Source organism: Scleropages formosus, chromosome 13 (assembly GCF_900964775.1).
Source record: "Scleropages formosus chromosome 13, fSclFor1.1, whole genome shotgun sequence".
NCBI lineage: Eukaryota > Metazoa > Chordata > Actinopteri > Osteoglossiformes > Osteoglossidae > Scleropages > Scleropages formosus.
In genome coordinates, this window is record NC_041818.1 from 2,468,240 (window position 1) to 2,612,418 (window position 144,179).

Below are 144,179 nucleotides of genomic sequence, written 5' to 3' on the forward strand. Positions count from 1 at the left end.
TTCATGTGACTCATTGAACTACCACATGACTGGCAGCGTTTACATTATGTAAATTATTTGCCAAATTTTGATTAAAAGGGATGCTTAACTTAAAAAAATACATGTTCTCAGCTCTTTCTCTTAAATGTTATATGATGATTTCTTTGCTTATTCCTCATTTTTCCTGCATTCCTACTTATTCCATTTCTTACCATCACTATTATATACTGACCCTTCGTTCAGAATTCCCCAGTTTGGACTGTCATGTAGCTGTAAAGGACTAAGATTTAAATCTCACCTCTGACCATAGTACTCCTGCGCTTAACCTGAATGAGCTTAACCCTACTTAACCTGAAATCACTCCGCTAAAAATTGTTGCATAAAAATGGGTAAATAGTAAATAGTAAAAACTATCAACAGCCTAAAACCATAAGATGATTTGGAGAAAACTTTAGTTGAGTGAATAAATTCAAACAAAGTGTGAATTTAGTGTGGTGTGTTTCATTTTTCCATTTATTGTGCAGAACAAGGTGAAGTTCTGCTTGCCTGGGTTCAATGCTGCTGCTGGTCTTCTAGCCTCTACCATCAGACCTCTCTACAGCTGATACAGAACGCTGCTGCACAAGTTGTGTTTGACCTACCAAAGTGTTCCAATGTACCTCCTCTACTTGTTTCTCTCTATTGGCTTCCTGTAGCTACCTGGATAAAATTCAAAGCTCTGGTTACAACCTCCAAAAAGATCAATAGAACTGCTCCCAGATATCTACAAGAGTTGAGAACTTGCTGCACCCCAACCAGATTGCTACACTCCTTTACCTCTGATGAGGTGGAATGACCCTCCCTCTCACTCAGAACTGCTGACTCCGAATCCTCAATATCCTCAACTGTTGATGTGCAACATTCAGGAAGGGTCTTAACTCACCTCTTTTCAACTCACTTCTCCTTTGATCACCTGTGTGCTTTAAAATGGTGTACGTTAACTGTTCAATAATTTTTTAAACATTGCAGCTAGTCATGTAATGTATAGTGGTTTATATGTGTCAAGCAAGAGGACTGGAGACAGGAGGTAAGTGAATGGACCCAATTGCAACTTGGTGTTTATTTCTGAGAGAGTTCGCTGGGTCAGACAAAGAGCGATGGTCGGGGACAGGCGAAGGGCGATCGAGGCGCAGACGTCTATACGAGGGTGAAGTTAAACTCAGGAGTCAAGAAAGCACGCAACAGTCAGGAGCCACGAATCTCAGAATGAAGCAGGGAACTAAGGGCAAGGAGCAAATGCTGAGACTGAAAATCCACACAAGGAGGTGTTTGCAAGAATCTGCACCCCTATGTGGTTACAGGGCTCCCTTTATACCTGGTCTTGTCCATGAACTGCAGGTGTTGCCACTCTGCATGTTTGTTCCCAGGGGCGTGACAATATGGAGGTATGTGACAAAAGGACTATACTGTAGAATCACGAGTCTGCATCCAAATCTCTCCTTCTATCGATGTAATGCACTCTTTGTATTGTTCTCGGAGATGCACGTTGTTCTGGATAAACGTGTCTGCTAAAGGAATAGGTGTAAATGTTAATGTAAACCAAAGTATATTAAAAAGCAAAAACTTAACAGCATAATAGAAGTTGAGGATGTTAAGGAAGGAGAGACACTGCATGCATTTCGAAAAGGCATCAGATGTCAATAAAATAGCTCCCTAATGAAACAAACAGAGTGAATACGAACACCTTCCAGTAAATCTGTGGTAAGGTAGCAAACGTAAATAAAGTAGGGAGGTTATTCTGTGAGAATCTCAGCAGAGTGCTTTTTGTGGTAAAACTTGTTTTTTCATGGTATGTGAAATCGCACATCCTTGGTCACTTTACTGGGCATTGAATCAATCCATTCGAAAGGGGAGTTGGACTCAGGGGCCATTGGGATCAACAAGATGAGTTTCTGCTTCCTTGTACCTCCATGTTCTCTTCACACCTCCATGTTGTAGCTGAGGCGATATCAACCAACACGTCACTGTACCCAGGACTAGGAAGTGGAAATGGAACAAAATTCCTGCTGTTTCAGAAAATCTGGCAAAACCCTGTCCTGTGATAATAGCCAATAAGTCAACCCCTCAGGGGTATCACCTTACATGTTTCCTATGTCTCTATGCTGGATTCACATGTGTGGCCCAAGGCTAGACAAATATCCATAAAGCACTGGTAGGATGTGGTCTCTGATGATAACTGGGTGAATTATCGCATGCAGAAGCGTCACACTGGATGTCATTTTGGAGACAAGTGCTCATAAATGTGTACACTTGGTTACACACATTGGTCAATGCTGAGTTCACTTTTTTCCAAACTCGTCACAAAAGTAGCACAACATCAGTCTGCATGGACCAGACTGAGGATCACTGCCTACATGCAAAGTACAGGCATGCATCTACACTCCATTTGGTACATACTTACAGGCTCTTCCCAAAACTGTTCAAGTTAGGTTCAAAACAAACTTAACTCAAAACTGAATTTGACAGCAAATTACCAAATATCCACATTAACACCATATTAAAATATATTCAAAATCTGAAGAAAGAAAAAAAAAACAGACCAACCACAGCTCATTCCCAGTGTAGCTGAAGACCTACCAATTCTCGATTTCAGGGCCATTTATTGAAAATTCGTAAAAATATCGTAAACAGGTACTCAGGCAGAAACAGTGGAGCGGGGGACAGAGGAAGAAGATGCCAGAAGAGGGAGAAGAAGAAAAGAGAGCGTGTGTGTGGAACAAGCGAGCAAGACCAACACCTGTATTCACCGATGACACTGGCTACTATAATGTTTTGCAATGGAAAGTTTTAAAAAAGCCATCGTATACAAGCCTATAATTACAATAATAGAAATTAGAGAACACAAGATTATTTGCTGCATGGAAGCCCGATGTAAAATAAACCATCTGCTGGAGTGCCCCCTACCTATAGTGTTTTTCAGGTCATTGTGCACTGTTCCTGCACTGCTGTTTTAAGACAAGTTTGCAGTGTTTTCAGAGCTTCAGTGCATTTTGGGCATTAAAAAAAACAGTTGTTCCAAGCTTCGTGTTGGCGTGGAGAACTGTCTGAAAAGTTTTGAAAAAGTGAACATGCTACTGAATGACGCTTCTTAGCAATTGTAAAGAACTGTTCAGAAGCTGGGCTTATCCTGAGGGTTGTTGATTCAAATCCCTCACCTCTCTACAGATTTAGAATCCTTAAGCAAAGAACTTGCCCTCATTTCCGTGAGCAATACATAAAGTTAAACACTCTAAGTCACTTTGAATAAAAAAAATTCAACAAATTAATCATCAGAATAATTTTGATGTCAAAATGTGTGGTTAAAAACTATATTCCTTGGAAGGGACACTTGAAAAATGGAGTCGTGGGATTCTTCAAGGCTGAGAAAAGTTGTCAAAAGTGACAAGCTGGTATGAAGCACTTAGAAAAGGAGGAAGTGCTCGCCAGTCCACAGCCCTCTTTGGGGAAGAGTGGCCTGTCCATTGACCATGTAGTGTTTGCGCCGCAGTCCAGTAATGTTGTTTTAATTTTCTCTCAGCAGCACGCCCCAACAACGAAAATGGTTGTGAACATCTCAGTGCACTTCAACTAAATATTGAGGGTGGGCTGGCGGTCGGGGGTGAGAAGAAGAATGTTTTTGTATCAGGGACCTGACCTGTGTTACAGACCGCTAAGCTAAAGAAACATGTTAAACAGCAGCCTTCAATGGTCGCATTGTGTTTAAGAGTCAGGATGTGTGGAACTCTGCCTTGAGTTTCTACAGCGCCTGCAATAATACTGAAACATGTATTTTAGCATGTTATTCTCTGTGGTGCCACGGTGAGCATGAATCTGTCCTTACAATTCCAATGTAGTTTCCTCGGCGATCTCAGGTATCCCCAGGGGTTGATAAACACTGTTTGTAAATATATGTACTATACATAATCTTCTGTCAGGTGTGTCAGAGATTCAACTAAAACTCATTTAAGGCAGTTAAGTAAATCTCCTACCAGGTATTGACACACTTGTGTACAGTATGTTGTGATGGGAGGGATACCTTCTCCTGCTGATGTCTCACTGCCTGTTTTGGGTGGATGGTGGGGGCATCAAAATGTCTGGCATTTTCCAGCAAGGATTAATGAAAGGTTGATATAGAAGCACAAAAACAAAGGCATCAGGCTCCGTTGTGTCCACTCTGCTTATCGTGCAGCCGCATCGTCTCCTGCCCACAAAAACAGTGCGCCGATGGACGTGGTCGGGGCCAACTCAAATACGAACAGAGGGGGACTTCTCAGAGAAAACACACACATTGCTCTGGAATTACACGTCTTGGTTGGGGATCTGACTGTCAAGTTTCCCAAGTGCCGCTTTGTACATATCTGCTGATGGTCGGAGCTTTTTGCTATGGTGACGGATTTTCATTTCCAAATGTCCTGTTGTTCTTTCAAACAGACATGTGAGATGATAGGAGCTCACCAAAGTCTTGCCTAATGCGATTCCACCCTCAGCACATGGTTCTCATTCAAGCCTTTTGAAGCCTCTGATGAAGAGGGTGGAGGGAGTGCTGGGTGGATCCAGTGGACCTTCAAGTCAAGTGCATTCTACTGTACTTCTGGTGGAAATGCTGGAGAAAAGTTGAAGTTCCATGTTTCATCCATCTTGTTATTGCAGACAGTGAGAAAACACGCACAAGCACCTGTCCCCACTTGCCAAGGCCATTGCATAGACGCCGGCAATGTTGGTGATGTGCTTCAGAGTGAAAATGACTATTTGACCTTTAAAGTTCATTGGAGTTGTGCGCAAACTGTGTGTGTATTGAGAGTCAGTTGCACCTGATCTCTGGGAAAGAGCTGTTTTACTTCTGAACTGCAAATAAGTAAGTAAATAAATTAATGTGTGCAAAATGAAATGTAAAATGTATTTCCACTTGTCTCACAAGTGTCTGTGTGATGAAGGAGTAACCATAACCCTAACCACTTTACTGAGAGTGTAAGGAAGGAACGGCCCAGGAGGAGGTTCGCACATCAGCAACTGGCCGCTCCGCAAATCGCCGCAAAGGGTGGGCGCGGGTCGAGAGGAAATGATTGTAAACCCATTCTGATGTTGGAAACGCACACACACTCTCTCTCACACACATGTAAAAAAAACACAGCGGTTTGCTTTGAAGAGGAGAAGCCCTTGCTCGTGCCCGCGCTCACATCGGGCGCACGCTCCCCGCGCACCTCGTCCCCGGCTCCAGTCCAAGCTCCCCAGGACCGCGCGTCTGGAAATGAAGAGAGATTTCCCGCTTTTCTGCCGGATTTGCGTCGCGATCGCGTGTGTTTCAGGTCAGGAGCGGCGCTTCTTCTACTCGCGTGCGCGCAACTTTTATCCCTTATTGCTTTCACTCATTTTATTGTGACTTTTAAACTTTACAACCTGCCCTGAAGTTCTTCACCTGTGTGTGTGTGCGCGCAGCTGCGCTGGTACCCTTTCCCTGCGCTGTTTTTAGTTTTACCAGGTTTACTCTTTAAGTCGTGGCACTTGCTCGGGGATCTGCCAGGGATTCGTTTTTTTTTCTTTCTCTTTTCTTGAATTAAAGACCACAAGTGGGTTTTTCACAAGACTTGTACAAACACGTACTGTACATTACAGCACTTCTGGAAAAAGAGCGCGGCTGCGAGTCCTGCCCCGCCACTAGGGGGCGCCTTCTCGCCAAATACTCCACTCACAGTAATTGCTTTTATTATGGGAGCTAGAGCAACTGCTACAAATGATAAAAATGAGCTCTTGTTCCCAGTAAAGCTTCTGTGAAGTGATCATCTGCTGCCGTAGCTCCAGTAAACACATACAACCTTACAAAGGGGCACAAGATCATGAGGCACTTTGGATAAAAGTGTCATATGAGCAGCCTAAAAATCAGTGAACTAATTTTTGAGCAGCTTATTTGTCTCATACGTGTCATTAAGCATGTTTGAAATAAAGTGCAGTACATGAGTCTTAAATGGAGAGTTCTCAACTTGTTTCAAACTTTTGTCCCCCAAGCTGTAACTAATAAATATTGAGTACTGAACTTGGAACTGTGCGCATGTGCGCATGCACACACGCTTTCCTTAGTCAAACGCTTTTAGATCATGGACAGATCTTTTCTAGTTGGGAATCTTTGCTGGTTTTTGTTTTCACAATGCTCACTGGTTTATTTGAAATGCACTCCCACCCAGTACTTTCTCACACGCATTTCTTAATTAAATTTCAGTCACAGAGATGTGTGTGACACTATTTCAAGGTGATATTTGATCATATTTCCTCCATTTACTTCAGTACTTCATTGCTTCCATCAGTATTGGTAACCAGAGTTTGGAGACCATGTGGCCACATCTACTAAAACTTCAGACTAAATACAGTTTTTCCTCACTTAGATGCAGTCTTTAGAACCACCAGTTGAACTACCACTTCATTTGCATAATAAGTTGTTGACATGATAGTTGACTTGGCAGTAAGTTTATCCTTTAAAGCAATGTTTCAAAAGGCCACTGGTCTGTTAAAAGATCCATCTCATTTGGCATGGGGTTAGATCGGTGAAACTCAGGGGCAATAGAGGGTCGCATAAAAAAAATCATTATTACCTCAAGTCACAAAGCACATAAGCAACATTAACACAGCTTGCTGCAAATTTCAAATACTCTCAGATATTGCCTGAAAAGTATGTTTGGAACGTGGGAGTCAACCAGCACACCGGGTAGCAAATGCTAAAATGTCATTACAACAGACACATGGATGGTCTCTGCCATGGATTAAATTAATTTTCTGATTTTAAATAGACAAGTCAACTGAAAATCAGAAATTTACTAATAAGTAGTCTTTAATAACATATGTAATAACATCAGCTTTGGATAGTTTACAATGACATGATTCACTGATGTTTCATTTAGCAGATGTTTTTCTCCATAGCAATTTCCAATGAACTCCATGTAGTGTTATCAACCCACACACCTTATTCACCGTGGTGACTTACACTGCTAGATACACTACTTACAATGGGTCACTCATCCATACATCAGTGGAACACCCTCTTACTGTCACTCACACCCTATGGGTGAACCTGAACAGCACAATCAAACCCACATCCTTTCCCATGACCCACGTGCTGTGAGACAGCAGTGCTACTCACTGGGCTGCTGCGCCACCCACTTAAAAGAAAAATTTTGAAAGCGCGAACCTGCAAATACCATTACCACTAATCACTCTTGGCATATTCAGACATAAAAATTTGATAACACATGACTGTTAACATTATTTTTAATCGTATTGTGGTTTATGAAAATGAAAAAAGGCCTAACATTTTTTTTTAAATGTAAAAATCTTCTTTGATAATGTCATGATTTTAATTTTCTCAGTTTTGTGAAAGCATATTACCTCACGGCCTTACCTCACTCTTAACCTCCATGACCCTGTATTTAGTTAAAAGTTTTTGTTTCTAGTCTTTGTTAATATGATATTCTGCTGAATTCTATAATTTGAAATGAAGCTGTCGCTATAAAGGTGATACTCGTTGTGTTTTCAGATGTGCTATTTCCACATCTGGATTCCCTGTATTAAAAAAAAGCAGAATGTACATACAGAAGAAAGTCAGTGGGTTGTAATGGTGCAGGACTGGTAGTGATCCGTTTCTGCTGGTAAGGAAATATTTTGCATACATTCATTTAGTGAATTGAATTCTAAGTTGAATGGCCATATTCAGTGTTAGTCCTCAGCGTGTCACTGGAGCCAGTGTGCTCCTGAACGAAGGGAAAATTACATTAAATAAAGACTCTTCTGTTCAAATAGCTGTGGAGAAGGACGTGGACCTTTTCCAGATACTGTACTGGATTAATTTTTGGCTGTAGCACATGGGGAAACGGTTAACAAGCCCATAGATGATGGGACCACCTTGCCAGGCGGTCAGCTCAAGTTACTGAAACCATTCTTAATTGTGGTGAGAGCATTCCACAGGCACTGACGTTTGGATTTACTACTTCCATATATCAATGTTGAAGAAGGCAGCATCTGTGGTAGTTCTTTACTATTACTGTAAAATCATTATTAAATGAGAAGGACCGTGACGACAGAACAGAATGGAAATGCACGATTTGTTATGATTATGTCATCACAAATATAGGCGTCCTATAGAAAAAACTGCTATAAGATACGTTCAAGAGAAAAACAAGATAAGTGTTTAACGGCCCTTTGTTGTCAGCAATATTAATGTGCCTTTGTTCTTCCTTTCTTCTGTAACTGGCTGAAGACCAGCAATGGCGACAGTGTGTCACGGATGATCAGAATGTTGGTCAAATTACATCTGATCGAGAAGCTTCTGCACATGTCGGAAACAAGTCAACACAAATTTTTTGGAAGATTTACTGGAAAAATGAGCTTGTTCACACTGTTGAAGACAGGATGCTTTCTCACCATGCCATTTTTCCAATTCCCATGAAGAATGTACTTAAGAGGGGCAGGGAAATCTGTTTAAGGCAATGGCATAATCACAAATTCCAGAAATGTGGGCTATTCTTTTTTGTAATGAAATGATTTATGCAGTTCGTAAACCTTGTGTCTCCTGGGAAATACAGCCCTCAGAGATAGTCTGCTTATCGGAGGAACTGGACATCTCGTGAGAATTTATTCCTGCACCGACGCTACACCTACTTTTGGGCTTAAGAGTTTCCCCATCATCCCATTTTTTGCTCTAATTTCCTGCCATAGGGAGCACACATTTCCTTTGGAGAGGCCTTAGAGTCATGCATCTGGAATGGCAAACAGATGCATATACAGATCCTCCCTGACTTATGATGAGGTTACGTTCCGTGAAACCCATCGTAAATGGAAAATATCATAAGTCGAAAATACATTTAATACACCTAACCTAGTGAACGTCATAGCCTAGCATACGTGCGATTGCCATTACGGGCTTGCCACCTTCGTGCTGGGAAATTATCTTGAATTTCTCCTCAAGAGTAATTGCCCTCCTCTTCTTCTTCTCACCAGTAGCAGGAGACACAGATGAGTGTTTTGTAGACATGATGGATGCACAAAACGACGTAGATATGGGGGGTATCCAATCCATTGGCAACACAGAACAGTGTAGAGTATTGGTATGCACTAGTGGCCGCATGGCAGAGTGGGAGATACGGATCGCTGCTGCTGCCCACCATTGCAAGAGAGTATTGTACCGCATATTGCTTGCCTGGGAAAAAATCTAAATTCAGAATTCGAAGTACGTTTTCTACCGTATGAATGCATATTGTTATCGCACCGTTTTAAAGTAAGAAAATCATAAGTCGAACCATCGTAACTCAGGGACCATCTGTAGTCTTCTCTCTAAATTGCAATAGAGAATACATTTCTTTGTAAATCTAAAGATAACTGAGGCATGACAGGTTCAGGGGGCAATCAGATGGGGAATAGTGGTGGGAGAATTTTTGAAATCTTTAATTCTTCCTTCCCATGGTCCAAAATTAAAACCAACACAAAGTCAATAATTAAAACTAGATGAAGCCCATTTGCCAAATGGAACCCATTCATCACCATCATGAAAAACCTCCCTCTCTCTTCCTGCCTTGGCAAGTCTGGGTTTTTATGGAGTCCTTCATTGGCTGACTGGCTGCACCTGGTGCTTGTTATTCCATTAGGAGCCTGGTGGAAAGGTACAGCTACTGGCCTTGTGGTGTGACCACTTTAGTCTGCTGCAGTAATTCTCATCGGTGGTACTTCAGGGTGAATGTGGTCCTTTGCTGGTGTGAACTTTCTTTCTGGAGGACTGTGTGTTGGAGATTTCCCAGTTAGCATAAGTAATCTTACAATTTACATTGTGATTGGAGAGAGATTAATAATTTTCAAATGTCAGGTTGAGGTTGCATTCCAGTGCATTCTCAGAAACAGCGAGCCTCCGTTTCTCTTTCTGGAGCTGAGGTGAGCATGGTCCAAATCCTGGGCTACTTTTTTGATGGAGTTCAAAGGCCCCATTTTAAGGAGCATATGAACACCTGAAGTTGGTATCTGGATATATTACACCAAAGTATGAAATTCCCATAAGGGCAGCTCCAGAAACACTATTGAAAAGGATCCTGATTATACTGGTTTAAGGTGGTGTCAGGAATAAGGATTTTATTCTGTTGCACAGCAAGGAGAGGTAGAGTCTAGAGCAATCAGGAACTAAATTATGTGTCTGTCAGATATCTTAAATAATGAAATCCCTATGGATGCTTCCATGATTTCTTTGACCTTCTCTCCTTTCTGTGAGGCTCTGCAGAACCCCAGACAATATGCACTCTCCAAGACCAGTGCAACAATGGAGTTTGCACAAATGGAAAAAGAAAACCCGCATGCTCCTCTGTATGCGTTACTACTGAAAGGGAAGCTGTAGTGCTGCAGTCCGAATCTATCCATGAGCATTGACCAGTTTCCTTACCTGGTGTATAACAGTATGTGTGCAGTGTGTGTTTGCCAAAAAAGTTATTAGTACTTGGGAACAGGGGGCCTTTGCTCTCTGCAGAACTACAAAACTTGACTTTCCGGCTCTGCATGATGCAAATAAGCTGTTATCCATCCATCCATCCATCTTCCTCCACTTATCCGTTACCGGGTCGTGGGGGCAGTAGTCCAAGCAGAGCACCCCAGACTTCCCTCTCCCCGCACACCTCCTCCAGCTCCTCTGGGGGAACCCCAAGGCGTTCCCAGGCCAGCCGCGAGACATAGTCTCTCCAACGTGTCCTGGGTCTGTCCCCCAGTGGGACATGCCTGGAACACCTCCCTAGGGAGGCTTCCAGGAGGCATCCGGAACAAGTGCCCGAGCCACCTCAAAAGCCAGAGTTGACGCCCGAGGTTTGGGTCGGCCGGGCACTCGGCCCCGACCGCCGCCCAAATCACAATGCACCGGCCCCTTACATCCTCTCCGGTAGGTGGTGAGCCCACCGAAGAGCGGCTCCACGTCTTGGCTTCGGTCTGAGCCCGGCCAGGCCCCGTGGGCATAGACCTGGCCACCAGGCGCTCGCATGCGAGCCCCCCGCCAGGCCTGGCTCCAGGGTGGGGCCCCGGTGACCCCATACCGGGCGGGGTAAATGAGAACCTTGATTTAATAGTCATAAGGGGGTTTTGAACCACGCTTTGTCTCGTCTGTCACCCAGGACCTGTTTGCCTTGGGAGACCCTACCAGGGGCATATAGCCCCAGGCAACATAGCTCCTGAGATCATTCAGGCACTCAAACCCCTCCACCACGTTAAGGTGGCGGTTCGCGGAGGGGATAAGCTGTTATGTTAAATGGAAATGATGGTGACTTCTTAACAAGAACAGAGCCTGAATTTCTGCTTTCCAGTTTAATTTTTAAAAACTGATTAGGATTAAAAAAATGTTTTTGAATGTATGCACTGTTTCTGTCAGTGGTTAATGAAACTGTTTGGGGACATATGCTCCCGGTGCATTGGAGCAAGGCGATGTCTGCTCCTCCGAATGACCAGTGACATGTGATTCCTCCCTTTGGTGGACCAGCAGGGGTGTCTGTTTCCAGTTAAGTCACTGGTGCGCTGCTGTGGACCAGACAGACGTTCATGACCTCCTCCTGGGCTGCAGTGAAACTTCCCTGCAGCTTTATTTGACACACTCGCTGAGGCTCTTTGGCTTCACTGCAAATGCAGTGACAATGTGATATCCTCTCTTTGGTGATGCTGGAAAGAAAATAGAACCAAGTGTTTGGGAGGGGGTCACTTGCTGACCTTTAAGTTGTTAAACTGCCAACTGAAATTTCTCATTTGTAATTAGAGCTACACTCTACAGAGGATACAACAGGGAATAGAAAGTATGTTTCACAAATGCTAGGGATACAGGGGGTAACGCTTTTAAAGGCACGTATTGCCTTTAGCCGAGTTAACTGTATTTATTAGCCTATCTCTCCTTTTCCCGTCTCATAAAGCCATGCATTTATCAGTCAAATGTCATTTGTTTTTGTAATTGCTGGAAGCACTCTGATCCTACCTTCAGGGTGGGTGTAGAATGTCATTTGCAGATCCTGGAACATGCAGCATGCGTGAGTTGCAGATTGTCCCTTTAGCTACTGTAAAAAAGTATTACCACGGTAACTGCAAGCTACATTTGTTGCCTTCATTCAGTTTGTCAACACTTCTGCTTGCATGCATATTGCTTAACTGTTGTGTGGCTCTAGAGCCCACTGTTATGCCCAGATATTTCTGGTATTTTTATCCAAATAACAGCAAACAACTGTGCTCTTTTGACCAGCCTGTAACATAACACACCTTACCATTCAATTGTCACAAATAAAACCTCGAGAGGTACCAGCTGAAATGATCTTTCATTGTTCCCGTAGGGTCCTAAATCATAAGAGGTACTGCAACGTTCATTAGTAATAGCTAATAAATTGTCTATTGTAGGGTCTCAGTGGTCCGGCGCCTGGCTCAGAAGTTTAGGGTGTGAGGCAGGGTACACTCTGAAAATGATGCCAGTCAACTGCAGGACACTCACATAGACCAGGTAATTAAGGGTCACAAATTCACATGACTTTGGACTGTGTGAGAAAACTTCAGCATCTGTAAAAAGTCCACACGAACATGGAGAGAATATGCATACCCCACGCAGGCTGAGCTGCAGTTGAACCCACAGCCCTGTGAGGCACCAGCACTATCTACTGCACCTACAGCTATGTACTCCATATACTGTATTACTTCTAGGCTAAGAGCTAGTGTTCCATAAGCTCAGTGCTGAGGACAAACTATGCTTTTCATCTAGCTGTCCCAGGGGCAACAGCAGGGACTGGGGCAGCTGGTGGGAGCTGAAGCATGGGGGCAAAAGGTCACCTGGGGTACTCCATCTAATGGCAGCACCCACCCATAGGGGGTCTCATTGTGGGCAGTGAGACAAGCTATGAATATTCATCTGAAACGAATGCAGTCGGTAAAGGGGAAAGTGAAAAAGCAACTAAAGAGAAGCAAGAAAAGGCTATGAATGATTGAGAGTATTATTTAATGTTCTAGCAAGTGTTTTTTTTTTTCTTTTTTTTGCTATTGAAGACTAATGCTTGAGAGTATATTGTAGGTCAAAAGTCTCCAAAGCTGCTTAGGGAAAGGGTGTCACATTTGGGTTGGGAACTGGGAATGACTGGTTTTGATGGCACACAGTTTTACAGAGAGAGAGAGAAGTTCACAGGACTGAGATGATTATCAAAGTTTGCAGCTATTGCTCCTGTGGTTAAACATCTCCCTGTCTGGATCTCTGCCCTGCATAAACCTTCCCCATCCACAGACACACCCCTATACATCCAGGACACCCTGCTCTGCCCTTCTGAATAATTATTCTGCCTACCATCATATTCATCACCTTCATAAGACTTTCAAGTTGTTTTATAGTTTTAATATAGACAATTTTTAAGTTGAAATATTACTACACCTGTTACCATTGAATAGTGCAGTATTTGCTTTATGCTTTAGAGTTGCCATATAAAGTACTGTGTTGTGGAAAGATCTTTGATTTTGTGTTTCCATATGTCTTTTTGCATAACCATAATATTCTAAGAACTACAGTGTTTGTAGTTACCTACTGTAGTTTATCAATATAGAATGCCAGTAGTTGTCGGTCTAGAATTCATGTGGCTACTTAGCAACACAAAGTTTGTAGTTCAGTTCTATTTGAGAGTATAAGAAGGAGATTGTAGGGGGATTTGTGTGTTTTTCTGGAGTTCTGCGATTCACATTCGTGTGATAACAGAACAAAGAAGTTTTGGATTCCATCTCCATTCATCTGATCCTCACCTCCAAAGAAGCAGAATTCCTTGCAAAAAAATAAAATCTAACTATACTGGTGAAGTGTCTCAACATTTTTCCAAATCAGGTTCCTTAAAATTAAGTTCTTCAAATCAGCTTCTTCCCGAGTTTCGATGGAAACTAGAATTTATGAGAAGTAAAATGTGTTTGAAAAAAGAGCACTGCTGTGGCAGCAGGGGGGCAGCTCACAGCCAGCAGACCTCCTATCTGGTATGCACAGAACTGGCGCCAGGATATCCAGGACTCATCTCAGTCAGTCATCTTTACCTCCAAAAATTCAAGGTCACTCAGTGATTTGCTAAGCTTCACCCTGGCTGCCATTGTGCACATAAAAAGGTTGACCTATGACCCCCCCCCACATGTTACCGGTGCAGGTCCCTTGCTCTGAGTGGAAAGGAAACGACATCTAAATAAATGTTGATGACATGTGACAAAAGGGGAGCACTCAAACGAAAGCCTGCAACGTCCTGTGGGCCTGCCAAACAGCGACAGGAAGCTTGTGTCAGGGTTCGAGGGAGGGGCTGCATGTAGGAAGCCAACACAGATGGCGTTGGCAGCATCCCCCATCCACAGCGAAGCAGCAGCAGGAAAGAGGAAGGGCACAGTAGGGCATATGAGCGAAAGGTGCCTTGCATTTTGTTGATATCGCCCAAGCTGGGAAAGCAAAGATGGGGGGCAGGGATGGGCCTGGTGTCCCAGAGAAGAGGGAAATAGGCTTTTTTTTTCTGTCTGATGTTGAAACGTGTGACTAACTTCCCCTGCCCCCCTTGAGCCAAAGGGACAAACAAGAGAGGCAGGAGGGATGCTGACAAGGCAGATCTCGGAGGAGGTCTGCGTCGTGGCCTGGCTGCACCCCTGCTGGAGGCCAAATGTCCTGCGATTCCAAAGCACAGAACAGGGGGATTGATAGAAACTGGCCAATCCCGTGAGCTCGACGCTTCTTTTAGCCCAAATGGCATGATTGATTCCCACGTCCTGATTCTCTTCTGTAGCCACTTATTTTCACGTCCATCTGATTTTCAGCCACCATGTTCACCCATTCATTGTAAACATATCTAGGCTATTGCATTATGGTTACAGATATGCATATTTAAAATGTTTTAGTGAAAACCAACTTTGTTTAACCTTTTTTTTTAAAAAAAAACTATGAAAATGGAACGCATTTAGAAATCAACATTTTGGAGAAATTTAGTAGGTCATTTAGTAGGAATGGTTTAAGTAATACCTATAAAGGTTTTTTATTAGTATCCAAATACTTCATCATTTATACTTGATCACTGGTGCATTATTTGGACAAAGATTAAGAAACATCCAAATTTACTTACTGTGGGACATGGCAGTAACAAAAAGCTACATGTATTGAAATTTTTGGCTTCATGTTTGACACAATTTTTAATAACCTGCAGCTAGTATTGTGATCTTTGTGTGGTTATAGTTAGGTAAGCAAGTGAAGGGCAATTAATTTAAATAAATCATGGTAATTTGTATACTGGTAATTAAATACACACACACACACACACACACACATTTTCAGAATCGCTCATCCCATACGGGGTCACGGGGAACCGGAGCTACGCCCTGGTAATTAAATAGCAAAATAAAATCTGAAAATAATGTTAAATAGTGTTTCATAAATTATTGCTTTAAAGAACCTTTGCAAGTAAAACAAATTTAAAAAAAGGACTGTACCATGATTAACCAAGCCATTTATTTTTAGTCAAAAGGGACGGACCTGAAATTTGTCTGTACAAAATGTCAGTCATTTCTTTAATAGGAAAACCAGCGTATTACTGCAAAAATAACTATTTTAAAAAGGACCGTCATCATCCATACATTATGCAGGACATAAAACTCTTTCAAGTGGCTTAAAATTACCCTTAACACATGGTTTCGAATGAAGGCCAAATATCACACTTCACTCTAAATGAGCTTGCATGGCACAGAATATGCATGACACACTTTATTCATTGCTGTCTGAGGGGAATTGCTAATGGTCTTCCAGTTGAAGAGGATGATTAATGTTCTGAAGAGCTGCACATCACAAAAGACCAGATGACTTGACTTAGTCTCCATCTGACTGAAAATTGATGGGCTGAGCCATCACTCAGAGAAAGGAGCAGGTTACAATCCGCATGTAAAAAGTAACGTCAAATAAATCAGTGTACAATTTCATTCATAAATGTAATCACTTCAGCTGGAATTTAATCTTTAATGTAATACTTTTTCTCTAAACTAAATTAAATTTTGGTGATATAAAGAGGTGGATAATGACAAAATACTGACAAAAAAAATCTGACAGAAGTATCAACCTCAGATTGCAGTTCTGTGTAATTAATATCAGGATACCTGGTTCTATTTTTAGCTCTCTATTATTTGGGAAATTGCTTGAGATTGACACGGGGCTGTCTAGAGCCAAACCATATTGTTATTCAAGATATTCCAGCATTTTTTATTTCCCTGTTTTTCTGAATGTTATAATCCAGAGCAAATTTTACCTTGGTTTTACTATTTTCCACATTTCATGCCTCAAGAGGGGTATCCTGTTTTTCTTTCAAAGACCATATTTTTGGCTGAAGATCCATGTTGCTGCTACAAGGAGGAAAATGTTATTACTTGAAAGAGCTGTGGTGCTAACAGTGCGCCCCCTATACCTTTCTGTGTAATGACGAAACAAATTGCAAGAAATAACCTTGAAACCACATAACATCATAATCCCTTTGAAAATACAACTACATACATAGGAAATATATTAAATGTATCTTGAAAGTGTTTCACACTGTGAACCGACCTTCCTCAGGCTAACAATTCTTTTTCAAGGTACTTAACCAAAAACTTTATTGCAGAGGGAAAATGACATGCATTTCCTCTTGTTGCCACTACAAGGCACTGAGTATACATACTGTACATGAACAATGTCATTCAGAGTATGTTTTAAAATTTATAATAGCTGTATCTGAAACCGTTACAGAAATTTCCCAACAAATAACTAGAGACATGTGCCTATTGTTGTGGTCTTTTTATGGCAAACTGAAAGTGACTGGATACTGACAAACATTGCACATGTTTGTATGATGGTTGGGGGCGTGGGGGCGCGGGGGCGCGGGGGGTTGGACCGGGTCCTGCTCTCCGGTGGGTCTAGGGTTCAAGTCCCACTTGGGGTGCCTTGCAGCAGACTGGTGTCCCGTCCTGGGTGTGTCCCCTCCCCCTCCAGCCTTACACCCTGTGTTGCTGGGTTAGGCTCCGGTTCCCCGTGACCCCGTATGGGATGAGCGGTTCAGAAAGTGTGTGTGTATGATGGTTCGCTCCCATTCTTGTTGCTAGTTTTAGGATAGAGAAGACTCTGCAATTGTATAAGCAGTTTATGAAAACAAGTAAACAACAGTTTTGCAGCAACTTCTTCATTTATTATAGCTTTACATCATGGTTGTGTATTATTGCTGTAAAGCTGAATTACTGAGCTCTTTTTGACAATGATTCATTGTGACCCAGTGATTCCAAACAATTTGAGTGACTAATGGACTTCTGCTCCCAGTAGCGTTTGTAAACATAGGTGTGTACAAGTATGTACTTTTAGCCCTTAACTTGACAGTATGGCAGCATATTGCTCTCTGGGTTTGGTGAGAAAGGGTGTTGGGCCTGTGGTGGATGTCTCTGGCACTTCAGACGCCAGCCTCTACCTAAAACAGTTGCCGAATCTGAAACATCAGCAACTGCAGGAGGATGTTTTGCCAGGAAATGGAGTCCAGGTGAAAGCAGAAGGTCCAGCAGTTAAGTATTTTTTTGCTCTCATTAATAAGGGAGCAGATGCTTGAAGGAATGCTTTTTAGGAGCATCTCAACTGATGGGTGGGTAGATTGATATATTAAACACTTTCCTGCCTATATTTGCAATTTTAGAACAAAGCCTGAATTTGTCCTGCGTAGGAGATCTGTCATGGGGAAGCTGTGTCTAATTCTACAAAGAATTTAACCACCATAAGACATTATGCCTCTCACGTTTATCCAAGGCAGCAGACATAATGAGTATCTACAGTGGAAGCCACAAAAGCAGATAGGCTGATTTTAAGAATGGGATGAATCTCAAAAAATATCTTGTAACGACCTGCGTTACCGTGAGTTTGAGTGGGGAAAATGGCTCTATTGTAAATAGCTGGATTGTGGGTAAGATATAAATGAAGTGTTTAACCATTGTGGGGATTTACGGGGAATATAAGGGGGTGACTTTGTTTGCCAGTGGGAAAATGAAAAAACCTGAGCGGCACTAAGCAGGCTGGGAAGGCTGGCGTAAGGTGTAGGTTCTTCAGGAAAACGGGTCTTTGGACGGAGAGCATTATTTCCTTGTGTATCGGTGTTCCAATAAACATTCGTAATGAGCACTGCCTGTGTGTCCTTCTTCACCCCATTGGAACCTAGAGCACAGGTCGCTTCCGCTAAATCTAAATGTTCATAAAATAATTACATTAAACCAAAAGCCCATTAAACAAATATGTGTAATATAGTTGAGGGGGCACGGTGGTGCAGTGGGTTGGACCGGGTCCTGCTCTCTAGTGGGTCTGGGGTTCGAGTCCCGCTTGGGGTGCCTTGTGACGGACTGACATCCTGTCCTGGGTGTGTCCCCTCTCTCTCTGGCCTTATGCCCTGTGTTGCCAGGTAGGCTCTGGCTCCCTGCAACCCCATATGGGACAAGCGGTTCAGAAAGTGTGTGTGTGTGTGTGTGTGTGTGTGTGTGTGTAATATATTTTATTTTAGATATTAATGTGAAAAACAACACATTTTACATTTATATCTATTCATTTAGCAGACGCTTTTCTCCAAAGCGACGTACATCTGAGCAAAAATTTGAGCTTATTTTCTAAGGCATGATATGTAACATATATAGCAAAAAAGCATCATCTAAATGGGAAAAAAATGATCTGACATCATGTAAATTAACACATCATTAAGTTATAGTGTTTCTATGTGGTGGCACAGTGGGTTTGGCCAGGGCCTGCTTTGTCGTGGATCTGGGGTTTGAGTCCCGCTTGAGATGCCTTGTGGCAGACTGGCGTCCCATCCAGGGTGTGTCCCTTCACTCTTGTGCCCTGCATTGCTTGGTTAGGCTCTGACTTGCCCCGACCCCGCTTGTGACAAGTGGTTATTGACATTGTGTGTCTCCAGGTGGTGCAGCAAAAATTCCTGCTGTCTCAAAGTGTCTGGAAAGTGTGAGAGGACATGGGTTTGAGCTCCTCTGAATCTGTGTGCAGTTTGCCTATTTTTCACCTGTTGACATAGATTTTCTTTGGGTGTTCTGATTCCCTCCCCCAGTCGAAAGAACTGGTAACTCTAAATTGGCCGTTTTGTGTGTGTGTGTGTGTGTGTGTGTGTGTGTGTGTGTGTGTGTGTGTGTGTGTGTGTGTGTGTTGCTGTGGTGGCACTGTAAGCCATGTTAGGTGAAAATGTGTCAGCTAAATTCCACTACTCTCTATTGTAAGTTACCATGGTGAAAAGAGTCTGCAAAATGAATAAATGTAAGAAGCACTGTAATGTAGTTTGTGGGGAAAATAGCAAGTCTTTGCTCATCTTAGTAACGTACTGAAGATGAACATCACCTGCTACTGCCTCCTCATTATATTTGGGGAGCTAAAGGTGTGCTGGAGACTTGGGACTGAAGGACTTAGGAGGTGTGAACCATTTCAAAGCAAGTCAAAGCTTATCTACATTTCCTCCTGCTTTAGTTTTTTAAGGTATGAGATGTACACAAGAACACAATTACAGTACCATCGACCTTTCAGCAGCTTACTGTCTGGGTGGCATGGTGGCACAGCAAGTAGTGCTGCTGTCTCATAGTGCCTATGTGGTGTGAGAGGAGATGGGTTCAATCCCTGCTCAGTCTGTGTGGAGTTTGCTTGTTCTCCCCATGTCTGTGTTGGTTTCCTCCAGGTGCTCTGGTTTCCTTCCACACTCCAAAGGCATCCTGTTCAGGTTCACCCATAGTGTGTGAGTGTCAGAGATTGTGTGTTCCACTGATGAATGGATGAGTGACATATTGTAAGTAGTGTATCTAGCAGTGTAAGTCACCTTGGTGAATAAGGTGTGAGGGCTGATAACACTACACAGAGTTCATTGGAAGTCACTTTGGAGAAACTTTGCTAAATGGAGAAATGTAACTGAAATTTTCTTGTAATATCCTGAAAAAGAGTTTTATTTGAGCAAATCTCAGAATGACTTAAAATGATATACAAATTTAGCTTTTTGTTGTTGAAATACACCAGTTTAGAGAACACATTTACTTGTAATGATGTGATCACTGAAATACAGTATATTGGGAGCGGTGGAATATTGTGCAGTTGTGTTGTGCATAGTAAGCTTGGCTCTTTTTCCGCAATCATCACATGACTTTTAACGGCTTAAACTGTAGATTATAGTTAGCAAGTGTTCCAAAGAAGGCTGGTGTGTGAGAGAAGTGTGTGTCCTCTATGAGACTTAGACGTGAGGGTTCGCGGGAAATTCTGCGCAAAGACAGCTTTGATTGGTAGAATTACAAATTCTGTTTGAAACTGGAAAGTTAGGAACAAGCCATATGTAGGAGGCAGGATATGGACCGTGCAACTGTGTAATGAGGTTATTTCAGAGTAAGTTTTTTTTTGAATTGTGACTGATTATGCATGGGCAAACACAAAGTGCTGAAAAAATAAATTAATTGCCAGCATGGTTTTCAATGCATGAAATGTCCTAAAAAATTCAAGACAGACATTTGTTCATTAATTAATTTTTGGACTTAAAGAATTTGCATCATTCATCCCAGTATGACATCTGTCCTTGGTTATTTAGACTAAGGTTATTCTATTCCAAATCCTGGGTGAAACATCTTAGACCATATGGACCAACTGAGCCACCACTCTTGGATGGGTAACTAGTTCCAGCAGATAAAACACACACAGCTGAAAATGCTGGGAACACACACCATGTCAGTTGTGTTTACACAGAATGCTGCATTGTGCTCTCTGCCCACATTTTTACTTTCCATTGTTTTTTGGTGCTCCATTTGTGTTTGTTTTGGTTTCATTATGGACTCAATGGAAGTTTAAAAAAAAAAAAAACAAAGGTTCCTGTTTTGATTCCCAGCACCTCCTGTTGTACCCTTGGAGAAAACACCCTGAATTACTCCAGTAATAATACCCTACTGTAACAATGTAGTACCAAAGTGCCAATCATAGTACTAAAGTCATCACACCACTCACAGAATATCTGTAACAGAACCACTTCAGTCACACTCAGCTTGATAAGATTGATAAGATGACTTTAATAAATGTCCTTTCTTTATGTAGCTTATTATAATGTTAATAATGGTTGTATACAGTTTCAGTGATTATTTTTTCAATCTGGGAATGGTTTTTCTTGTAAGTAATGTACCTCTCCTTCAGTATCCAAACCTAGTTCATTCCTGAGAGTCTGTCCAAAAGGTAAGGATATCACAGCCATTCTGCCACCAAGTTCACTAAAAATGGCCTAAAGTTTCAGTTCAATACATTGATGTATATTTAACACATTTATGTTTTATTCATCAACATTTTATTTCCAAAAAATGATTTCCATTAGGGGGGTGCAGTGGCGCAGTGGCGCAGTGGGTTGGACCACAGTCCTGCTTTCCGGTGGGTCTGGGGTTCGAGTCCCGCTTGGGGTGCCTTGCGATGGACTGGCGTCCCGTCCTGGGTATGTCCCCTCCCCCTCCGGCCTTACGCCCTGTGTCACCGGGTAGGCTCTGGTTCCCCGCGACCCCATATGGGACAAGCGGTTCTGAAACTGTGTGTGTGTGATTTCCATTAATCATTTACTAATGTAATTCACTCTCCCCACCCAAGTCTGTGCTTTGGAAAATTTCCTTTGGTACTAATTACAGCTCCAGGTCTTTGTGGACAGGTCTATGTAAACTTTGCGTTTAGAAATCTGAGCTTCTGCCCATTCTTCTATACGAAATACTTCCAGTGACACAATGAAGTGGTGGCAATTTTAAGGTTATACCACAGACTTTCAGTGCTTTATGAAGGAAATTAAATGTACCTTGTGCAATTTAGGTTTCTGGTACAAAGGGATGAAAACTTTTTTGTTTCAACAGTAATTCTCAAAACATCAGAGTACTTTATTTCAGAGTAAGTAGCATTAATATAAATAAAGAAATAATTACATTTTATATGTTTTTCATTACATTTGTTTCCTAATTCAGTATAATAAGAAATAATCAACCAATTCCTTATTTCTCATCATATGTAAATATTTACATTTACATTTATTCATTTAAATTCAGTTTTGTTGATTTCATTCTTCATTCATTTCATATTCATTTAAATATTAAATAAGTACACACACATTTGTGTAATATATAAATGATATACATTGTAGGCTATAACTTGTAATAATATAATTTGTAATAACCATTAGGATTGTAATGAAAAAGCACTAGTCACTGACTAATAGGGTGTTATAGTGCAGTAGTTTCTGGGAGTGTGAAACTATTTGTTTTGAGAAATTAAGGGGCTTGTGAGACAAAATGTATTAGTCTGACAATGTTCTTTTTCACTGGTAAATTCCAGTGTTATTGAAACATGCTGGTCATAAGAATTTGAAAATGTATATCATCTCCCTTCTGAGTTTTCAACAACTCCACATATCAGAGACATAAAAATATGCTCATATGGGAGACAATGGTGTGTAATACTCTTTTTTTTTTCCAACTGTATCACACCTTGACCTTTATGGGTCTAACCCAGGATCCTGGAGATCTCCAGGGGATACTAGCTTGAGAGTGCATAAGAAATTAAAGAAGGGTGTCCCTTTGCTGGGCAGTCTCAGTGTTTCCCCTTGCTTGGTTTTACTGCACATTTCTGCCCTGCAGGTTTGTGCAGGATTGTCTTTTTTGCGGTCTTGTTATGCTTTCCAGAAGATTTAGAAAAGAACTCCAGATGAGTGCTATATCAGAGATAACTTGAAAACTGATACATTCTAGTTAAAAAAGCTAAATCCTAATAATAAATAAATACCTTTCCTAGCAGGATACTTTTGTTGATGGATTTCAACTGGTTGCTGAGCTGTGTAAAAATAAATAAAACACAATGTGTGGTGAATAATATTAGTCTGCAAACACTGACAAGAATATGTGTCAGGTAATACAATAAACTCCATCCACTTTTTTTTCTGTACAATACAGAGTCAGTGACTGGTTGTTAGGGTACGACATGTTACTTGTTGGATTTGATGGTTTTTGTGCTGTATTGAATAGAATTTTACTGAATTTTAAAATGCCTCTATGTCTGTTCAAGAGGAACAACTGCTGTTTCAGGAAATCTAAGAAAATGTGTGCTCTGTGGTCTGGGAATGCTCACGCAACTTGAAAAAACAGGTGTGGCAGAGCAGAATGAGACAGTTAATTGCAAGTCTTCGTTTTAGACTGAGTTTTATTGTTTGATGAACACTGAGGTTCTCTTTTACCACCTGTCAAGGTAGCACATCGAAAGTGAAAAAGAGCATTTATACACGCTGCCAGCTAACCCCAACAGATGGGTGTTCATAATTGGTTGGCTGGTTTGGCACTGACCTTGACTGTTTGCTGTTGACTTTTTCAGGTTCCCAGCTGCTGCTGTGCTCACTCCTTACCTCTCACTGGCTTGTAAACAGGATCCAAGTGCACATACCAGTTGAGCAAATCTGGCCCAGAAAACAAGGCTTCCAGAGACTCCCTGCCTTGTCTATAGTTGGATGAGTACATAATCCTCACACTGTCCCAGTCGTAGGTGTATCCAGTCCTATTTTCATTAACCAAAATGAGTGGCAGTGGGCCATGTCCTTTTACTGCCAGCTGTCATTTGTTCAGCCATGTTGAGAGTTTTCTGCCAGTCTGTCCCACAAATTTTCCAGGGAAATTTTTGTGAATTTTTGGAAATTTTAGGAATTTTCAGAATTTTTTTAAAACAGTTAATTACTTTTACATTATCAGATAAATTTAAAATGTTTGAATACATCTGATGGTAAGCAAGGCATGACTCTGTAAACCACAAGAGCAAACCAAACATTAAAGATGCAGTGGTCAATAAGCCAGTAAACCATTACAGGCAGTTCCCGGAGTACGAATGAGTTCCATTCCTCAGTCTGTCTTTAAGTCGGATTTTTACACAAGTCGGAACAGTTATGTATGGTGGGTATCTAACAATATAATAATAACAATAAGAAATGTAACTACAGTATTTATAATAGAGAGAGAGAAAAAGAGAGTGTGTGTGTAGATATAAAAAACATTAAAGAAACTTTGTTCACTTTTCTGTTTGTTGATGTTTCACCTTTTTCCGAACACTTTATTGTTTCCATTTTAGTTTCAGTCGTGATCATTTTCCTTTTCTTTAATGCATCACCATCACATTTACACTTTAGTGTCATGGTTACAATGGTAAAAACAAAAAAAATTCAGCCAAATACAGTAACACACACAAGGCACTGTTAACAGCAACATAGTCCATGTTATACTGAGTGGTCAGGAGACTGAGGTGTGTGTCTGTATGTATGTATGGGTATGTGTGTGAACCCAATTGCGGGATCTTTATTGTCAGTACACAAGGGAGTAGACGAGATTCGTTGTTGGGGACAAGTGTGGGTCAGTCGATGCACAAACATAGGTCTTGGAGAATCCGCATATCATAGTCAAATAGGTGATTCAAGTGTTGGGAGCCGTGGAGGTCAGGAGTGGGAACGAGGCATTGAGGAGAATGAGGAACATGGAAGGATGGGTAGATTGTCGTGGGTTCACTCGAGAGCGCTGGAGGGACGGGTTTCTCAAATGAGATTCCGCAACCAGGGTGTCCAACTGTGGCTTCTTTATACCCTGCTGCTCTGATTTTGGGCAGGTGCGGATGTTTGGGGTGAGGTTGTGGGCATTACAGTCTGACTGAAAAGAACAAAGTCTTTGTCCTACTTCGGACTCACACACCCACGAGCCAACAAATCGCTGTAGACGCATAATGTTTTGATGCGCATCACAAAGTAGCGCCCGTTTGTTATTACAAACTGTTGTATGTAACTTGAATTTTTAATATAATAGGTTTTATGTTTACATTTATTCATGTAGTAGATGCTTTTTTCCAAAGCGATGTACGTCTCATAGAAAATACAACGTGTACATTACATTAGCAGGAAGCAACGCTTAGATTCAGACTTGTGATTCTTAAGTACAGCTAGTTAGTTTCTTTCCACCATGTGAACCAATGTTGATCACACGAGTAGCTGCATAAAATTCGGAATATCAATGATTCTTGATCACCTTCCTAGAAATTTATTTTTGAAGTGGTTTGTAACTATGGGCTGTACATTCATAACCCAGGGACTGCCTGTATTAAGTACTTAGGTACAATATCAGATGGTACAACAGTACTATATCTTTTTCATGAATTCTGTTTTTAACATTTTGTATGATGATAATACAGATAGATTAATGACATGATTTCAGATAAAAATTTTCCCAGTTAGATAACAGCAATTTAATATTTGTTGGCTACACAAGAACAAAGTACTATTTAACAGAACCAAGATCTTTCAGAGGGAATGAATAGTTTTGCTTTAACTCTGAGAAAATTTAAATTGCTATTTACCTGTGAATTGTGTGCTGTGACTTCAGACGGCCAAGATCAAAAAAGATGATTGAGACTGACTCGTTTGAAAATTCTTTTAAACGAAGGAGAAGAAGTTTCAAGAGACACCAAAATCACTGTGACAATATTTACTTCTCTCTGGAAACTTAAATAGAATCAGTTAAAATCAAAATTATTTGTGTTTCACAACAGTCACTTTCAGCTACTCTCAGACCCATTATTTCACCTACATCATCATATTTTCTCATAACATTTCATTAATCATTATAGGTTGATAACCATGGTGAAAGGTAGTACTTAAATCAATTCAGTTCATTTTTATCGAGTGCTCTTCTCACACAGTTACACAGAGCCCTTGAACAAAGGCATAAGGCAAAGAAACAAATACATACTTAGTAATTTATAACTTAAAGATATAAGTTTAATACGTTTTCATACAGAGGTGTGTAAAACATAAACACAGCCAAATAAAATTTTGTGGTGATATGCCTGAGTGAACATGTAAGTCTTTAGTCTGGATTTGAAGATTGGGACAGACAGGGCATTTCTGGCAGTAACTGGTAGACTGTCCCACAGTTTAGGTGCTCTATAGCTAAAGGCACGACCTCCTACTGAGGTCTTATTGATCACAGGTACTTTAAGGTAACACGCATCCAATGAACGAAAATAGTGTCCTGGGATACAAGGATCAATAATCTCACAAAGGTAAGCCGGAGCAATGCCATGTACTGCTTCATAAGTCAGAAGTAGGATTTTACTGTATAATCAACTCTAAATGTAACTGGGAGCCAATGCAGCGATTTCAGTACTGGTGTTATATGGTTGTACTTCCTAGTTCTAGTTACAATTCTCGCAGCAGAATTTTGTTCCAACTGTAGCCTGGATACAGTCTGGTATGGACAACCTGATAATAAAGCATTACAATAGTCCAGCCTGCTTGAAAGAAAAGCATGAACCAGTTTTTCAGCAGCCTGCCTACTTGGGAATTGGCTTAATTTACCTATGTTTCTCAACTGAAAGAAGCACAACTTAGTCAAAGCATTTACATGAGACACAAATGACAGCCTTCTATCCAAAATTCTGTCTGTGCTGTGGAAGTTTCTGTCACCAAGACAAATTCCTTGTATGTGTGAACATACTTGGCAATAAAACTCGTTCTGATTCTGATTCTGATTCTGAAAAGACACCCAAATCCTTGACACAATCTGTATGCTTGAAACTTATACCATTTGTTGTAAAGATTGGCGTGATTATGTCGAGAGTTTCGGCATCACCACCCACCACAAGTACCTCTGTTTTACTGGCATTTAGAGATAAAAAATTTTCACTCATCCATAATTTTAAACTGGTAAAACAATTAGCTAAAGGCACCACATGTGATGGGTCATCAGGCTTAAACGAAACATATAGCTGTGTGTCATCGGCATATGAGTGGAAATTTACATTGTGTTTGCAAATAATATCACCCAATGGTAACATACAGTGAGAACAATAATGAACCTAACATAGAGCCCTGTGGCACACCATATCGAACTGTAGTTGAGATGGAGGGGGTGCAGTCATCAGATTTCAAATGAAATTGTTCACGGTTATCTAAATATGAGTCATACCATTTCAGGACAGTACCCCTTAGTCCAACCAGGTTTTCCCTTGAATACCTATTATCAATGGTATCAGTCAGAATTTCTAACTAGCAGAGGGGTGGTAGTTTTGAAGGAAGGGATATGCAAATTTAAAGTATTATTTAGGTTGAGTATTAATTTTTCACACGTCATATCTCAAAGGGAGATTGTCTTGAAAGTTTGCACAAGCTGGGAACATTTACTTTTCATCTAACCCATTGAAAAAACTACCACCCCATCTCCTGTAAGAAATTCTGAAAGGTACCTTCTGCAAGGATCAGTTAGACAAGGTATTAACATAAATGTCAATATTTAAATAAGTTTTAAATAAGCTACAAAAATTGAGACTTTTTAAAATTCCCGACCATTGTAGCTGTGCTGTTCTTTTGGATGTGGGTTAGAATCCAAAAGTGAGTGTTGCGTTCCCCTCGTGTGTGGATGGGTGAATGATTATGAGGTGCTTAGTGTGGTGGAAGTCTCTCTCACACACACACACACACACACACACACACACATTTTCTGAACCGCTTGTCCCATACGGGGTCGCGGGGAACCGGAGCCTACCCGGTAACACAGTGCGTAAGGCCAGAGGGGGAGGGGACACACCCAGGATGGGACGCGAGTCTGTTGCAAGGCACCCCAAGCGGGACTCGAACCCCAGACCCATCGGAGAGCAGGACCTGGTCCAACCCACTGCGCCACCATGCCCCCTGTGGTGGAAGTCATGGGGATAAAAATTTTGCTTAAGTACTATTTGTAAGTTGCTTGAGAAGTGTCTACTAAATGAATAAGTAGTAACAGTGATGTGTACGTGTAAGTTAATAAATGCTTCCTCCAATGAACTCCTTTTTGAGTATTCTTGTGAAGTCATTAAATGAAAGGACAGCACTGTGGCATGAAAAGGCTCCGAAGAGAAGTGGTTTATGGCGTAATGTCGTGCAGTGGCTGAGCAGATCAGAGGCCTAATGAGGCTGGTTGTGTAAATACATTGCATTGTGGCGTTGCTGTATGGCTCAGAAGCTTGAGGTGTCCTTCCTGAAGAAGGCAAAATATGGGCTTGATGATCATCATGGGTAATGTGGATATGAGACACGGCATTTTACATGAGGTAGTTAGGCAACAGTTGGACAACTACATTTGAAAATTCAGAGCATTCTTGACTTCATATAGTTAAGAGGCTTGGCTCCAACATTATTATCTTGCTTTTTGCCACAGAAAAACACACGCAGCTATCCAAAGATGCTGTTATTTGTGCCACGCGTATTCATAATTTAATTCAGTTCAATTATATTTTTAAACCATTTGAAAATTTAACCATTTGAAACCCTCCCGGAGTCTTTAATTTTTTTCCACTGTTGTAATAGTTCATCCCCAATGGAACTGACCTGCGTGCTGGTCATCACACTGAAAATAGCTTGAGAAGTTATTCCTGTGGGTTTATCTGTTATTTTTCCATGTTTAACAGCTTGAGTTTAAATTAGATTCACACAAACCTCAGTGCCGGGTGGCATAGTTCACTAAAGTGCTTTCAAGTACACACAGATGAAAGCAGTTGTTGCTTGCTCACTGGTGTGAGGAAGAATTAAACTCTCATCTCAGTGTACTCCTCACAAGCAGAGTCAAACCCTACTTCACCACTGCAGTCCTGGCTTACCCCTCTGGGCCTTTGCATTATTTATTCATTCCTGCGCTCTCACCCCTAGCAATTTGTATAATTTGTAGTTTTACACTTGAAGCATTTAGCTCAGTGTTACAAGCATAGGGTCCCAGAGGACATTTAACATAAAACTACTGCTATTATTACTACTACACTGAGCCCATATGTAACAGAGTTGTTAAATTTTGTTAAATCCATTGTCATGGGCGGTCCGTATACGTTGCATTCATTTGTTTTTTGATTCAAAATATAAAACAAAATGCGAATTATGATGCCTTTATTCATTTTTTTTTGTTTTGAAAATTAAAAACTATGAATTAACTATGTTTTGAAACTGTTTTTTGCTCAAAATGTAAAATATTTAAAATATGCCCCATTTAAGAGTTTTTTGCTAAGTGGACACTTTTCTCCAAAGCGACTTCCAATGAACTCAATGTTGTGTCATCAGCCCACACACTTTATTCACTAAGGTGACTTACACTGCTGGATACACTACTAACAATGGGTCACTCATCCATACATCAGTGGAACACACTGTCTGTCACTCACACACTATGGGTGAACCTGAACAGTATGTCTTTGGACTGTGGGAGGAAGCCAGAGCACCCGGAAGAAACCCACACAGACATAGGGAGAACATCCAAACTCCACAGAGACTAAGCAGAGATTGAACCCACATCCTCTCACGTCATCCAGACGCTGTGACACAGAACCCCCAGAAGTTTTTTTGTCCCTTGATTTTCAGCTGGAAGTTTTGTCTTACTTTCCTCCGTGGCCAGTAGCCATACTTTTGATACATAGCTTTGATAACTGCATGGATAATGTATTACTCTAGACTCTTTGTCTCATCCCTTTGTTCAGTGCTCTGTGTCACTGTGTGAGAAGAGTGCTCTATAAAAATAAATGGGATTGAATTGACTAGATTCACTCTTGGTCCATCTATAATGAAGTTAACAGCTTCTACATTCAGCAAAATGCATTTGCCCAAAAGATGCCACAATGAGTTTGACTGAAAGGGTGTCCAGTTTATGTATTGAGGAGCAGAAGCTCATTTTGATTTGACTATTCCAAGTCGTCAGTCATCATGCTTCTGCTACTGTAGTTTTGGCACCCAGCTCAATGCACAATTCTGTTTCACTCTGAACAAAAGGAAACTGTGCAAGTTGGTGGCGGTGCAGTCCTGGAGTGCAGTACAAGGGCCTGCAGTCTAAGTAGTGCTCTGTGGCTCAAAAGCACATACTTACAGAAGCCTGTACAATTTGTGCATTTTGTTTTGCAATCCGGGGTAGCTGGATGCATCCCAAGCATCCTGATTTGGTATGAGGCCTCAGGATCCCTGGCCTTGATGAGTGTGCAGTACAGCACGCTCAGTTGATTTCACATCATCCTTGGCCATTTTTGATTGGCTCTTGCTCTGGCAAGACCCACTTATGGGTTCTCTGCCATGGTCATGGTATTGTCTTTCTTCTGTGAAAACGAATGCAATGCTGCAGAATACAATGCCACCCTTGCTTGGGTTTGTTCTTGTTATGCCTCAGGCAGCAAAAAAAGAAAACCATGCTTCACTACTACCTAATGATTATGATCTTTGGTAGCTCTGCTAGAGCCATTTTGACTGTTTGACAGCACTCTGTGTTTTCAGTTGACTACCAGTAAAACACCACTGACACAAACACAGAGAAACTGCAAAAGGCAAAGGGTTATAATATTTCAGAAATATGACTGGATATTTTTAGTCTAAGAAGATCAAAGAAGGTGTCCAGACATTCCAAAATTTATCGGAATTATCATGCAGAACAAATCTAAACTTTTTAGCACAAGGAAGTTAAACACGTTGCTTATCTACACCTACTGTATTTATAGACTGAAGTTCAGGTGTTTTATATAACATATAAAACACATTTGCTCTTTAAAAGGGTAAAAGTAATTATGCCCGCATTCTATAATTTCATTTAAAAAAAATTGTTGCAGATAATTAAAACAAAATATCTTTTAGCAAGTGGGTGTGGTGGCGCAATGGTGCAGTGGGTTGGACTGGGTCCTGCTCTCTAGTGGGTCTGGGGTTTGAGTCCTGCTGGGGGTGCCTTGTGATGGACTGGTGTCCCGTCCTGGGTGTGTCCTCTCCCCCTCCGGCCTTACGCCGTGCGTTGCCGGGTAGGGTCCGGCTCCCTGCGACCCTGTATGGGACAAGCGGTTCAGAAAGTGTGTGTGTGTGTGTGTGTGTGTGTGTGTATGTCTTTTATCAGTTTTTAAATGGTTGAGTGAAAACTGTTCCAGTATATTTAATATACTGTATATATTATAGCATTTCCAGAAAACTGTATCAGATTGCCATATCTGGCCATACATTGTTTTTATTTTTTCTTTTAATTAATAGCTTTACATATTTAGAATAGCTGATAGTGTGGACTGAGAGGGACAAATGTAACCCATTACCAAAGAACTTCTGAGAAGTTAAATGAAGTTAGACCATATTATGTTGTCCCCCTTTCCCAAGTGGCTGCAAATAAAATGTTAAATAAAATATTTATGAAGTGGTTTTTCATTTTCATTTCTCTACCAGAGGATGCCCAAAGCAAAGCAGCTAATTCCCTGAATAATGATGAAGACTCAAGATGGTCCACGGTAGTAGTAAAGCATTGACTCAAACACAAAGTATGGCTTTCTGGAGTACTGCAGTTGCTCTGCTGGCCATAGCCCATTTTGAAAATTATGACAATTATGGCCACTTCTCTTCCTGTCCACTTGTAAAGCTGCCAAGAACAAGTTCATGCCCAGCTCTAACTCGAATGGATGACCCCACTGGGAAAAAGCTATCGCAAAAATGTCACCTTGATCTCCAACACCAAAAGCATCACCTTCTTCAAGTAGTCCTAGACAGCCACTTGTGAAGGACTGCTGTGCATTTTTGTACGACACTTGCATGGATTCCTTCAGCAGGCACACAGCAAAGCAATGTTTGTGTATGGGGAAAAACAATTCCCAACGAGAGATGAGAAAAGCATTGGCCTTTTCTTACAAAGTCAGGGTTTGTCAGTTAGAATGATTGCAGTTACATTCAGTATAACTTGTAGCAGCCTCCAGAGAACATGCTCAGGAAGGCCTATGGCCAAAATGTGCTCATTGGATTTTTACCTTTGTGTTTGCAATAAACAAACATACAAACATAGTTACTACTGTGAGTGCTAGTCTTGTCATACTTTATTCTACTATAAACAAAAAAAATATTTTTCTTTAAATTATGGTCTGCAGGCACATGTTTCTCGTTACATTACATTTTTTCTTACGAGCGACAGACAATGTTTAGTGTGATTGCTCCGTGATGCCTCAATGCCAAATGAAGTTTAAAGATTAAGACAGATGAGCTGATCTTTTGTTTTTCATATCTTAGAAATGTCACTGTTTTCTCTTTAACCCCTACAACACTATGGGTTCTCAGTACTGTAACAGGACCTTGTTGAAAATCTAAAGGAAATTAAAATTATTAACCATTTAGAAAGACTTTAAAGGGCCTGAAATAATAGCAACATTTTTACTTCATCATCACTGCTGCCACAACTGCAAACAAAACTACAAAGGATTGTTATTACCGTCACAGACAGTTTTCTCACGTTATTTGGGTTAAAGTCCTTGAGACAGAGTCTACATATATCCATCTGATTTCAATAACCACTTGTCCTGAGCAGGGTCATGATGTCCATTTATATTTCAGTCTCATTTTTTTCATTTCACAGCTGTGCCAAAACAGAAGACCTTATTGTATTATTTGGTAAGATTTATAGTGTAGCAGTATGTAACAGGCAGCATGGTGGCACAGTGAGTAGCACTGCTGTCTCACAGTGCCTGGGTGGGGTGAGAGGACATGGGTTCAATCCCTTCTCAGTCTGTGTGGAGTTTGCATGTTCTCCCCATGTCTGTGTGGGTTTTCTTGGGGTGCTCTAGTTTCCTCCTACAGTCCAAAGGCATGTTGTTCAGGTTACCCTGTAGTCTCTGTGTGTGACAGAGAGAGTGTGTTTCACTGATGAATGCATGAATGACCCAGTGTAAGTAGTGTATTTAGCAGTGTAAATCACCTTGGTGAATAAGGTGTGTGGGCTGAAAACACTGCATAGAATTCATTAGAAGGTGCTTTGGAGAAAAGCATCTGCTGAATAAGTAAATGTAAATGTAGTGTAGTGGTTGGGGGTGTGGTGGCGCAGTGGGTTGGACCACAGTCCTGCTCTCTATTGGGTCTGGGGTTTGAATCCCGCTTGGGGTGCCTTGTGGTGTACTGGTGTCCCGTCCTGGGTGTGTCCCCTTCCCCCTCCGGCCTTACGCCCTGTGTTACCGGGTAGGCTCTGGTTCCCCCTGACCCTGTCTGGGACAAGCGGTTCTGAAAATGTGTGTGTGTGTATTAAGTGTTAATGGATGCATGGATGTGAACGCAGACTAACAGAAGACACATTGCCTCACAAAAGCATAGACTTATTTATCTTGCTTATACACACACACACATTTTCAGAACCGCTCGTCCCATACAGGGTCAGGGGGAACCAGAGCCTACCCGGTAACACAGGGCACAAGGCCAGAGGGGGAGGGGACACACCCAGGACGGGACGCCAGGCCGTCGCAAGGTACCCCAAGCGGGACTCAAACCCCAGACCCACCGGACAGCAGGACTGCAGTCCAACCCACTGCACCACCACACCCCCCTTATCTTGCTTATATTTAACACTAATTCCCTGTGGGTTGACATTTAAACCCTATATGTCAGCAGCATAACAGCAGGGAGCTGGAGAGATTTATTGTGACTGAAGACTGTGACAGTTATACCTTGTGATGCAACGGCGTGTCTTCCCTTCAGGTCTGGTGACTGGATATTCTATGACTCCACCCACCCTTGACGGCCTGAAAGATGACCTTGTGATCAATGCCAATGACACACTGACCATTACATGCAGGTATGACAAAAGCAAATTTAATTAAATAAATTTTCCATAAATGTTTTGTTTGCTGTAACATACATGAAGTCATCATTATTTCATTTGGTGAAACTGCAATGTATAGAAAGCAAGCCAATGCAATGTGACCCCGGTAACCTACAGTAAAACTATTCATATTTATTACATTACAAATCACACTCTTAAAACGACAAAATAAAATGTGTTTGCTTATTGTCTGCCTCTGACATTTCCCACGTGACATGTAGAGATTCCCTCTGATGGAAAAATCACTGCACATAACTCTTTCATGAAATCATAGCCACAGCCTCTGAAAGAGGTTGTACCATAAAACAGTCAAAACATGTTTGGTACAACCTAGTGACATGTCTGCTGGAAAGTTATTTAGCAAAAAATAGATGAAAATAAATGTTTAAAAACTGTTTTCAAAACTGCTGTTGTTTGTCTCAGCAAGGCTTTCAGAACCCAAACTATCAAAAGAAGTGTTTGTGCACTCACTGCCCCCACCAGCCAATGTTTTTCATGCAGAATGTGGCTTGTCTTTGACCAGGGGACAGCGCACTCTAGACTGGACCTGGCCTGAGCAGAGCCTAACCAAGCACCAAGTACAAGGGCGACAGAAAGAGCCACAGGCCACACAGGTGCCAGGCCAGCGGGCCATCTCTATCCAGGAGTGTCAGGGTGAGACTGGGAAACCCTACTGCAAGACGCTGATGCTGACTGGCACCAATGGCCAAGACACTGGCTTGTACAAATGCTTCTACCGGGACACTAATGTCATCGTCAATGGCACCACAGCTGCCATTGTTTACGTCTTTGTCAGAGGTGAGTGATTCCCTACAAGACTTCTATGTTTAACTTTACTTACTGCTTCACTTGTTCATACATAATCTTTTAAAATTCTCCATCAACGTGTAAATTGATTTGCAATGTCCAATTTTTATTTTAAAAAATATGTGTTGTGATAATAGCCATAGGAACTGTACAATGATTAGTGCAAAAATCAATTCTGAATTCAGCAGTACTTTTTTCATATTTTTAACTGGTATAGTTCATTTGCTCTAATTGTTTATTGCGCCACAAGCTCATATATAATATTGTCACACCCCCGGGAACGAGCAAAGCAGAGACACCTGCGCCCACTCAAGAAGACTAGGGATAAAAGAGGCTCCGCGTCCACACCCGGACGCGGATTCTTGCAATTGCTCTGTGCCTCTGCAGTTTCAGCGTCTCTCCTCAGCATCTGTTCCTAGCCTGCTCTCGTGTCTTGACCCTTGCCTGTTCTTTGTTCGACCACCGAGTTTGGATTGCCTGTATTGCCATGTTTGTCACTGGATTGACCCACATCTGTTCTTGACTCTGACCTTGCTTTGCCCCTTGAACCTGCCCTACGAGATTAAAGTCCAACCCACAATTGGGTCCACAAATTTACCTGCGTCCAGTCCTCGTTCCTGACAAATATTTAGAATTGCTGTCATTTTGAAGAAAATGGGAAAAATAGGAAATCAGAGCTATCATCCCTCTGACATTTAGAGGCAGATCCTGAGGTCAGGCTGTTCAGAAACGTCCTATGATCGAAGTCAACCCATCCCTTTCCCCTTTATTAATATGAATGACTTTTTCACGAAATATACAGTACTCCAGAATTTTTAAGGTTTTTAAATTTTAATCAAAATGATCAATTTTTTCATATCAATCTGTGCACTGAGCCATTGACAGCTCTGCAGTGTCTGTTTTATCAGAACTAAAAACATAAAAATAGATAAAAAGATTATTTTTCAAAATTTCATTAAGTTCGTCTTTATATAATTTTTGACCCAAAAGGAAAAAACAAGAACACATACATTCATGTTTACATTTATTCACTTAACTGATGCTTTTCTTCAAAGCGACTTACAGCGTTACGCTACATACAGCAATTTACCCATTTACACAGGTGGTTTATTTTTTGCTGTTAAACAAAAATTTCATTTAGAATAAGTATCTTGCTCAAGGGTCCTTCAGCAGTGGGATTTGAAGCTACAACCTTCAGATGGAAAAATAGCAGCTCGGATTAACTAGTGTTGTGTTGGAGTCTTTGCCAGTGATCCACAAGAAACCGACCTAAGTGTGATGGAGTATCTGCAGACACACGGTTTACACATGATGGGGTTCAGGAGAACCATACGGACAGATGCAAATTTAATACCAAGTTTTTTGTTCAGCTGAAAAGTAAATTCTGTGAATTTTCACAAGTGTGGGGCTCTAGGGATGAGCACCACTGGGGGTGAGCAGGGCGTCTCCCTGTGGCCAATAACAGGCTGTCTGGACCAAAAACATCTGTGTTTGAGGTTTTATTTAGCTGTGAGCCAGAGGCCTTGTTCCTCCCCCTCAGCTGTTTAATTTAATAGCTTGTGTGTTTATCCATACTGTAACAGATGTGAAGCAAAACACACAGTGCAGTATGACCCCACTATTTCATTTGTTTATATCACATATTTAATCAGAGGCAGTGGCACTGTGTGTTTATAGACATACACATGTACACAAATGTGCAACGGAACTTGGACATTCTGACTGATGTGCCACTTCCACAACTCTGACCTGTGGTCCCATGTAGATAAAAAATTTTCTCATGTGCGCTTTGCAATATATTCCTCTATGAAGTCCTTTTAGGTACATTTATACAGAAACATTTTGGTCCATTGGAAAAAATCAAAGCATAACTTTCAATGAAATTCAGTGATTTTTTTTGGAATATAATCTATTCTTACTGCTATAATTGTGTTCTGCAACCTGCTGCTTTTTAATTTGCAGTCAGCAAAGCTGCAATTAAACTCAATGTGGTGGTTTACAGTCCATTTATGAGCGACAGTGACGGATGTATGAAATACATGTCACATACAATACACGTTTTGTTTCCTTCCAGAATGCCATCCAAGCAGAATCAGAGATAGAAATTCAGTTTCTTTTCCTTTTTTAAATGACAGGTTTCCCCATAGTGTGTGAGTAATGGAAAGAGTGTGTTCCACTGATGTATGGATGAGTGACCTATTCTAAGTTGTGTATCTAGCAGTGTAAATTACCTTGGTGAATAAGGTGTGTGTGCTGATAACACTACACAGAGTTTGTTGGAAGTCACTTTGGAGAAAAGCGTCTGCTAAATAAACAAATGTAAATAAATGTAAATGAAGAGATGATGGAAGAGCTGAATTTTTGATATCCATATATTTTTTTCAGCCATATGCAACTGTAATAGTGTAATTTCAAATATTTCTTAGTAGACGATTCATCGGCTGAGTGATGTGTGCAATTGAAGTTATTATCCTAGTTATCATTCTAAAATTTTCTATTCTATACACTGTATAACTTACATGAAGTTGATGGAAGACAGACAATAATAATAATAATAATTGTGATGAAGCAATCTGAATTAATCTGTTGATGTAGAGGAATACAGTTTTGCTCTTCCTCTGTACTAATCACACTGGTATTGTGGCTGTTGTCCAACTATTGGAGACCTTGTGTTTTTAACCTGTTATGTCTCAGCTGATGCATGCTGGTTGATTTGGTAGTGTCTCTGTGTGTTTGTGTGTCCTGGAGGACAGGAGATGATAATCACTTAAAGACACCAAGCTGACTGTAGTGGCCTTGTGAAATGTTTCCTAATTTCTCCCGACAAGGTGCCAAAACAGTTTCCATAGATCTCAGCAGGGGTTTGATCAGCACCAGCTGAAATCACACTCATAAACAGAATGAATGTGTCTGCGGCAGGACTCCACCAGTTGCATGTGGCTCCACTTAGCAGACTGGACCTCTCCAGGTGACCCCTTTAAAGCTGTCTGCCCCCCCTTCTGTTACAACCCGGTGGCTCAGCGGAGGAATACATATCCCTAGCTTCACAAAAAAACTGCCTTAAATTCTCATGATTTATTGTAACTTGGAAGGGCTGCTTTTCGGCAGTGATGGTCCCGGCGTTGTTACCACTGCAGGGCAGAAACACAAGCTTTAACTCAGCATAGTCTGTTTTCTTTCCAGCAGCTTGAAGTGATTGCTTTGAGCAGTATGAAAAATGGCAATGAGCAATAGTGCATTTCCTTGGAAACCTGCTGCCTCATAATGTTTGCACATTGCACCAGTGTTGCGAGAACATTACGAGTCAACTGGCAAAAGAGCCTGCAGGACCAGATTTTCTCCCACCATTTTTTGATGGATGATCAGCTAAGATTCAGAGTGACAAAATCTCATCATTTTGGATGCCCTGGCAGTCTCACAGGCACAACCAAACATATTGATGATCATGAAATGCAGACGGGGGGCAAAACCAGATTGCAGCTTCTCTGCAACATTTGGTTAAAAGTGGTGCTGCTAGGAAAGGTTCTTACTCCAGATGGAAGTTATCGAGGAACAAATGCATGTTTTTGCAGTGATGGATTATTAAATTACCTGTAAAAAGACCCACCCTTTCTCTGAGGGCAGCTTTTTCCAAGAGCACTTACAAGATGTCTGTAAATCAAGTTCAATTCAGGGCCTATAACTTTTCAGAAAGTTTAGTGAGGTTGAGAAGGTAGTTTTTAAATTGTACTTTGAGGACTTCTGAAGATCTTTCGGCACCAACATGCTCAAACTAAATCCACAGAATTGGTGGAAAGACAGCACAGCATTGCAGTGTCCTTTGTGCTTTCAGAGTTGTAGAAAATATAGAAGATTCATTATGGTTTCTTTTTCAGATTATCAGCATCCATTTGTCGAAAGGAGCAATGTTGGCTTTGAAACAATCTTAGTGACCAAACCTGCAACACACATAGTGGTGCCGTGCACAGTGACAATACCTGATCTGAATGTCACTCTCTATCTGGTAAGTAATCTTCCTGCCCTCAGCTCATCAGTATCTGGTTTAGCAAAATACATAATTAGATGTTTAAATCTTTTGTATGTGTATTTACTACATCAAGTGTATTTACATTTAACTGACATGGTTTGGATGGGGGGCGCGGTGGCGCAGTGGTGCAGTGGGTCAGACCGGGTCCTGCTCTCCGGTGGGTCTGGGGTTCAAGTCCCGCTTGGGGTGGCTTGCGATGGACTGGCGTCCCGTCCTGGGTGTGTCTCCTCCCCCTCCGGCCTTACGCCCTGAGTTGCCGGGTAGGCTCCGGTTCCCCGCGACCCCGTATGGGACAAGCGGTTCTGAAAATGTGTGTGTGTGTGTGTGTGACATGGTTCGGATGCCTTTACCTACCCGCTTTAAATCTTTTACACACACACATTTTCTGAACCGCTTGTCCCATACGGGGTCGCGGGGAACCGGAGCCTACCCGGCAACACAGGGCGTAAGGCCGGAGGGGGAGGGGACACACCCAGGACGGGACGCCAGTCCATTGCAAGGCACCCCAAGCAGGACTCAAACCCCAGACGCACTGGAGAGCAGGACCCGGTCCGACCCACTGCGCCACCGCACCCCCACTTAAGTCTTTCAATAGTTCCCATTTCTTTAAGAAAATACATTTTTGACCAAATTCCAATTCACATTGCCTTTCAAAGTAGAAAAATATTTCTGTCAGCTCACTACTGTATACAAGTATTATAGGCTGTATTTAGCAAAGTGGTTAAGGAGTCATACGTGTAAGTCTAAAGCAGGCAGGAAAGCACCGGAGGTATATGCTTCAGAAAGTATTTCCATTAAATTCCTATCCAAATATACAGGTAACAGGAGCACTATAGTTCACCTAGAATTTCCATGTTGCTTTTAATTGCCAACAACTTCATAAATTATTTTCTACATTTTTCCCATTTGGGAAAATCTGCATATACACCCAGGCCCAAGCAGACAAACCAAACTCATTTCAGAGCTCATTAGCTTATTCATCATCCATATGCCCTCCCTGGATCGGAGCTTTTGCATGGCAGAAGGGCTTGCGTGATCTAGGGATCTCCAGGGCTATGTCATCGGGGAGCAGTATGCTCCTGGTAGAGTCTCCCAAGGCAAACTGGCTTGAGTGCAGATCCAGACTAACACAATTCGAAAAACCCCTATGGCAAATGAGAACAAAAGAACGTTTACCCTGCCCGGAATACGGTCATCGGGACCTACCCCTGGAGCCAGGCCTGGTGGTAGTGTTCCTAGGCAAGCGCCTGGTGGCCGGGCAGCCCATGTAACCCGGCCGGCCTCAGCCCGAAAAGGCAACGTGGGGGGGTCATGTGGGCCACCCACCCATGAGGTCCAACATAGGGGTTGGGTGCAATGTGTACCAGGCGGCAGGAAAGGGCGGGGTGGCACATGGCGTCGCGGCCCCTCGCGAGAGAAACTGGCTCTTGGCACGTGGAATGTAACCTCACTTGGGGGGGAGCCGGAACTGGTGCGGGAGGTTTAGAGATACCAACTAGGTATAGTTGGACTCACCTACATTCACACTGTTGGCTCTGAAACCAAACTGCTCGATAGGGGGTGGTCCCTCTCCTACTCAGGAGTTGCACGGGGTGAGAGGCGCCAGGCGGGTGTGGGGATACTCACAAGCCCCCGGCTGGCTGCCATACAGTTGGAGTTTGTCCTGGTGGATGAGAGGGTTGCCTCAGTGCGACTTAGGGTTGCAGAGAGGAAAACTTTGACTGTTGTGTGTGCCTATGCACCAAACAATAGTTCAGAGTATTTGGCCTTCTTGGAGCAGGTGGGTGAGGTTCTAGACAGGGACCCACCTACAGACTCCATTGTCCTGCTGGGGGACTTCAACACCCACATTGGAGATGACTAGGAAATCGGGGGGGGGGGGGGGTTGGGAAGAACGACTTGCCCGTTCTGAACCCGAATGGTGAAATGTTATTGGACTTCTGTGCTAGTCATGGTTGTCCATAACAAACACCATGTTCGAACACAAGGATGCTCATAAGTGTACTTGGTACCAGAGCTCCTTGGGCCAAAGATTAATGATCGACTTTGTAGTCGTTTCATCTGACTTGAGACCACATGTTCTGGACACTAGGGTGAAGAGAGGTGCTGAACTGTCAGCCGATCACCATCTGGTGGTGAGTTGGATCAGATGACGGGGTAAACTGATGGACAGAGCAGATAGGCCAAGACGTTTAATGATGGTGTGCTGGGAATGACTGTCGCAGGACCTTGTCCGGAATGATTTTAACTCGCACCTCCGGACAAGGTCCTCCCAAGGAGATAGGGAACATGGAATCTGAATGGACCCTGTTCAAAACTTCCATTGTGGAAGCAGACAGGCACAGCTGTGGCCAAAAGCATGCTGGTGCCAGCCAGGGCAGCAACCCGAGAACCCATTGGTGGGTGCCGGTGGTGAGGGAAGCCGTCAAGCTGAGGAAGGAGGCCTTTAGGGCCTGGTTGGTTCTGGGGACTTCTGACTCAGCAGACAGGTACCAGCAGGCGAAAAATTCAGCAGCGACTACGGTTGCAGAAGCAAAATCCGGGGCATGGAAGGAGTTTGGAGAGGCCATGGAAAATTGGTCGGCTTCAAAGAGGTTCTGGAGAGCCATCTGGCAGCTCAGAAGGGGTCGGAGGAGCTTCGCTCAGGCTGTGCTCAGCAAGAGTGGAAAAGCTCTGACCTCTGATGAGGACATTGTGGAGGTGGAAGGAGCACTTTAAGGAACTCTTAAACCTGAGTGATATGCCTCCCTTACAGGAATCAGGGCCAGAGGCTTCCAGGCTGTCAGAGTCCATTTCCCTGGTGGAAGTCACTGAGGTAGTTGGTAAGCTCCATGGTGGCAAAGCACTGGGGGGTGGATGAGATCTGCCCGGAACTGCTTAATGCCCTGGATGTTGTAGGGCTGTCATGGCTGAGATGCCTCTGCAATGTTGCATGGACCTTGGGGACAGTGCCTTTGGATTGGCAAACTGGCGTGGTGGTCTCTATCTTTAAGAAAGGGGAACGGAGAGTGTGTGCCAACTATCAGGGTATCACACTTCTCAGCCTTCCTGGGAAAGTCTATGCCAGGGTGCTGGAAAGGAGGCTCCGGCTGATAGTTGAACCTTGGATTAAAGAGGAACAATGCAGATTCCCTCCTAGCCATGGAACAGTGGACCAGCTTTTTACCCTCTCACAGATAACTGAAGGGGCATGGGAGTTCGCTAATGCAGTCTACATGTGTTTTGTGGACTTGAAGAAGGCGGCTGACTATGCTCCCCGGGAAATTCTGTGGGAGGTGCTTAGGGAGTTTGGGGTACCGGGGCCGCTACTGCGGGCCATTCGGTCTCTGTACACACGGAGCAAAAGCTGTGTCTGCATACTCAGCATCAAGTCAAGTCGGTTCAATGTGGGTGTTGGACTCCACCAAGGTTGTGCCTTGTCTAAACTCCTGCTTGGGGTCTTCGTAGACAGGATATCAAGGCGCAGTCGAGGCCAGGAGGGCATTCCATGTGGGAATCGGAAGGTGACGTCTCTGCTTTTGTGGATGATGATGTCCTTTTGGCACCATTACATGGTTGCCTCCAACATGCACTAGAATGGTTTGCAGCTGAGTGTGAAGCGGTTGGGATGAGGATCAGCACCTCAAAATCTGAGTCCATGGTTCTCTCACAGAAAAGGATGGCATGCACCCTCTATATTTAAGTACCTTGGGGGTTCATGAGTGAGGGGAGAAGGGAGCGTGAGATCGGCCGCAGACTGGGAGTAGCAGCAGCAGTAATGCGGTCGCTGTACTGGACTGTAGTGGTGAAGGGGGAGCTGAGGCATAAGGCAAAGCTCTCCATTTACCGGTCGATCTATGTCCCTACCCTCACCTATGGTCATGAACTTTGGGTAATGACCAAAAGAATAAGATCGCGGATACTGAAATGAGTTTTCTCCGCAGGGTGCTGGGACTCACTCTCCGTGATAGGGTGAGGAGTTCGGACATCCGGGAGGGACTCAGAGTAGAGCCGCTACTCCTCCACATTGAGAGGAGCCAGTTGAGGTGGTTCGGGCATCTGATAAGGATGCCCCCTGGGCGCCTCACTTTGGAGGTATACCAAGCACGGCCAACTGGGATGAGGCCCCGAGGTCGGCCCAGGATCCACTGGAGGGGTTATATCTCACAGTTGGCCTGGGAATGGCTGGGGATCCCCCCAGGCTGAACTGGAGGAAATTGCAGGGGACAGGGGCGGCTGGGCCTCTCTACTCTCCCTACTGCCACCGTGAGCCTACTTGGACAAGCGGGATAGAAAATGAGTGGATGGATGGATGGATCATCCATATGGCAAATTGGCTAGACACTGAAGAAGCTATTACAATTATTTCTCACAGAAAATTTTAATGCACCCCCAGACCAAGACAAGCTAAACAGGAAACTGACCAAAATATGACAAGCATTGAACATATTATTCAGTCTTTATAAAAGGGGCCTGGATCCCTCTATTACCAAGTTTAATAAAGTGCTACCTCAGCTGTGGTTTGGTGTGACTGAAGTGATGAGTTATGTGCTTTCCACCAGCAGAGGACACATGTCTTAGCAATTTTTACAGTGACACAGAAATAATTTTTTTATCTTAATTTTATCTTTTTGTCAGCAGTTTGTCATGTAAAGTTAAAGTCAAAAATACAGTAAAATGACCATAGCACAGTCCACAGTAGGCTGGAGTGAGGACTTTAGAAAATAAGTAGGCAAGAAGTTTTCACAGAACTATGGACTGTATTTTATAGTTGATGTTACAGCGTTGTTTCTCTCTCCACACTCAATGGGCTTCAGCACTTCTAATTTTACACCTAAAATTATGAGCAGCTCTTTTTTGTAATTTCAGTTTTTGCCAGTACTTTCTTAAGCTTTTTATTTCCTTTGAGTTTGTAACGAAATTAAAATAAATACAAATATTGGACCAAAATCCACGAGAATATCAATGCACACACAAGAACAAAGCAGGATTTCTTGTAAGCATGAATTGAAATGCTTCTATTTCTATCACCTTCAGGATGGACACAAAATTCTTTGTGCCTTCATCTGCTGGGACAAGTTACCATTCTGAGACGGCAGCTCATCTAGTTCTTATAAAAATCATAGAAATATTATCTTGGATTTGTTACTGAGCAAAAGTTTTGACAACCATGAATGGGGTCCAAGAAGAGTGGTACAAATTAATGACTTATGAATAACTGAATATCCATTCACTGAGTGTCTGTATACCAAGGTTTGAGCGTAGTGGGTCTCGTTCATACACAAGGGTTTGGCTATACATTTTGCAGATTAGCTCTTGCAAGTGTAAGTTATTACAGGTGGTCCCCGACTTACGATGGTTCGACTTGCGATTTTTTCAGCTTTCTGATGGTGAGCTGGCAATAGAAATTCAGTAAAACCATACTTCGAATTTTGATTTTTTCCCGGCCAAGCGATATGCAGAGCGATACTCTCTCACAATGCTGGGCAGCAACAGCGATCCTCATCTCCCAGTCTTTCACACAGAGGTGTGTATTAGGTATATTAAATGCATTTTCGACTTCTGATGGGCTTCAGGGAACATAACCCCATTGTAAATCGGGGACCACCTGTACTGAAATTTTTTTGTAAAGTTCAAGGTTAAATATGGATGGACTATTAATTGCTCTATTGACTGCTTCAGCTTTAGGTGTTTTCAGAAGTTTTCAAAAGTATTTTCCTTTAATTTTAATTTTATAATCCTTTTAATTTTCCTTTAATTTTTTTTTACTTGCATTGAACTTTCACTACTTAGTATAATTACATTTATGTTTATTTATTCATTTAGCTGAAATTTTTCTCTAAAGCAACTGACAGTGTTAAACTACTTACAACCCCAATTCCAAAAAAGATATGCCAGTATGGAAAATACTAATAAAAACAAAAAAGGAGTGCTTTGTACATTTACATTACATTTACATTCATTCATTTAGCAGACACTTTTCTCCAAAGCGACGTACATCTTAGCAAAAAAATAAAACTATTTGTGCATTACATTAAGAAAAAGAGACATAGCTGCAGATATTCTTAAGTAAACCTAGTTTTTTCTTTCTGCTTGATGCATCGATGTTCATCGCTCGTGTAAAATTTCCTTTCTTGTAATTTTACTTTCACTTGCATTCAAACAAAAACAATATAAAGACAAGGTATTTCATGTTTTGCCTTATCAGTTACATTGTTTTCTGAATATATACATTTCTTATGAAACTGATGCTTGCATCACGATCCAAAAAAGTTGGGACAGTCGAGTATTTACTACTGTGTAATGTCACCATGTCTTTTCATAACACTTATTAAATATTTGGGCACTGAAGACACCAGTTGGGTAAGTCTAACAAGCGGAATTTTCCCCCATTCATCCATTATACAGGTGTTAAGCTGTGCAGTTGTACAGGGCCTTCGTTACTGTATTTTGTGCTTCATAATGCACCACACATTCTCAATCGGAGACAGGTCAGGACTGCAGGAAGGCCAGTCTGGTACCTGCACTCTCTGCTTACATGGCCATGCACTTGTAATCTGGGCAGAATACAGTCTGGTGTCGTCCTACTGGAAAATGCAGGGACGTCTCTAGAAAAGATGGCATCTGGATGGGAGCAGATGTTGCTCCAAAATTTGTACATATTTAAATTAATGGTGCCCTCACAGACGTGCAAGTTACCCATTCCATGGGCACTGATACACCCCCATACAACAAGTGATGCTAACTTTTGGACCTGATGCTGATTACAGCTTGGATGGTCATTTTCCTCTTTTGCCCGGAGAACACGATGGCTGTTTTTTCCAAAAACTGTTTGAAATGATGAATCATCAGATCACAAAACATGATTCCACTGTGCCACTGTCCATCTCAGATGAGACCAAGCTCAAAGAAGTTAGCAGTGTTGGTGTATGGATAAAGCCATCAGTATAGTAAAGCCTTGACTTGCATCTGTGGGTGCAGTGGCAAACAATGGTGACTAACAAAGGTTTACCACAGTATTCTTAAGCCCATGTTATGATACACCTTGAAGACACAACTGTTTTTAAACAGTGACGTCTGAGCCATTTGAAATCATTTGCATTCGGAAGTGGTTTTTGTTCTTGCCCTTTACACACAGAGATTTGGCCAGATTCCTTGAATCTTTTTCATTATATTGTGTACCATAGAGGGTGAAATGTCCAAAATCCTACTGATTTGTCTTTGGGGAAAGTTGTTCTCAAAGTGTTGGATTATTCGTTGACACATCGGCAACCTTTGACCCATCCTTGCTCTTGAAGGACAGGGACTTTCTTGGAGACTCCTTATTACATTTACATTTATTCACTTAGCAGACACTTTTGTCCAAAACAACTTACAACAGAGACTATGTAGGGTTACTAGCCCACATACCTTGTTCACCGAGGTGACTACATTGCTAGATACACTACTTACAAGGGGTCACTCATCCTTGCATCAGTGAAACACACCCACTCCGTGACACTCACACACTATGGGGAAACAGCATGTCTTTGGACTGTGGGAGGAAACCGGAGCACCCGGAGGAAACCCACACAGAGAACATGCAAACTCCACACAGACTGAGCAGGAATCAAACACACATTCTCTCACAACACCCAGGTGCTGTGAGACAGCAGCGCTACTCGCTGTGCCACCATGCCACCTTATATACAGGAACATCACTTCCTCATCTGTTTAACATCACCTGTTTCACATCACCTTGTTATTTCAACTTGTCACATTGTTATTAGTCCTGAACTACCCCTGCTCCAACTTTTTTGGAATGTGTTGCAGGCATCAGTTTCAGAATAAACATATACCTTCAAAAAACAATATAGCTGATTAGGTAAAACATGAAATACCTTGTCTTTATACTGTTTTTGTTTGAATACAAGTCAAAATAAACTTATAAATCACTCGTTTTTGTTTTTATTAGCATTTTCCATACTCTCCCAACTCTTTTGGAATTGGGGTTGTACAATTATTTAACCATTTATATGGCTGGGCAATGATACATTATATGTATGATACATTATTAATGTAACATTATTAATGTGATTAATTTATAATAAGTCATCAATAACATGCAATACATTATAAATTAGACCCACCGTGGTACTCTAGGATCAGAAGTGAAGAACTAGGCTGGTGTGAGTGACACAGAGAGAATGCGTTTCACTGATGTATGGATGAGTGACCCACTGTAAGTAGTGTATTTAGCAGTGTAAGTCACCTTGGTGAATAAGGTGTGTGGGCTGAAAACACTACATAGAATTCATTGGAAGCTACTTTGGAGAAAAGCATCTGCTAAGTGAATAAATGTAAATGTAAAATGTAAATGTAAGCTGCTAGGCTGTGAACAAGGTTTACAAGTACCAAAAGAAAAAGCAGTCCCAAAAGTGGTTAATGTTAGTCTGTGTATTCCTTCACAGGCAAACCACACTCCTGTTGATATGGTCGAAAAGGACGTGACCTGGGACAACAAGAATGGCTGGTCGGTCCCAAGTCACATTGCAGAAAATGACCCAACCTTTGCAGTCTACTGTGAAACTTCACTTTATGATAAAATTTACCACACTTCTATGTACATGGTGCACTTTTCAGGTACGTAATGTAGTGAAACTTTGGTATGACTGTTCTGCCATTGCATTTCTGACACTGTACAAAACATGAACATGACACTGGAACTCTCAACAATCACTAGAAAATGGTAATTTGGACTTTTTCTTCATTTTAGAGTATTTAGGCAAAGTTATCAAATCTGTATAAGATTTTTGATTAAATTAAATTAAATTAAATTAAATTTTCAATTGCAGCTAGATTTCCGCTGGATATCAGATACATTAAATGTAACGGGTCCATCCCCAGCTGTAAAAAGTTGGATTTTATCTGTAAGATCACCTGAATCCAAGTGGATTACTTGTAAATGAAAAATGTTCAAACCAAAGCCAAACCTTTTATTAGTTTTGCTGCCGTGGAAAGCCAAGGTGAATGATATAACATCTTTCAGTAACACAGCTCATCCTGCTCACTTTTCAGCTAAACTGTGATAAACTTTCTGTCACAGCAGTGATGAATGAGATCATCTCCCTCTGTATGAATCTGAAGTTAACTAAAACTATCATATTAACCAGCCAAGAAAAACAGCTGAAATCAAATGTTCTGAGACTGATTCATCCCCAGCAGTGACCATGACAGCCGAGGCAGGACAGTCATATAAATAAACTTCAGTTCACACTGTTCTCAGATATCATATTCATATCCTTGCAGTGTAATTGTGTTTTAAACATATTCCAGTTGCAATGTGCCATTATGGAACCTCAATTTATATGAATATCCCTTCCTGGATTGGGGCCTTGGTGTGGCGGAAGGGCTTGTGTGATCTAGGGGTCTCCAGAGCTATGTTGTCAGGAGCAGTAGGCTCCTGGTAGGGTGTCCTGAATATACTGTATTTTATTATATGAACATCATACATTTCTTAAAATGTATAGTTCTTTTTTATTTAATGCAAGCTAAAACTGATCTTATAACTCATGACAAAAGCAATGCATCAACTCATGAAAGTACAGTTTATAGAGGGCAAACATTTGGAGAGCAGCAGAAATTAATCTGAAAAATGACTTGTACACACACACACACACACACACACACACACACACACACACACACACACATTTTCAGAACCGCTTGTCCCATATGGGGTCACAGGGAACCGGAGCCCAACCCGGTAACACAGGGCGTAAGGCCGGAGGGGGAGGGGACACACCCAGGACGGGACGCCAGTCCACCACAAGGCACCCCAAGCAGGACTTGAACCCCAGACCCACTGGAGAGCAGGACTGTGGTCCAACCCACTGCGCCACCACGCCCCCCCGACTTGTACACATTTCTGCAATTTAGGATATTTCAGTTACATTTTTAGACTTTTAAAAGTTTCTCAATCAGAGTTTTTTTCTATGACTGCATTTTCCTTCTACAAAATCACCACCAGTGAGTTATAAGGCAAGTACTTTTGAGATGTACAATGCCAGATTTTTCTGTGTCTCTATTGTCCTGTTTGCAGTTCATTCCAGAAAAAAGAGCTCTCCTCCATAATATATGTCATGGGTCAGTGTGCAGGAATTATCATATGAAGAGATACTAATTAAATCAGAATACATGCAATGCATTTGGCTTACAAGTCTATTACGTAAAACAATGCTTTTGCTGAGAGTGAACAATTTCCTTGCTTTCAGTTACTACATGCACCTCAGATGTCTATTTACATTCATTCAAGAGACACTTTTCTCAAAAGCATTGTATATCTCAGAGAACAATACAAAGGGTGTATTACTTCAATAGTAGCCCAGATTTCGATTCAGACATGCTTTTCTTGACTACGATCAATTGTGTCATTCCACAATACGGACCAATGTACACTACACAAGTAGCTGCATAAAAGCTTTTCAATCATTACACAAATTGTTATTAAAAATTAAGATTCATGAACACGTTTATCACTTAGATCAGGGAGAAGTGAGTTTGAAACTGGTGAGTTTTGAGACCCTTGTTAAATCTAGAGATAGACTCCAGAGACAGTTCAGAGTGAGGGGGGGGTCATTTCACCATATTGGTGCTATAACCGAAAACCATTGTGATTTTGGACCTCTTCTGCATGGGCCCACCAGGCATACAAAGGTGGGGGAACATTGCAGTCTAGGTGATGATGCAGCGAGTGATAACATCTTTTACATATGGGGAGCAGATCCATTGGTTTTGTAGGCTGTAACCGGAGTCTTGAATTTGATGTAGGCAGCTATAAGACCCCAGTGTAGAGAGACAAAGATAAGATCCCATCTTTATCCAAAATTTTTGTCATATCATATTTGGGGTTGATCTGGGATGAGTGCAAATAAGCAGCTGGTAGTGCAGTGGTTAGAGCTGCTGCCTTTGGACCCAAGCAATACAGGTTTAAATCTCACCTCTAGCTGTAATAAATTGTTTTTAAATGTAAATAGGAGACCATAGTGATAAACTGTTGAATTAAATTTTTATTAACAAGTACATGTATTAATTCACAGCATGTTTCCAGGGACATCTCAGCTGTGTTTTAAATGCAAGCCTCTCCATGCATTTTGACACATTTATTCTGGGAATGCAACAACATACAATCTCACTGGACAGGAACACATGCAACGATCCAAGAAATCTTTAAAAAATGTGATTTCTCCCCAACTCTTTTTAAATCACTACCTAAACTCCTTTCTAGATGATGTTATTGTACACAGGCTATCCACTGTGACATGTTTGGCAAAGAAATATATTTTAATGCTGTGGTCTATACCTGAAGTTCTCTCTGTAAACATGGGAATGACTGAAGTGTTTAAGTTTCTCCCTCTTGAAAAATTGACATTTGATTTGCATGACAATGAATTCTAGAATTCGAGGATACCCTTCTGCAAGTTATTGGAAACTGCTACATGATTGTACCTCTGGTAAATTGTAAGCTTTAGACTCTGAGCCCTTGCTCTATGTATGTGGACATATTTGCTTTTTCCGGTATACTGTCTATCTGTATGATGTTCTGACCCTGTACTATGTATAAAACCAAAACAAAAAAAAATTATTAGTTCACCATAAAAAGAAAAAACATTTTCGGCACATGATCGCTTGCAGAATATGATGTTGATAGCTGAACTCACGTGGTAGCGGTGGCCTCCCACAGGTGACTTTCCTTGTCTTCTCACCACATTACATAGGTTGAGAGGCAAAACTGAAACTACTCCATAATTAGAACAAAAACAAAGGGCCAGTGTGGTTATTGTAAACGCCTGAGCGACCCACAGTCTGCGGTACATGACACTATCGGATTTTGGATCACATTGCAAAAACTGCAAATAAATACATAATCAACAGCTGCACAACACACAACAGACTACTTTGATCTATATGCAGAGTTACACAATGGAAATGCGGATTGGGATATAGCAATAGCAAACAAATGAACTTACATGAACATGATTAACTGCAGCCGCAGTCCTCCAATGTGAATATAATGAACACTACTTTAATAATGTCCCTCAAGATCAAAAACTCAGTTTAAAATGATTAAAAGGAAGTATTTTAAATCTGGGTAAAACACACTTGTTGCTCCACACCTGCTGCAAAACAAATTGCATTTTTATTACAATGTGTACTTCGTTGAAAAAGAGGAAAACAGCACTCACGAGTGCAGCACTTCTTAAAACTGGGCAGTTCAAGCCAAAAGCTGTCCAGGAATAAGTTAAAGTAACAGCTTTCTTAAAAAATCAGATTTGAATCCGATTAAAAGAAAATAAAAAGTATTAAAAGTCACTGCTTTTCCCAATTATTTGTTTCTCCCCAACAGACCAAAGCTATGTAGCTTTTTCAACTGGCATGTTTAAAATATCATAAAAATCCATTAGCCAAATAACTGATGCATAACACACACAGTTATGGATAATAGATTAATGAAAATATAACATTAAAAGGCATGTAAGAAATAATTTTTCTAAAAATATCATAAAATGTTATGGTGTTTCCATGCATAAAATACAGTGCTGCTTGAAAATATATGATCCCTTTCTGGCCCTTAGTTTTACCACAGAATTGTTATTTAATGAATATCAGTCTTCTTGACATAAAAACTGTAATTACCAATTACATTTGTTGGTTTAGAGGTAATCATGCATGTAAATGGAAGTAGTGCAGGTGCAAAAAAAAGTGAGCCCTAAGTTGCATTGATTAACTCAAGTAGGTAAATAGAATCAGGTGTGTAAATCATAATCATTTATTCATTTTATAAGTTTAAGATTTAGAATTTGTTCTAATATTTTATACAAGTATGATGACCATCCCTATAGGGTTCATATCATTTGAATTTTTGCTTATTTGCTTATTATTTTCACTAAAATATTGCTTATCATAGTTTGCATATTATCAATTTTACAATATACCAGTCACAAAGTGCTTTGTTGTTGAAGGACCCTCATTTAGAAAAGGCTTTCAAAGATTGGCAGACTGGAAAGAAGTTATGATGGTCCCCACTCAACTTTTTTCTCTACAGGAAACAAGATTCATAGTTTAAAACTGCTTCCAGAAAAGACATTGCACCTTCTAGTTGGAGACACCCTAGTCCTAAACTGCACTGCAGTGGTGGAGTTCAATACTGGTGTGAACTTCAAGTGGTCATACCCAGGCAGACTGGTGAGTAAAATGTGTGATAAATCACTGATGTTAAGTTGTTTTGAGAAGACATCCTATAAACTTTGCCCTTAGGACCAGTGTCTCCATCTGTTTTGATTTGGGATGAATTTATGAGTTTCTACAAATAGTCAAAACATGTATACATGCAGTCCCCGGATTATGAACGAGTTCCGTTCCTAAATCTGTCTTTAAGTCAGATTTGTGCGTAAGTCAGAACTATTATGTATGGTGGGTATCTAACCTCGGTTTGTCAAATGTTTGCCTTGGTATATAGTATATTGTGTTCCTTTGTGCGCATAAAGAAACATTAAACACTTTCGGATACAATATAACAATACAATAATAATAATAGTACAATGTAATAATAATAATAATAATAATAATAATAATAAGAAGAATAATGAATGTTACTGCAGTATTTATAATGGAGAGACAGAGGATATGTGTGTGTGTGAGTGGGCAAAAAAAACATTTAAGAAACTTTATTGTTTGCTTTTCCGATGTTCATTGACATTTCACCTTTTTCTGATCTCTTTGTTATTTCCACTTTAGTTTCAGTCATGGTCGTTTTCCTTTTCTTTAATGCATCACCATCGCTTGCGGCACATTTATACTTTGGTGCTATGGTTACGAGGGTAAAACAAAGATTAAAAAAAGCCAAATACAGTAACACACAAGACACTGTTAACAGCAACATGGTCCATGTCATACTGAGCGGACATGAGACTGAGATAGGTGTGTGTGTGTGTGTGTGTGTGTATGTATGTATGTGTGGACCCAGTCGCGGGATCTTTATTGTCGGTACACAGGGGAGCAGGTGAAATTCGTGGTTGGGGACAAGCATGGGTCGGTTGATGCGCAAATGTACGTCTTGGGGAGAATTCAATGTCGTAGTCAAGGAGGTGATGCAAGTGTCAGGAGCGAAAAAATCAAAGCCAAATACAGTAACATATGAGACACTGTTAACAGCAACTTGGTCCGACTGAAAAGAACAAAGTCTTTGTCTTACCTCGGGCTCATGCGTCGACGAACCGCTGTAGATGCACAATGTTTTAACGTGCGTCACAAAGTAGCACTCGTTTGTTATTACGAATCATTGTATGTCACTCGAATTTTGAATATAATAGGCTTTACAGGGGGGCGGTTCGTAACTATGGGTTGTATGTAAGTCGGACATTCATAACCCAGGAACTGCCTGTAAATTTTGCTGTTTACAACTTTAAGCAGTGAAAATCATGTTTGTGTGTAATTGCTTTTTTCTGGATTACCAGGTAAACAGGACAGTATCCATCATCTCAGAACGCACACCACTCACCCATAACACCGAAGTCTCAAACATCCTCATCATCCATAATGTCAATGTAACGGACATGGGCCCCTACACTTGCTCTGCAAACAGTTTACAAGAAAGTGAGATGCATTCCACCCAGGTCATTGTGCATGGTATGAGAACCAGTATGCATTTCATTCTTGCTGCATTTTATTATATTTTTTGTGTTGCAAAATGTGCTCTTGAGGGTGTTTTCAAATGTGAATCTACAAATTCACTAATTAGTTCAATGCAGAAATTTGTAAATAATTATTAGAGTTTAATTTTTAATTAAAAAATGATTTTCATGACACCTATATTAGATTTACATTACATTTAAATTTATTTGGTTAGCAGACACTTTTCTCCAAAACTATGTACATCTCATAGAAAATACAATGTGTGCATTACATTAGCACAGTTAGTTTGTTACTTTCAATCATATGAACCAATGTTCATCACACAAGTTGCTGCATAAAATTAACATTTATGATCTCAAAGGTATAGAGCATGAACATTTACACATTACATGAACTTAAGAGATCATGGTAGAAGTGAGTCCGGAGGAGGTGAATATTAGGTTTTGAAATTTGAATGTTGTCTTATGAAACATTTAGTTCCACATCTGTAAAAAAAAATCAACATACCGAACAGCTTTAACAAATGTAGTGCATTGACCAGTGGCAGCTGAGGCAGGTGCTACTAATTCTATTTCAGAAAAGCCATTCATCAGCCTGGATTACAAATCTGGTTCAGTGGTGGAAGCTACTGCTGGTCAGAAGATCCTCAAGCTTTCAGTGGAAGTATCTGCACACCCTAAACCAGAAATGCATTGGTAAGGCAGTGATACCACAGCAGGTAATAGGTGTACAAGGCTAGTCATAATGAGGACACTGGATATGTTACCCTGCATGTGTTTTCTAGGTATAAAGATGGAAAATTAATAAACAAGAGGCCTGAGTTCAACAGAATGAAAACCCAGCAAGAAACTCTGGAGATCAGGGAGGTGTGCCAGCAAGATATGGGGAACTACACAATTGTTGTTAAGAACAGTGCCACCCGTCTGGAAAAGAGCCTCAGCCTCAGCCTGGTGGTCGACGGTAAGTTTCGCCAAAGCCTATGTGACCAAGCTGGGTCTTTCAGTTTCAGTTCATATCATCTATGTTGGTTGTGGCTTTTAAAGATAAACACATAGCCTTATTGTCTCATTGGATGCTGTGGTTATGAATTTATTTTAACTGGACATTCAATAATTTTGAATTCGTCTGTTGCTTCAGTTCCCCCTCAGATCCACGAGAAGGAGGCAGCAGCACCAACAAACCCCTACCAAAGGGGCAGCCGACAAACCCTCACTTGCACAGCATATGGGTTCCCCATACCTACCACCATTAAATGGCAATGGAGGCCCTGGGGCCCATGTGGTCTCAATAGCATGTCTAAAACCCGGTAAGGACACCACATTCATGTCCTCCTCCTATCCCACTGAACAGCCTCGTATATAGAAAACACATTTCCCAGAATCACGGAGAAATATACATCAAGCCAACATGATTATGAATCTGATCAGCAACAGAAACTCAGCACCGTTTTTAATTTTAGTCTTGCTTAAAGGCCTCCGATTTGCTCCAACAGTGATATGTCGGCAACTTTTTGTCCTTGTTTGAGGCTTGCCTTAAAACCATATGGGACTATGTACTTTCGCCTGCAGTATGTTAGTGTAAGGCTACTTGGTTCACACCAAGTTCAATATGGATAGTTTTTGTCTCTGTTGGCTCCTTGCCCACAGTCCACAATCACAGCAGGCGACTCTCCTCCCTGTTTTCAGAAAGACTTAGTACAGAAAAACTGTAGTAAAGCTGAGGATGAACTGCTTAGTGGCTGTAGGCCTTCCGTGTCCATGGGAGATAAGGCAGCTGAAGATGGACAGCCCTGCCACGGAAGGGGTATTTATAGCTTGGGTGTGTGGCGGTGAGGGATGTGGCTAAGGAGTGAGGTGCCATTCCAACAACAGGAAGTAGAAGGACAGCTCGCTTAGTGACATCCTCTAACATTTGGGGGAAAGGGGTGTGTAAAGAGGAGAAGGAAGATGGGTCATTCTCTGGGTGTTGACAGCGCCCAGACCAGTGCTTCCTCTCCCCCACAACACAGCTCTTTCCCTCAGCTCCTATTGACCATATCTTGCCTAACCAGCAGTCTTCCTCCTTGTCCCATTTGATCAATCTATACACAGTCTTGACACTAGAGGTTATCTCTAGATATTCCCTTAAAGCTGCAGTGTTCACTCTTTCACAGAAATAGAATCCCCTGACGGAGATTAATTTGGGCCATCTTTGCACAGAGAACCTAAAATCCCTTCCTTTGTTAAACCTGAAAGGCATGCAGACTGAAATATGGCCAAGGTTTGTTTGTCACTACATCACCTCCTGTCCTCCAAATCCATCAGCTTGTGTATGCCTAGAGTTTGGCATCATTCTGCTGACCTTCTACATCTTCATAAAGTTCTTTTCTAAACAGATCAACATGTTGTTTCTGGATTTCACTGTGTTCACTACGGCCAGCAAGCAAGCCTACCAACTTCTCCTTCTTTGCGCCTTTGTTCTCACACTTTCTGGCTACAGCTTTAGATTCTCTGGTCATGAAACCAGAGCTTTGTGGTCATTGTTGCATGAGCAATGACTGTCCCCCTTGTACATCCTTAGTAACCTTAGTCAAACACAGGAAGGTGTTAGCATCAAACAGTACTTCCTCATCAGGGAGCTATCATTCTGCATATGCCGACAGAGACAGACAATGGCTGATGACCATGGAGGATGTGCGGCTCATTGTGGAGTGACAAAATTTTCCCTGACTGTCCCAAAAATTAAGTATTGTTATGCTAAAAAGTGTCTATTGTCTATAACTGTTGCATAGTAATAATAAGGCCCATCGGTGTGTTGACCATTCTGTAGTAGTACTGTTGCTTTAAAAGGAAAGCGCTGAAAAAACAGGTTTTATTCCATTTCATTGTTCACAGACAATAATGTTGAAACTCATTGCTGAAGGAAGTGGAGTGATTTCTTCTTGGAGCAGAACTTTTTGGGATTCATTTTAAATTCCTGTTTTCAGAAGTCTCTCAGAAATACAAGTATAAGACAAGTATAGATGACTGAAATTAGCCTTTTTAAACAGAATGTTTTCATATGAAAATCACTTGTCTCAAATCCATGATGCACTCATGAAATCATTGATGACATGATTGCATTGAAAGCTGCGGTGGAAATTGGGCTCCCAGAGACACAGTGTTTGTTTTTGTGTGGTAATTCCAGGGGCCAGAGAGAAACAATACAGAATGCAGAAACAATGCAGAAACAGAGAGACCGGATGTTGGACTGTCAGGACTGGCAGGATATGCACTCTGAAAACGCAGTGAACCCAATTGAAAGCATTGACAACTGGACTGAAATGGTGGATGGTCAAAATAAGGTCAGTTTTACGTGCATCTACATCTCATGTGATTTGCAGCTAAAATTTTTCCTGGAAATACCTGTGAATGACACTGACAAAACTGTGGCTTTTTGTAAATGTCTATGTATGCTATATTATGTCTAAAACTGATAACTGAATTTTACTGTGCTCAGCCTAACTTTGAAATGTCAGTAAAAGGACATTTTTCACTTTTGCAACTTAAATTTGGATGGTCCAAAGGCTAAACTTTGCCCCTTTTTATGAAAGTGGTCCACATTGTGAACTTTGGCAGTGTTCCTCACTGAGAAGGACATAGGGAGCAGAGTTTGCTGTCATTTCCATTTGAGAAATATTTAAAACTGTCTTCCTCTCCATACTTCCTGGAGTGAGTGGGAATAAACACACAGGGAGAGAGCGCTTGCTTCCTGTTTTTGGGCACACCTGTGAGCTCATTTCCCACAGTGCGGTCAAAGGGACAGGGGGTCAAGGCGGCCCGTCAGACTCAGGCCACCTCCGAGACAGGAGACCATCATTTCTCCTCTCTTAAACCTGTCACATTGAAATTGAGAATGATGTTAGGTGCGTGACACAGTAATTGTGTGTTGAATCACACAGTGTGTGTTGCCTAACAGACGGTGAGCAGAGCAGTCATCCAGAGAGCCAGTGAGTCAGTTGTGTACAAGTGCTCTGCTGAGAACAAAGTGGGGAGAGACGAACGGCTCATCTACTTCTATGTGACCAGTAAGTGTAAAGTGAGAAGCTGGAGACCTCTATTAGCAGCCAAATACACACCTTGATCATGCCCAGGCAGCTGTTTGGTGGGAGATGAATACTCATCTTACAGTACATTTATACCCTCAGTCATGCACTATCAGTAATTTGCTGCAATGAACTTGGAAAACACTTCTTCAGTACACCTTGGGGCAGCAGGGTGCATCGTGCTTAGAGTTAGGATTCAGGCCTTTGGATTCAAACAACCCACTTTTCAATCCCACCTGCTGCTGTAGTTCCCTGGATGAAAGTTTTACCCTGAACTGATGCAGTAAAAGTTACCTAGCTATATGAATGGGCAAATCACTGTAAGTCACTATGGAGAAAAGCTAAGTAAATAAGTGTACTTCAAAAGAAAATTCAAAAGCTTAGGACAAGTTCTGTAGGGGTGAATGATTTGTTCGGTTTACAACGTAAAATTGGATTATACAATCTAAAATTTCCCTTTAAACAAGGGCATAGTGTTTTCTCTGTGATATTCTTTCTTGAAAGATGCCTCTTGTTGCAATATTCATGTGAATTTGCCTTTGTTGAAACGGAACTACATGTGTTGGTTGTTCCTCCCTCCAGCTATCCCAGAGGGTTTTGGGATTGAGCTGCAGCCTACAGAAGAACCTCTGGAACAGGATCTGGTCCGGCTCAGGTGCAATGCTGACAACTACACATATGAGAACTTGCAGTGGTACCGCCTGGTGCCAGAGGCGCTGCAGGACGAGGCAGGCCGGCCCCTAGTGCTGGACTGCAAGAGTGTGCATCTGTACGCTAAGCAGCTGTCTGGAGATCTGTTCTTCGAAGCCACCAGTAACCACTGGGTCCTAGAGCTGGTGCTGCCCCACATCCAGGTGCAGGACGAAGGAAACTATGTGTGTGAGGTCCAGAATCGTCGTAGCGGCGAGAAACACTGCCACCGCAAGTACATCCCTGTCAAAGGTCAGCAAAGGAGATATGCGCAGGATGGTACCATGTGTACGGTATATCAATGGCCCTGAGAACCTTTATCTGGAAAGTGCCACAGAGGGTTAGTCATCATGAACACAAAGAAACATTCTAAGTAAATCTGTCACAATGTGTGTTGTTCTTCTAGTATAATTTTGCTGAAGTAACATTAAAATTTCTGAAATATTCAAAAATAGCATCTAATAATTTGTTCAAGTTTGTTATAGAGCACACTTCTCACCATAGTCTCATCATGCTCAACAAACAAAACAGAAACAACGAACAGTAGAGAGCTCAACAAAGCTGCTGTAAATGATATAGTATAACACTTAAAGCAAATATAGATAATAGTAGAGTAATCCAGCTGGCTGTGGAGGACATGGAAGCAACAAAAAGTTTCAAACCTACAAAGTGGAGGAAAAGAACTTGGCTGCCTACCCCTACAGGGGCATTTTATTGTGTGGACCTGAGTGAATATGTGTTAAACAGAAAAGACCTGTACAGTTGTTATGACCAAGCTATAGGCTGGAAAGGCTAGAAATTCAATGTCCCAGGTCCAGTAATTTTGTACCTTCATCCACGATGTCATGTGATGCAAAGCATATGTCACAGAACATTACACTGTATGTTTTACTGTAAGCCTTTATGTGCAAATAATAAATACTGATATTTCTCCATCAAGTGTCTATAAGCAATTCAAATGCATGAGTATGAGGCTAATATTATTGGTAGTTCACACAGGTTCTGCTGTAGACACAAGCAATTACAACTATGTACTTCTGAGCGTGTCCCTAAAGCAAATATTAGTGAACATGGGACAAAAATTTCAATGACGTTTCCTCACATCCTGCACCCCAACAGCCCTGGAAGCCCCTCGCTACAGACTCAACCCAACAAACCAGACAGTGAACATCAGTGAGTCCCTCCAGATGAAGTGTGACGTTGAAGGCACTCCGACACCCCAACTCTCCTGGCTGAAGGATAACCAGCCACTTCACCAAATTTCGGGTAGGCTGGCCCATCCTCTTCTCCTCTTTGGTGCCAGCTGACACATTTTATCCCTTGAAAGGAAAAAATAATAACTCAGCACAGACCACAACAGTAGCTCTTTCAGCATTTTCCAAAAGAAAATAAAATTGGAAAACCCTTTATTCTCTGCCCCGATATTATGATCAGGTTTTGTAAAATATGTTCACCTTTTGCATTAGAGTTATTTATGATGCATTTTCCAATCCAGAACCATTTTTCTCCTTGTCATAAAAGCCAGACCACTTCCTCGTTGTGAAATACTGTAAACAAATGATTTCACCCTCTTTTGTTCCTACGACAAGAAACTGGGTGAGATGAGAATCAACTGGAATGAACCATGTCTGTAAAATGAAACACTCATAAGTCTAGAGTGCCTTTAACCTTTACATTTACATTTATTCATTTAGCAGACACTTTTCTCCAAAGTGATATATATCTCAGTGAAAATATAAACTTGTGCATTACATTAAGAGAATGAGACATAATTGCAAACATGTGATTCTTAAATAAACCTAGTTTACTTACCTCTTGATGGACCGATGTTCATCACTCAAGTACGTGCATAAAACACAGCACAGATGAATCCTGATAACCTTCCTACAATTTTTTTTTTTTGTTATAAGGTACACAAACATTTACATACAATACAGGAGTAGCGGCTGTGTAAAGGCTTATCTGGGGATGATCATAAAGTTATGGTGCATGAACATTTACACCATGCATAAGCTGGAGAGATCTTGGGTGAAGTGAGTCTGGAAAAGGTGAGTTTTCAGACCCTTCTTGAATGTAGACAGAGTTTCAGCAGTTCTGAGTGACAAGGGGAGGTCATTCCATCACAACAGAGCCAGAACTGAGAACCGCCATGCTTTACTTTAAGTGCGCAGGACCACCAAGCGAGCAGAAGCAGACGAGCGAAGGGGTCTAGTTGAGGTGTAGCAGTTGATCAAGTCTTGTAAATAACTGGGAGCAGTTCTGTTGATGCATTTGTAGGCAATAACCAGGGTCTTGAATTTGATCCGGACAGCTATAGAAAGCCAGTGCAGAGAAATGAGTGGAGGAGATACATGGGAACGCTTTGGCAAGTCAAATACAACTCGTGCAGCATTCTGTATCAGCTGCAGAGGTTTGATGTCAGTAGTGGGAAAGCTACACAGGAGAGAGTTGCAGTAGCCCAGACAGGATGTTACCATGGCCTGGACAAGTAGTTGGGCAGAGTCAGTTATGAGGTAGGGACGCATCCTGCGAATATTATGCAGGATGTATCTGCAGGACTGGGTTGGGGCTTTGATGTGCTGAGAGAAAGACAAACTTGAGTCAATCGTCACTCCCAGACTCTTAGCCGAAGAGGTAGGCAAAATGAGTGAGCTGTCCAGTTTGATCGATAGATCATGACAGGAGGACAGGCCAGCTGGGAGGTGAAGAATCTCTGCTTTGGAGAAGTTCAGTTGGAGGTGGTGATCAGACATCCATACAGAGATGTCCAACAGGTAGACAGCAATGGGTGTGGAAATGTCTGCTCCAGGTGGAAAGGAGAGGAAGAGCTGGATATTATCAGCATAGCAGTGGTATTTAAATCCATTGGAGGCTATGACCAGGCCGAGGGAGGAGGCGTAGATCGAGAAGAGAAGAGGACTGAGGAGAGGGGGGCAGCTCTAGCCAATTGGAGAGCATCAGACACCACCAGAAGCGCCACCTCATTGGAGTGACCAACTTTGAAACCAGGCTGATATCCATCGAGGAGATGGTTTTGGGTGAGGAAATCAGATAGTTGACCACAGGCCACCCACTCTAGAGTTTTAGACAGGAAGGAGAGGAGAGAGACTGGTCTGTAGTTTTGGACTGAGTTGAGATCCAGGAAGGGTTTCTTTAACAGAGGTGAAATGAGAGCAGATTTGAAGGCAGCTGGGAAACAGCCAGAGGAGAGCGAGGAGTTGATGATCTTAGAGATGAAGGTGGAGAGTTGCGGGGAAATGTTCTGTAGGACTGACGATGGGATCGAATCAAGCGAGCAGGTGGTGACTCTATGTGATATCAGGAGGCCGAAGATTTCAGATTCGGAGAGTGGCTTGAATTTACAGAGTATAGCTTCACAGGGAGGTCCAGCGCGAACTGGGCAGGGTGATGCTGAGAACTTGTCAGTAATTGTTTTGACTTTGTCTCTGAAAAATAAAGTAAAGCCATCAGCAATGAGAGAAGAAGGAGGAGGAGGGAGGACACAGAAGGGATGAGAAGGTGGCAAGTCTTCGTGGTTTTTTTAGTTGAAGACTGTATTTTGTTATGGAGGAAGGAGGTTTTAGCTTAGGAGACAGCAGAGTGAAAAGTAGCTAAGAGTAACTGGTAGGCATCCAGGTTCAAGCAAGTCCTGGATTTTTGCCATCTTCGCTCTGCAGCCCAGAGTTTGGTCCTGTGAGCACGTAACGTATCAGTCAGCCATGGGGTGGCACTGGGGTGTGCTGGTCTGGAAGATAGTGAACAGAGAGAGTCAAGGGTGGAAGATAGGGCAGAGAGGAAAGTCTGTTGATAGATCCGAGAATTGTGCAGCACAAGGGAGAGTGGACAGCATGGCAGAGGCAAAACAGGAAGGTGAGAGAGATTTAAGTTGAGGCCAAAGGTGACAATGGGTGTAGAAAAAGGAGAGGGTTTAGTGGCGAGGCAGGGTTGAAAGGAAATGAAGAAGTGATCAGAGACATGCAGCGGAGTGACAGAGAGGACAGGACAACCACAGTTGCGGGAAAATACAAGGTCAAGACAATTGCCTGCTTTGTGGGTAGCAGGGGACTGGGACAGAGAGAGGTCGAAGGACTGTAGGAGCGACAGAAGGCCGCTTGCATGAATGTCGTCGACATGCAGGTTGAAGTCACCCAGGAGAATCAATGGAGCGTTGTCCCCTGGGAGAGAGCTCAACAAGATGTCAAGGTCATCCAAGAAGCAGCTGTGAGGGCCAGGAGAGCGATAAACAACAACCACAACAAGAGTGATTGGGGCAGTGATAGAGACAGCATGGCATTCAAAGGAAGACAAATCATGCAGGTGAAGAGAGAGAACAGAATATTCCCACTGTGGAGAGATGAGCAGGCCTGTGCCTCCATCTCTGCCAGCAGAACGAGAGGTGTGAGAGAAGGAGTAGTGAGTGGAGAGTGCTGCAGGTGTGGCTGAGTTGTCTGGGTAATCCAGGTTTCAGTTAGGGCCAGGAGGTCCAGTGAGAGATGGGAGGTGTAGGCTGGTATGAAGTCAGCCTTTCTCACTGCAGACTGCAAGTTCCAGAGTCCTATGGAGAAATTAAAGCAGGATAGGCGAGTTTAACAGATGAGGGTAAACCAGGTTGCTGTAGCAGCGGGAGCATCCAGGTGTCCAGCGGTGGTGACGTTGCATGGCTCGGTTGCCGTAGACAACTGTGATGGGTGACATGTTGGACGCAACATCCCTCACGGTGCACAATGCTGGTGGCCTTCCTCGATGGACTCCTACAGGTAAACACCCTTGTCTTAACACCCCAAGTCTGCCACAACCGCTGCCAATATGGGTCACCAGTTGCTATTTAAACCAGGCTAATTCCTGTCAGCTGACATTCCTAATCAAAACCATTCCAACAATGGTGACCAAAACAAACAGTCGCGATTAATTGATCGATGGAGTCACACCCACTCCACCATACGGGACACAGAATTGTTTAGGTGAACGTGCTCCCTAACAAACCACAAAATACAACTTAACAAACAAATTAATAAAAATAACACCAACACCTACACAGACACACAACCAATTGTGTCTATCAGCGGTAGTTTTTCAAGTGAGAAACCAGTCAGTGACTCTTTATGAATGAATCATAACATCATACAGGTAGAGGGCATACCAAGAACGAATACAAATCTATCTATCTATCTATCTATCTATCTATCTATCTATCTATCTATCTATCTATCTATGTTTGTCTGTCTGTTTGTTTTATTGTTCTTTATTTACCATTTTAAAAGACTTCACTACAGTTTAATATTAACTGAAACAGTAATTTTGTCTTCTCGGACAACTGAAATGGCATATAAGCGAAAATGTTTCTGATGACTGCACAGATCGGATGGATCAGAACATGGATGTTGTTGATCCGTGAGATGTTGAAGATATTAACATCATTTGACACTCTATCACCACCAGCCAGCTGTCAGAGCAGCAGGTGTAAACCAGTAAAAATACAACCTTTCCCCTCTTTATGAAGGTATAGGTGGTCCCAGATTTACGATGGTTTGACTTACAATTTTTCGACTTTACGATGGTGAGCTGACAATAGACATTCAGTAGAAACCATACTTCAAATTTTGAATTTTTTCCTGGGCAAGCGATATCCATCCATCCATCTTCCATCCCGCTTGTCCTAATAGGGTCGCGGTGGCAGCAGGGAGAGTAGAGAGGCCCAGCCGCCCCTGTCCCCTGCAACTTCCTCCAGCTCAGCCTGGGGGGATCCCCAGCCATTCCCAGGCCAAATGTGAGATGTAATCCCTCCAGCGGGTCCTGGGCTGACCTCGGGGCCTTGTCCCAGTTGGCCGTGCCTGGTATACCTCCAAAGGGAGGCGCCCAGGGGGCATCCTTATCAGATGCCCGAACCACCTCAACTGGCTCCTCTCAATGTGAAGGAGTAGCGGCTCTACTCTGAGTTTCTCCCGGATGTCTGAACTCCTCACCCTGTCATGGAGAGTGAGTCTCAACACCCTACGAAGAAAACTCACTTCAGCCGCTTGTATCCCCCATCTTATTCTTTCAGTCATTACCCAAAGTTCATGACCATAGGTGAGGGTAGGGATGCATTTTCGACTTACGATACTTTCAACTTAAGATGGGTTTCGCATTACGTAACCCCATCGTAAGTTGGGGACAATCTGTAATTGGTTGCTCAGAAACCCTGGGTAGGGTGAATTCCCATAATTGAAAGACTTAATTTCCATTTGTTTCAAAAGTAAACCTTTCTTACATTTCTGAGCCCTAAAATGTAGAGCCATTAATGCTAAAATATCAGCAGTTCCCATCAAAATGGACATGATTACTCTGACAATTAACATTCGTTACAACAAAAATTTCTCTTTTTAACTGATATGCAGCTTTCTTTGGCATAACCGTTCCAGTCTGTAGGCTCTAAAGGTTACAGGTTCATTTATGGTTTACCTTCATGCTCTGTTTAGACCAGGGAGTTTGGGGATCAACCAAGGGTTCCAGGCAGATGGCAGGACAGTGGCTCAGTTGACAGGCTCTCTGGATGTGTGCAGGGATCCTGCTGCAAGACTCGAACCGCACCTTGAGCATCCAGCGCGTGCGGGAGGAGGATGCAGGCCTGTACACGTGCACCGCCTGCAACCAGAGGGGCTGCGTCCACACCTCAGCCACCGTTGCCGTTCTGGGTAAGAGCTGCATGCGTTACACTAGGCACTTGGCTACATCAGTGCACACTCATTCACACGTTGCTTTGCAGTACTTCACCTCACCCACCTCTTACCATGTTCTTACTTCTGCCAAAATATATCCATATGAGAGTAGTCCATAACAGTTGTCAGGACTTTCAGACAGAGCTCTTGTGTTATGTAAATCCTGCACTTTAGCTCCCTCCACAGACAGCTGGAATGTATGGACTATATGCACGTTTTTTTTTTTTTTTTTGATTCAATATTTTGAAACGGAAAAGAAAATGCATTCGGTATTTTTTTGTGTGTGTGAGGCACTTTAATCTTTTGTGAATTAGGTGACAAAGTCCAACATAAAACAGAGTTACAATGACAACCCTCTCACACAGGAAAACAACACCAAATGGCATTTCTTTTCTGCTGTATAGTAATTCACACACAGACACACACACACACACACGCACATTGTCTGGAACCACTTGCCCCAAGCGGGGTCGCGGCGAACCGGAGCCTAACCTGGCAACACAGGGTGCAAGGCTGGAGGGGGAGGGGACACACTCAGGACGGGATGCCAGTCCATCGCAAGGCACCCCAAGTGATACTTGGGCTCCAGACCCACCGGAGAGCAGGACCTGGTCAAACCCGCTGTGCCACCACACCCCCCATACAGTAATTGTTGGCAACAAAAAAATCCTTATTTCAAATTTTAGTTTGATAAACTGAAGTCATAAAGACCTTTTCCATACATCATCATCTTCATGTACTTGTTCTGCAGTCCCAATTTTGTGATGCGGTTTTATTCCACATACGACCTGGAAAAGGAGGAATAAAGAGAGGGGAAGGTAACTGTCACACACTCCTCAAGCTGATGCCCTCCTGTTTCTACCCCAGGCTCAGACGACAAGCCCAGTGTGGAGTTAGTAATCCTCATCGGCACAGGAGTCATCGCTGTTTTCTTTTGGGTTCTTCTCATTCTCATCTTCTGCAACGTGAAACGAGTGAGCTGCCTCTCCACTGCTCGCCCCGCTCTGTGTCATCTACTCCTATTGGTTTATTTGTGCGGTTTCGTCACTCTACTACATTGCCATGTACAGATACAGAACGCTAGGACCTCAAGTTACAAACACAGCTGACACCCCAAGTCACTTTTACCACTAAGTCATAATGAATAAAATCTGAATTATGCATACTGCACATTTATCCACTTTTTAACTGGTTAGGTTCTGTAAAATGTCAGACAATGCTATAATAAAAAGTACCCCAGTGCAAGGTCTTGGTGGTGTACAGTGTCATGGAAAGGGGCCATAAGATGAGACACAATCCCTTGACAGGAGTCTACTATCCCAGTGTAACTTTTATGTTATTACTTTTTACTAACTTCAAAGCTGCATTAAAATGAAAACTGTTTTTAAATTTCTGAAAATAAAAATTACTTCCGAGTTACATTAAAATTATAACAAATTTTAAAATGACAAAAAAATAAAAATGCCTTCACTCCATTAAACACTATTTATTGAAGATTGTTCAGCGTTCTTCATCTTGCTATTGATCACTGAATTCAGGGACACCAGAAAAAGCTATAAACACAGTATACACTCTTAGATATGCATGGAATGAAATCAGTCCTGCACAGCCCTTCAAGCAGCCCCCTCTATAAACATCACCATCATCACTATTCCACCTCAGTGTGTTTTGCTGCCAACTAATGGCAACAAGAGGAAATGTAGGCAGTTTTTGCTCCACAATTATTAAAAGAACAGAATACACATACACGCACACACACACACACATTGACTGAAACCGCTTGATCCAAGTGGGGTCGCGGCAAGCCGGAGCCTAACCCGGCAGTACAGAGCGCAAGGGTGGAGGGGGAGTGCCCCTGTGGGCAGCATAGTAGTACAGTGAGTAGCACTGCTGTCTCACAGCACCTGGGTGGACATGAAAGGATGTGGGTTCAATCCCTACTCAGTCTGTATGGAGTTTGCATTTTCTTCCTGTGTCTGTGTGGTTTGTCTCCAGGTGCTCCAGTTTCCTCCTACAGTCCAAAGACATGTAGTTCAGGTGGATTGGTGACTCTAAGTCACAAATAGTGTGTGTTTCACTGATGTATGGTTGAGTATTTTATTGTAAGTAGTGTATATAGCAGTGTAAGTCACCTTGGACGAATAAGTTGTAGGCTGATAACACTGTTTATTGGAATTAGAATTCACTTTGGATAAAATGAAGAAAAGTAGCTAAAAGAAGCAAAGTAAACGTGTGATGTGCAAATACCTCCATTGTTTCAGCTTCAAGAAACTGTTGATTTGGGCTCCTATCTTCTTCACCTTCTTCAGGTGAATCCAGCAGACATAAAAACAGGGTACCTGTCCATCATCATGGACCCAGGTGAGGTGCCGCTGGAAGAGCAGTGTGAATATCTTCCCTATGACTCCAGCCAGTGGGAGTTCCCCCGAGACAGACTGAGACTTGGTAACACATCTCCCTCATGTAACATGTGACAGACAGCTATAGGCTGTGCTCTGTAGAGCTTCTCATGGTCACCTTGCTGCTTAATGTGTAGGGAAAGTTCTGGGTCATGGAGCTTTCGGGAAGGTGATGGAAGCCTCAGCCTTCGGCATAGACAAAACCAGCAGCCTGGCAACAGTGGCTGTCAAGATGTTAAAAGGTATGCTCCCAGATAAAAGAGCCTGCCTGATCTAGCAGTTTGCTCTTCTTTTTTTCATACTTCTGTAAATTGCACGGTAGCCTTCATGGGATATGTTGCCAGTAGGGGGCAGAGTTGTTAAATAAGTTGTCTCATAAGGAAAAAGTGATGGGTTCAGCTTCTCAGAAAGGAGCTGCTACTGTACCATTCAGCAGAAATGTAATATGGGACATATCTTACTGAGATGCTATTATTTGTGTGTCACAGAGGGAGCCACAGCAAGTGAGCACAAAGCGCTGATGTCAGAGCTGAAGATCCTCATCCATATTGGAAACCATCTGAATGTGGTCAATCTTCTGGGGGCCTGCACTAAGCCCAACGGTAAGCATGGTCCATCATGAACTGATGTTAAGACAGTGGCTCTTTGTGTTATTGGAAATGTTCATAATTTCAATGTATACAGAAAATATAGAAAAAATATTGTGGTCTTTATCTCTCTTTAGCTAGACTTTTTATGATGAAATTAGTATAGCATATCAAGCTGTTACCATGTTGTACATGTGCTTCAGCAGCCTCATCCAGGAGACAACTGGTAGTGTAGTGATAAGAGTTATTGCCTTTGGACACAAAAGTTGCAGGATCACATCCCACCTCCAGCTGTAGTACTCTTGAACAAGGTGCTTATCCTAAATTGCTCCAGTAAAAACTACCCAGCTGTATAAATGGGTAAATAATTGTAAGTAGCATAACATTGTACAACCCCAATTCCAAAAAAGTTGGGACAGTATGGAAAATGCTAACAAAAAGGAGTGCTTTGTAAGTTTACTTTAACTTGTATTCAAACAAAAACAGTATAAAGACAAGGGATTTCAAGTTTCACCTAATCAGCTGCATTGTTTTTTAATGATATACATTTATTCTGAAATTGATGTCTGCAACATGATCCAAAAAAGTTGGGACAGTCGAGTGTTTACCACCGTGTAACATCACCATGTTTTTTAATAACACTTATTAAGTGTTTGGGCACTGAAGACACCAGTTGGGTAAGTTTAACAAGCGGAATTTTCCCCCATTCATCCATTATACAGGTGTTAAGCTGTGCAGTTGTACAGGGCCTTCGTTACTGTATTTTGTGCTTCATAATACGCCACACATTCTCAATCAGAGAGAGGTCAGGACTGCAGGAAGGCCAGTCTGGTACCCGCACTCTCTGCTTACACAGCCATGCACTTGTAATTGGGGCAGAATGCGGTTTGGCATCGTCCTACTGGAAAATGCAGGGATGTCCCTGGAAAAAATGGCATCTGGATGGCATCATATGTTGCTCCAAAATTTGTACATATCTTTATACATTAATGGTGCCCTCACAGAAGTGCAAGTTACCCATAGCCTGGGCACTGACACACCCCCATATCATGACAGACGCTGACTTTTGGACCTGACACTGATTACAGCTTGGATGGTCTTTTTCTTCGTTGGCCCGGAGAACACAACGGCTGTTTTTTGTCCAAAAACAGTTTGAAATGTTGACTCATCGGACCACAAGACACGATTCCACTGAGCTACTGTCCATCTCAGATGAGACTGAGGCCAGAGGAGTCGGTGGTGCTTCTGGACAGCGTTAATGTATGGATTCTGCTTTGCATAGTAAAGCCTTGACTTGCATCTGTGGATGCAGCGGCAAACGGTGGTGACCGACAAAAGGTTTGCCGCAGTATTCCCGAGCCCGTGTCATGATATCCTTTACAGACACATGACAGTTTTTAAAACAGTGACGTCTGAGGGATCAGAAATCATGCGCATTCGGAAGTGGTTTTTGGCCTTGCCTTTTACGTACCGAAATTTGACTGGATTCCTTGAATCTTTTCATTATATTGTGTACTGTAGAGGGTGAAATGCCCAAAATCCTACTGATTTGTCTTGGGGGAAAGTTGTTCTCAAAGTGTTGGATTGGGTTAGTGTAATTTCAGTTTTCTTTGGGATTAATGAACTTCACACTGAATTATATATATATATGCACAGTGGTGAAATCAAAGTCAAAAGACACACACACATTTTCAGAACCGCTAGTCCCATATGGGGTCATGGGGAACCGGAGCCTACCCGGTAACACAGGGCGTAAGGCCGGAGGGGAAGGGGACACACCCAGGACAGGATGCCAGTCTGTCGCAAGGCACCCCAAGCAGGACTCGAACCCCAGACCCACCGGAGAGCAGGACTGTGGTTCAACCCACTGCGCCACCGCACCCCCCTACAGTCAAAAGACACATTCAACTAAATCTGGTGGGATTCAGCCATTTCCTATTTTGCACTCAGAGATATATGCAGCAAACTTGGAAACAAAGTGTGTTTCTTTTCATTGAGACAATACAACATTAATTTCTTGTGCTGTATAAACACTGGACGCTGACATTTTGTCTGTCTTGAAAACTGTTAAAGCAACATGTAAACTTATATGATTCAAGAGATTTGTGGAGATGGGCCTTTTCCTCATTATTTCTTTGAGAATCTTTGGTGAAGTTAAAATACAGATTTCCAGATCTGGATATCAACTTAGAGATGGTTGTGAGACATAGACTGAGCTGAAATATTCTCAGGATTCTCTGTGATTTCTGTGGATCACATCTTTTGTATTTGATCAAACAGAACAGTACTTGAGTGAAGTCTAAACCGACCAGGCGCAGAATCACACTGCTGACATGTTTTGTTCTCATTTTGAAATTATGTGTACATTATTTTTTGTAGATTTAATTTTGAATAAATACACCTGTTACTCCTGCTATAAACTTCAGTTTAAATATATGTCTGTCCCTTTTTGTCTCCTACTCTACCCTTGCTCTCCCAGGTCCTTTAATGGTGATTGTAGAGTACTGCAAATATGGAAACCTTTCCAACTATCTTCGTACCAAGAGAGAATTCTTCTTGCCATACAGAGTGAGCATTGCTGGCTTCTTATCTGCACAATATTTTCAAATATTATAAGGTTACATAAACTTCGTAGCATGATCTTTTTTTTTTTACAGTAAATACTACAGCTTCTTGCCAGGGATTCAGCCTGAGAACAAGCAAATAGGCAAATTTCTTGACAAACTGTGAGGAGGCCCATGGCAGGCAGTCATGTCCTTGGACTATAATCCATTTACATGAACCTTTTGAAGCTTCTCACTTATCTGGCTGCTGTGGCTGAATATACCTACCAAGTATGTACAAATATTTTGTGAAGTTGCATTACCCTTGAGGGGTATGATGGGAAGCAGGTGGTGTACTTGTGAGTACTGCTGCATTTAGACATGACGGATCCAGGTTATAGTGATACCTCCTGCTATAGTACCCTTATAGTACTTTCCCCACATTGATGGAGTAAAAATTACCCTGCTGTATGAGTGGGTAAGTGACTGTAGTAGCTTAACAGGATAAGACACTTTGGAGACTAGAATGAGATAAATATGTGAATCTCTTTTTCATAGGGATGATGGCATCCATCACATTCAGGTTTCTAAAAAAGAAATGAAAAAAGGAATCCCACTGTGATCAAGGATACACATGATATTTTAGTGATTCTTCTCTGTATATTCGAACTCCGTCCTCAGCCAGAGTTTTGGGTTTTGTGGTAACATTTCTTCACCTTCACTGTCCTTTTATTATTCTAGGACCGCTCTCCAAAGACACGAAACCAGGTTCGACGGATGATGGAAGCGGTGCAGGTTGACCAGCGAGACCATGGCCCATCTGTCTCCTGTCCTTTCCCTCAGAATGGGACACATTGCAAACAGGAGAAGGGTCAGTTGGGTAGTTTGTTGAGGAAAGCCCTTAGATTTTTTTTCCCTCATTTAGCAGACACTTTTCTCCAGAGTGATGTAGATCTCATAGAAAATAGAGATGTAGAGTGAATCATCATCCGGAATGAGTCTCGGTGAAAATGTCACCCTGATAATTTCTTCTTTGGGCTTCCATCTATGACCAAAGTTCCATTAAAACTAAAACACATCAATGATACTGTGACATTTATGCTTATGACGTGATCTCTCCACCATTTATGGAAGAATTAGCTGTTGTGGTTCACTCTCTCTCACTCTGTCCTTCTGAACAGTGGAGGACCTGTGGAAAACTCCTCTCACCGTGGAGGACCTCATTTGCTATAGCTTCCAGGTGGCGCGAGGGATGGAATTTTTGGCATCTCGCAAGGTGAGGGTGCTGCCCTTGCAGTTTAAATTTATAGTTTAAAGTTCTCAGCACGTGGAAAAGTGAGACATCTAAGAATCCATTATTACAACTCCACCCAGGGAGTGGAAGAGCTCAGAGATGTAAACTAAGGACAAAGTACAATAAATGTTCTATGACACAGGAAAAAAAAATTCTAAGATTTCTACAATGGAAGCTATGAAGATGAATAATATGATATATAATATGAAGCTATATTATATAATATGCAGTGTCTCAAAAATATGCACAAACTTTAATATACAATAATGCTTTTTTCAGTCTCTTTTCAAGAAGGAAGAGGTTGTGAGAAATTTTGAGTTGAAAATGTTTAGTATCAACATCCAAGTGCTTTAGAAAACAGCAGATGAGCAAGAGGCAAACATCAAATGGGCATCGGTGTTATTGTGACATCCTGCTCTGGTTTAAAGCATAAACAGTTTAAACTTGTTCCTGGCCGGTCTAGACACTTAATTGAAGGAATCTGCCCTGACCAGATGAGTGATTCCACAACAGAATTTCCCACAGCACTATGTAGCAATGGTAGTGCTACCAAGCTCTATAAATATTTTCCTAAATTAGTGTTTAATTTTTTTTTTAATTGAGTTAGCTGTTAAACATATTTAATGATGTTTGCTAATACTACAGACACCCCTCTACTTACGTAAAAAATTCTTGGCATACACATTATTTACGGATAGTGCTTTTTTTTTACGCAAGACATCTGAAATACGTTAAGCGCAAGTCAGCATAGCCAGACAAGGCAGGAAGCTGCAATTTCCCAGTTCTTGCATGTTTTAAGCAGTGAAAGCATCTCTTCGTGTTAGCGTAGTGCTTTTTTCGTATATTTTCTGTACCCATTTAATTATTCACAATGCCTGGTGGCAAATGTGCACTTGAAGGAAAACAAGAACCGATTTGGAGATGAAATGGAAAATAATAATGAAATGCGAAGGTGGACAAAGATCATGGTCTATAGCATGGGAACTAGAGTTAGCTGTATCGACTATAAATACGATACGGAAGGATGCTGCATGTATAAAGGAGCACGTGATGATGTTGAATGGTGTGTGATGATGGGCAATCTGACATACGTAACTTCTGACTTACGTAAGGGATTGAAGAACAGTTTATTTGCGTAAGTCGAGGGGTGTATTATTTTATTACTATATTATGTATAACTTTTTTGTTGGATTCTTACAGTGTATTCACAGAGATTTGGCTGCGCGCAATATCCTGCTGTCTGAGAATAACGTGGTGAAGATCTGTGACTTTGGCCTGGCACGTGACATCTATAAAGATCCTGATTACGTGCGGAAAGGCAATGTAAGAGCTATTGGACTGGACAATGTTCATCATTTATCCAGTTTTTCTATTTATCCAGTTTAAGTATTTGCCTCTTTCCAATTTACCCATCTTTTTCGCATTAAATCTGATTAGATCCATTTTTTCAGTTCTGATAGAATATGAAAGGAGCTGCAGGGAGAAAAAATTACACCAGTTTGGATTCAGTGGTGAATCTATCTGACTGGCTGTCCTGAGCAAGAATCTTCTACTAAGAGTTAAGCAGTGGTGGCAGATCAGGGGATATTTTGTTTTTTTTAAATTCCACAAGACCTGGGCATCTTCCTGTCATTGGAAGAACCAGGAGTTTCTCTTTTTTATTAGAAATGGACAAAGGAGAAATTCATGCCACCAGTCTGTGAGTTGAAGCAGAAGCACAGCTGAAAGAAGCAGCAAGACGATGATCCAAAATGTACAATCAAGTCAGCATCAGAATGGCTGACAAGTTATGGATAGTCCTGGTTTGAATCTGAGGGATTTGTTGTTGTAGGACTTGAAAAGAGCCGATGATGCTCAAAAAACTTGCAATTGTTGCCAAGCTAAAGCAGTTCCTCGTGGAGGAGCAGGCCAAAATTCCTCTACGATAATGTGAGACCTGGGTCAGGAATTACAGGAAATGTTTAGTTGCAGTCATTACAGCTAAAGGGGAAATTACTTTTTCACACCTATGATTGTACATTTTATGATCTTCCACACCAAGGAAATTACAGAAAAATAATACTGCCCTCACTTTTCCTCCCTGAGGCTCCATTCATATATAAACATTTGATCAAAATTAATGCCAAATAACTCAAAAAGGCAGAAAACTAGAAAGGAATTTTTTTTTTCCCCACCCAGAACTATACATATAATGACACATACCTCCAGTAAATGTTTTAAACTGTTGTTGAACAATAGCTGGAGACATCATTGTTGCTTAGTAAACATAAAACTGTGACATTTTAAAGACAAATTTACCATGGTTAGAGGGCATATTCTGAATTCTGACTTACCTATTTATCACAGGCCCGGCTGCCCCTCAAGTGGATGGCCCCTGAGAGCATCTTTGACAAAGTATACACCAGTCAGAGTGATGTGTGGTCCTTTGGGGTGCTACTCTGGGAGATCTTTTCACTGGGTGAGCACAGCAGGTCACGAGTCCAACACCAGTTGTTTGTCACCATAGTCAAAGTTCCCAGCATCCCCTCTTCCAATATTGATTTGTTTGGATGAGCACTGCTGCAAAACTCTAAAGGTTGTTCACACTGAGTGGCTCTCCATTTCACACTTCCCTTCCCTAGGTGCTTCCCCTTACCCAGGTGTTCAGATCGATGAGGACTTCTGCCGAAGACTGAAAGACGGCACCAGGATGCGTGCACCAGAGAACGCCTCTCCTGAAATGTGAGAGTTTACGCTTGTGAGACCATCGGCTTTACCTGCTTACTCTGCAGCAGGAACAGCCTGGGTGGAGACAGTATCACATCTCACACATCCAATGCTGGCACTTTTTTTTTTTTTTACCCACAGGCAAGAATAAATCCAGGAGGTTCTATTACTAAATTGATAAAAAATATTTTTGTTATGTATGTATGTACACCTTTATTTCAGACATAAACACAAACAGAAGAATGCAAATGGATTTTTGAATTTATAAAACAACACTAGTTTTGTCTTTATAACATGTATGTGAACATTACATATGAACAGAAGACAAATTTATACTTCATTAGCTGTAAAACACTGAAAACTAAACATTTTACTGAACAAAACTAAACTTTTACAAGACTGAAATGGGACCGAACCCACATTCTCTCGCACCACCCAGCCACTATGAGGCAACAGCATGACTCACTGCACCAGTGAGCAATCTCCATTGTGATCCCAAGGTTTATTTATTTATTTATTTATTTATTATTTTATTTATTTATTTTTTTACAATTTGTCAATTTTAATAGCAACATTTGCCACCTGCTGCAGTAACCTTGATCAAGGCATTTCCCCTGGATTAATACTGTAAAAATTTCCTTGCTGTACAAGTGGGTGAACTGGTGCAAATACAGGTATCCCCTGTTATATGGACCCAATTTGTTCCTGAAAAAAGGTCTGTACACCAAGAGCCTATAAAGAGGGAGGTTCTTTCCCATTATTTTAAATAGGTGAAAAAAGATGTGTTCTTGGATTTTATGGACACGTCCAAATATTTCACATCATTATAATATATCCCATTATACACAGTGATCAACAGAAGGAGGGATATGGATGCAGACATGATTTTTTGAGTACAGTCAATTTGTTATATATCAAATCATAATGAACTAGTGTACATTACACAAGTAGCTGCATGTAGGTTTTCCATTATTAAACAAACACATACACATTTATCACGCACAAACGGAAAAGTAAGTCAGAAAGGAGTGAGTTTTGAGATCAGTCTTAAATGTAGCGAGGTGAACAAAAAACTTCCAAAAACACTCTCAAAACTGTAATAAAGTAATAAAACAATGTGATTTAATAAAACAACGCAAAATTAAGAGGAGGTTACCATACATTGTTGAAAAGTCTGTGCCTCATTGCCTCATGAGCTCTATATCATCAGGGAAAAGTCTGCTCTAAATACTGGAAAAAAGTACGTAATACTGGGAGCAGTCGGCCCGTGTACCAAACATGGGTACAACTTTTTTAGGACCGTTATACTGCAGATCTGTAAACAGGGAGTCCATATACCAGGGTGTGCCTGTATCTTAACCCTGTAAGTCACTTTGGAGAAAATCATTAGCCAAGTGAAGAAATGTACGTGTAAAAGGGTCTCCACGGCGAGCCATAGATATGTCAAACCTATGAGATTTAGGTCCTAGGAGAAAGATACTGCTGGAGATCTTTCTCCCACCCTGCTCATAGTAATAGCACTCACCACCCACATGACACCACCTGCTGTCAAACAGGGGGACATGGCAACATGCCAACGTCTGGTCTACATGGGTTTTGTGCACTCGAACAGAGTGTGTGAGCACCTGCTGTCGGTTCCTGCTCACAGATACAGGATCATGCTGGTCTGCTGGCAGGGTGAACCCAGGGAGAGACCCACCTTCCCAGCCTTGGTGGAGATACTGGGGGACCTGCTGCAGGACAATGGGCTTACAGTAAGCATCAATTCCTGGGTGGAGGAAGGGTCTGGGAGCGACAGCGACAGGGCGGTCATAAACAAAAGTGACAGAAGAAGCGGCTGTGTTCAAGTGTGTGATCTTGACAGGATGGGAAGGACTACATTCCCCTCAACAAATCCCCGAGCCTGCAGGACGACGGCTTCTCGCAGGCTTCATCCAGACCACCCTCGGAGGAGGAGCTGGGGCTTGCATGCAACACCCTGCCCATCAGGTACTGTGGTAAGGTAAAATGGGAGGTGCTCACTGTCCCTTGGACACTGAACTGAAGGAATCTTGAGGGCCTGAACTATAACACAGCACACTGATCACACACTCACTACCTGTCCATGACGGTTTGTCCTAAGGCAGGATCACCATGGTTCAGAGCCCGTCCTGGAAATACAGGGTGCTAGGGTAAGCGGGATACACCCAGGATGCCAGTCCATCACAGGGTTGTACACAGCATTTATATGGGTGGGTGCTAGTGCAATGTGTCCAGTTGTTCAGGTTTACCGTGTATTTACCGTGTAAGGAGATACAGTTCAAATAGCAGCTTACCACGGTACAGCAGCAGAGAGGTCAAGTGCGAAAAGATTACGTAGAAAGTGTTGCAAACATATTGCAAATATTCTGTTTCACTTTGACGACTTCTACGAATGCTTTGAGGACACTTTGCAAAACCTAATCCACAGCTGTTTGTTTATGGCTTAAAAAGTGAAAAAGAAAAACATTCAGTGAAATTAAAGTGACGAGGTGGGAAGCAAGAGTGTAGCAATGAGTAATAAAAACAAGAGAAATATGCAGAGAGCAGAAACTGCCCATCAGCTGCCAACAGGAGATGGTGAGAATCTACAGGACCGTGTGTCCTAACGGCACCCTGTGTCCACAGATACTACAACTGCGTGCCTTTTGCGGCCTGTGTGATGACTGGCCCCTCCAAGATCTGCCACACAAAAGTGAAGACTTTTGAAGAGTACAACCTGGAGGTGACAGCCCATAAAGCCCAAACTGTGAGTTCCCTCAGAGCTGCTGAATCCCTCCCACACTGAAGAAGGGTCTCGAACCCATCTCTTTGAGAGCCGCTTATCTCCTGATTTCCTAATGCTATCTGCTACGAAAAAAAAAATTGTTACGTTGTTACGTTGTATGTCATGTCGATTTTTTTTTTTTTTTTTTTGCATTTTCCATTCAGTTTTGTTAGATTAAACACACTTCTGACCTTAGTTTGTCCAAACACCAAATATTCCAGTACCTTTTAGGATCTGATGCTTTTTAGAATGTTTTGGTACTTTCTACAATGTTCTGGTACTTTCTAGAATCTTCCAATGGCTGTTATGTTCCAGTGCTCTCCAGAATGCTCTGACACATGCAGAATATCTCTTTGTTTTGTTAATAAATGGCATTTAAAATCTCTCAGTATAGTTTTCCTTATATGCATGAGCAGAAATTCTCCAAATTAGTGAGAAATTTCATAATAGTGAAATAAGATTCCATGGTTAAAACTGACACTCTAGAGGAACTAGTGGCACATCTGTAATCAGTAAACTAATCATAATCAACTCCAAACAAGTTAACTCAGAACTAACTACTAAGAACTTTGAAAAATATTGTGTTGTGTTATCCGTGCATTTGCTGTTTGAATGTCACTTCTATTGGTGCTACTGGAGGGATGTGAACCATCAGTAGTGTAAACACTCAGCACTCCCTGACAAAATAAGCCCTCTTTGAGCCCATGCTAAACCATGGTACTGTGGTCAGTATTATAATGCCATCATGGAAGAGTGGTTTTTCCAACACACTGAATTATGGATTAAAAAACATAAAGCTGACACTTTGGTTACTTCCCACAGGACAGCCAGACGGACAGCGGCATGGTTCTCGCTTCTGAAGAGTTTCAGAGGATCGAACATAAACACCCTGACAGAGCCTCAAGAAGGTATGGTATTGGTACCACGTTGCTAGTAAACAGAAGGACAGCAAGTAATGTGGCAGTTAAGGACACGGATTTGTACCCTTGAAGGGCTCTGCGGCGTCAGACTGAGCTCCCGTCATTACCACGGTAACTCTGAGGCCCCTAGGTGGCCTGAGGAGCTCTGGGAAAAATGCTCACGGCTCAATGACATTTCCATTTGTTTATTTATCAGATGTTTTTCTCCAAAGCGACTTCCAATGAACTGTGTATGTTATGTAGTGTTATCAGCCCACACACCTTATTCACCAAGGTGTCTTGCACTGCTAGATACACCACTTACAATGGGTCACTCATCCATACATCAGTGGAACACACACACACTCTCTCTGTCACTCACACACTATGGGTGAACCTGAACAGCATGTCTTTGGACTGTGGGAGGAAACCAGAGCACCCGGAGGAAACCCACGCAGACTTCACACAGACTGAACAGGGGACTGAACCCACATCCTATGGCACCACTTGGGTGCTGTGAGACAGCAGCACTACTCGCTGTGCCACCCAGATAGGATTTCAATGAGCAGTTAATTGAAATCGTATAGTATTCTGGAGAAAGGGATCATCTAGCCAAGAAAATTACTCCAAATTGTACCGTAGAAGGGGGGGGGGGCACAGTAGCTCTGGGATTTCAGTCCTGCTTAGGGTGCCCAGCAATGGACTGGTGTCCCGTCTTTCGTGTCCCTTCCCCCTTTGGCCTTGCGCCCTGTGTTGCCAGGTTAGGCTCCGGTTTGCCACAACCCCACTTGGGACGAGCAGTTTCAGACAGTGTGTGTGTGTGTGTGTGTGTGTGTGTGTACCGTAGATTCTCTGAATACATACCAATGTAGCTGAGAGTCAAAGGTGAACACTCTTATTCCCAGTTTTCACTTTTGCAAACCAATTGAATTTATACTTGTAAAAATCTGATTTATGATCCATATTTTTGCAGATAGAAACATTCGCCCTCATGAGGCAAATTTTACCCAACTTTATCAGTCAGTGCCCCGTTTGGACTGGATACGTAGCAGTGCAGTGTTTAGAGACCTCTGTGGTGCTGACAGTTGTGCCAACAAACAGCGTATGAGTTCAGCGTGATCCCTCAAGGTGCTATGCTTCATTCGGTTATCTTTAGGGTAATTCATGGTAAAACATGAACAATCATTTATAGCATTTATATATTGTAACTTTTTTTGTTCAACACCCCCTCTTCTCTTCACCACAAGACACACACACACACACACGCACACACACACACACTGCATAAATGCAGACAGTATTGTATTTCATTTTGGGAATAGTTTCATTAAGCAGCTGCAGGAAATTTTGAAAATGCTCTGGTCCAGTAAGATGGATAATATTTCTTCATGTAGTATCTGGATTTCTTGGGTAGTTTCCAGGTGTACCTGGAATAAGTTAGTTTTCCTTGCCACAGAAAAAGTTGTCACATCAATTGATGGATTTTTGTGTAAGGCACGGACTGGTAGCGCTGAACGAGGTTTGTAAAGCGAGGAATGGGAGCACATTCCTTCTGCTGCCATCAGCAGATTCCGATACGTACCTGTAAGGGTTCCTTACTCTTACCTTTGTGAGTGAGCCGCCTCTCGTCCCGCAGTCCGCAGGCGGGCAGGAGCACGCTGCGGGCCCCCTTCCTGAGCCAGCTCTCCGGCCAGACCTTCTACAACAACGAGTATGGCCAGCTGTACGAAGACATCCTGTGCGACTTCTTCTCGGCACCGGACACGGGGGATATGTGCGGGGCCTGCCCAGCATCCTCCGATCTGTAGTCTTCCCTCGGGGGCCCGCCGTACTCAGCTCTACTGGCCCCACAACCCCACAGCCACTGCAGCACTCAGCTGAACTCTCTGTACCAATATGCCCTTTCCAGCCACTAGGTGGCGCAGTTACACAAGTTCAAACTAAGCATTTTAGCCATACATTGTTACTTATTAACCTGGAGAGTATGCTTCTTTGTGTATTTGTAAGAAAAAAAACACATACATATGAGAATAAAAGCAATATATCGGTTTCCTAAACTCAATTTTGTCTGAGTATTTAAAGTAGGAGAAAAATGTTTTTTGTACACAAGGCAAGCTGGTAGCAAGGTGGTTCCAGCTGCTGTCTTTCAACCCAAACTTTGCCGGTTTGAGTCGCCCCTCTACCTGTAGTGTCCTTGACTAAGGCACTTACCCTGAACTGGTCTAGTAAAAGTGACCCGCCTATATAAATTGCTAAATAATGTAAGATACGTTGGCGATCAGCCTCCATTAAATGAACTAATAAAAAGTGAAGATGTGAGCTTCCTTATCTTATGAGGAAGTATTTTATAGCACGTTAGCATATCCTACAAAATGTTTGGTGCTCAGGGTATTCAAATTCCCCGTTTGTCACGTCTAAGAACCACAGCAGGCCCAAAACAGAACAAAGAAGGTTTTTTTTTTTTTTTTTTTTGCGCGTGCGTGCATTGCTCTATTGTATGAATGAGACACTTCCTGACCGGTTTACCCTGCATTCTGGAATAACACACAAATCTGTGACCTTCAAAACAGATAAAATCAGCGCAGTGGACAACAGACTTACATCCATCACAAAAGAAATAAAATTAGAGTTTATTATTCAACATAAAATGCTGACAGACTGGAACACTGTTCTCTACACTTCATACCATCACAATGTTTGGGCTGCACAGACTGAACTACAGAAACACTGTACTGTACAGTGACACTTGATAGAAGGTACACTTCCGGCACAAGTTCTCTGTCAGTGACCAACAATCGAGCAGAGACCTTCACTGGAAACGCATTGACCAGAGGACAGAAACGTAAAGGACCACCACACCGAGATTTGTGTCGAAAATCATATTCATGATAATTCCATATTCAGGAGTGTTTCGCATGGAACGCTGTACAACTGAGCATAAGTCCATACGCAGAAGTGCAAAGTAACTGGAAATTAAACAAATGGCTCTGTGTGCAACACTTATCTTTACACTTGCCTAAACACCATTGCTAGGCAACGTGCCCCAACACACAACCCTGCATTTTCATCTCGGGGGGGAGAAATGAAAGCACAATAAAATTAAGCTTTCCTTCTGCCACCAAAATCAGAAGTGCTTCAAGCTTGAATGTGAATATTCGAGAGGGAAGGTGGGAGCCACTGAGGTCCAGCGTGGAAAGCAAAACTGTGCCGGTGGTCCCTTTGAGCTCCACACTGTCATCAGTGACCGTACGCCTGTGTTTTGTGACATGACGAACATAAACATACAAAGTGTTTGGTTTTTTTTTTGAAAAATCAAGATATACAAGACTTACACGGAAACCCATCTGAAATATCTCTGCCCACAAGTATTAGTCATTTTATTAATGGATTCAGTGCCAGGTTCACACGCTAAGGCACGGAGATGCGCTGTGGGACACTGCTCTGTGAGGAGCGCTCACTTCCTCGCACGCTGGCCCTGAACAGAACGAGGGAAATGAGGAAACAGAGGATGCCAGAGTCCAGAACGTGGATGGGGGCTCACACACAGTGTGTGACAGTACCCTAAAACAACTGGAAAGCGGAGTAACTTCACCTGTGTATGCCTAAGTAATGCAACACAAACCGCACAGCTTCGTTCTCACGGGGGGGGGGGGGGGGGCATCTTTCTGGAAACAACAGTTGCCCTCAAATTAACTGTTCTGATGGGAAGAATAAGTCAGGACGAAAAGATCACAGCCAAAGATACACACACAATATAAAATGACTATAAAAATAATAAAATTCCCCACATCCCATCCTGCCCAGCCCGAGGTAAAAAGAAAGTAACATGGTGTATTTGGCTCACGAGATCCCACGAGCATAAATAAGACCGATCAGCATCGAGCTCATGGGCGTCTCCTCCAAGATGCTCATGACATTTTTCCTAGCTGAATTTTCTTCCAGGCTTCAGAGGCAGTGAAGATGCAGGAGTCGATGATTCCGGCGACCGTGAACGTCCCGCCAATGATGGCGCAAATCTGAAGGGAAACACATTAGCTGGCCTGGTGTAAACACCCTTTCCAGAAGTGCTTCAACTGTGGTGGTGGTCATCGTTAAGGATCCCAACATTTAACATGACATGTTCAGGAAGTGGCCATGGCTCAACATAAGCTATGAGGACCTTAGTTCAATCACTCACGTGATTTGGGTTGTCTGTTACGGTAATGACAATCCTTTGCAGTTTTGTTCGCAGTTGTGATGTAGTACATTACATACTGTACATACATTTACATTTATTCATTTAGCTCACACTTTTCTCCTTTTTGCAGCTCTGCGACTTTCAATGTTAATCTGTTTACAACTATTTACCCATTTATACAGCTGGGTAATTTTACTGGAACATTTTAGGGCAAGTACCTTGTTCAAGGGTACTACAGCCAGAGGTGAGATTTGAAGATGCCACCTGCACCAAGGCAGCATCTCTAACAATTACACTACCAGCTGTCCTAGCAGTAAAAACATAGTAAAAGTTTTGCGAACATCTTAGGTCCTTTAACATCTTTTTAAATTATTACAAAATTTAACTTCCTTTAGATTTTCAACAATGTCCTGTTACAGTACAGAGAACCCATGGTGCTATAGGGATTACAGAGAAACTCATTTGTCTTCACCTTTAATCTTCATTTGCTGATGAGGCACCATGGAAGAATCACATCATTTAAACCCTGTTTGTAACTATGACAAGCAGTGGAACGCATGTAACGGTAATAAGAAATGTGTGTTCAGACATGATAATTTCACTTTAAATATTTTAAGTTTTCTAATAAAAATATTACTGAGATTGATGGATTTTTTTAAACAATAAATACACATTATTTCACATTTTAAACAAGCTTTTAATGTATTCTACAGTAAAAATCCATCCATCCATCCATCTTCCTCCGCTTATCCGGAACTGGGTCGCAAGTAGTGCAAGCAGAGCCCCCCAGACCTCCCTCTCCCCGCACACCAACTCCAGCTCCTCTAGGGGGACCCCAAGGCGTTCCCAGGCCAGCTGGGAGACGTAGTCTCTCCAACGTGTCCTGGGTCTGCCCCGAGGCCTCCTCCCAGTGGGACATGCTCGGAACACCGCCCCAGGGAGGCGTCCAGGAGGCATCCGGAACAGATGCCCGAGCCACCTCAACTGGCTCCTCTCGATGCGGAGGAGCAGCGGCTCTACTCCGAGCTCCTCCCGGGTGACAGAGCTCCTCACCCTATCCCTAAGGGTGCGCCCAGCCACTCTGCGGAGGAAACTCATTTCTGCCGCTTGTATCCGCGATCTCATTCTTTTGGTCATGATCCAGAGTTCATGACCATAGGTGAGGGTAGGAACGTAGATCGACCGGTAAACTGAGAGCTTCGCCTTACGACTCAGCTCCCTCTTCACCACAACAGACCGGTATAATGACCGCATTACTACGGACGCCGCACCGATCCGTCTGTCAACCTGCCGCTCCATTTTTTCCCCCTCACTCGTGAACAAGACCCCGAGATACTTAAACTCCTCCACTTGAGGGAGCGGCTCCCCCCTAACCCGGAGGGGGCAATCCACCTTTTTCGACTGAGAACCATGGCCTCGGATTTGGAGGTGCTGATTCTCATCCCCGCCGCTTCGCGCTCGGCTGCAAACCTCTCCAGTGCACGCTGTAAGTCTTGATTCGATGAAGCCAACAGGACCACATCGTCCGCAAAAAGCAGAGACGAGATCTCGCGGCCACCAAAACAGACACCCTCTGTTCCCTGGCTGCGCCTAGAAATTCTGTCCATGAAGATAATGAACAGAATCGGTGACAAAGGGCAGCCCTGGCGGAGTCCAACATGCACCGGGAACAGGTCTGACTTACTGCCGGCAATGCGAACCAAGCTCCTGCTCCGGTCATACAGGGAACGAACAGCCCGTAGCAGCGAGCCCTGAACACCATAATCCCGAAGTACCCCCCACAGGATGCCACGAGGGACACGGTCGAATGCCTTCTCCAGGTCCACAAAACACATATGGACTGGTTGGGCAAACTCCCACGAACCCTCCAACACCCTAGTGAGGGTATAGAGCTGGTCCAGTGTTCCACGGCCAGGGCAAAAACCGCATTGCTCCTCCTGAATCTGAGGTTCGACTATCGGTCGGATTCTCCTCTCCAGTACCCTGGCACAGACTTTCCCAGGGAGGCTAAGGAGTGTGATTCCCCCTATAGTTGGAACACAATCTCCGGTCCCCCTTCTTAAAAAGAGGGATCACCACTCCGGTCTGCCAGTCCAGAGGCACCGTTCCACAGAGCTCCACGCAATACTGCAGAGGCGTGTCAGCCAAGACAGCCCCACAACATCCAGAGACTTGAGAAACTCGGGGCGGATCTCATCCACCCCCGGAGCCTTGCCACCGAGGAGTTTTTTGACTACCTCAGCAACTTCAGCCAGGGTACTGGACGAGTCCCCCTCCAAGTCCCCAGCCTCAGCTTCCTCTACGGAAGGCGTGTCGGAGGGATTGAGAAGATCCTCAAAGTACTCCTTCCACCGCCCCAGGACATCCTCAGCTGAGGTCAGCAGCGCACCACTTCCACTGTAAACAGTGTTGGCGGAACACTGCTTCCCCCTTCTGAGTTGCCGGACGGTTTGCCAGAATCTCTGAGGCTGACCGAAAGTCTTCCTCTATGGCCTCACCGAACTCCTCCCAGGCCCGAGTTTTTGCCGCGGCAACTGCCAGAGCTGCGTTCCGTCTGGCCCGCCGGTACCTGTCAGCTGCTTCAGGAGTCCCATGAGCCAGCCAGGCCCGATAGAACTCCTTCTTCAGCTTGACGACATCCCTTACCTCCGGTGTCCACCACCATGTTCGGGGATTGCCGCCGCGACAGGCGCCGGAGACTTTATGGCCGCAGCTCCGAACCGCCGCCCCGACAATGGAGGTGTGGAGCATAGTCCATTCGGACTCAATGTCCCCAGTCTCCCTCGGGACCTGGTTGAAGCTCTGTCGGAGGTGGGAGTTGAAGACCTCTCTGACAGGGGCCTCCGCCAAACGTTCCCAACAGACCCTCACTATGCATTTGGGCCTGCCAGGTCTGTCCAGCTTTTTCCCCTGCCATCAAATCCAACTCACCACCAGGTGGTGATCAGTTGACAGCTCAGCCCCTCTCTTCACCCGAGTGTCCAAAACATATGGCCGAAGATCAGAAGAAACGACTACACAGTCGATCATCGACCTCCGACCTAGGGTGTCCTGGTGCCAAGTGCACTGATGGACACCCTTATGCATGAACATGGTGTTCGTTATGGATAGACCATGACTAGCACAGAAATCCAATAACAACTCACCACTCGGGTTCAGATCAGGGAGGCCTTTCCTCCCAATCACGCCCCTCCAGGTGTAAATGTCGCTGCCCACGTGGGCGTTAAAGTCCCCCAGTAGAACGACAGAGTCCCCAGTGGGAGCGCTTTCCAGCACGTCCCCCCAGGGACTCTAAAAAGGCCGGGTACTCTACACTGCCGCTAGGCGCATAAGCACAAACGACAGTGAGAGACCGTTCCCTGACCCGAAGGCGTAGGGAGACGACCCTCTCATTCACCGGGGTAGACTCCAACACATGGCGGCTGAACTGGGGGTTATTAATAAGCCCACACCCGCCCGCCGCCTCTCACCCTGGGCAACGCCAGAATAGTGGAGAGTCCACCCTTGGGCGAGAAGAGTGGTTCCAGAACCCAAGCTGTGAGTGGAAGTGAGCCCGACTATATCTAGACGGTATCTCTCAACCTCCTGCACTAGCTCAGGCTCCTTCCCCGCCAGTGAGGTGACATTCCAAGTCCCAAAAGCCAGAGTTGCCGCCCGAGGTTTGGGTCGGCCGGGCACTCGGCCCCGACCACCGCCCAAATCACAACGAACTGACCCCTTACGGCCTCTCCGGCAGGTGGTAAGCCCACCGAAGAGCAGCTCCACGTCTTGGCTTCGGGCTGAGCCCAGCCAGGCCCCGTGGGCATAGACCTGGACACTAGGCGCTCGCATGCAAGCCCGCCCCCCCGAGGCCTGACTCCAGGGTAGGGCCCCGGTGACCCCATACCGGGCGGGGTAAACGAGAACCTTGATTTAATAGTCATAAGGGGGTTTTGAACCGCGCTTTGTCTCGTCTGTCACCCAGGACCTGTTTGCCATGGGAGACCCTACCAGGGGCATATAGCCCCAGGCAACATAGCTCCTGAGATCATTCAGGCACTCAAACCCCTCCACCACGTTAACGTAGCGGTTTGAGGAGGGGTACAGTAAAAATGTTATTGAAAAACTATATGTATTTGATCATAGACATTTTAAATCTAGACAAATTACAATTATGAAATTTTTAGTAAAGATGTGATTATATACATATATTTTAAAAATAATTATCTGTAAAAACATGAAAGATCAAAATGGTGTTTAAGACTGGTAGATTAAAGAGGAGTGACTGAAATCACTAGATGCCATTTGGTTCATGAGGCTGATCCACTTGGTTTCTGGATGCCCCTGGAGAACACAGTCACTCAACACTAAGAGGTGAGCCGTATTGCATTTTTGCTTGGGGCTCCGAGCGGCGCCGTTACTCACAGTGGTAATGAAGCGGTACAAGGGCTGTCTCCTCTCGGTGTACTTAACGGTAATGGGGCTCAGATCGTAACGGAACCATATTGCAGGGATGATGCGGCCCGTGTGGCTATAGGCCACGTACTCCTGCCAAAGAGAGTCACCAATTACACTGTCAGCGTGTAGATTCTCACATGCAGGAGAGTGACCATACAGCTGTCGCTCACTCCTATATTCCTCAAGGGATTCTGAGAATGCCCTGATGACCATGCATTGTAACAAAAGGGTTTATTCTCCTCAGTATCAATGAAGTAGCTGGTGTCTATGGCAACTGTGGCACACAGTGTCCACATCCACAGGTGGGCAAGCTGATTCACCGAGACCTCAGACACACCCAAGCAGACAGATGTTCCTCACCTTGTTGGCAACTGTGTACTGGTAAGAAAACCTCTGTCTTCCAGACATGTCCTCATACACAGTGGGCACTATCTTCAAAATGTAGTCGTGCGATGCCAGAGCTGCAAACACAGAAGAAAAATTCAGTTCCTTGCGCATGTATGATTAAGGTTCATGATGACTGGATGGCGTCACACAGCTCCTGCTCATTTCTATTCCTCCCACCAAAACGGTGCATTCTTGGGCTGAGAACTGTGGATTGTAAGGCAATGAATTCTATGTCATGTCAGTGGAACCACCCTAAGACAATACACACTTCACGACATGCAGCAGCACTATCCATATCGACAATGTGAAAAAGACTGGCCATGAAGAAGTGCACCTGGTCAGCAACTGCACTGATGTACGGTTTGACGTTCGACTGTCACTGAATGGGTATTTCTTGATTTTTCCCATCACACTGTTTTAGCTGAATTCTCCATACTGTAGACTGGAATTCCTGAGAGTGGCCACTTTATACATGCTGAAAGCAACAAGTCAAGTGCTAGATCCATCTGGCTTCGCTCATGCCTTCAGGCACCCAGATGACAGCTCTTGTCTGTCCTGTCACTCAGACAGAAAGGAGGTGCCCCATCAACCCTATCTGACAACTGCATGTGCAATGAGGACATGTGTACCTAATAAAGTGGCCAGCAAGTGAACATTTGTTCTGTAACTTATTCTAGTCTTTACGCCTTAGGAGTTGACAATGTTAAATAACCAAAGGAGGAAACTGACATTAAGCGGAACGCACAAATCGGCACTTCACTAAGCAACTGCAGCTCTGTCTTTAGCACATTAAATAATAATAATAAAAAGTTTTTATAAGATTTTAAAACCTATAAGATGATGACAAAGACCACAATCCACGTGACCTTGCAAAGGTCTTCAATGTACTCAAAATAATTCATGCATTTTCTTCAGAAATGCAATAAAATGGCATGTGAAGAGCAGGTACAAGAGTGTTACAGATGTGGTATACAGTACATACGGTTAGACTCTAGTCTGTTGGCTCCTCCCAGTGCATTGAAAGCCCCTTGGACATCCTGGAAATGGGACACAAAGAACAAAGTGTGTACTTAGAGAGTCTGTTGAGTTACGAGTTCAAGAACGGCAAAGTGTCCTGTTCTGACTGAGCCCTGACCTGCAGGTTCTCCCCAAAGGAGAGCTTGTGGATCGTGTGGGTCATGTCTGGGTTCTGGGGCTGGGCAGTAGCACTGTGCGTGGACACGTGGAAGTTGCCAGGGACCTGGATGGACAAAACCGCAGTACACAGACAGCAGTCAGTCCCCAACCACATTACATTTGAGGACACCTCACCGAGCCTCCAGTCCCCAACAGCCATCATCCTCCGTCCAATTCGCCTGTTTTACCCACAGTCCTCACCAAAGCACAGGGGAGACAAGAAGGCACAGAGTCTAGGTCTAAAAATGATATCTTTGGAGGCTCTCCTGCTGTCTGCTTCTAACAAAAAAAAAAAATTCTTTACGGTTAATAATGTGTGCGTATATATATATATATTATACGACAGAGAGAGAGAGACACAGAGGTTATAAAAAAAACAGTAAGGATGAATTTTGGAATCTGGAGGAAAATTATGTGCAAAAGGGGACTTTTTTCATGTGCAGCGTCAAAGTCAGACTTCCACTGTCTTTGGCAACTAACCGTAAAGCACAAGAAAGGCAGCACTGAAGGGATTCCTTTTCACGAACAGTGGACAGAACAGCAAAACGCGAGGCCTTTACCTTGTTGATGCTGAACCGGCCCTCAAAGCGGCAGCCGTAGCCATTGTTCAGGGGCACCTTCATGGAGTTGTCAATATGGCCCACCTCATGGCGGCCCATCTCGTCCTGGATGTCGAGCCCAACCACTGGAGAAAGGAAAGCAAGGAAGGAAGGGGGGAGACGGAGTGATGGAACATGCCTTGTGAGGATGGCTCCTCAACACATATTCCCTGTAAAATGTGCAGTATCACTACACGGTTACCCTGCAGCGCTTACATTGTTCTACACAGTTAGTATGTCTGAAGGAGCATCCACCATGCCAAACCCCCTGTGTGTGCAAATACCCATGGTTGGTTAATAACGTTACGTTAAAGCTACCAGAGTCACATACTGGTACCCAAAGGACAAGTGCTGCCTTGGGCTACAGAGGTTCAGCTTGTTTCTTTGTTCAACAGTGGTATCACAGGGTGTAAACGGGTTTATGAAACGTTAAACACATCAATGTGAGCCATACAGCTCGCCAACAACAGCCCCAGGAGGCTGCGTCACTGCTTCTGTGCCCTTGATACAAGCATTCGTTAGCAGTTCCCCAGCACAGCAGATGAGTGAGATTTTCCAGCAGGACTCAGGTTCATGGGACAGAGTCTCCCACTCGTGTGCAGTGACCGGTCCAGGAACTAGCTCTTCCTCTCTTCCAACCTTCTTCCAGCTCCACTGCATGACTGAAGGAAATGAGCCTCCTCTGTTCTTATGCCCTTTCCTCCAGTCTGAGGTTAATCCCATTTTGCAATCAGTACACGTTTGTGAAGTTCACAGCATGCAGAAAAGACAAAAAAATGTGCAAATCAAGTCTTTGTGAAAAAGTGTTCTGAGTGAACATCACAGCAAAATTTTCTATACATATACTGTATATTTTATACATACATAAAATGAGTGTGTGTGCGTGTGTTTAAAATAAAAACAGGCACATCTGACCTCATTTCATTACATATACTTCAACGTGACAGGAGGGCAAGTCAAAAAGTATCCAGTACTGGGACGAACAGACTGCGGATGCTTTTTGACTTAACCTCATATATACTGACGCCCACAGAATATGTGCACAGTTCAGCCTCAACCAATCAAATCTATCAAAGCCAGTCAAGTTCCAACAAACCAATCTCTATGGAGTCTAAGCTGTAGATCAGTGCTGCGGACAACAAAGCAGAGGCACGTTGGCCTTAATCTGTCAAGACAGAGATGACTAAAGTTAAATAGAGTATGTGTCACCCAGCGAAGCGTAACGAAAAACAGCAAGGCCACATCATGATTTCCAAGGAAAAGGCACCACTTACAGTATATTAGCCAAGAGCAGAAACTGATGAAAAAGTAAACAGATTCAGGGGCTAAGGTTTATCTTTTAGAGAAAGCACTTTCAGCTGTGTGATTTTTATTTACAGAATGTAGGAAAACTCTGGAGAACAACCAGTGTATTTACATCTCTAACACTACGTGCAGTGTTTGCGGTCTTTGCTAGACGTTCCTCAGATGAGCAGCGCTGAAGCAACATTTCCAGAGAACTGTACATGTGTGAAGCTCGAGAAGTCATAAGCAAGTGTGCGACACTTAACGTGACCTATGCGCTGGGATTCCTGCGAGAAAGATGATGATGGAGAGCGGGGAACAGCGCGGAATGTGGAGGCCTTCCACAAACCTGTAAGGAAACCAGCCCCAGAAGTGCCGCCACCATTGTGCACCAGGATGGAAATGAGACACCAGTGAAGCAATGCAGAAACCAGAGCAGAGAACAATGGACCACAGGGAGAAATACCCCGCGTGACTCAGCCCAGAACTAGGCCAGCAAACAGTAGACATGGGCGTCTCTCTGAAAGGAGCAAACGCTGACCGTTTGTTCTACCTTAACTGGTAAACAGAACGCAGCCCCAAAGCAAAACCACTCTGGGAGCTACATTTCCTTTTTGGGGCATATTCAGTCATGGGCTCTTAAAACGTGTTCTACAGCTGTGAGTCAAAATGCCAAAAACAAAGCGCAGCCTTTTTCTTACTAACATTTTTGGCATTTTTATCTTGAAACTGTGGGTCACTGGATGCGTTTACTACATTACAATTTGACGTTTGCCACTAGGCATGCATTCCTGGCTGAGTAGTGAGCATGAAATAAGTGATTATGATGAGTGGAGCAGGAGCAGCCCAGCTCTAAGAAACAGATGTGCTCCGGGGGCAAAGAGAAAACGAGAAGAGATTCCGCTAAAACACATAGCACTGAACATTTCTCAACATCGGCACTTGTCAGAACTGTCAAAATGTTGCCATAAACAGGAAAAAAAAAAAAAACATTACACTGAATATCATTGTTATACTGATAAAGAACAACGGTAAACACAGCCAAAGTTCAGTGACTATTCATAATAAGTATATTCAGTATGTACACAAAGTATTTTTACATTTTTGACTTCGTTTTCAAAAATGGAAGAGGAATGAAGCACAAGAAGTTTGATGACCACTCTTCCTGACGGCCTCCAGAACACTGAACTGAGCTCAAGTCAACACAGGAACGCACTGTTACTTAACAACGGTACCCTGTATTTCAACAAGCACCCTTTTTCCAAACGACAAACGCTGCAATGATCTGTGTTAGGTAGCACGGTGAAACAGCTAGTAGCACTGGTGACTCCCAACACCTGGACCGTGGGTCCAAATGCACCTCATTCTGTGCAATTTGTATTTACGTTTGTGGGAATGACTTCCCACCATCCAAAGACATGTGTTTCAGGTGGATTAGTGAATTTTATACATATATATATATATATATATATATAGATGGTATAGTAGATGGATGGAGGCTTGTGTCAGTCTGAAAGAGTAAAACAAAGGGGGGATGAAAAAGCAACGCACTTTGTTTACTCTGACCTGTGCATCCCTTTCGTTACATGAATACAAGGAAGCGTAAATATGTTGACTATAGCAGGTGCTTGTGTGCCTACTTTCACCTACACTAAACCATTAATTAATATGCCCGCTGGTTTTGAGTTTCACGGCCATTTTTATCCCTCAAAAAGACGTGCTACAAGTACCCGGAATGCAAACCCTTGTTCAACAAGAACCAGGGACCCTTAGGCAAGTCACCGCAATGCTATTACACATGAGCACAGCACCAGAGCCACTTCATCAGATTGACAAAATTAAGCGTTTCAGTCAACATTAAGTGTCATTCAAATACACAACACAGAAAAACACCAAAAAAGGATTAAAAGCAGTATTTCATTGAGCAAAGCAGAAGATATGTATTTATACTCACAATCACAGTTCAAGTTTGGCAAACTGATGTTTAAACTCACATCTATCTTCCCTCCACTGTCCTTATCAGGGTCATCTACATAGAGCTCATTTACTCTGTTAACAAAGAAAGAAGGAGAAGGTCACACAGTGCATAGAAAAACAAGGCAGCACAGCATCAAGCACATTTAAAAAAAATTAATATCAAAACCATTTATACATAGGGTACAGTCAGTAAGTTTTAAGACTGGCCTCTGTGTGGTACTATTGTAGCACATGCCTGGACGGCTTACAGAGCACTCTTAGAACTCTGTGTCTGTACCACATAAAAGTAAACCACTGCTATTTAAATCTGATTTACAATTTTATATTTCACACAGTTTATTTTTGCTGCTCCAGCAAAGAAATATAGCCAGGGGTCTCCACAGAACAAGTTCTAAGTGAACAGACTAAAGGCTCTCAACCTATTTTCACACCCCCAAGTCTGAATAAAGTGAAAGACTGAAGTCCAAACTGAGGGAAAAGCTATAAAATCCAAGTACCCGGAGGACAACAACCTGGGCTACAAACTGTTATCCCATGCAGCAGTCATTGGTAAACACTATCATGAACTCTGAGATCTACTGTAAGACTCATCATGTAAGAAAAGTATATTTCAATCAGCAGTTAATGGCTGGGTGTGAAACTGGAGAGGTGAAAGGAGGTAAAAGGAGCTCTCTTCCTGAGGTTCAAAACATTGCGTTGTAATTAAGATTCCTTAAACTTCACTATCATGCAGGCTTTGTACGAACTCATGATCTATGTATGGATCTGCTCACAAGAACATTTTCTTTCCATCCAACATGTACTGGCTCGACAGCATGCTGGATGCTTACTCTAGACCCATGACAAACATATTAGTCCTGAGTTCCCCCAACAAAGTATCCACCAGTACAGAGAACTAAAAAGAACCATCTTCCAAGAAAAAGGTCAACTAAGCAATGAAGAGAGTCATTTCAATGTTGATAGGAAAACTAAGATGGGGTTGGAAAAGAACACTCAAATGGCAATTTCTGATAACAAATAACTTTTCTATTTCCTATCCAATAACCAGGCAATGACCTTTGAGAGCTATAAACTTAAACTCCTCCTTCATCAAGTTCTCTATTTTCCTTTGTGCCTCTGCTAACCAACAAATGTATGTCCAGTCACTGAGACCAATAACCTATAATGACCTGAGGCGGGGGGGGGGTACAACACACACACACACACACACACACACACACACACACACACACACACACACACACACAATTGCTGTTACGTCACTATGCCTGCTGCGTAATCTGTACCAGTGACACACCAAGAACTCCACCTTAACAGAGTGGAACATTAACTTGCAGATAGCATTTTTTTTTTTTTAATACTTGGGTATTTACTGGGAACACTGGGATGGTTTCTGGGAAAGGCATGGGGTGTCTAGAGGTTCTCCTTATGACAAAAAGTAAAGTGGAAAAAAAAACGTTTATTACCTTCTAAGGTAGTTTAGTTAGGAGCAAAAACAGAACACATACCACTAACTTAATAAGATAAATGACTTTTATAACCAACCTGGCAAGCAGGCAGAGTGATTCAACTTAAACATTTGTTTCCATACGGACACTGAACCAACAACCCATTACTGCAGTACACTTAACTGAGCCTGGGTTCCTGTGAACAGCATGTTACATTTAGGGGTAAAGCACCAAATTTAACTTTTCACTCTGTTTACTGACAAGCTTTAAACATGTTTTACATCACCAGATTAAACTGGGAATATATTCTTGGTCCTCAAATCACCCTTTCTAGCCACTTTATTAGGTATACCACATCTGGCACCAGCAATCATAACATGTTTAAAATTGATTGGCTCATGCTTTCCCATTCTAACATTCATTTGAACAGAAACTTTATTTCTTGACCCTGTCTGAAAGCCAGGTATACCTAATAAAGTGGCCAGTGATTGTGTTCCCCAGGATAAGAGTACAGGATTTACTATAAACCTTTCAGAAAGGTTTTAATATCAACATTTTTAAGAAAAGTGGAAAAACAGAAGATGTGAACAAAAGGTTCCAACTTTGTAGTAAAAAAGTACTATTCCCGAAGAGTGCAACATCTGAACCTCCAAGTTTCATATGAAAAAATGTCAAGAGAAAATGCGAACGCAAAGCACGGTTGTACGTACATTTCTGTGGCTATGAATCCTGTGAGCTCAGACAGGAACAGGAAGAGCATGAAGACACAGCAGCAGATGGAGACTGTGGGGGAGAAACATGGGAGTGGTCAGTGCAGTCAGTTCACAGAGGGATGTGTTGACCGTGTATCCCGGGGGCCCCAACACAGGTCATGACACAGAAGTGTGCCTTAGCCAAGAGCACCGACTTATTCCGTCATGAGTCAGGTTAGTCAAGGTGGCTGGAAGGTGCCGGATGCTCCACAGTACTCGGGTAAGGAGTGTCCTCACAAGGGCAGCTCAGCACATCAAAATAGGTTTACCACACTCACTCCGTTTACAAGCCACTTTCAATTCTCTTTTTTACGTTCACGGTTAAAAAGTTAAGCTACCAATGACTATATCATCATTTACACAGCTGGGTCATTTTCACTGGAGTAATTTAGGGTAAGTACCTTGTTCAAGGGTATTTCTGAAGTAGATTTCAAATTCATTTCAAAGAGATATTCTTCCCTTTTAAAACAACTGAGATGATTAAACTATTCGTTCACCTTTGTTGGACCTTGTTATTGTCGTCATTATTTTGTTGCTCAGCTCACACCTATACAAAGGAACTTCAATTACTGATCCACTTACACAGCCAGGTATTTTAACTACAACAGTTTAGGGTAAGTACCAAGCTTTACAGCAGTATCAGGGAGTGGGCCTTAAACCAGCAACCTTCAGGTTACAACCCATAGCCTTAATCCCTATGACACTTGATGCCCTCATGAATAAGGTTTTCACTCAATCTTTCATGACAAGTGGAAGATCAGTTGACCCGGGACTGAACAATAGTGCAGCATGGAACATAAACTGGGATCTCATTAGTGTGACAAGGACAAGCAGAAAGTGACAAGCAAGCGCCCAGTTAGCCAAGCTACAGTAACTTCCGCGACCACCTCTCCACTCACTGACGCCACCAGCACACCACGAAGACTTGTCCCTATGCCCAGGCCAGGCAAGTCATCACTGCTGAAGTGAAGGAGGTGAGGAACACACTTTAGTCCCTCCTCCACGTGATCTCAGCAGGGTGATGTAGTGTGCGGAAATGTGGATGAGATCAACAAAGACAATGGTGTGTTGTGCAACCCCCTTCCTCATGATGATCTTACCCAGAAAGACTTGTTAATCACGGTCCTGCAGGAAGATAAACACTGTTATACTGAGCAGAGGGGCTATTGGAAACATGACGCTTCACCAAATCAATTAAATAAATTCTCAGCTACGAGCAGTGTGCGTCTGACATCTCCGATCTGTCCCGTGGTGCTCGCTCCACAGCGCACAATCAAAAGTCACCCACTGACCAGTTCTCTTCACACCACAAAAGAAAGAGTCAAGGTGAGACCATGTAATGACCATGGCCAGACTACCACATTTGAGGGGCTACAGGGCAGTGCGTCACACATGGCCATGAGCAGTATAGTGGCCCTCAAGGGACAATCCTCACTCCCTTCTTCACCCTTTACTGCTCGGACTTTAAGTGCAACACCAAGTCAAGTCATCTGTAGACATTCTCAGATGATGCAGCGATTAAAAGGCAGGAGGATGAGTACAAGAGGGTTAGTGAACACCTTGTTGAGTGGTGCAAACAATCAAGCATGGCTCAAAACTGCAAGGGCTAAAGAGATGGTGGTGGCCATCAGGAGGTTCAAGGGGTGGGTGTAGCAGGGACATCTGATGGAGTAGATGTGGACATCATAGAGATGATCCAAGTATCTAGAGATCCACCTGGAGCGAACATGCAAAACCGAGTTTCTGTACCAGAAGAGCCAGAATCACCTCTACTTAGTGACGAGTCTCAGGTCCTTTGGAGTCTGCAGGTGACTTTTGCAGATGTTCTACCAGTCAGTTGTAGAGGGTACTGTCTTCTGTACCCTTGTATGGTGGGTTAACGGCACTGAAACAGGTGATGCCAGCAGAGTGAATAAACTAACAAGGAAGATTAGCTCGGTCCTGGGAGTCAGAGGTATAGAGAGGGAGCCTGAACAAACTAATTTCCATGATAGATAGTGACTCGAACCCTCTACAGGCCACCCTGGACAAACAGAAGAGCACCTTCTGCAACACTCTGGTCCAGGTGTGCTACCTGAGCTCATTCCTGCCAACAGATACCAAACGGTATAAAGAGTCCCCTCGTTGTCAGAGTACAGGTGACCTTCTGATGGCTCGGTGGTACAATCTATGTATCAATCCTGATTACTGGAAACCATTTATTAATGTAACTGGTAGCCATTACTGGTATGTGTCAACACAATACACCACATAACTAAAATCCTTCTTCTGCCTACACTGTCATATTTTAATATTGGTGTAACCAGAAACAATGGCTGAAACTTGAGTCACAAATTTACTACAACTTACACGATAAACTATCTCTGCCAGTTCAAAGCCCAGCTCACATGTTACCGATTACTGATAAAAACACTACTCAGTCAGCGCAACATACACACAGCGGTGAGTCTCTATCCGTTTGGCGTGACGTAGCACGTTCGTGCTCATGGTCACGCAGCAGGCTGACTTCTGGATGATTCGGCTTCACACTAGCTAATGTTTAGCCAAAGTGCAAATGAGCTGGAGAATCAGAGTGTGACACAGAGGGACACGTCAGCATGCAAGACTATCCTGTGATAAATGACAGCTCTGCAACCACAAACTGGTGAGCAAATCACTGGAACAAGGTGTACTCTACGTGCAGCCCGGCCTTCAACCGTCACTGCCACCTCTGCCATTTTTCTTTCTCTCTCTCTCTCTCTCTCACAGAAACACACACACACATCTTTTCTTTATAACACTACATACAAATGTAGCAAACCACAGAAAGATATTCTGTTCCCTTACATTATACATTGCAATTTCAATGCGTATAGTGCCGAAAAAAGTAATCACTCCCCAGGACCATTTCATAATTTGTTATATTACAGCATGGTACCCCAATGTATTTAACTGAGAAATACATTTGCGCCACTGAACACATTGCGAATGTGGAGGGATAAAGAAAAACACTACTTACAATGGGTCACTCACCCACACATCAGTGGAACACACTCTCTGTGTCACTCACACACTACAGGTGAACCTGAAGAGCATGTCTTTGGACTGTGGGAGGAAACCCACACAGATACGGGAAGAACACGCAAACTTCACACAGATTAAGCGGGGATAGAACCCACAGCAGCACTACTCGTTGTGCCACTATGCCACCCACAAATGTAACGATGATAATAATAGTTTCAAGTTTACTGTCATAGATACAAGTACCATGTACCTGTATCATGAAAATCTTCCTGAATGCTTCTCCACAGACTATGGATAAAGACAATAGAAATACTGCACAAACAAAACAATGACAATTACAGTGAGTAGTGCAACAGCAACAAAAAATGGTAATAGTAGTAACAATAATGCCAGTTGACAGTCAGAACTCAGAACGAGAGAATGAGAATGCTTAAAGTGACAGTGTAATTTACCAATTAAAATAATAAGAGGGTTTCACTGATAACAGTTCACAATCTTAGAGTGGAGGCCATTATTTTCTCCCACCTCCAAAAAAATAAAAATATCAACATGGCAAACAATTTAAAACCGAAACCAATTGGCATGTGGGTCACTGAGTTTCACAAAGTAGGCTGAGCAGGTGGAGACTGACCGAATTACTTCCTAATCTCCTGTGATGGGGCACTGATGTGCTTTTAAGCCGACATGAGCAACAACCCCAACCTGCAGACACACCCATTCAAAGACAGGGAGTCATGCAGTAAACACTCATCAACAAGAGAGTGTCATGGAAGAACACGTACGATTGTGCAACAACACACGGCCTTGTCACAAGCCTGCCTTGTCATCGGTGTTGAAACAATGACTAACAAGTGGGACTAATCTTTTAAAAATGGGAACAATGGCATCAAACAGTGTGGAACACACTCATCTCTGAACAATGAATATGTACAACAGTTGGGAAACACTGGACGTGGACATCAAAACATCAGTGAATAGAAACGGCCTCCCCTTTGCTAAGGAATAAATCTGAAAGGCTGAAGAAGAATGACAAAGGGAACTACACACCAACTCATACTAGTCTGGTCACCAACGTCACCGCTGTGGTTGCATGATTGAGGGAAAACACCGCTTCCACCAATACTTACTGAAAGCTCCTGTATATGTTGGCTGGGTCAGGTCCTTGGGCACTTTCCTGTAGATGTCCAATCTGGGGAAAGAGACATTAGAAAGAGAAAAGTGAAGGAATGGAATGGGAGCAACATTATGGATGGCACAGTGTTCCCAGCATTCCAAGCGGCATTACTGCACTGCTGTGGAATGTGGATGCTCTTTGGCACATGGAGATCAACCAGAGGCTTAAATTCAGAGCACAGCGCCGGGCTGTTCGGACTTAACATGCGTCATGGATCTCCTTCCTGACATTCTTGTCTCCCAAAGGAATGGTCAGAAACGGCCCTTGTGAAGGCGCCTTTTGTGTACCAATGCTTGGTGTGGAAGGTGTTTGGTGTAAAATTAGCTCAGCCAGGCACACACCAGAGGAGTGTGCAAAGGCCTGTGCTTGCATCATGGTGTTCTGGCACTGACAGCCTAGGGGAACATCTAAAACCAAGACATACTCGGAAAGACTGAACAGAGTTTGTTCTGACTCACAATACTGCCACTTTGTCGCCCTGTTGCGGCAGCTGGTGTGCAGGAGGAACATAGCACTATCACGCGTGTATAAAGCAGAACACAACACAGAAAACAGGAGGTTGTGGAAATGACATACTTATGTTCAGTCATTTTAAAGTTGAAAACTTTAATTTCCCGTGATTCAAGTAAATGGAGGACAAAGAGTCCTGCAATGGGCTGGCATCCCATCTGCACAATTCCTCATTTCATGCCTGAGAAACACTGACACCCTGCATAGTATGAGCTGATGATGAAAGTAAAATAACTAAACAAAAAGCTTGCAGCAATTTCTTCAAATTCACTAAATGGGTGAATAAATTAAGAGAAATCTGTATTATTAAGCCTTCTTTGACGGCAATGTTTCAGTTGCACAACGAGTCACGAACGCAACTCCAGTGCACGTGCTTCAGAGAAGCACTTGCAAAAGTACAATGGTTGGCCACTAAGAAAATGGGACCAAACTAGAGCTAAATTCCAGCTTCTACAATCCTTTTAAAAAAAATTGGAGAACTAAACAGAGATCAGTAAACAGATCACATTTGATGCCCACCTGGGCCCATCTCTCTCCACCAGTTTGCCCTTTTTTGGCAGTAAATCTTCCACAGAGCAGCGTCCTCACGTCTGCCTGTCCTGCTGTACCTCCTCCTCTGTCCAAACATCCAAATGCACGCAGATTCCTTCCACCGCTTGCTGAACTGACGTAAGACAGGGGCAAAGGTGGGGGCCAATTCTGCTAGAGCAAAAGCCCTCCCTTGCACCCTCTGACACCACTCTGCATGTGGATCACTGTGTTCTCTGAACTAAACTTACAGGATGTGGAAAGTGGAGCCGGAAGGAGAGCACATTGTCCTTTGGGGTCTGACTGATGAGCTGTTTGTACATCTCGTACTGCTGGACACTGTTTTAAACCACACAGGAGCACCCTTTGTTGATGCTCCAGTGTTGCGTGTTCACAGGCAGGCACAACAGACAAACCACAAAAAAAGTTAATGATAAGTAGCAAATTTTAATTCAATTTTTTGCAAGAAGCCTTCTTATGCTACAACATAAAAATAGATACAATGCACAGCTGACGCAATTTGAGCAGGCAATGAAAAGGCACAATTAGTGCTTGAAGACATCATAGCTTGGCAGGAAATGTTTTATTTGACTCTGGCCAACAAAACTGCAGTTGTTACAGGAAACTGCATTTGCTCGTGGATGAAAAGTGAGACACTCTGACCATCTGATATGATCAAGATTGTCCAACTCACAAGAAAGAAGTTTTTGATCAACTCAGTTTTGGGGCAAAGTACACTGGTACCACTTGCTACGAACATTCAAGTTAGGAATGATGCAAACATTTCACTTCTTTTATTTTCAACTGCATTTTCTTCACACTTTTTCTTTTCTTCATCTGTTTGCTGCGGAGCTAAAATAGTCTGCATTTCCAGGCCCTGCCATTAGTTGGCAGCAAAGTGTACTCAGACAGAATAGAAACAGAACAGGAGTGTCTCAGCATTCTTTCACACACTGCTAGTAGTTTACAGCTCCTGTCTTGTGTTCCTGACATTGGTGATTGATAACCAGATGAGGAATGCTGCATATATCTATAGGACAAATAAGTCAACAATTTAGGGGTTGGTAGGCAGAATATTTTTTATTTTAAATCCATTTTGAATCAGTTTTAAATTTAATGCAGCTCAAAGTTAATAAAAATGGTACAATGAAAATTCAATGTATTTCTATTTTCGATTGCTATATCCAACTTTGAAACTGTTTTGAACTGTTACATTGATGTGGTACTGTCACGCTGGGAGAAGAGTTTGTCTTGTGCTCAGTGCGCAGGACCCCAACCCTGCACTGGATAAGCAGCTCTTGATAATGGATGGACTGAAGTGTTAGAGTATTTGTCACTCATTATAGCTTGGTCTGCAGTTTTTACAGAACCCAATCCATTAGAAAGTGGATGGACAGGCAGGTGAATGCATTATTCAGCTTTTATTGATTGCAACACGATAAAAAGAATGTTAGAGTTACGAACAAATCGGGTTAAACACTTCCGCTCCCAGTTGTGTTTAAGTCGAGGACCCAGCATATGCATAACAGCGAAAGGTTATAGGAACACTTGTGCTGTATTAACATCCATCCATGGTGCTCTTCTGCAGAGAAATGTTCAACGGTCCACCTAACCACAAACCAGCGAAACTGCACCAGCATCGGGCTACGTGTCACCTGAAACAGCCATTTGCAACACATGTATTCTGTGTGCCATTATAAACAGCGTCTGGTATGGTAATAGGTGCACATCCTGCACATTTGCCCCTTGCTACAGTATGTTCAGCCATTCTCTCTGCTACCCTGTAAGGAACAGCCTATTTAGCAGCTTTACACCAAAGGATAATTTTATGTGACACTGTAAATACAGGCTGCGGGGGACCCTTGTTCAGTGAGAAACAACTGCAGCTAAGTTGCATAGTTAAGGGTGTTGTTCCAAAAGCAGTCCCATGGTAAAGAATATAGAAATCTTAATTTCAAGAACATTTTGACATGCAATAATTTACACTGCAAAAACAACAGTGATAGCCACCAGCTTATAAACAGTACTACACACAGGCATATGTTTTGTAGCTTAATTTTAACATTACATAGTGTGCCTTTATATATAGTATGTATGTGTGTATATCTATATGAGAAAAAAGACTGAAAACTTAAGACTGAGGCCAACTAAAAATCAAAGTCTACCTTTTAGTGAAACCACACAGCTGTACATTGTTATATTCGGGCAAAACACAAACAGTTCTAGTGAAATAGCTTACACGTGGCACTTTGGACAATAATAAAGTGTAGAACCTGCTGATGGGGGATGGTGTGGTGGCGCAGTGGGTTTGACTGGGTCCTGCTCTCTGGTGGGGCTGTGGTTCAAGTCCCGCTTGGGGTGCCCTGCGACAGACGGGCGTTCCGTCCTGAGTGACCTCCTTGCGCCCTGTGTTGCCGGAAAAGGCTCCGGTTCACCGCGACCCCGTTTGGGACAAGCGGTTTCAGACTGTGTGTGTGTATACTTGCTGATGGGTGACAAGTCGTCTCTCTACACTGATGAGTTGTTTCAAGTGTTGAATATGTTATAGAGCAGGAAGTTTAACATATGAGCCGCAAAGAGGATGTAACTGTTTCCGTGCTATAATTAACAGCAGAATATGAAGGAAGTGCTGTGTGCAAACTAAACTCAGAGGAGAACTTGTCATGTTTTGCAGAGAGCTCACGAGGCATGTGAAGGAGGCTGGTCTGCAGTGACAAGTACTGACACCTCTCACTGTTCTTTTACTACAAGATCAAGGGCTGGCAAGAGATGGAACAGCTGTGGTGACAAGGAAGTAGCACCATCGTGCCAGCACACCCTACCCCTGGGAAGCCTGCCTCCGTTCTCAACACAGGGACACTATATTTTTGAAGCTTAAATACAAAAACAAAATTTAGTGAGAAGATGTGCGAGGTGATAACCTCTAATGTCACCATTTAATAATGTTCCTCAAGCATTCTGAAAGGCAGCAGACACATAAGGGTTACTTCTCCTTGGATATCTATACACATACATTTTGGTGCATTTTATACTTTTGGTTGATTTTATTACTTCACTACTGTAACACAGCACAGTATTCTTTATGTAATAACCTTCCAAACAGTTTTAACTACTTATTGAGAAACAAGTTTTTTTCCTTCTAAATTTAACGCAATTTTTCAGACTACTTAACAGTTAATTTCAGAATATTTTAAACGAGTGCTGATGTGCACATCACAACACTGCAGTGCTGAAACTGAAATGTATAGCAACCAGTTACTGAGACTCAATTATTGCACTACTGCTTTGTAAAATACTAAGAAGTGGAAAGTTGATGGGAGACATTTCAGTTTTCATCACATTCAACTTCAAGTGAACTGACATGACTAAACTCAAACACCACCAAGAATGTGAAATTATCCTGCCCTGTAAACAGCAACAATGATGTCTAAAAACATTCCTTTAAGCATTTAATTGTGATGACAAATTCATATCAAGGAAAGAGTTACTACAGTTACCAGTTCTGTGTATACATTTTGACAGCCTGGCCTACCACAATAAATGGCATCAAACAGGTAACACTCCTATGGGGCAGTTAAGTTAGTTCATGCTTACATTTATTCACTTAGCTGATGCTTTTCTCCAAAGCAACCTGGGTTAACTTAGAAGCTATTTACAATTATTTACCCATTTATAGAGGTAGGTAATTTTTAACTTTAGCAATTTTAGTGTAAGTACCTTGCTTAAGAGTACTACAGCTGGAGGTGGGATTTGAACCTGTGATTTTTGGGTCCAAAGGCAGCTGTCCTATAACTAACGACAAGTTACATTATTATTATCATCACCACTTAGATTTTAAAACAAGAACTAATTTATCCTCTGTAAAAAAAAAATAAATAAATAAGTTTAAAATTTAAAGCATTAAGCAACAGGAGGCAGCAAAGTGGTTATACAAGTTGAACTATAAGGTGAACCATTTTAAGTCACCAAATAAAGGGGCCAGAGTTAGCTAAATCAATCAATATTAACACACTGATTAGAGTAAACCTAATGCAGATATCAATATTCCTTACAAGAATTATTTTTTTTTTAAATCTTCTTCAGCTTTAAGCTTGACAATAACTGTAAGGAGAGAATTTTGGTACCCAGGGGTCTTTGAAGGAATTCCACAAGCTCAGCTCCTAGGTCCATTTCCTTACACTATCATTTCACACAGGAGCTCCTGGTCAATATCACAAGTACTTCAGCTACCTTGAGCTTCAGGACACAGGGCTGATGCATGAAAAGAGATGACACCCTGGTCTCACAAGTGACACACTCTACAAAAGCATCTAACAGAATCCTTGTACAACTAATAGCAGAGCTGATTTCTTTTTTTTTTTTTGTCCTGGTGAGGTTTGCAGTCTCGATGGGCTAAGTAAAGAAGAAAGGCATCCCTTTTCATTGCAACAGCCTCCAGCCATGTGACATAGCCTGTCTGACATGTCCTGGGGTCCCCTTCCAGTGGTGTGTGAAAGGTAAAACACCTACATTCAGGGGACACCTTCACTACAGATCCAAACTACCTCAACTGGCTCCACTCAATCCCCCCCAAATTAGGTACACACACACTGGCTTAAGCCACTTGTCCCAAGCGGGGTCGCAGCGACTCGGAGCCTAACCCGGCAACACAGGGCATTAGGCTAGAGGGGGAGAGGACACACCCAGGACGGGATGCCAGTCCGTTGCAAGGCACCCCAAGCAGGACTTGAAGCCCAGACCCATCAGAGAGCGGGACCTGGCCAGGCCAGCCACACCACCATGCCCCCCCAACACAATTATTTTTACATAATTATTATCTGGGGATAACATTCCAGAAAATAACGGGGAAATTAAAACAGCTCTGATTGGCATTTTTAACAGGTATTCAATGCAACCTACAAGCCTCATTTTCAAGAGATGAAAACAGAACTTCAGAGTTAGTAATTTGGGATATTCAAGTCAATTCAATTCAATTTATTTTTATAAAGCACTCTTCTCACGCAGTAGCACAGAGTGCTTTAACACAATATGATATGAGTTGGAAACTAAATTACTAGGCACATCTTCATGCTTGGACTGAATTTCCTTGCCAAACCTGTTATAGTTATGTAGCTGGCAACACAAACGGGCTCCATCAGCATTGTAGAGCTTTTTTTTTAAAATCACATTCAGAAAATTTAATGTGAACCGCCACCTTACCGTGGTGGAGAGGTTTGAATGCCTGAATGAGTCCAGGAGCTATGTTGCCTGGGGCTATATGCCCCTGGTAGGGTCTCCCATGGCAAACAGGTCCTGGATGACAGACGAGACAAAGTGCGGTTCAAAAGCCCCTTATGAAGAAGATAAAATCAAGGCTTTCGTTTACCCCGCCCGGTATGGGGTCACTGGGTCCCCACCCTGGAGCCAAGCCTGGGGGGGGGCTCGCATGCGAGCGCCTGGTGTCCAGGTCTATGCCCACGGGGCCTGGCCGGGCTCAGCCCGAAGCCATGAGGTGGAGCCACTCTTTGGTGGGCTCACCACCTGCCGGAGAGACCATAAGGGGCCGGTGCGTTGTGATTTGGGCGGCGGTCGGGGCCGAGTGCCCAGCCGACCCAAACCTCGGGCGCCAACTCTGGTTTTTGGGACTTGGAATGTCACCTCACTGGCAGGGAAGGAGGCTGAGCTGGTGCGGGAAGTTGAGAGATACCGTCTAGATATAGTCGGGCTCACTTCCACCCACAGCTTGGGTTCTGGAACCACTCTTCTCGACCAAGGGTAGACTCTCCACTATTCTGGCGTTGTCCAGAGTGAGAGGCGGCGGGCGGGTGTGGGCTTATTAATAGCCCCCCAGTTTAGCCGCCATGTGTTGGAGTCTACCCCGGTGAATGAGAGGGTCATCACCCTGCGCCTTCGGGTCAGGGAACGGTCTCTCACTGTCGTTTGTGCTTATGCGCCTAGTGGCAGTGTAGAGTACCCGGCCTTTTTAGAGTCCCTGGGGGGCGTGCTGGAAAGCGCTCCCACTGGGGACTCTGTCGTTCTACTGGGGGACTTTAACGCCCACGTGGGCAGCGACAGTGACACCTGGAGGGGCGTGATTGGGAGGAACAGCCTCCCTGATCTGAACCCGAGAGGTGAGCTGTTACTGGATTTCTGTGCTAGCCACGGTATATCCATAACGAACACCATGTTCATGCATAAGGGTGTCCATCAGTGCACTTTGCACCAGGACACCCTAGGTCGGAGGTCGATGATCGACTTTGTAGTTGTTTCATCTGATCTTCAGCCATATGTCTTGGACACTCGGGTGAAGAGAGGGGCTGAGCTGTCAACTGATCACCACCTGGTGGTGAGTTGGATTCGATGGCGGGGGAAAAAGCCGGACAGACCTGGCAGGCCCAAACGCACAGTGAGGGTCTGTTGGGAACGTTTGGCGGAGGCCCCTGTCAGAGAGGTCTTCAACTCCCACCTCCGACAGAGCTTCAACCAGGTCCCGAGGGAGACTGGGGACATTGAGTCTGAATTGACTATGTTCCACGCCTCCATTGTCGGGGCGGCGGTTCGGAGCTGCGGCCATAAGGTCTCCGGCGCCTGTCGCGGCGGCAATCCCCGAACACGGTGGTGGACACCGGAAGTAAGGGATGCCGTCAAGCTGAAGAAGGAGTTCTATTGGGCCTGGCTGGCTCATGGGACTCCTGAAGCAGCTGACAGGTACCGACGGGCCAAACGGAGCGCGGCTCTGGCAGTCGCCGCGGCAAAAACTCGGGCTTGGGAGGAGTTCGGCGAGGCCATGGAGGAAGACTTTCGGTCGGCCTCAAAGAGATTCTGGCAAACCGTCCGGCGACTCAGAGGGGGGAAACGGTGTTCCGCAAACACCGTTTACAGTGGAAGTGGTGCGCTACTGACCTCAGCTGAGGATGTCCTCGGGCGGTGGAAGGAGTACTTTGAGGATCTCCTCAATCCCTCCGACACACCTTCCGTAGAGGAAGCTGAGGCTGGGGACTTGGGGGGGACTTGTCCATTACCCTGGCTGAAGTTGCTGAGGTAGTCAAAAAACTCCTCGGTGGCAAGGCTCCGGGGGTGGATGAGATCCGCCCCGAGTTTCTCAAGTCTCTGGATGTTGTGGGGCTGTCTTGGCTGACACGCCTCTGCAGCATTGCGTGGAGCTCTGTGGAACGGTGCCTCTGGACTGGCAGACCGGAGTGGTGATCCCTCTTTTTAAGAAGGGGGACCGGAGATTGTGTTCCAACTACAGGGGGATCACACTCCTTAGCCTCCCTGGGAAAGTCTATGCCGGGGTACTGGAAAGGAGAATCCGACCGATAGTCGAACCTCAGATTCAGGAGGAGCAATGCGGATTTCGCCCTGGCCGTGGTACACTGGACCAGCTCTATACCCTCACTAGGGTGCTGGAGGGTTCATGGGAGTTTGCCCAACCAGTCCATATGTGTTTTGTGGACCTGGAGAAGGCATTCGACCGTGTCCCTCGTGGCATCCTGTGGGGGGTACTTCGGGATTATGGGGTTCGGGGCTCGCTGCTACGGGCTGTTCGTTCCCTGTATGACCAGAGCAGGAGCTTGGTTCGCATTGCCGGCAGTAAGTCAGACCTGTTCCCGGTGCATGTTGGACTCCGCCAGGGCTGCCCTTTGTCACCGATTCTGTTCATTATCTTTATGGACAGAATTTCTAGGCGCAGCCAGGGAACGGAGGGTGTCTGTTTTGGTGGCCGCAGGATCTCGTCTCTGCTTTTTGCGGACGATGTGGTCCTGTTGGCTTCATCGAATCAAGACTTACAGCGTGCACTGGAGAGGTTTGCAGCTGAGTGCGAAGCGGCGGGGATGAGAATCAGCACCTCCAAATCCGAGGCCATGGTTCTCAGTCGGAAAAAGGTGGATTGCCCCCTCCGGGTTAGGGGGGAGTTGCTCCCTCAAGTGGAGGAGTTTAAGTATCTCGGGGTCTTGTTCACGAGTGAGGGGGAAAAAATGGAGCGGCAGGTTGACAGACGGATCGGTGCGGCGTCCGCAGTAATGCGGTCATTGTACCAGTCTGTTGTGGTGAAGAGGGAGCTGAGTCGTAAGGCCAAGCTCTCAATTTACCAGTCGATCTACGTTCCTACCCTCACCTATGGTCATGAACTCTGGATCATGACCGAAAGAATGAGATCGCGGATACAAGCGGCAGAAATGAGTTTCCTCCGCAGAGTGGCTGGGCGCACCCTTAGGGATAGGGTGAGGAGCTCTGTCACCCGGGAGGAGCTCGGAGTAGAGCCGCTGCTCCTCCACATCGAGAGGAGCCAGTTGAGGTGGCTCGGGCATCTGTTCCGGATGCCTCCTGGACGCCTCCCTGGGGAGGTGTTCCGGGCATGTCCCACTGGGAGGAGGCCTCAGGGCAGACCCAGGACACGTTGGAGAGACTACGTCTCCCAGCTGGCCTGGGAACGCCTTGGGGTTTCCCCAGAGGAACTGGAGGAGGTGTGCGGGGAGAGGGAAGTCTGGAGGACTCTGCTCGGACTGCTGCCCCCGCGACCCGGCCCCGGATAAAAGCGGAGGAAGATGGATGGACTTTCAGAAAAAAATACTGTTGTTTATATTTCCTTTTCTAAAACAATACAGTGGAGCGGGGAATTTCCCATCATTTTTAAAGCTACCACCTTTGTAATATGGTGCCTAATTTTCCTGTATTACCAATGGAGACGCATGTGACAGCGTAATGCAAATTTCTGCTACGGTTGAGAGATATTAAAACTTGACTGTCTTTGTTAGTTGTGTATATTACATCTGTCACCACATAAAGTAGATATTCTGTGATGACTCGGCAACTGTAACTCAAAAACATCTGAATTCATGAAACACAGACAAATCATTTATAAGCCGAAGATCTTCACCAGGCCTTAGGTTTGTCACTTAAAGGAAAGAGAATGTTCACGTGTTACAGAAGACCAAAAAAAAAAAAAAAAAAAAAGCCCTGAAGGGCTAGAATGTGTTTGAATGAGAGCCATATCCTGGTTCCAATTTGCACAGTAAGGTGTGCTTTCAATAGCTTGTGTTCACTCTCAACAGGTACTCTGCCGCTGCTGACACCTGAAGAAAGCATTTTTGGACAGTGAAAGAAATTAAAGCACAGTACAGTTATAGCGTCCTTATAACTTCCCGCAGAATTAGAAGGGCTAAGAATTAGAGAGAGAATAATATCTCTGTGTTGAACAGATTTCAAAGTCAAAGCCAACTTTACAGCCACGTCCACAATACGTTTAGAACATACATCGGAGGGAAATAGCGTTTCTCCTGGACCCCGGTGTGACATAGAGGACAACATATACAACATATACTATTACTACTATAGTACAATTCATAATAACTAACTACCAAACTAAAAACACTGGAATAAAGTGAAGTGTGGTCAGTTCAATAAATAAAAATGTAAATAGAATTAAAAGTGGTAGTGCAAAAAGTGAGTTGTGTGTGCAATAATTGTTTGGATTATTGCACAAAAAAAACTCACTTTTTTACACTACCACTTATAAATTTGTTTACATTTCTTTTTAAATTTACATTTCTATCGAGATTTAAGCTTATTTTCAAAGAAGTGACTTTTACAGCTATATTAAAACAAAATGAAGGATATAAATGTTAAATAGGTGTCTAGCTAGTTGGCACCAACATGGGCCATTCAGCTAAAAGTGAACGAAGAGAAGGCAGATGGGAAATGGAAGGACAGGACTGAAGGCTGAAGACTTGACAAGGACTTTTCCACAAAGGAGAAAGGGGACACTGAAATGAAGACACTCAACTGCTCCTCCTGAAAAAGGACAGTGACTCACTGCTCTTAACTCGCACTTAATTATGACTTAAGTTATGCTCTCTTTGCCCCTTTTTCGAAGTGAAAAGAAACACAAAGGTCTGAGAGTGAAGGTTTTTCCGGGAATTAATGGAACAGAAAGCTGAACACCCTGCTACTGTGTTTAAAAATTAAATGTAATTTAATTTAACTACGATGTACAGCAGCTAGCTGAATACTACTGTACATCTCTCAGCTGAGCCAGGCAGGTAGGTACCACTGCTGCAGACATGATGATCGATGTGCTCAATCCATATTGAAACGTTTAGCATAAGTTTTACGTGCAAGAAAACCGTAAATGTCCATACTTACCTCCTTACATCGAAAGGCATGGTGTTTGCACGTTTTTCACAAACAGTTTAAAATACAATGTTTAAAGAGTATAGGAGAATTGTCCTCGCGAGCTCACTTCAATCCTGCCGGCTGCTCGCACCGGGGGTGACGTCACCTTAGGACGCTTTGCAAAAGCCGATTGGTCGGATAGGGCAGTGATTCTGTTTCCGCTTCCGCCGAAGCGCTGTGCTTACACGTTTCCGAAAGTGCCAGGGGTTCGCCACAGTCACCATAGTGATAACACATATTTACTGTTTACAGTAACCGAAGTAAACGAAGGTTCTGCCTTAGGTAGCTAAAACAAAGCAATCGAGCCAACATGTGCAAAATAAGGAAACAAAAAGCGAGCATGGCATCTAACAGAAGTTTTTGTAATAAAAACATGCTAGAGAACAGTAGTTTTGCAGACTTTGCCTGGATAAATAATTTTCTTTAGTTGAAATTTTTTTGGGCATTTAGCTGAATTTGATGATAAGTATACAGACAGTATTAGTAACAAACGATGTATTTCTGGACTTTGTGTAATGAATTTATATGCATTTTGGATTCCTAAGGTTAAGGCCTTTGATTTGGGATTTCCAGGCCTAGGCCCTAGCTAGCGTTGCTACTTGTCAAAAAGAAAAGGACAATGTTAGTGCTGTTTTCATATGTTGTTTCTGTTTGTGGATTTTGCTGCTGGAAAGGTTAGTACAAAAAGTTATTCTAATCTTTTAATATTTTTAAAAGACTGCAATTCATTGGACCTTAAACCCTTGTACAAATATTTATTTTTTATGTACAGATGTGCTTTTAATACATGGTCTTGTGTACTATTACAGGGACAGCTGAATGGTAGGTCAAATTAATTCTATATCAGTAGCGCTATATGCTGGAAGGGGCCATATTGTCGGTAGTCCATTGTCATTTCTTATGGATAAAGGTGGTTTTCAGATGTACAAACATGAAATCTTCCATTGAGGAATGCCACTCGTGTCAGTCCAAATTCATTTCCACTAGCTGTATGCCCAAAACATTTTCAGAAACACTGAAACTGCACATGTTGATCATTGCCGTGGCATTCCTGTAGTGGACATCACCATGAGACAAATATAGCAAGTGTAGAAATTTCAAGAGAGAAGTTCCCACGGCACTCCATACAGTCAGAGTGTTGAAACAAGACAGGATAGGCCTTGTACTTCCCCGCCGTTCCGTTTTAGTCGACAGTGCCGCTGCCCTAGCAACTCCTGACAGTAAATGGGCAGACATTGCAGTGGCCCCCAGTGAGGGCAGCACACAGGAAACACCAGGCGCCGTCGACATCTGTTTCAGTTCCCTTTCGGTCCGAGAAAGGTGAAGAGGGAAAATAAAACTTCCTCGGTTACCAAACCGCGTTTCTGAGCTCCAACCAATTGTTTGTGACAAATGAAATATGTCTCCTCACTTACGCTTGGAACAAAGTGTGATAGAAACATAATTAATTTCACAGCAAATCACTTTAAAGCATTAGTAGTTGTTGAATCCTTAGATCCAAGATCATTTAGTTCAGCAGTTCTTCTCTTCCTTTCCACTCTGTATTCTATACTTCAACAGAGTACAAAGTCAGTTTTAACTGTACATTTTTAAAGAGTCATTCATTGAGAATTTCTGTTTTGCCCGTAATTTAACACAGGTTTTAAGTCTTTTCTTCTGTCACAACCCCTCCCCCCATGGATGTACAGGAAACACGTGTGGGTACACGCAGTATTAGGAAGTCTGTTGTTCCCTCCCATGGACATGACGTGCTTACTGCGTTTCATGTTTCAGGGCTGATTCATCGCTGGAATCTTGACAGTAAGAACAAACCACAGGTTCCCCTGTTGCAAGTTACTGCTTTAGCTTGTGTAACTGTTTGTCTCTATCCTTCTTATGAATGTTTCTTTGGTGAGATGAGAAAGAAAAATGTTTCTATCACTAGAGCCCCAGCTGTGCTCACCCATGACTCACGTTCCAGAAATCTAACACCGATAAAATAATCTACATTTGTGTTTCCTTTCTGCTTTTTATACGTGGCTTACCGTCATGTTTTAGCCATTTTTCAACCTTTATATCCATGTTTTTTTTTTTAAAACAAAAGTTGTTTTTACTGCCTACATAATTGAAATATTATCATTCTGTGTTTTCTTTTTACATTTTATATATTTCACCTTTTAAAACATTTAGCCACCATGATTAAAGTAAGGGAACATTAACAGTATTTCACTAAGGCAGGACAGGTGAATGAGCATCTTTCCTGAAGTGGAGAAAAACATCCCTGGAGTTACACATGACAGCCCACATGTGTCAGTGTTCTGGGGTTTTTTTTAAATCACACCTTCTGCTCGAGAGTCAGGTAGCACATGTCGGTGAATGATGAATACAAAATACCTGCAGAATGTAAACAAACATTTTGCTGACTCTCCTTGAAGGAGGAGAAAAATGACTGATGACTGTTGGAACTGCGCCAGTGAGTCGAGCACTGATCAAAATTTTCTGGAAGTAAAAGGGGAAATATCAGATGTAAATTACCTTTTTGTGAAACACTGTGTGACAGCACATTTAATGTCAGTAAAAACTGAAGCATGGCCTGTCAAATTAAATATTAAGCATTATATGCATACACACATATGTATGTGTATATATACATATACACCCATAAATATACATATATATGAATGTTATGTTATGTCGCTATTATCTTTCACTATCTGTCAATACAGTTAACCTAATACTGTCACTGCTTTCATAGTTAAGGCAATACTATGAATTTCTGGTGTTTCCCGTGATGTTCTATACCATTTCATTATTGACTTTCATAATTTTTCGGTGGTTACCACCCTGCCTAAGAATCCAGGCAGCTTCCCCTGTGTGTTGTGGGTGTGTGAGGGCCCATGGGGCTTGGCACTGCGGACAATGAGTTAGGAAGGGCTGAAAGGTGTAACCCTGGTGCCCTGTGTTGGGTTTGTTGTCACACTGCTGGCTGGTGACTACAATCCTGTCCAGCAGGATTTTACCTTGGTGAGTAAACAGTCATTCATAGCTACGCATCAGAGCTAATCGCTCACATGCTGCTGTGTCACATTAAGGCAGCAGTTTTGTTTTCACCTGCAGTATCATGGAAATTTACCACACCTCAAGTTTTTCTACAGCAAATTAACTTTTATGGTTTACCTTTGCTCTCTGGACAGGAGATGCTCAGTAAAAACAAAACATAAATTTTTATTGGTGCCATCACAGGCAGTCTCTTACTGTTAACTGTCAGCTCTTAAGAGGAAAATGAAACACTAACAAGTTCATGGAATTTTCCCTTGTAGCTTTTTTCAAATTTTTTTAAAAAAAATTATATTTTACTGTCAGAAAACTATTTTTTGAAACCACAAATTCTCAAAATAATTTAAATTGGAAAAATTGCTGCTTTTAGAAGACGACATAGTGGCTACAGTAAAGGAATCTATTTATAAAAATACACGTGCACTTAAAATACCCTGTTACATTTATTGTAAGTAATAAACTAACATTTTCAACCAGAGAATCAATTTACTGCCATGTGGATAAACGCAGTGTATGACATGCCTGAAAGGAGCGTGAGATTTTATTAAAAAAAAAAAAACCATCAACAACAGCAACAAACACGATTGAATTGTTGACACCAGCCGTGGAAAGTCTGTCGCGTGCCTGTCGCGCCGTTCTTATGGCGCATGCGTGCTGAAGCTGGCACGCAGCCACGAAAGGTGGGGCGATGACATCACAACGCTTGACGTTAGCGTCTTGCCGTTGGTCGTTATAAAAGACTCTGAAAGAGGACGACAGTAATCTGTACTGACGCGACATCAAGCAGGAAGAAAAGTAAATCGGCGTTCGGACGGACTTACAGTGGATACTACAGTTACGGACATAAGAATTTACACAGTTCGTGTTACTTTTAGAAAGGAGCTCGAAACGAACAAAGCCGTTATTGTCTGACGAAACTTAAGCTAGTTGTTGGACGTCCGTCTCCGTCACAAAGGGGACGTAAAAAAGGGTTCTGAAGGTCAGGCACGTGTTGGTGTTGTTACTATTTGGACTCTGCGTTTCCTCCCCGTCCTCATACTATGGTGATAATGGAAGTTCCTGTGATCGAGTGCGCCGCCTTTCGGTCCTTACTAGAGACGGATGGTGGCGCGAGCTGCCTCGTGCTCGACTGCCGCTCGTTCTTCGCCTTCAGCTCCTGCCACATCCGCGGCTCCGCGAACGTGCGCTTCAGCAGCATTGTTCGCCGCAGGGCGCGCGCCGGCCTCGGCCTCCAGCACATTGTGCCCAACGAAGAGGCGAGGGCGCGTCTCCAGGCGGGACAGTATCGTGCTGTCGTGTTCGTGGACGAGCGCAGCGTAGACTTCGGCCAGGTGAAGAAGGACGGCACGCTGATGCTGGCGGTGAGCGCGCTGCGGCGCGAGAGTTGCCTCGCGCCAGTGTTCCTGCTCAGAGGTGAGCGCGCGCTCTGTCTACGATATGACGGAAAAAAAACGTTGGGTTTTGACTTCTGTAATACTTACGCCGACTAGAAATGTAGGCAGTAGAAGTATTTTTAAGTTACTGGTTTTTGTTCAAGATGACTCGTATTAGCAAATTAACAGTAATCTATCATGCAGCTCAGAGTCGGTAGTTTTACTGTCAATGTGACTGCGTTGAACTACAACACTGGTGTCCAAACCTGGGTTCCTTTGAGTCCAAACGCAGCAGCTTAATCACTGCACCACCTGCTGTCTGCTGGTGCTATGTGTGACTGAGCTATGTGTTTCCCATCATGATGACAGAATGGTGTTGTCGTCTCCCTCTCTAGGTGGCTTCGAAACCTTCTGCTCTCAATGTCCGGAGCTGTGCGCAAAGGCAAGCCCTCCACAAGGCCTGTCCCTGGCCCTGAGTGCCAGCCCTCAGGAGCCCACCAGTGCCCGTTCTGCCTGTGGTACACCTCTCTATGACCAGGTAAGACTGCTGTCTGTATGTGTTTGTGCTCATGCTGATCTGCTGACTGTGTGTGTGTGTGTGTGTGTGTGTGTGTGTGTGTGTGTGTGTGTGTGTGTGTGTGTGATGCTCTTGGTTTTAGTTTCAGTAGATCGAGGAGCTCTGTGCTTGCTGTTTGACACTTTACTACTTGTATTTGGGTTCCCCCCCCCACATTAACAAAGAACTTTAGATACAGGGTTATTAATGCACACCTTGTGTGTGGTGCTGCTGGTTTATATCCTTCAATTAACTGGCAATAGAAGTGATAGTTGAATAAGTACATAGATAATTATAGCAAATGGTGTTAGACTGGTTTATGGCGCCATCAGCTGAGAAGCAGCTCTATGAGAGGGGTTTGAGAACCTTTATATGCAGTGTCTCTGAGACATGAACTGATTCAACTTTGAATTTAGTTGCTGTAGCTGTAGTGCCTTTGAAATGGCCTTTGTTCTTGTCCTCATCTTTAAAGCTGCTTTTCCCATGTTGTTGTTTACAGGGGGGTCCAGTGGAGATCTTGCCTTTTCTCTATTTGGGTAGTGCCTACCATGCTTCCAGAAAAGACATGCTGGATGCGCTGGGAATCACTGCCCTTATCAATGTGTCTGCAAACTGCCCCAACCACTTTGAGGGGCACTATGAGTACAAGAGCATACCAGTAGAAGACAACCACAAAGCGGACATCAGCTCCTGGTTCAACGAAGCCATTGAGTTCATTGGTGAGCTTCATTTTGAATTTCCCTCCGTATACACGTACATGCTGTGCACAGATGGCTTCCATGGCAACCATGTGTGCCAAACAGAGGAGGGGTCTGCATCCTTTGCTTTAATTAAATTCTCAAAAGATGGGTTTCCCTCCAAGTGGGCCAGCTGGCTTGCCAGACACTTCTGGTCATCACAACGGCTTACATCACCCCTGCTGCTGTTTTCTGAGGTACCCCCTATTCACAAGGCCGTGACCACATAGCCCACTGAGGGAGCACTTCAGCAGCCTGCTGCCTTTGTTCTGCCTGAACAAAGGTGGTTTCTTTATTCTGCTGCTGTTCAGGCATCAGTCTAGGAAGTGGCAAACTAGAGGGATGGAGGGGGGTGAACTGCTCTGCCCCTTTGTGTAACCCTCCCTCCACAGAAAGATACCCCCTCCCCAACTGCTTTTACTTGTTTTCCTGTCCCCTGTTGAGACTGTTCATCACTAATGCATCAGTGTCAGGTGGTTTTTTTTTTTAAAAAAAAAAAAAAAAAACAATTCAAGAAGTGAGGTGAAAGGTTTTTTAAAAAAAAAAAAAGTAAATGAAGGTGGCACCTCCTGGGTTTTTTTTTTTTTTTAAATAGAAATGCTACCATAGCATTAGCAGACTAATGGTTAAGGGTGTTCACTGTTGGAATTTGCAGTAAGCTCCAAATTATCAAGTTTGCACTTGACTCTAAAGTGTGTGTGTGTCTCTGTCTCCCTTTGACACAGACTCTGTGAAGAACAAAGGCGGACGGGTCTTTGTGCACTGTCAAGCTGGCATATCGCGCTCGGCTACCATCTGCCTAGCGTACTTGATGCGCACCAACCGGGTCAAGCTGGATGAAGCATTTGAGTTTGTGAAGCAGCGGCGAAGCATCATCTCACCCAACTTCAGCTTCATGGGCCAGTTGTTGCAGTTTGAGTCACAGGTGCTTGCCACGTCCACGTGTTCTGCTGAAGCTGGGAGCCCTGCGGTGGGTGCCGGCGGCACAGTCTTCAACTTCCCGGTTTCGATTCCAGTACACTCAGCAGCGAGTCCATTGTCCTTCTTGCAAAGTCCCATCACCACCTCCCCCAGCTGCTGAGGGTGGTCCAGGGTGCTGGACAGACAGGCCCCTGTCATGCTGCACCACTGGCCAAACATGAAAGATGGAATGTGTCCCAATGGCAGCTTAACTCATTGACCTGGTGAAGAACTGATTGGAGACTGCAAAAGTCTCAGCCAAGGTCGTCCTCATTTCTTCAGAAGGTGGAGCAGCAGCCTTCTGCATCTACTTGGCTTGCTGGGTCCCCTTAAACCTGCCTGTTTGGCTACAGTGCAAGAAAACTGATGTACAGGCTCAGTGCTGTGCAATTAGTCAATGTCAAGCAGAGCTACAGCACCTGTATATCTTGAATCTCTAGACATGTTTGCCACCGTAACACTTACCTTTCTCTTGAGGGGAAAAGGTCACACTACAGTACATATCCTGTGGTGAGCATCCCAGTGGATTGTTTGTCACCAGTGACCAGAATGGGGCAGCTGTGGTCAGTGATTGCTGTCTTTGCCTAAGCTAGCACAAGGCTGAAACCTTGGTGTGTGTGTGTGTGTGTGTGTGTGTGTGTGTGTGTGTGTGTGTGTGTCAGTCCCCTCAGGTACATACATCTTGCATCTGAATGGCCCTAATCCCCATTTCATATGGGCCATCATTATTTAAATAGCCCTTGAACTTGAGCTGGTTGTGTTAATCCAGTCACTTGCCTTTTCAAATGATCACGTCATCCCTCCAGCCCCTGTGGTTGTGTGGTGGAGGACTAAACCACAGAATACCTCAACTGTGCTGCATTTCTGTGAGCTCACCCCAAAGGCACAAAGAAGGGGGAAGAGTAACAGGACACTGCTGTTGACTGTCATATTTATAGACCAAAGTAATATATTTTTATATTGTTTTGTACAGTGGAATAAATTTTTGTAAAACACTTGCTGCCTTCTTGGTTTTCTTCTCCCCTCCTTTCTATACCAGTATCTTGGGTTTAATGCTACAAACACCTCAAAAGTATCTAAAGTCTTAACTTCTTGAATTGCCAATGTTTTGTAGGCTCAAGGAGGGAGTGCCGCAGGCTTGGCCGGGTCCTGCTCTCTGGTGGGTCTGGGATTCAAGTCCTGCTTGAGGTGCCTTGTGACGGTCTGGCATCCCATCCTGGGTGTATCCCCTCCCCCCCCTCCAGCTTTGCTCCCTGTGTTGCTGGGTAAAGTGTCGGTTTACCGCAGCCTCGCTCTGGACAAGGTGTGTAGGAGTGTGAGAGTAGACTTAAGAATGAATGTTTGTATGTGTGCCAGACCTAGACTGTTTAAAAGATCTGGGTTAACCTGTGGGAGGAATGTGGTGGGCAGGTGGGCATCTGCACTAATTTAGCAAATTCTTTCCCCCTGAGCACTTTTTACCTTAGAGTAAATACTTAACTGTCTGGATGGTATTCTTAGGTATGTAAATGTACAAAGCTTTTCTTCAGAGGTGATGTGTAAGAAATGGGTGTAAACCTCATAGCAGGATACAGCTTATGGGTCAATGTCCATAACTTGCCATTCCACAAAATATGTGGCAGACTTAAACAATTCAGATCTGCAAAATTAAAATGTTTTCACCATATAAGTATGTCTTTGAGGTTGTTCATTGGGTTACTGGCTAGTGTATCAAGTGCAGTGGGGTGTCTTTATATTTGAATGTCAACTGATGTTGCAAATTTGAGTCATAGTGGCAAGGGAAAACTGGTAGTCCTGCTGTGAAGGTAGGCCTGACAATACAATTTCACAGAATAAACCAAATGAACTACCGCATTTTCCATGGTGTGGTTTAAAAATAGCTCTTTTCTGAAATGCGTAAGGAAGACAAGTTTTCAGATGGTATACTGTGAAGGAAAAGCGAATGGGTTTGTGTCTTAAGTTGTACTTTGCAGATTTTCACCCTCAAGTGTGTGTGTGTGTGTGTGTGTGTATAAATGTGTAAGTGTCACCTTCCAGCACATGTCACTTCTAAAGGCCAATGGTGACGCGGAGTATGTCTTCCGGGTGTTTGAATGCTGCATGCTTTTCTTGTTCTTGTTGAAGTCCTTCAAGGGTCTGCCAGCCTTGCAGGTGAGGGCTTTGCCTAGGAAGCCCATTGGATGGACATTTAGGATCAGCTGCAGCAAAAGAGCAGGGGGCATCCGACAAAGGGGCTTCAGCGCTGGACGTTTTACGCTGCCATGGGGAGGGCAGCAGCATCCCGCACAGACTTGTGCATCAAAACCACCAGTGCCCACAGAAGGGCCATTCGGTATAAGGGTGGTCCTTGTTTCCTTCTGTCTTCCCATTCCCATGATACCCTTGAGTGGCCATTCAAACCAACAGCGTCACATGTCCCTAATCAGACGAGTCCAAAACTGAATGCTTTTTTTCTCTTTATGATGGTTTTAACTATTAATAAAACTAAGACCCGAAACAGAGGTGGAAAATGAAGAAGTGATGGATTAGACAACTTCGTGACAGCACACACTTGTCTTGGTAGTCCATTGGCTGGGATAGAAATAAAATAGTCTTATGTTTTGTGCTCTGTATTTGATGCGTTTCAGTAAAATGAGCAGAGAAAGCAATGCTTATTTCCCCACAAAGGCAAATTCACATTTGTGTGTGTGGAGGGGGGTGTCATGCAATAATTAGCATTATTTTTTTAAAAAAACAGTTCCTGGATGAAAAATATGTAATCTAAAATTAAATGAAAATGTGAAAATATTCTATATTTTTATGAAGTCAGAAGTGGAGGAGCACCGAGCTCCAGGTGGGTTGTTGGGAGTGATCAGGCCCTGTAGGTACTGTGGTGTAGATCCTTTTACTGTGTTGTAGACCATAACCAGAAGAAAAAGTCTTGTGACAGGCTTGTGTTCAGTCTAGAGTGAACCTTGCCTCACCCATTGTGTTTCCAGGGTAGGCTCTGCAACACACTGACCATGATCTGGGCAAACAGTTGACAGAAATGGAATAAATGAAACGAGGCTCACAACTGATTTTATTTTATGTAAATTTACATTTATTCATTTAGCAGATGCTTTTCTCCAAAGTGACATACATCTCATAGAAAATACAATTTGTGCATTATATTAGCAGGAGGGGAGACTTAGATGCAGATGTGTGATATTTATGCACCAATGTTCATCACACGTTATTATAGTGTCGTCTGAAGTTTTAGAGAACCTCACCTCTGAAAAAAACCGAGGCATGTTCTATTATTTTTTGTGATGTGGTCGGAAATGAAATGGAATCGAGTAGTGAGCAGGTGTGACTGGATTGGTGAGAACTGACAGTTGCGGTGGGAGTTCGCTGCTCAGTCACACAGCTCCAGCAGCCTGAGAAAAGGGATGGTTCTGCAGTGTTCCCAGTGCTATACCCCAGCCCTCCCCCCGACGTTAACCAAACACATACACTTTGTCCCAGGCTTCCTGTGGAGGTCCACATTTTCTGACCTCTGACAGACAGGGGATGGGCTAAGAGGGGGGTGGCCCCACAGACAACCCTGAACTCGGCCCCAGGGTCCAAACAATGGCTCGTGGCTCCGCCCCCACCCCCCACTGTCAGCCATCTCCAAGCCCCCATGAGGATGAACAGCCCCAGCAGTATGTAAACACTGCACCCCTTCCGTGGCTCTTTGTGCAGGAGGCCATTCCCAAAGGATGTGGTAAGGCAGCTCCCGAACAGAAGTGCTTTGTGTGTGTGACATCCAAAGGCATTCACACACTCGACCAGTACCATCCAGACCACACGGTCCTGACGTCATCGGTGTACAACAGGGAGGAATGTGAACAATCAGACGCTGGAAAGAGATTTGCTGCATATGTGAAAGCAGCACTTTGTGCGATGAGATATGCTGTGAATGTGGCTTCTATGGAGATCACCTCTCCTCGTTACACAGCTGTCCCAACTGGGACAGGCAGTGAAAATATTCAGAAAGGCATTCTGGGAGAAACATGGCTCATTTGTTTGTATTTTATGAGAATTTTTGGGGACCGGAAAACAAAAAAGAGAAAGTGCAAAATCAAAGTCAAGAACAAAAAGCAAAGGTATGAATAAGAACCTTGTCGTTTACTGGTGTTGGGTGGAGAATGTCTCTACCTCCTACCACTCACTATGTTCTCCAGCCACACCATCGGCCATAACACGCTATAAATCAAGTAAAAGTGGAACCCGAGTAAGTAAAAAAAGGTGAGAAACTTAAATTTGGGTGTTCCAAGTAATGAACATCTCTCAGTAGCCCAAAGCTGTCAGAAAATTATTCCCTTACTCCAGGCTGTTATAACAGAACCAGTAGAACTATAGAACTATTATTTAGAAGAATATGTCTAATATAGAGGGGGTGCGGTGGCGCAGTGGGTTGGACCACAGTCCTGCTCTCCGGTGGGTCTGGGGTTCGCGTCCCGCTTGGGGTGCCTTGCGACGGACTGGCGTCCCGTCCTGGGTGTGTCCCCTCCCCCTCCGGCCTTACGCCCCGTGTTACCGGGTTGGCTCCGGTTCCCCGTGACCCCGTATGGGACAAGCGGTTCTGAAAATGTGTGTGTGTGTGTGTGTGTGTCTAATATAGAGAACGTCTAATCACCACCTACAAGTCAGCCTTTCCAAAACAGAGATCCTTCACCCCTCAGCTGGCCTGTCTTGCTGTTGTGAACTCTCTATCAAACTGGATAACCTACTTATTTTACCTACCTCCTCAGCTAAGAGTCTGACAGTGATGATTGACTCAAGTCTGTCTCTCTACTGACATATCAAAACCACAACCTGGACCGGCAGATACATCCCGCATAGCAGGATCCACTGCTATTTCAGAACAGAGTTTACACAGCTCCTGGTCCAGGCCATGGTGATATCCTGCTTGGACGACTGCTTGGACTACTGCAGCTATCTCCTGTCTGGGTTTCTGGCTTCTGCCATCAGACTTCTCCAACTGGTACAAAATATCACAGTAGAAGTTGTTTGACCTCCTAAACCATTCCCATGTATTCCCCCTCCTCATCTCTCTCCATTGGCTTCCTATAACAGCCAATACCTCTGGTTACGGCCTACAAAACCATCAATGGATCTGCTCCCCAATATCTACAAGACCTGATTACTGCTACACCCCAACCAGATTGCTACGCTCCTCCATCTCTGTCTGTTTGATGATCTTACGCACTAGAGGTCCAAGTTCAAAAGCAAGAAAGTTTTTGGTTCTAGCTCTGACATGATGAAATGACCTACCCCTCTCACTCAGAACTGCTGAAACTCTCTCTGAAAACTCACCACTTTCGAACTCAAGTTTCCCATGATCTCTTAAGTACATGATAAACTTGTAACAGTTTTTTAAAATAGTTTTGTGATTAGATATGGCTGAATAATGCGTAAATCTTTACGCAGCTACTCGTATGATGAACATTGGTTCATATGGTGGAAAGTAACTAATTGCACGTCAAGAACCACGCATCTGCATCTATGCTAATCAGCTAATGTATGCTAAGCTATCAGCTAATGTAATGTACACATTGCATTTTTTATGAGATGTACATCATAGAAATAAAACATACATCATTGGACCAAAGCACCTGCTAAATAAATACACACACACACACACACACACACACACATTTTCAGAACCGCTTGTCCCATACGGGGTCACGGGGAACCGGAGCCTACCCGGTAACACAGGGTGTAAGGCCGGAGGGGGAGGGGACACACCCAGGATGGGACTGGTGGCGCAGTGGGTTGGACTGGGTCCTGCTCTCTAGTGGATCTGGGGTTCGAGTCCCCCTTGGGGTGCCTTGTGATGGACTGGCGTCCTGTCCTGGGTGTGTCCCCTCCTCCTCCGGCCTTACGCCCTGTGTTGCTGGGTAGGCTCTGGTTCCCTGCGACCCTGTCTGGGACGAGCAGTTCAGAAACTCTGTGTGTGTGTAAATTCTGTATTTAACCTTTGCAAAATTATTCATGTGGTTCATTAGGTTGGTGAATTTTTTTTTCCCCACAGTCAGAACGGAGGACCCCAGAACCATTCATTCGGTGAGACATGTCTATTATAACACTTATAGGGCTTGTCTGGTCACATACCTCTCCTCCATGCTTCATCTAATAGGGAACTGGTGCGAAAATTATGTGCGTTTCCATTTAAAATTACTAGCTGGGATTTTAATATAATTAAAGATAAGGGGTTTTTATATGTTCAAATATTCTTGAATTAAATGGAAGACGAGTTGCTCAATGATGCTTGTAAAACTTATTAGAATTTGTGTTATTTTTATTTCCTTTATTAATTCAGTGGTAATATTTGTTGTTGAGATCCTTACCCAAAGTTGTATCTGTGGAAAATAGCACATTGGTGTCCTAAGGGACGAACTGTCTTTCTGGTTTGTATATTTTTGGCAGTGAACTACAGGGGGACATAATGGGGCAGTGGGTTGGACCAGGTCCTGCTCTCTAGTGGGTCTGGGGTTCAAGTCCCACTTGGGGTGCCTTGCAACGGACTGGTGTCCTGTCCTGGGTGTGTCCCCTCCTTATGCCCTGTGTTGCCAGGTTAGGCTCTGGGTCCCCATGACCCTGAATAGGACAAGCGGTTCAGAAAGTGTGTGTGGGAGTGGACTTCTCTGATAATGGTGCTTGGTCACACCTTTTCAAATTTGGCTGTTTTGGTATTATGTAGGGGGGTGTGGTGGCACGGTGGCTCTGTGGGTTGGACTGGGCCCTGCTCTCTGGTGGGTCTGGGGTTCAAGTCCTGCTTGGGGTGCCTTGCAACGGACTGATGTCCCATCCTGGGTGTGTCCCCTCCCTCTCCAGCCTTACGCCCTGTGTTGTTGGGTTATGCTCCGGCTCCCTGCGACCCCGTACGGGAGAAGCAGTTTGGATTGTGTGTGTGTGGTATTATGTATGCAGATTTGTTCATAATATGTTGCCATTTCTCTTTTACAGTAGCTGTAACCGATTGTTGTTGCTTTTGCTACGAAAATAAAAATTGTGGTTTCTAGAGCAGAAGTAGAACACAAATAGCCATCTTCGAATAAGGCGACATGACTTCCCAGGCTCACTGGAGCAATGGTCACTAAAATACTGTTCAAACTACCTTCAATTAAAATGTTTATTTGTCCCCTTCTGACCCAGACTATGTTATCTTCACAGTTATGTGGTTGACTCAAGTGACAAACTATCTTTCACGGTATGAGTATTCACTATGTTAATGTTTGACCTGGAGGAGACCGTGAACGAACTCTGTGAAACAACGTCACCTTCTTGGATCTCCTGTATGACCTCCGTGTCCAGTATTGGTTCCCCTTGCCTCTGAGGTGGTCTGTCTCTCAGTGTCTATATGAGTGTTCTCTCAGTGCGTCGACAGCCTCTCTGTGCCGTTGTGACCCAAGGCACACTCCAGACACACTCCATATCTCCGCATTCCACGTGACTTGCTAAAAAGAGCTGTGAGCAAGCGCAGCATCTCACTAACCTTTGCAGTATTTACTGTACGTGTGTGTCTCTGTACCCGAAATTCTCTGCAAACTGACATCATGCCGCTGGGCTTTAATCCCACGCCTCGCTGAGCTTCTTACAAGGTCCAGCATGACCACAGCTTCAGAGGCGGCTGGCCGCCTTTGGGACTTGTGAATCATCACCGCAAATGGGGCGTCCAAATTGTATCCCAGTTACCAAATACAATGAGAAAACAACATACAGTACGACCTACGTTTGACATTACAGTGATGAATGTTGCCCTTTACAATAGGTCAGTGGGGAGACATATACATTTACTCTTTAACTCACACTTCGGCTGATTTGCTCATTTAGATAGCAGTTTTTCTTTTAATGGAACAATTTAGGGTGATCACTGGCTCAAAGGCACTACAGCAGTAAGTGGGATCCAAACCCGACAACTTTGGTTCCAAAGGCAGCAGCTCCATCCACTAAGATAACAAAGTCAACTTTTAAAGACATTCAGCTAATAACACTCCTCAATGGGAATTTACTTCCTGTATTATTTCACCCTTTCTTAAATTGGCTATGTTGGTTACAAATATGACATTGAAAACGTCTGGTTGGTTAGCGTGTACGAGATACAGGGTTGTGGGTATATATAGGGAATTGAAGTCTAGCATTATTTTTGACCATTAATAATTGCTACTGTCGGTACAAATAATGGAATTTGTAGATCATTATTTTAAACCTATGACTGTTACAGTAGTGGGATTGTGAATATTCAGCCGCAACATTTTTTTACTATACGGATTAAAAGAATATAAATAATATAATAAAATTCACACATTAACACAATATTAAACAATTACAGATCACATTTTTTGTTGAATTCATAGTACTATCACTGTGATACATTTGAAAGGAATGCATTTCCAAATGTGTTATAAAGGTTTTCTGATGATTGTGCACGTGAATGACTTCCAAGAGTGGCCTTTGGCAAAACCAAGAGGAAAGCAGGGGAAAAATGCCAAGCTGAAAATAAAACATGTGTGAAGAACAGCTGAATATAGTATAAAGGCAGAACTGGAAGTGGACACAATATCTTTAACAAACTCTCTGTCAAGCACACAGCTTACATTCACATTTGTTTATTCTTATGACACACACACACTTTCTGATCCGCTTGTCCCATACAGGGTCGCAGGGAACCGGAGCCTAACCCGGCAACTCAGGAGGGGGAGGGGACACACCCAGGACAGTACGCCAGTCCATCGCAAGGCACCCCAAGCAGGACTCGAACCCCAGACCCACCAGAGAGCAGGACCCGGTCCAACCCACTGCACCCCCCTTCTTATGACACATTTTTCCAAAATGACTCACGGTGTTAAGCTGCCTACTCTGATTTACCCATATATGTAGCTGGGTAATTTTTACTAAATGCCTCGATCAAGGACAGTACAGCAGGAAGCGAGGTTTCAATCTGGGTCTTTTGAGTGCAAAACAGCACCAGTTTTTAACTAAAGATATGTGAAATAACTCTAGAGTAAACATTAACAGTGATTACATTACACATTTTAATTTTAGAATACTGCATGTAAATATAGAAGGGGTGCAGTGGCACAGTGGGTTGGACCACAGTCCTGCTTTCCGGTGAGTCTGGGGTTCGAATCCCGCTTGGGGTGCCTTGCGATGGACTGGCGTCCTGTCCTGGGTGTGTCCCCTCCCCCTCCGGCCTTACGCCCTGTGTTACTGGGTGGGCTCCGTGACCCTGTATGGGACAAGCGGTTCTGAAAATGTGTGTGTGTATGTAAATATATATCTTAAATACTGCAAATCTTTTTAAATAAAGATGGAACTGTGTTTAATGTATACTAAAGTAAAAATGAATTACAACTAAGTTGGGTATTATTTGGGCAACAGAGCATGATTTCTACTCTTATTTTCACAGGAAAGCTTACATTTTACTGATATTTTTTAAAAATTAGTAAATATTTCAAATAGGATTTAATATTGTAGATATGGGGGGGTGTGGTGGCGCAGTGGGTTGGACCACAGTCCTGCTCTCCGGTGGGTCTGGGGTTCGAGTCCCGCTTGGGGTGCCTTGCGATGGACTGGCGTCCCGTCCTGGGTGTGTCCCCTCCCCCTCCGGCCTTACGCCCTGTGTTGCCGGGTAGGCTCCGGTTCCCCGTGACCCCGTATGGGACAAGCGGTTCTGAAAATGTGTGTGTGTGTGTGTGTGTATTGTAGATATTAGAGAAAACAGGCAGAATGAAGAGAAGGTGTACAGTTTGTACTGAAAGAGTCAGAATATTTTCTGATTTTTTTTAAATGATGAAGAGTTGATGATGTAGAAGCCCCAGAGCACCTGTGCCAGGAGGAACAGGTGTGAAACATCAGCTGTCAGCTTAAGAAATTCTGCATTTCCTATATTTCCAGACTTCCCACTGTCTGCTTTTTCTTTCCAGAACCTCGAAGTTAAAAGGAAATTCAGGACCACAGTGAACGTGAGAGTAACTGCTGTGATGTGGACCAGCAGAGTGTATGCAGCCGGGCAGCACCAGTAAGGCATGGGCTCCTGGGCCTTCTCACATGACACACAGTGGGCCCAGGGTGAGGCCTCCTTAGGCATCATGAGAATTCACAAAGGTGCTGATGTGAAATGGGCTTTTAATTATAGAAACAGAGAACAAAACACCATGGGGATCTGAGATGAGAATAATCACTCTTTGTTTCACATTTATTCATTTAGCTGACACTTTTCTCCAAAGTAGCTTACAATGTTGAAGGTTCAATTATTTACCCATTTATACAGCTGGGTTATTTTACTGGAGCATATTTAAGGTAAAGACCTTGCTCAAGGGTACTACAGCTGGAGGTGGGCATCAAACCTCTGACCTTTGGGTTCAAAGACAGTCACTGTTACCACTACCTACCAGTTGAATCATGGTGTGATTTTCAAGGTGAAGTCAATGGAGAACTGTGATATCGCTCTAAGTGTCTTTACACGTATTAATGTATTTATATTTTAATCCAGGGGCGCGGTGGGTTGGACCACAGTCCTGCTCTCCGGTTGGTCTGGGGTTTGAGTCCCGCTTGAGGTGCCTTGCGACGGACTGGCGTCCCGTCCTGGGTGTGTCCCCTCCCCCTCTGGCCTTATGCCCTGTGTTACCAGGTAGGCTCCGGTTCCCCGCGACCCTGTATGGGACAAGTGGTTCTGAAAATGTGTGTGTATTTTAATCTATGTATGGTCTGTATGTTTGGATGAAGACAGTGAAGTGTTGACTGAAAAACGTCAGCTAATGGACCTGGTGAGTGGCGTTGGGATATATTCAGCCAAACTCCCAACAAATGAAAATGTTGAAACAAGACACAGTCTGAAGAAGGAAGAGAACAATATTCAATTTTCTTCACATATGCATTTTATATACAGTATATTTTTGTTATATACATTTGCTTATATATACTGTACATATATAGATATGTACAGATATTATAAGTCTATTACAATAATATATGATTATGCAATTTTATTAAAATAATATATCATTACACACTTACATATACTGTATTTATATGGTACATACATATATTTAGTATCTACACATACATCTTTGGTTTTTCTGGAACTTTCTTGTTGCTTTACTTAAGATTACATGGGGAAGCAAGGGCCAGACCCACAGCGATGACTGAAACCAGTCAGAGGTAACCACTCGGCAATGTGGGTGTGATGTGACACATGTTCCTGGTTAAAAAGGGAAAGCACATCTTGTACCAGTTCTAAATAAAAGCAAACCAGTTTCAGTATTATTATAGCTGATGTATGCAGAGACAGAGCCTTCTAATGTTTCTCCACCTCTTCTTTGTGGTTTCACACTATTTACATTACATTTATTTACTTAGCAGACACTTTTCTCCAAAGCAACTTCCAAAGAACTCTATGCAGTGTTATCAGCCCACAAACCTTATTCACCAAGGTGACTTCCACTGCTAGATACACCACTTACAATGGGTCACTCATCCATACATCAGTGGAACACACTGTCTCTGTCAGACACACTATGGGTGAACCAGAACAGCATGTCTTTGGACTGTGAAAGGAAACCAGAGCACCTGGAGGACACCCACACAGACTCCACATGGGACTGAACCCACATTCTCTGGCACCACCCAGATGCTCTGAGACAGCAGCTCTAGTCGCTGTGCCACCATGCCATCACTATATGTCACCATGTTGGTGCTAATATGTATAGAACTCATTGCAGATAGCTAAAATGAGTGTCTTGAATAATTCAGTTTCATATATAATATAATATAATATAATATAATCTGCGATGGATGGGCTGGTATCCTGTACGGGGTGTACTTTTCTCAGCCTTGGATGGATGGGTCACTATCATGGTGGAAGGAAAGAAATGATTTGCTCTCAAGAGCAAAAGCTACCACTGATTCTTTTTAGTTACAAGGACTGTGTGAATGAATGAATGAATGAATGAATGAATGAATGAGCTTTATTGCCAAGTATGTTTACACACAAGGAATTCGTCTTGGTGACAGGAACTTCCACAGCACAGACAGAATGACAGTGACAAGACACAGATAATAAAAAGTAGAGTGGACTAATAAAAGATAAAAAAAAAAATATATATATATATATATAATATATGAGGGGTGTGGTGGTGCAGTGGGTTGGACCACAGTCCTGCTCTCCGGTGGGTCTGGGGTTCAAGCCCCGCTTGGGGTGCCTTGTGACGGACTGGCGTCCCATCCTGGGTGTGTCCCCTCCCCCTCTGGCCTTGTGCCCTGTGTTACCGGGTAGGCTCCTGTTCCCCACGACCCCGTATGGGACAAGCGGTTCTGAAAGTGTGTGTGTGTGTGTGTGTGCATGCGTGTGTGTGTATATAATATATATATAGAGTATAAAGTACACAAAATAGACACTAGACACTATATGTTTGTACAGGTATGTTATATACAATACAAGGGAAAGTAAATAAGAGCTATGATGTGAAAAATAAATATAAATATGAATAGTGTTGTTCATTGCACCAGTTTACTCCCTAGGGGGCATTTAGCTGTTCATGAGGTAGATGGCCTGAGGAAGGAAACTTTTCCTTTGCCTGGCTGTCCTGGTGCTCAGTGCCCTGTAGCGCCGGCCAGACGGCAAAAGTTCAAAGAGGAAGTGGCCTGGGTGCGAAGGGTCAAGGATGATTTTGCCAGCCCTTTTCCTCACTCTGGACGAGCAGAACCAGACAGTTATAGAGGTGCAGAGGACAGACTGGATGGCTGCAGAGTAGAACTGCATCAGTAGCTCTTGTGGTAGGTTGAACTTCCTCAGCTGGCGAAGGAAGTACAACCTCTGCTGGGCCTTCTTCACAATGGAGTCTATGTGGGGCTCCCACTTCAGGTCCTGTGAGATGGTGGTGCCCAGGAACCTGAATGACTCCACTGTTGCCACAGTGCTGTTCATGATGGTGAGTGGGGATAATGCTGAGGTGTTTCTCATAAAGTCCACAATCATCTCAACTGTTTTGAGCGTGTTCAGCTCCAGGTTGTTATGACTGCACCAGACAGCCAGCTCTTTAACTTCCTGTCTGTAAGCAGACTTGTCGCCATCCTGGAAAAGGCTGATGAGTTTGGTGTCATCTGCGAACTTCAGGAGCTTGACAGAGGGGTCTTTTGCAGTATAGTCGTTGGTGTACAGGGAGAAGAGCAGTGGGGAGAGCACACATCCCTGGGGGGCGCCAGTACTGATCGTACGAGTATTGGATGAACATTTTCCCAGCCTCACTAGCTGCTGCCTGTCCGAAGTTGGTGATCCACTGACAGATGGAGGTGGGCACAGAGAGTTGGGTTAATTTGGACAGGAGGAGGTGTAGGATGATGGTGTTGAAGGCCGAACTGAAGTCCACGAACAGGATCCTCACATAAGTCCCTTGTGTGTAATGATGCACTGAAACGTATTTTAGATGAATAATCTTGCTTTAGTCTGCTTTCCATCAGCAGTTGAAGCGAAATATAAACATTTATGCAGCAACTTGTGTGGTATAAATGTTTGTTTAATAATTTTTGTTTAGAAATTGTAGAATAATGAATAAACCTTTATACAGCTACTTGTGTAATGTACATTGATTTGTACAGTGGAATGTGGCAAATTAACTGTACTTTAGAATCACATGTCTATATCCAAGTCTCTTCCTCTGTTGATGTAAAGACCTTTTAAAATTTTCCTCTGAAATGTGTGTGGCTTTGGAGAAAAGCATCCGCTAAATAAATAAATGTAAATATAATGTAAGTGAAATACGTCAACAAAAGTTAAATGAGAATTCTGAGTATTTTGCGTCCATCCCTCTCAACGCACCACATGTATAGAATATTGAAGGTCCCAACAGAGAGTGATCCCCATATGCTTCACATCGCCATGTGACTTCATTATGAAGTAATGAGCCATATAAGTGTAACATGAAGATCAGAGGAAAGCCCCTCGCACTTCGTCACCAGTCAGCTGTTTGCTCCCTGCACACAGTCATATATTGTACTCACCAACATCTTTAGTTCAAAGCTGGAAAAGTCTTAGTAAACTCGGTGAAACTCTCACATGGAGTGTGTTCAGAATGTCACTGATGCATGTCCCAGCAAACTACGACCGTCACTGAGGGAAGGTTGGGTGGCCACATGTTTCACATGATCGGGCTACAAAAAGTCACGCTGCACAAACATCATATCTAAGAAAGAGGCAGTGCCCAAGGAGGCATAAACACACCCTCCCCTAGTACTTTGAGCATCAGCTTCTCTCATGGCTGATCACAGCATGGTGCAGCCTTAGAGTGCGAAACGCACAAAGAAGCACAGATGAAATTACATTTTTCATTCTGTCTTCAAATGTTATGTATTGAAAGTATGTGGCATTATGAATTATGAAGTTTTCATAATGAGCAGAACTTATTCGAGTCCTGCTTGGGGTGCCTTGTGGTAGACTGGTGTCCCGTCCTGGGTGTGTCCCCATCACCTCCAGCCTTACGCACTGTGTTCCCGGGTTAGGCTTCGGCTCACCTCGACCCTGGTCGGGAAAAGCGGTTGCAATCAATGTGTGTGTGTTAATATCTTATTATTATGGAGTGTTCAAAATGAGTAGATCTCTAAGCGAGATTTAAAAAAGGTGTCATTCTACAACTCATAGCTTATAGTGCATGAGCATTGTTTCAGTTTGTAAATAAATCAGCAATACAATTGCAGCTTTAAAGTCAGTAGTGTATTCCAAGACAACTCTGCAAACATATTAAGCAAAAGAGTCTTTTGAAATACAGGGCTGTACTGTTCCATCTGCCTTTGCAGGAAAGTGCAAAGCCGCTCTCTAGTGTTTCAGTCCATGTACTGCATGTCCACAGTGCTTTGCACCTAGTGCACTCAATGACTTCTAAGAACGGCTGTGTGGCCCTGCTATGTTGGCGAACCATCGACATCGACTCTTACTTTATTTTCTTCAAGATCACAGAAACTTCAGCAGGTACTAATAAAGTGTTTTTTTAATAATATTTTTTGGGCATATGTCACAGGGTATAATAAAAGTGAAGGGAAAGGCAAGGCAGAAAAAACCTCTGGGGATCCAAATGCTGCCTTCTATCCACCCCTCCTGGGAATTCCGGATAGAAAAAACTCAGTTTACAGCTATTATAACAATGAAGCTGAATGCCAAGTTGACGAGCTGGTGTTCCGGTTCACATAGACGTCTCATCCACTATGATACGCAGTCATCAGCTTCTATCAATATGGAGTGCTAGTATCTGGGTTGTCCTCCTCAGGTCTCATTATAGGGAAAACAATGCTCAACAAGAAAGTAATAACTGATGGCATAATGGGATTAGAAAGTTTTATACAGAATAAAAAACAACACAGCAAACAGGAATCATATTGGTCATTGATATGCCAGAGTGAAGCTGTAAATCTTAACCCTGGATTTAAAGGCAGGTCGGGCATTCCTAACAATAACAGGCAGACTCTTCCAAAGTTGAGGTGCTCTATTGCTAAAGGCATGCCCTCCTACTGAGATCTTACTGATCACGTGTATTTTAAACATACTTGCATCCAATGAACAAAAACAACATTCTAGAACATAATAAGCAATAATCTCACAAAGGTAAGCCAGACCAGGGCCATTTCCTCCCTTATAGGTAAAAAGAAAGATTTTATAATCAACCCTAAATTTAACTGGAAGCCAATGCAGCGATTTAAGCACTGGTGTTATGAAGTCGTACTTCCTAGTTCTTGTAACAATTCTGGCAGCAGCATTCTGTACTAACTGTAATCTGGATGCAGTGTGGTACAGACAGCCCAATAGCCTGTGTGTCTCATGTTGCTACATTGACTAGGTTGTGCTTCCTTCAGTTGAAACTTTAATATCGTGACTTTTCTCTACAGTACCTATTTATTTTTACCTATTTTCTTATTTCAAGTTGGTTGAAATGGAAGCTTGAAATGGAAACATGAACAATTTTCTCAGCATCCTGCCTGCATAAAAATCACTATATTAATTTCTCAACTGAAGGAAACACAAACTGATCAATGTAGCAACACGAGATCCAAACGACAAGTTTCTGTCCAACAAAACACCCAAGTCCTGAACACATTTTGTACACGTGAAGCTTAAACCATTGGCTGTAAAGATTGACATGACTGTGTCAATCAACACCACCACCCACCACAAGCACGTTTTACTTCAGAAATAAAAGAAACTTTATAATCTAAACATCCATTTTCAGACTACTGGTCCTAGTGAGGGCTGGGGTGGCAGCAGTCCAAGCAGAATAGAGAATACACCCTTTTCCACAGCAACAGTCTGCAGCTGTTAGGGATCCCTAAGTGTTTTCAGGCCAACGGACAGCACAATCCCTCCACTGTGTCTTATGTCTATGCCCAGTGGACCTCGTGCAGTAGGTGCACAGGGATGCCTTCTATCTAGATGCCAGATCATCTTCTTTTCTTTACCTAAATCATCTTAAGTCATGTAGAACCCATACCTCCTAATCTCATTCTGGACTGTGAGTCCTCCCCTCATTTTCACCACTTGACCACTTTTTCAGTCACTACCCAAAGCATGTGAATACAGGTGAGGATGGTGACATAAACTAAAGAGTAAATTGCAAGCTTTGCCTGAAGACTCACCAATGTCACAGGTCCTGCAGTAAGCTGTTTGTCAGTCATGTGGTTTCCCTGCCTTCACTTGTGAAAAGGAGTACAAGGTTCATAAGGTTCTCTCCCAGCTGGAGAGAACTGTTCTCTGGTGAGAACTGTTTCGTCCATATTTTAATGACTGTGTGGTGACTGCACATTCTTGGATTTTGATATTTTAAGGGCGTATGTTTCATTTGTTGGCTAAGTTGGAGGGCGACAGAAACATGAAGAGAGAAGGTAAAAGTGATTTGGTCACCAGTATGACTGAAGGCCATTCTGCAGAAAGTAACTAGCAGGATGGAAGGGAGTTCCACTCCATCACTGGATGAAACCCTGGTATCCCCAGCTTGGATACCCACCAAACACTGACTGAATCTTGGAAACCTGTTCATATGTGTGACAAATAGCAGGGGAGAGCAGACACACCCTTGCTGGAGTCCAGAACTTACAATGAACAATCAGAATTTACTGCTCAAATGTCAACACAACTCCATCCATCCATCCATCCATCCATCCATCTTCTGTTCCGCTTGTCCTAAAAGGGTCGCGGTAGCAGCAGGGAGGCCCAGCCGCCCCAGTCCCCCGCAACTTCCTCCAGCTCAACCTGGGAGATCCCCAGCCGTTCCCAGGCCAATTGTGAGATATAATCCCTCCAGCGGGTCCTGGGTCGACCTCGGGGCCTCATCCGAGTTGGCCATGCCTGGTATACCTCCGAAGGGAGGCGCCCAGGGGGGCATCCTTATCAGATGCCCGAACCACCTCAACTGGCTCCTCTCAATGTGAAGGAGTAGCGGCTCTACTCTGAGTTCCTCCCGGATGTCCGAACTCCTCACCCTGTCACGAAGAGTGAGTCCCAGCACCCTGCGGAGAAAACTCATTTCGGCCACTTGTATCCGCGATCTTATTCTTTCGGTCATCACCCAGAGTTGATGACCATAGGTGAGGGTAGGAACGTAGATCGACCGGTAAATGGAGAGCTTTGCCTCATGGCTCAGCTCCCCCTTCATCGCTACAGTCCGGTACAGCGACCGCATTACTGCTGCCGTTGCTCCCAGTCTGCAGCTGATCTAACGCTCCCTTCTCCCCTCACTCGTGAACAAGATCCCAAGATACTTCAACTCCTCCACCTGGGGCAAAAACTCTCCCCTTACCTGGCGGGGGCATACCATCCTTTTCTGTAAGAGAACCATGGACTCAGACTTTGAGGTGCTGATCCTCATCCCCACCACTTCACACTCGGGTGCAAACCGTTCCAGTGCATGCTGGAGGCAGCCATGTGACGGTGCCAAAAGGACAACATCATCTGCAAAAAGCAGAGACGTCACCTTCCGACTCTCACACAGAATGCCCTCCTGACCTCGACTGCGCCTTGATATCCTGTCCATGAAAACCACAAACAGGAGTGGGGACAAGGCACAACCTTGGCGGAGTCCAGCACCCACACTGAACAGGCTTGACTTAATACCGAGTATGCAGACACAGCTTTCGCTCCGTCAACACAACTCTCGCTACGCATATCCAGGAAAGCTATGGTAAACTCCAGTACCCCATACTCGTGAAACATTTCTCACTGAGTATACCAAGGTATGCAATCGTAGACCTGCTGCGAGTCAACAAAGTTTAAGTAGAGAGTGTCTGCAAATTCTTAGGACTCCTACAGTATTCAGAATGGAAACCACATTGTTCCTGCAGAAGGTGAAGCTTAGCAGTCAGTCATACCCAAGGGTCTCCTGAGCAAAGGCACAAGGCTCCAGGCAAAACGCAGGAATTCTGGGTCACTTAAGCCCTCTGTAGACAGAACTTTAGTTTTACATGGTAAAAGGAAAAAAAAAAACATTTACAGTAGTGTAAGAAACCCAAATGGAAATATTACTAGCAATAACTATAACACACACTGTCTGAAACTGCTTGTCCTGAGCAGGGTTTAGCAGTTTCAGTCAGTGTGTGTTACATTTATTGCTAGTAATATTTCCATTTGGGTTTCTTACACTACTGTAAATGTTTTTTTTTAATCTAGACAATAAATAAACTGATGTGAACACATAGCACATCTATCTCAAAAACTACTTGGCATAGAGAACAACATGCATCAGTTGAAGCAGGTGACAAAAAAGCCAATTTTTATCACCATGTTTTAAAAATGAACACCTTCTAGGATACATCTACGGCATCAAGGGTGAATCTAATGCCATATTAAACAGGCTGAATGTTCATGCCAACCCCCACAGTTCAACACTATTCATCCATAAATGTCCTCTCAATGCACAATAAACCAAATAACTCCAGCTTCAGTACTTCAGCCATCGCTGTACCTGTTGTAAAAGGATATCTTATACTTTTAAAGATCATGTCTATAAGCAACATAATGAATTTTTGTTCTCACTGAAATATTCTGCAGTTGTTCCTTATATAAACACGGTAAGCCAGCAGTATTCATATTTTGACGTAACACAGCCTTAGTTGTCCAAGGAAATCATTGTTTTCCAGGTGGTACAATGCCAAGTGAAACTATGGAGAAGTCGTGCTATACCTGTCTTCACACTGCTGGCATGTCTTCCCTAAATTTATTGAGTGTTAATAATAATAATAATAATAATAATAATAATAATAATAATAATAATGCACTTTTTCCATTTTTCTGATATTTCTATTTATTGAACAAACTACACCACTGCACTTTATTCCATAGTGTTTTTAGTTTAGTACTTAGTTATTGTGAATTGTACTGCAGTAGTAATAGTATATGGAGAAACGCTATTTCACTCCAATGTATGTTCTAAACATATTGTGGAAGTGACAATAAAGTTGGCTTTGAGATCTGTGTCAGTTTGGAGAAAAGTGTCTGCAAAATGAATAAATGTAAATTTGAATGTTAATGTAGATTATTCACTATGAGCTGATGACAGCTAGTTTTAAAAGGGTTTCTGACTATAAGCTACAGCAAGTCAAAACTAAGTCATTGCTGTAAAGAGGAGCCAGGCAGTCAAATAGGATCCATCACTAGGAGGCAGGGGGCGCAGTGGTTAGGATTTGAATCCCACTCCTGCTGCTGTAGCAATAAACATTGTACTGTACCTCCTCTGGATTGTTCCAGTAAAAACACCCTGGTGTATAAATGGGAAATAACTGAAATTCACCTTGGACAAAGGAATAAGCTAAAACAAAGTTCGACAGAAATAACTGGTAATTATCAAATAGCACATGTTGCTGATGTAAATACGTATGTAAAATGTGTCAGCAAATTCTTGTTTTGTAAATTAATGAATTATAAGCGGTTCGGACAATGACATGACATAATATAGGGGGTGTGGTAGTGCAGTGGGCCTGGGCCTGCTCTGTGGTGGGTCTGAGGTTCGAACCCTGCTTGGGGTGCCTTGTGGCAGATTGGTTTTTGTTTTTAACTTCAACTTTATTAGAATAAAGGCATTAATATTACACATACTTAAAAACAAGTTTCAACAAATTAGCAACTAAACAAATTTGAAAACAACTAGATTTCTTTTGGTTGGTCAACAAACTTACTAAGAGATCTTTACTTGGAATACATTGTCACAATAAAATCACATAAATTCCATCTCTAATAACAAACACTCAAAACTCAAAAAAAAAAAACAATGAACCCTTTCCTGGCTTCAAAAAATGCAAGTGACATACATCTTCCACATACCAACACACCCATGAAAGGACCGTCCCCCATTAGCAGCCTAACCTGAAACATCATGTCACATACATGAATCTCCAAAACATAGAAAATATTTCTTCTAAATTACAATATAAACATTACCAAACCCCCTAAAACATAAGATAAAACTACTAAGGAAAAAAGGTACATACACGTATAATAAATTATAATCATCAATATCAAAACCATTTAAAGGTGCTCAAGGTAGCCAGATAAAACAAAGGCTACTAAAAATCTGTGAACAAAATCCTATACACATAAAATCCACATATATTAAATTAGAATAAATATAAAAAAGAAATATAAATATTTAAATGTACGAGGAGGTAAGATACAAGAAAGTACACTATATTTTGAAGAGATGCTATAGCAGATGTCCATCTTCAGAGCTTCAAGAACATTCTTCCATGAGGCCTTTCTATCTGTCCTTTACATCATGGTAGCCCCAGGTGTTCACATCCTGCTTTATCCTGAACTTCAGTTCAGCTTGAGTTTTCAAAAAAACACCATAGGCTCCCGTTTTCAACCCCTTTTGGACGAAGTTAATGCGTGCATTCCACAGTTCTCTCTTTGTCAAACTTACAATTAACCAAATGCTACCAGAGGCTTATTTGCTTACCTTGGGGGACAGTCCCTTCATAATGTCATCAAACGTCAACGCCATCTCGCCATCTATGTCCCTCCACAAGGGCTCGACCAGTGTCCAGACTGTCCTGGCATAACCGCAATCCCAAAAAACACGTTTAATCATTTTTGCACCTGAACACTGGGGTTGCGGGCAGTCAGAATGTCTGGTCAACCCATGCCTGTGAAGTTTTTCCATCACAGGCAATCTTTCGTGAAGGCACTGCCAGTTTAGATCCTTTAGCCTATTGTGGTAGACTGGTATCCCGTCCGGGGCATGTCCCCTCTCCCCCCAGCCCTGCGCCCTACGTTGCCAGCCTAGGCTCTTGCTGTGAGCCTGTCTGGGACTAGTGATTGTAGACATTGTGCGTGTGTGTACATGAATAATGTAGGCTAAACAATGAGAAACCACCACTAGTGTTCAAATGAAAATCATGCTTTTACGGTCCCTTTTTTAAATTTCCTGAGATGTTAGGGATACGGCTGGATTCTGACTGTGTGGAGTTTGCATGTTATCCTAGTTTACTCCGGTTTCCTCCCACAGTCCAGAGACATGTGGTCAATCTAAATTGCTCCTGGTGTGTTTTTGTATGTGAGTGCCCTGAGATGCTCTGGTTTCCCTTCCATGATGATGAACCCTCACAAGCCAAGCGCCCAGGACTTTTGGGATGGATTCCGGATCGCCACAGCCCGAGTTAACCACACGCGGTTAACGAGAGTGATTTTCGCGCGGGTTCTTGTGTGTTTTTCTACGTTTCCGCAGGAACGTCTATTTCCAGTATTACGGCGCTACTGGGGCCGCGCCTAAAGCGCGGTCTGCCATTGGACGGCTCTGTGGCGATACACACGTCCACGTGCCGTTGTTTTTATCATTTAAACAGAGTTCGCGCGGGAGTTTCTGTTACAGGGCCACCTGCTCGCTACAGTCTTGTGGAAACGGCGCCTGGACGGGACGAGACCCAACAGACGGACTAGTTTAGAGCGTGTCGTTTTATAGCGTTGTCCAACTTTAGTAATTTAACCGTTACATATGGGGAATAGTGAGTCCTCGCGCTTGTTTTTACCACCCCTGCAGCCGTGTGCCGGCACTTCTTTACCGGCGAAAGGACAGCAGCAGCGTCAGCGCTCCGGTTGCGGTGAGTCAGTCAGACTGTGGTACTTGCCTTTACCTGGCTTTACCGCGCTCGTGCGGCCTACCTGTGCATGCCATTCGCACTGACTGTGTTCCTAGCTAGGCCACTCTATTTAATACTAAACTATTCCTGCGTGTTAACACAGTATTTACTCTCTTTCATTATGTGCCGCGACGATGATCATCATGATGATGCTCGCCTCTGATTCGTGTTTTTTGTTGAACGTTTTTGACTTTCTGTACGGACACATCATCATCTTGTTGATGTTTTGCCCGAAAGAGTTAATAGGTTGTTGCAGCCTGACGGGTTACTCACTTTTTCTAGAAACTATATACTGCACGAAGAAAAGAGTTGCGGCACATTTCGCCTCATTCATTCATTGCATTTTTTCCACATTCACTGTCGTAATTAATAATTTCTGAGGTTTTTTTTTTTTTTTTTTTTTTTTTTGAGGGGAGGGCCGAGAGGTATGATTTTCTAATCTAACTTATGCATTGCACCAGATGTTTTTTGCTTTCATGAACACACAGTTTTTAAGTCTAGAGGCAAATGAAATGTAAAGACTGCTTAGAAATTCGTTACAAACAGTACCTGACACTTTGTATCTTTTACTCAGTGACATCATGATCAAGGAGTTGAGCTGCTTGGCACTGGCACTGTGTCCTCATACTGCGTTAAATTATAACAGTGTATAACTGGAGTCTGAACTGAAGGGTCAGTGGAGTCCCTAAACTTACCTTTGACATTTTCTCGTTTTTACAGCATCACACGTGTTGTCAGCTTGGAGTTAGGGGGAACAATACAACATTTATTTGTTTAGCAGATGCTTTTCTCCAAAGCGATGTACATCTCATAGAAAATGCAATGTGTGCCTTGCATTAGGAGAAAGAGATTTAGATGCAGATGTCATTCTAAAGTCCAGTTCTTGTTACATTCCACCATATGAACCAATGTTCATCACATGAGTAGTTGCGAAAACTATCAGAATATCCACAATTCCTGAGCACTTTCTTAGTTTTTTTTTTTTTTTTTTTTGAAGATACATATAAACATTTGTTACATTACAGGAGTAGCTGCATAAAGGTTTATCCAGGCACAGTCTTAAAGTTATAGTGCATGAACATATGCACATTACATGAACTTAAAGTTGCTTCCTGGACTACCCTTGAACAAGGTACTTACCCTGAATTGCTCCAGTAAAATTTCCCAGCTGTATAAATAGGTAAAACATTGTAATACTGTAAGTTGTTGGTTTATTATTTTTATTATTTTTATAGAGCGCTCTTCTCACGTTGTGATACAGAGCGCTTTAACACAGGCATACAGCAAGAAAAATTGATACAAGGAGTTGAGCTGCCTGGCACCGTGTCCTCATACTGCGTTAAATTGTAATCAAGTAATTTTTACTCCTGGAGTAGAAGTGAAATAATCCTATTGAAAAGGAATAGAAAATCATTGTATGTACATCGGGGGTGCGGTGGCGCAGTGGGTTGGACTGGGTCCTGCTCTCCGGTGGGTCTGGGGTTCGAGTCCCACTTGGGGTTCCTTGCGGCAGACTGGAATCCCGTCCTGGGTGTGTCCCCTCCCCCTCTGCCCTTACGCCCTGTGTTACCGGGTAGGCTCCGGTTCCCCGCGACCCTGTATGGGACAAGCGGTTCTGAAAGTGTGTGTGTGTGTGTGTGTGTGTGTGTGTGTGTGTGTGTGTGTGTGTGTGTGTGTGTGTGTGTGTGTGTCTGTACATCATACCCATTACCAGATTTTGGTGTAGAATGAGTCTTTATTTCTTTTTTTCACTGCTTAATTCTGTCATTAGCTAAGTTCAGTAAGATCCAGATTAAAACTGTGGGTAACATTGACAAAAGGAAAAAAAATAGAGGCAAACACAAAAATTACAGTGATAGGAAAAATGGTTTCTCATAAGAGTTTGTGGTTTGTTCTGTGCATGTGAATAAGGTGCCTGTTCACACAAAGGTGGTGTTGAACTGTGTGTAATTTGGGTTTGATGCAATTCATGTATTTTCCAGGTTTTGCACTAAACCAAGCTTACTGTTGTGATTCAGTACTGGATAATGTTGTTAGATAACAGAAAAAGCTGCAATTTTAATGTGAAATCCAGCATAATGAGTCAAAGTTCATTAAAAATACTGTGATTCATGTAAAAGATAATGATTGTTCATAAGACAAGAAAAGTTTAAGATGAGCATGAACATCAGTAAGCTTAATTAAATCAGCGACTAAAAATGTTCTGTTCATGTTAATATATGGGTCCGGAATGTACAGTACTTGACTTGAGAAGGCAATATATACTGCAAGCACTGGCCTCTGCTTGTTTTCCAAGGATCTAGTATTTCTGGTTGCAAACATCCCTCCGAGCAAGGAGCATAAACAATAAATCTCTGTCCTGGAGGGTGACTTCTTTCATTGAGCAGGTCATTGTTCAACCATGTACCTAACATTTTTACAGGTAGTGACCATTGCATCCCCCTCAGAGCAGTTCTCCAACTAACCCCCAGGGGTCCTCACGCTGAACAAGCCAGCAGGATTCAGTACCCATATTCCATCCATCAAACCAGTCTTTGAAAGAGTGAAGCACCAGTATGAACCTTGCAGAATCACAACCAGTTCTTGCAATATTCTGTGCCTGCCTGTGCAAGTTTGCTCTGCCCATGGTTCTTTAGCTGTTTGTTCCTGCCTCCTTGTCCTCCAGCCTGGTCTTCATTGTCCCTCAAGTCCCACAGTCAGCATGTTTGAGTTTGTGTGATTTGTTGTTCTCAAGTTTCATGTCCTAAAGGCATCTAACCTTCACTGTTGACCTTTTTGTAAATAAATTTTGCACTTGGCTTCACATCATCATCACTGTGTCACTGACAGTGAAATCCCAAGGGTCTTCAAGGTTCTGACATGCAATGGTTCTCTCACGTCCATAATGATGTAGGTATGCTTTGCTGACATGGTCCACGTGTGCCTGTGCCATTAAAGAGGAGTCAATGCCTTTCTCCCCGTTAACTTGTGGTACTACAGGTTGACTTCAACTTATGGGATACAAGTTAAAATGACTCAGACTTACAACGGCCGTCCTGTCAACTCCATTATACATTTTCCATAACATCTAACAATGACTGCTCCATCTGCTGTACAATAACATTGAATGGCAGCACTGCCACAAGACACTATACTTAATGTTGACTCCGTGTGTCTGTCAGTGACTTTTTTTTTTTTTTTTTTTTTTTACAAAATGTTTTGATTGTGTTTCCATTTAAGTATTGTTTTTTTGCAATGCATGGGAATCAGCAATGCAAGTATTCAGAAAAGTGACAGAAAACGGATTTAGAAATAAAAGTGAAAATAACAGTAAGAAAATGTAATGCTCTACTGCACAGGTTGTTCTTTATCACTAGTATTTTGACATGAATAATGTGTGGAATTAGTGCAAAATATAACAAAGCCCTATTTTCTTGCTGTATGCCTGTGTTAAAGCAGTCTGTGTCACTGTGTGAGAAGAGCGCGCTATAAAAAATAATAATATTATACAATGCAGCATTCATGCATGTTAATTGTTTATATATCCTTATGATTTGTATATAGTATAAGGGTACTTGTGACTAACACTGGGTTATCTGGATAAAACTCAACCGTAAGTTGAGAACCAACTGCAATTATTTATCTCCAGGGAGAAAAGCAAAAATAATGCCAGATTTAGATTTTTAAACTATATATGTATGAATATAAAGGTAAATTTATCTATTATACTATTTCTTGAAGATTCACAAATTACTACAGGTAGGTGATAGCATAGTGATTACTGCTGGTGCCTTAAGATCCGAAGGTCACCAGTTTAATTTCACCTACAGCTGTATTACCCTCAAGAAATGTACTGACTGTAAATTGCTCCAGTAAATTTACTCAGCTGAATAAAAGGTATCTAGTAGGATAGTAGATGCCTTAAAATTGCACGTTTCTGTGGAGAAAAGCATCAGATGTGAAACGTGCAGTTCATAAGCAGACTGCCAAGATTTTGGTTTCATTACTGTATCCATTTACATTTATTAGATGCTTTTCTCCAAAGTGACTTACAACATGAAGCTACTCAGTTATTTACCCATTTGTATAGGTGGGTAATTTTTTACTGGCACAATTAAGGGTAAGCATCTTGCTCAAGGGTGCTACAGGTGGAGGTGGGTATTGAACATGTGACCTTTGGGTTTAAAGGCAGTAACTCTAATCACTATGCTACCGGCTGTGCTGTAGGTGTCTAAAATGTCGAAAATGATGCAACAAAGTTACTAAAGCTGGTATAGCAAAAGCAACTTGTAGTCCCAGAGTAAGATTTCTGTGCATTAGCCTGAAGAGCGAAGAAGTACTGCACTCCTCTGGTACGCTGCCAAGCATCACTCGGCATCGGGCAGCCTAATCGCTGCTCCACCAGGCCCATGCCAGACTAAACTTACGAAAAGCAGACACGTGTGTCTATTTCAGGATTCTCTGAGTGATGACTTCAGTGTCTGGGACACAGCTCCAGCATCCCTGACCATGGCTCTGCAGCTCTTCCCAGGACCATTGTATCACTCGTGCTTCCATTTGCCACATCTGTTCTTCTCATAATTTTGAATATTGGTGTCCGAAACTAGTCGGCAGTCCACTGCTGTCATCTTACAGCCTGGTAGTTGGTCTTGGTATCACTTTCACTTTACCGCACTTTGGAAAAACACCTTCCCCCGTTTGACCTCTCAATACATGCTCTGTGTATTTAACATGTTTTGGGGTCTTCAGCCTTTTTGACCTCGAAATGTTCAAACAGTGATACCTACAGAAGAACAGCTGAGCACGATCTGCACAGAAGCCTCATACATCTGAGGACAGGACAGTTGTGTCTCAGTGTCAGAGGAGGAGACACTAAAGAATTGTGTTTAAAAATTGTACTTAGTATCAGTCATATAAAGAGTATGAAATAGTAGATCGGCAGTAAGTCAGACCTGTTCCCGGTGCATGTTGGACCCCGCCAGGGCTGCCCTTTGTCACCGATTCTGTTCATTATCTTCATGGACAGAATTTCCAGGCGCAGCCAGGGAACGGAGGGTGTCTGTTTTGGTGGCCGCAGGAGCTCGTCTCTGCTTTTTGCGGACGATGTGGTCCTGTTGGCTTCATCAAGTCAAGACTTGCAGCGTGCACTGGGGAGGTTTGCAGCCGAGTGCGAAGCGGCGGGGATGAGAATCAGCACCTCCAAATGCGAGGCCATGGTTCTCAGTCGGAAAAAGGTGGATTGCCCCCTCCGGGTTAGGGGGGAGTTGCTCCCTCAAGTGGAGGAGTTCAAGTATCTCGGGGTCTTGTTCACGAGTGAGGGGGAAAAAATGGAGCGGCAGGTTGACGGACGGATCGGTGCGGCGTCCGCAGTAATGCGGTCATTGTACCGGTCTGTTGTGGTGAAGAGGGAGCTGAGTCGTAAGGCGAAGCTCTCAATTTACCGGTCGATCTACGTTCCTACCCTCACCTATGGTCATGAACTCTGGATCATGACCGAAAGAATGAGATCGCGGATACAAGCGGCAGAAATGAGTTTCCTCCGCAGAGTGGCTGGGCGCACCCTTAGGGATAGGGTGAGGAGCTCAGTCACCCGGGAGGAGCTCGGAGTAGAGCCGCTGCTCCTCAGCATCGAGAGGAGCCAGTTGAGGTGGCTCGGGCATCTGTTCCGGATGCCTCCTGGATACCTCCCTGGGGCAGTGTTCCGGGCACGTCCCACTGGGAGGAGGCCTTGGGACAGACCCAGGACACGTTGGAGAGACTACGTCTCCCAGCTGGCCTGGGAGCGCCTTCGGGTTCCCCCAGAGGAGCTGGAGGAGGTGTGGGGGAGGGAAGTCTGTGGGGCTCTGCTTGGACTACTGCTCCCGCGACCTGGTCCCGGATAAGCGGAGGAAGATGGATGGATGGATGGATGGAAATAGTAGATTAAAAAAATTAATGGCAAATATGGTTGATGTTGCTGCACTGTTTTTGGTCACTCCCCACACCTGGTGAAACCCTGTGTATACCCCAAGTATACTGAAGTTGCTGAAGTTTAATTGCCCTAA

At 43.2% G+C, this 144,179-nt stretch overlaps 3 protein-coding genes and 1 long non-coding RNA gene across 6 annotated transcripts; 3 read left to right on the forward strand and 1 right to left on the reverse strand.

Moving 5' to 3' along the window:
* Positions 1 to 5,014: 5,014 nt before the first annotated feature.
* flt4 (fms related receptor tyrosine kinase 4) lies at positions 5,015 to 79,812 on the forward strand. 2 transcript variants are annotated; one of them, XM_018745605.2, is made up of 30 exons: positions 5,016 to 5,303; positions 33,495 to 33,591; positions 34,142 to 34,416; positions 38,301 to 38,428; positions 46,882 to 47,053; positions 51,516 to 51,655; positions 52,927 to 53,098; positions 53,682 to 53,799; positions 53,889 to 54,064; positions 54,242 to 54,410; positions 56,270 to 56,426; positions 57,041 to 57,149; positions 57,750 to 58,109; positions 58,977 to 59,123; positions 64,400 to 64,531; positions 65,423 to 65,529; positions 66,865 to 67,000; positions 67,092 to 67,196; positions 67,443 to 67,556; positions 70,021 to 70,109; positions 70,826 to 70,955; positions 71,266 to 71,360; positions 72,579 to 72,701; positions 73,725 to 73,836; positions 74,000 to 74,099; positions 75,733 to 75,838; positions 75,949 to 76,073; positions 76,731 to 76,851; positions 77,692 to 77,777; positions 79,405 to 79,812. In XM_018745605.2, the coding sequence occupies exons 1-30, from the start codon at positions 5,246 to 5,248 to the stop codon at positions 79,574 to 79,576; spliced, it is 4,131 nt and encodes a 1,376-aa protein (XP_018601121.2). In that variant the 5' UTR covers positions 5,016 to 5,245; the 3' UTR covers positions 79,577 to 79,812. The 2 variants fall into 2 exon arrangements, with proteins under 2 accessions (XP_018601198.2, XP_018601121.2); XM_018745682.2 differs by lacking the exons at positions 77,692 to 77,777; positions 79,405 to 79,812 and having other exon boundaries at positions 5,015 to 5,303; positions 75,949 to 76,081; positions 76,731 to 76,833.
* Positions 79,813 to 80,383: 571 nt separating this feature from the next.
* ergic1 (endoplasmic reticulum-golgi intermediate compartment 1) lies at positions 80,384 to 109,486 on the reverse strand. Of its 2 annotated transcripts, XM_018745806.2 has the most exons (10): positions 109,346 to 109,486; positions 98,136 to 98,197; positions 93,964 to 94,036; positions 91,783 to 91,877; positions 88,506 to 88,630; positions 87,905 to 88,009; positions 87,752 to 87,806; positions 86,743 to 86,843; positions 86,350 to 86,472; positions 80,384 to 81,784 (listed from the first exon to the last, which is right to left on the reverse strand). In XM_018745806.2, the coding sequence occupies exons 1-10, from the start codon at positions 109,363 to 109,365 to the stop codon at positions 81,677 to 81,679; spliced, it is 867 nt and encodes a 288-aa protein (XP_018601322.1). In that variant the 5' UTR covers positions 109,366 to 109,486; the 3' UTR covers positions 80,384 to 81,676. The 2 variants fall into 2 exon arrangements, with proteins under 2 accessions (XP_018601322.1, XP_018601401.1); XM_018745885.2 differs by lacking the exons at positions 98,136 to 98,197; positions 109,346 to 109,486 and adding an exon at positions 95,106 to 95,230.
* A 434-nt stretch (positions 109,487 to 109,920) lies between these two features.
* LOC108931908 (uncharacterized) lies at positions 109,921 to 111,441 on the forward strand. Its single transcript, XR_001965964.2, has 3 exons — positions 109,921 to 110,049; positions 110,185 to 110,197; positions 111,149 to 111,441. It is a non-coding gene; the product is annotated as an uncharacterized LOC108931908 (long non-coding RNA).
* A 1,712-nt stretch (positions 111,442 to 113,153) lies between these two features.
* On the forward strand, positions 113,154 to 117,195 carry dusp1 (dual specificity phosphatase 1). Its single transcript, XM_018747916.2, has 4 exons — positions 113,154 to 113,824; positions 114,180 to 114,322; positions 114,840 to 115,059; positions 115,803 to 117,195. The coding sequence occupies exons 1-4, from the start codon at positions 113,452 to 113,454 to the stop codon at positions 116,156 to 116,158; spliced, it is 1,092 nt and encodes a 363-aa protein (XP_018603432.1). The 5' UTR covers positions 113,154 to 113,451; the 3' UTR covers positions 116,159 to 117,195.
* The last annotated feature ends 26,984 nt before the right edge of the window (positions 117,196 to 144,179 follow it).

What these genes read in the sequence shown, in the direction of transcription:
- flt4 (XM_018745605.2), top strand. Translation starts at nt 5,246, where the DNA reads ATGAAGAGAGATTTCCCGCTTTTCTGCCGGATTTGCGTCGCGATCGCG. An exon ending in CTGGGAGATCTTTTCACTGG is followed by an intron (nt 73,837 to 73,999) that starts GTGAGCACAGCA and finishes TCCCTTCCCTAG; the next exon opens with GTGCTTCCCCTTACCCAGGT. An exon ending in TGCAACACCCTGCCCATCAG is followed by an intron (nt 76,074 to 76,730) that starts GTACTGTGGTAA and finishes CTGTGTCCACAG; the next exon opens with ATACTACAACTGCGTGCCTT.
- dusp1 (XM_018747916.2), top strand. Translation starts at nt 113,452, where the DNA reads ATGGTGATAATGGAAGTTCCTGTGATCGAGTGCGCCGCCTTTCGGTCC. An exon ending in GCCAGTGTTCCTGCTCAGAG is followed by an intron (nt 113,825 to 114,179) that starts GTGAGCGCGCGC and finishes CTCCCTCTCTAG; the next exon opens with GTGGCTTCGAAACCTTCTGC. An exon ending in GTACACCTCTCTATGACCAG is followed by an intron (nt 114,323 to 114,839) that starts GTAAGACTGCTG and finishes TGTTGTTTACAG; the next exon opens with GGGGGTCCAGTGGAGATCTT.
- ergic1 (XM_018745806.2), bottom strand. Translation starts at nt 109,365, where the DNA reads ATGCCTTTCGATGTAAGGAG. An exon ending in ATGCCTTTCGATGTAAGGAG is followed by an intron (nt 98,198 to 109,345) that starts GTAAGTATGGAC and finishes CTCTTTCCCCAG; the next exon opens with ATTGGACATCTACAGGAAAG. An exon ending in TGTACCGCTTCATTACCACT is followed by an intron (nt 81,785 to 86,349) that starts GTGAGTAACGGC and finishes GTTTCCCTTCAG; the next exon opens with ATTTGCGCCATCATTGGCGG.